The following is a 128,741-nucleotide window of genomic DNA, read 5'->3' as shown; positions in this document are numbered from 1 at the left end:
TCAGATGATTGTTCTGATCAGTTTTTACTTTTTGTAGTGTTCTATCCCTTTCATCTGTGTTTTCAGATTTAACAGTGTATACCTCTTATAACCTGGAGGAGGGCATGGCAACACACTCCAGTATTCTTGTCTGGAGAATCCCCATGGACAGAGTCGCCTGATGGACTGCAGGCCGTGGGATCACAAAGAGTCAGCACGGCTAGCAGCCAAGCTCAGCACAGCACCTCTTCTAATGCTTTTATGATCTTTTAAATCTGCTGTGTCTACAATAATTTATCCATTTTGCTTCTTTTTTAGCTTTTGGGTAACTTTTCTCTCTCTCTCTTTTCTTTTTTGTCAGTTAGATAATGGTCTATCTATCTTAATAAACTTTTCAATAAACCAGCTTTGGATTTGTTAATATTCTCTAAGTTGTTCTCTATTGCATCTTAGTATCTCATTCTTTCTTGTTTCTTTGTGTCTGTTCTGTTGGTCTAAGCATTGCCTTACTGTGTCCAATTTCAACTTATTGTGTTTTATTTTATTTATATTTTTAACACACTGATTAATTAATTTTGGCTGCCCTGGGTCTTGTTGCTGTGAGTGGGCTTTCTCTGGTTGCAGCGAAGTGGGGCTACCCTTCCTTGCGGGGTGTGGCTTCTCCTTGCAGTGACTTCTCTTGTTGCAGAGCCCAGGGTCTTGGCACGAGGGCGTCAGCAGTTGTGGTGCCTGGGCCACGTGGCTCCACGGCACGTGAGGTCTTCCTGGGCCAGGGATCGAACCCTGGTCCCCCGCACTGGCAGGTGGATTCCCAACCACTAGACGAGCAGGGAAACCCTGTTGTGTTTTAATTATCTGTCAGTTTTTAGTACCTCTTAATTTCCTTTTAAACTCAAGCGTTACTTAATAATTAGTTTCCAAAGATATAGATTTTAATCTATATAGATTTTTTTGTGTGCTCCAACATACATAATTCAATAAATACAGTGTATATAATGCTAATGGAATGAAGCGGGAAAAATCACATGATCATCTCAGTTGATACAGAGAGAAGCATTTGATAAAATCAAACAACCTTTCATGATTAAAAATGCAACAACCAAACACTCAATAAACTGGGAATAGAAAGGAACAACATCGGCTACATGATAAAGGCATTTATGAAAAACTCACAGCTAGGACCTCCCTGGTGGTCCAGTGGATGAGAATCCGCCTGCCAATGCAGGGGGCACGGGTTCAGTTCCTGGTCCGGGAAGATCCCACGTGCTGCAGGGCGACTCGAGAGCCGTGTCTACTGGAAGCCCCCACGCCCGAGGCCCATAAGCCCCACGCCCGAGGCCCATCCTTCACAAGAGAAGCCCCCGCAAGGAGAAGTCCAGGCAAAGCAGCTAGAGAGCAGCGCCCCCTGGTGGCAACTAGAGAAAGCGCAGTAAACACTCAGCACAATCACAAATACGTCAATTAGTTGGAAAAATCTCGAGGCTAACCGCATACTCACTGGTGAAAGCCTGGAAGCTTTTCATGTAAGATCGGGAGTAAGACAAAGGCGTCGTGACACTTCCCCTCAACATAGCACTGGAAGTTCCAGCCGGAACAATCAGGGAGAAATGAAATAAAAGCCATCTGAACTAAATTTGAAGACTATATCTAGAAATTATATCTAGGAAACCCTAAGGAATTCACTCACCAAAAAAAAAAACCTGTTAATGCTAATTAATGAGTTCATAGTGGCAGGATACAAAGTCAACACATGAAAATCAGTTGTATTTCTACACACTAGCAATGAGCAATCTTAAAAGGAAATGAAGAAAACAACTCCATTTACAATAGAAACTCAACATTTACAACTCAACAACAAAAATTCAAACAACCCAATTAAAAAATGGACAAAGAATTTGAATAGATATTTCCCCCCAAAAAAGCTCTTCAAATAGCCAACAGGCACATGAACAGAAGCTCAACATCACTAGTCGTTAGGGAAATGTAAATTAAAAGCAAAGGCAGACACTACCGTATACTCATTAGAATGGCTACTATTGAAAAGATAAGAAATAACAAGTGTTGAGAAGTTGCTGGAAAAATTGGGACCTTCAGACATCGCTGGTAGGAATGTAAAATGGTATAGCACCTATGAGAAACACTTTGGTGAGTCCTCAAAAATTTAAACATAGAACCACCATATGACCCAGCAATTCTACTCTTGTTACTGAAAGGTGTGGGGTCTGGCTGCTCGCTACTCAGAAGCCAAAAATCAGGCCAGGTTGGTGGAAAGGAAAGTTGGCTTTGTTTCAGATGCCGGCAACTGGGGAGGAAGGTGGAATCTGTCCAAAGGCCTACTCCCCGTCCCCTCGACAAGCAGGGGGTGAGAGCTTTTATACATGGAGTTGTCAGGGGGTGGGGGCCACCACACGCAGAAGCAGCACAGTCAGCTCTGATGGTCGTCTTCAGACGTCATCGGTGGTCTGACCAGCGTCACCTTGGTTCTTCTAGGTGCAGTTAATCATCAGTTCCAGGGTCCATTTGTTCCCTTTTTTTTTTTTTTTGAGGCCACTTCTTAGAATTGTGGCAGCTCATGGCTAGTGTACAGTCTGGGCATTGTTCCACCTGGTGTTCCAGCATCTATAGAGCAGTGCACAGGACATGGCTCTGAATATTACGCATAGCCCTTGAGAAGGAACTAAAGGTCCTTGACTATGCTTAATGACTACTCGACTGTTTTCCTTTATTTCCACATACTCTCATCTCTCTGATTAAACATAGTCTTTGACTAAAGTTTTCCACAGACAAAAGGCAGGCAGAGGGCGTGGGGGGAGGACCACATGATCCTGTCCTGCGTCACTCTCCCGTAAATACCAAAAAGAGCTGAAAACAGACTCACACAGACACTTGTATGCCGGTACTCGTAAAGTGTCGTTCACAGTAGCCAAAAGGCAGAAACAGCCTGAAAGTCCATCAACAGGGGAATAGATGACAGAGTGAGGCATACGCATACCGTGGAGCAATACTCATCAATAAAGGTGAAATTCTGACATACAGTCTGCACGAACCCTAAGCATAAGCTAGGCGAGATAACCCAGGCCCCAGATGGCGTATGTTACTACATATCACTTTGCCAACAAAGGTCAAGGCTGTGGTTTTTCCTGTGGTCATGTATGGATGTGAGAGTTGGACTGTGAAGAAGGCTGAGCGCCGAAGAATTGATGCTTTTGAACTGTGGTGTTGGAGAAGACTCTTGAGAGTCCCTTGGACTGCAAGGAGACCCAACCAGTCCATTCTGAAGGAGATCAGCCCTGGGATTTCTTTGGAAGGAATGATGCTAAAGCTGAAACCCCAGTACTTTGGCCACCTCATGCGAAGGGTTGACTCATTGGAAAAGACTCTGATGCTGGGAGGGATTGGGGGCAGGAGGAGAAGGGGACGACCCAGGATGAGATGGCTGGATGGCATCATGGACTCGATGGACGTGAGTCTGAGTGAACTCTGGGAGTTGGTGATGGAAGGGAGGCCTGATGTGCTGGGACTCATGGGGTCGCAAAGAGTCAGACACGACTGAGTGACTGAACTGAACTGATATGAAGTATCCAGAAGAAGCAAATTCATCGAGACCGAAAGTAGGTGAGAGCTCACTGGAGGCTGGGGCCTGGAGAAAATGAGAAACTGTTGCTTAATGGATACAGAGTTTCTGTTGAGGGTGAGGAAAAATTTCAGAACTGGGTGATGGTAATGGTTACACAACACTGCAAATGTGATCAGTGCCACCAGACTATGTAATGTCAGGGGTTAAAAGCAGATTATCTCATGTACACTTTACCATCATAAGAAAACGTACCAAAACAGTAAGTTAGCATCACATATAATTGCAAATCTGATTTTAGAGCTCAGCAGTAAAGGTGTTTAACTCTTTTATTAATTTAGGAAAAATGGAAATGCTGCAAGAATGTTGCTCTCGATAGCATAGAGGAAGATTTTCTGTGAGAAGTCACAGACCCGGACAGTCTTGATTAGGGATTTAGAAGTGGGCTCACGGTGCCAAAGTTTTAGGATTATCTTCACCAGTGTATTTTACTGTTTCTAAATGGGTAAACAAATTGAGGTATATCCACATGGTGGATAACTAAAAAGTCCTAAAAAGGAAAAACTATCAACACATATAATAACGTGGATGAACTTCAGAATTATTATGCTGAGTGAAATAAACAAAACACAAAAAGACTGTAACTCTACGATTCTATTTCCACAAAATTCTCTATGGAAAACTAACCTGGAAAGACAGAAAGCTGATCAGCAGTTGTCTGGGGAAGAACGGACTGCAAGGGGCAGGAGGAGACTCTGAGGGGAGGGAATGGGGACCTTTATTATCTTAAGTTTACAGTGATGGTTTCACAGATACATATTTATGTCAAAGCTCATCAAATGGAATACTTTTAACGTGTATATGTTAATTACACATCATTAAAGTTGTAAAAAATCATTTCCTGCTTTTGCTCTATGCTTTCACATGCCTTATTTTCCTAAGTGTATTTACCAGGCTTATTCTTGGCCAGGCTCTTCCAGTCGTCTCGCTTCGGATGATGGATGTTTGTCCCCCTTTGACCGAGGTTGCGTTTCTCCGGTGGCCCATTAGTTTGGTCTAGAAGCTCCCGGTCCCCTGGGGCAGCAGCTCCTTGGTACAGCAGTGCTTTTAGGGGGAAAGGCTGAAGAGCAGGCTCTAGTCTATGTCTGTCCCTTCAGGTTTAAGGAGAGAGGAGGGGACAAACCTCAGATCACAGAACCCCAGGACCCGCCGAATCAGTCCCGATCCCTCTGATCTAATCCCACCTCTTGGGTGGGACTAATTCTCTGGTACGGGATTTGTCCTTACCTAGGAGAAGGCAATGGCACCCCACTCCAGCACTCTTGCCTGGAAAATCCCATGGATGGAGGAGCTTGGTGGGCTGCAGTCCATGGGGTTGCTGGGAGTCGGACACGACTGTGTGACTTCACTTTCCCTTTTCACTTTCATGCATTGGAGAAGGAAATGGCAACCCACTCCACTGTTCTTGCCTGGAGACTGCCAGGGACAGGGGAGCCTGGTGGGCTGCCTTCTCTGGGGTCACACAGACTCGGACACGACTGAAGTGACTTAGCAGCAATAGCAGCAGTGAGACTGGGCGGAGGCAGTCTCTCTGGGACATTTAATCTCTGGGTCCAGTGTCTCCTCGCTAAGGCTTTCTGCCGTCCTGCTAAGCTACCTGTGCTGCAGGTTCCTAATGGGAGCGGCAGGCAGTGTTTATCCCAAGACGACCCCTAAGGGAGGCAATATTGGACCTCGAAGGCCTTTCCTCTGGCTTGTCCTTTCTCTGCTCCCTGCGTCAGCCTTTCCTCCGGGCTGCAGGCGCCCACTCCGCACGCCCGGCTACTCACACCAGGTCCAGGCAGACTCTGTCTCCCCACAGCCTTCTTATAAGTTCCTCAACTCCGTCTCTCCATTGTGTTTAAATAATTTCTCCAGAATGGATTTTGAGAGAGAGAAAGAGAAAACCTAGTGTGAGTTTACGACCTTAATAGGGACCCCACCTTAATTTGATCTAATTTGAAACCAGAGGAGGACAGAGGAGCCTGGCAGGCTATCGACCATGGGGTCGCAAAGAGTGGGACACGACTTGGTGACAACAAAAGCGATAGCAAATACCGCTTAACATTCTTTGAGCGGGTTAGTCCAGATTTGAAAATCACGTTCTGAACACCATCAGAGAACGCTACAGGTAATAAGAACTATGGAAAAAAAAAAAAAGAGAGAACTATGGAGAAGTGGAAAGGAGTTTGCTGATGCAGAAGCCAGGAAAACAAAGAACTTTTAGACATCTTTTGACAAATTCTTGGGAACTATATCCATTGGAGTTAATATTTTGTGGACGTGAGTGACTGACATCACCCTGTTGCTGAGTGATGGGAAAGCGTAAACACAAAGCATCCTACACAAGCCAAAACCAACCAATCCCACTGGCCTCCAGGCTGTACTCTGAGGGTACCGGGGTTTTTCGTCCTTTGGAGTCTTTGTTCTGATGGCTCCATTTACCCAAAACACACTTTCCAGGTCTGTATTGTTTCCACTTCTTCCCAGTGCTTAGGACTCTGCTCAAATTTCCCTTTTCTAGACAGTTTGATAACCATTCTGTCCCCTAAACCCCCATGCACGCGTGCTAAGTCACTTCAGTTGTATCCGACTCTTTCTGTGACCCCATGGACCGTGGCCCACCAGGCTCCTCTGTCCATGGGATTCTCCAGGCAAGAATATTGGAGCGAGTTGCCATACCCTCCTCCAGGGGATCTTCCTCACCTAGGGATCAAACCCAAGTCTCTCCCATCTGCTGCACTGGCAGGCGCGTTCTTTGCCCCTGAGCTACCTGGGAAGCCCCTGACTCCCATGTCCAGTCCCCATTGCAGTTGAACTCCTCATATTACAATTTTTTTTTTCTTTTTGGCACTTGAAAGTGAAAGTGTTAGTTGCTCAGTTGTGTCCCACTCTTTGCAACCCCATGGACTGTGGCCTGCCAGGCTCCTCTGTGGAATCCTCCAGGCAAGAATACTGGAGTGGTTTGCCATTCCCTTCTCCAGGAGATCTTCCCTACCCAGGGATCAAACGCAGGTCTTCTGCCTTACATGCAGGTTCTTTACTGTCTGAGCCACTAGGGCATGGGGATAATTCCTTTCCTTGGAAAGTTGAAACATAGGTTTTCAGGCTGGAAGCATAGGTTTCCAGGCAGTGGTCCTAAACTTTGGCATAGATACAAAGTATATACAGACTTACCAGGTGGTGCAGTGATAAAGAATCTGCCTGCAAATGCAGGAGATGTGGGTTCAATTCCTGCATTGGGAAGGTCCCCTAGAGTAGGAAATGGCAACCCACTCCACTGGAGTGAGTTGTTACAAAGTATGCAAAGTTACAAAGTATTCTTGCCTGGAAAATTCCATGGACAGAGGAAGCTGGTGGGCTGTATACTGTGAGGTTGCAATGAGTTAGACATGACTGAGGGACTGAAATCACTGGAGATGGTGACTGCAGCCATGAAATTAAAAGACGCTTACACCTTGGAAGAAAAGTTATGACCAACCTAGATAGTATATTCAAAAGCAGAGATATTACTTTGCCGACTAAGGTCCGTCTAGTCAAGGCTATGGTTTTTTCAGTGGTCGTGTATGGATGTGAGAGTTGGACTGTGAAGAAGGCTGAGCGCTGAAGAATTGATGCTTTTGAACTGTGGTGTTGGAGAAGACTCTTGAGAGTCCCTTGGACTGCAAGGAGATCCAACCAGTCCATTCTGAGGGAGATCAGCCCTGGGATTTCTTTGGAAGGAATGATGCTAAAGCTGAAACTCCAGTACTTTGACCACCTTATGCGAAGAGTTGACTTATCGGAAAAGACTTTGATGCTGGGAGGGATTGGGGGCAGGAGGAGAAGGGGACGACAGAGGATGAGATGGCTGGATGGCATCACCGACTCAATGGACATGAATTTGAGTGAACTCCGGGAGATGGTGATGGACAGGGAGGCCTGGCGTGCTGCGATTCATGGGGTCGCAAAGAGTCAGACATGACTGAGCAACTGAACTGAACTGAGCACACATTCAGTTAGGAAGTATATAAAGATCTTATTAAGAACAGAAGATTCTGACAGCTAATTTCAAGATAAACCTGACAACTGATTCTTTAAAAAAAAGCAACAGAAGACTCCTGGGCTGCATCCCACTAAATTCAGTACGTCTGGTTAAGTGCAAACTGCTCGAGTCGTGGGCTTTTATTTAGGCTTTGGAATGACTGGGTGTTGGAGGGTGAAGCTCTGAGCAGGATGCAGGACTCTAGACTTAAGGGCAGAGAGACATGCATTGGAAAGCAGCTCTGCTACTAATTATCTGTGTAATCTTGGGAAATTCGCTTAATCTCCCTGATTCTCAGTTGTCTCATCTATAAAATGGGGTTAGCCATAGCTATCTCATAGTATTGCAGTAAGGTTATAAATTGTGCCTAGTTACCATGCATAGCTGTTGGGACCTAACTCAATAAGTGGGGGTTAATACTATTGCAATAACATGGCAGACTGGTGGCTATGAAAACGTATAGTGTATAATAGATGCTTGGCAATAATTAGTGGTCTTTAAATACTGTGAGAGCAGAAGAGGAAGCACCCTATCTGTTCCCTATTGATTACTAGTAATCCCTATTGATGACTGCAGCCTGCCAGGCTCCAGTAATTGGTATGTTGAAAACGTCATAGCAGGTACTCACAAACAGCTCTTTGTTCTATTTTTAAATATGTATTGATTTATTTGGCTATGCTGGGGCTCAACTGGGACACATGGGGTCTTCAACTTTTGTTGTGGCGGCTTTCAGTTGCAGCGTGTGGGATCCCATTCCCTGACCAGGAATCGAACCCAGGCCTCCTGCATTGGGAGCGTGGAGTCTTAACCACCGGGCCACCTGGAAAGTCTTGACCAACAGTTTTTAAATGGACGAATGAAGTTCTCGTCTCGCAACTGCCAGCGTCAGTGTTTGTCTTCCCAGTACGTATTTCCCGGTCAGCACTGGTTGTGCTGGAAGTTTGGGGGGTGTGTGTGTGTGTGTTTTATGTTATTTTGAGTCTTCCAGACACCTTTTGTTTTGTAGTCACCTCAACATGGAATAAGTTGTTAGAGATCAAATTGTTTTTAAAAATGTGTGGGAGTTGTTGCTGAGGATCCATCCTGTTCTGATATGTTAGGATTCTCTATGGCTAAGAATTGATGCTTTCAAATTGTGGTGCTGGAGAAGATTCTTGAGAGTCCCTTGGACTGCAGGGGATCAAACCTGTCAATCCTAAAGGAAATCAACCCTGAACATTCATTGGAAGGACTGATGCTGAAGCCGAAGCTCCTATACTTTGGCCACCTGATGCTAAGAGCCGACTCATTGGAAAAGACCCCGATGCTGGGAGAGATTGAGGGCAAAAGGAGAAGAGAGTGGCAGAGGATGAGATAGTTAGATAGCATCACGGACTCCATGAACATGAATTTTAGCAAATTCCAGGAGATAGTAAAGGACAGGGAAGCCTGGAGTGCTGCAGTCCATGGCGTTGCAAAGAGTCAGACTGAACAACAACATCTGATTCAATGTTTTAAGTAACACCTTAATTAGACATAACATATGTACTGAGTCACTTCAGTGGTGTCTGACTTTGCAACCCTATGGACCATAGCCCACCAGGCTCTTCTGTCCATGGGATTCTCCAGGCAAGAATACTGGAGTGGATTGCCATTTCCTCTTCACGGGGATTTTCCCGACCCAGGGATCGAACCCACATCTCTTATGTCTCTTCCATTGGCAATCAGGTTCTTTACCACTAGCGCCACCTGGGAAGCCCAACATAACATACATTCACTGATTTGAAAAATACTAAAGAGAAGAAATAAGGATGTGAAAATCACAGCTTACACCACAAGAAACACTGTTAACATTTTGGTGAATATTCTTCAAGCCCTTTTTCATATTTATGGGTAATTTTAAGTGAAAAAAATTGGAATTAGATACTAAAAGAAATTGTCACATATTCCACTGTGGGGAAATAATTCTGGTTTATACATGAGTTAACTTGACTTTTATGCTAACTGAAAGAGCTTATAGGTGGCCTATCAAACATATATTGTACATCTGCTTCAGTTATTAAAGAAAAGGGCACACTGACCAGAAGGAAAGAATGTCACTTTCTAAATAAAAGACTAAATGCCTCTTCCTGGAACACCAGTGCTGGTCCTTCTTTGATGATAAGACTCCCTTCCCAGGTGCCAAGACCGTACTGAGTCACTGTGTGTGTGTTGATCTGCTTGTTTTGAAACCTTGAGAGAAATATTTCCCTGAAGTGTTTGATGTTCTTTGGTTTTGACAAAAAACTCTGCTGACAACCATGTTTCTCTAGCGCAATTCCTCAGAGTAATCTGAGAGATGGTCTTCCAGGCTATAGTCCTCGCTTTGGCTCAAGTAAAACTATTCTATTATAGATTATTTAGTTGTTATTTTCATCAACACAGACTGTATACACTCTTTTGCAATATCTTTCTCTCAGTGTTGCTGTATTATCCAAAATTTCATATTATTAATGTTCTAAAAAAGCATGATTTTTTTTTAGATACCTCATAGCTTTTTAAATTAATTTTTTATTGAAGCATAGTTGACTTACAATTCTGTTAATTGCTGCTGTACAGCATAGTGATTAAGTTATACACACATATATTCTTTTCCCTTATGGGTTATCCCAAGATATTTGAGTATAGATCCCTGTGCTATTCAGTAGGACTTTGTTGTTTACCCGCATAAATCTATATCCGCATCTCTGAATTTTCCTTCTTAAATGTGAATAGCCTTTGAGACAGATCACCAAACTGCCCTCCAGAAAGATTGCACACATTTACATTCTCATCAGTAACATTTGAGAGTGTGACTCTTTCTCCACTGATTCCCCATTGTTGGCTACTGTGGTTTAAGAAAAATCTTTGCCTGTGTTTCAGATGAAAAATAGTATATCATTTATTTTAATTGTGTTGTTTTATTCCGGTAGAGTGTAAAATTGTATAGACACTATTTTCACAACTTTGCAAAAAGATGTATACATATCAAATGTGAAAGAAACCATGGAGAAATGTCAGCAGCTGTGTTATGGGATTATGATATAATTCCATTGTTACAGGTTTTTTTAAATTTAAAAAAGCTCTCTAGCTGATCACTATTTCTTTCACCAAATCCCTCCTCTCCCTCTTCCTGGGCAGAGGAGAGACTCCATTTCTGGGCCTTGCACCTGGACTTGGCCGTGATTCAGTTCAGACTAGTAGGCTATAAAAGGAAGTGCTGTGCAAGTTTTCTGAGTCATCTCCATCTTAAGCTCCTCATTTTAGATGCTGGCTCCTTCCTCTTTCCCAAGAGTGGCAACCCAGCTTTGATTAAGCAGATGATGACCCCCTAGGGGACGGCGGAGGAACGGGGAGCCCTGCACTATTCATAGCCGAGTCGCCTCATCAGCCCAGCCTGCCCCACCTGTTTGCTTTTTCATAATTTTGTTTACGTCTTTATTTTCGGCTGCGCTAGGCCTTCCTTACTGTGTGGCCTTTTCTTTAGCTGAGGCGAGCGGGGGCTGCTGACTGTGGCGCGCGCTTCTCGCTGCGGGGCCGCTGTCCTGGAGCCCGGGCTCCAGGGCACGCGCTTGCGCCCTTGCCCCACGTGGCCTCTGCCATCGCTGCGCCGGGGCTCCAGGGCGTAGGCTCCAGAGCTGTGGCGCACAGGTCAGGTGCTCCGGGGCACGTGGGGTCTTCCCAGCTCAGCGACTGAGCACGCGTCCCCTGCCTTCGCCGGTGGATTCTTTTCCGCAGAGCTACCAGGGGAGCCCTGTCTGATCTGTTTTTAAGAGAAATGAATTTCATTATGTCTAGGCCACTCTAGCGGAGAAGGCGATGGCACCCACTCCAGTGCTCTTGCCTGGAAAATCCCATGGACAGAGGAGCCTGGTGGGCTGCCGTCCATGGGGTCACACAGAGTCGGACACGACTGAGGAGGCTCAGCAGCAGCAGCAGGCCACTCTAGAGTCTGTTTGCTGTAGCAGCTTAGCTGTGACCCTAACAAACACAACTTCACCCCTCACGTACAGAAAAGACTTGGGACAGTTTAGAGATCAGTTCACAGTTCATGGAGCTGATTGGAAGCTATCATGCATTTTACAGAATACCATAAAGTATGGGTCTTTTCTGTTCCTTCATATAAACTTTGACTTCTCAAAAATTATATATTTAGTATATCTTAAGCTTAGGATGTTTAGAAATAATACCTGCAATCTGTTACTTATTATTACTTATAACCTAAGATATCATAGATGATCGATATTGTCTAAGTGTGTCGATAGAACTCAAAAATAACATTCACAGGGAAGGAGTGGAGGCGTAAAGAGCAGACTTGGGAACATAGAGGGGGAAGGAGAGAGTGGAATGAATGGAGAAAGTCGCAAAGACATATACGCTGCCCTGTGTAAGTGGATAGCTGGTGAGAAGTTGCTATGTAACACAGGCAGCCCAGCCAGGCACGCTGATGATCTAGCGAGGTGGGGTGGGGGCAGGGGAGGGGGGCTCTGAAGGGATGCGGTATCTGTATAATTATGGCTGATTTCTGTTTTAGTGCAGCAGAAACCATCACAACATTGTAAAGCAATCTTCCTCCAATTAAAAAATAAATTAAAAAAAATCACAACTCTACGCATACAGCCAACATCCTCTATAGGGGCTAAATTTTTCCCCATGAATATTTTGAAGGCTGCATATTCATCATTGGTTTTGCAGCATTGTGTATTCTTTTTCAAAAACATTTATTTCACTGAAGTGTAGTTGACTTACAGTTTTGTCTTAATTTATATGATTCAGTTATATTGGGCTGTATTGAGGTGTGTTGGTTAGACTGGGTTTTTCCATAACATGTTGTGGAAAAACCCGAATGAACCTTTTGGCCAATCCAATATATGTGTACATATTCTTTTTCATATTCTTTTCCTTTAGGGTTTGTCACTGGATACTGAATCGAGTTCCCTGTGCCATACAGTAGGAGCTTGTTGCTTGTCCCATTCTATCTATAGTAGTTTGTATCTGCTGATCCCAAGCTCCCACTCCATCCCTCCTCCACTGCTCCTCCCCCTTGGAGTCTGTTCTGTAGCTCCATTGTGTATTCTTAATGGCGATGATTGCGGGATAGGCGATTATGACAGTGGAAAGCATACATTAAAAGAGTCACATGGTGGGCTGGGCTGAATGCACACACAGTTGCTGCAGTTGAACGTATGTGCAGCCACTACTCTGGACGGCACAGTGTCGGGCAGCACAAAGCCAGCGTTGTCCCAGATACTGAATGCAAGCCAGAGACTCCAGCACAGCACAGAAGTTCAGAGGGTCACATTTGCCATCACAGTATGTCACCCCCTACCTTCACAAATGACTGGTTCCAGAGCCCCAAGGAGACCTGTATCCATGATTCCATCACGGTTTTATAGCCAGCTATGACCCGCCCTCTGACAGCCTCATATCTGGGGAGGCAATGTCACTGCTGCTCCCATGTCGAGTGGGAGGAGAGCCCTCCCTCCTCCCGTGAGTGGTCCTCTCGTGGCAGCTGCAGCAGTGGGAGATAGCAGTGGTCCACAGCCCGCTCCTAACAGAAGCAGCCCAGGTCCTGCTTATCTCGGTGATGTGGCAGAAAGGGGACCCTTGTGGCCAGAGGGCTCGGGTATGCTTCCCAGCCCCGTGTCTTGCTATTTTGAGAACCAGTGTGGGCAAGTGATGCCTTTTTCGTACTTATTTTACCTGAAGGTCATCATTAGCAATTCACTTGGGGCTCCATTGCCTTCATAATCATCATTTTTGCTGACTGTATACTATTTCACCAGATAAAAGAATTTGTCAAAATAGCTCCTTATTATGGACTCTTTAAGAAGTTCCATTTTCTGCTACTGTAAAAGTTGCTTCAATCAATATCTTTGTCAATGTATTTTGCTTCAGTTGAATAATTTCCTTAGGAAATGGGGTAAGTTTTGACTACCTCTTAAGGAAGACCAGAAGGATGTTGTGATGACATTTTTTTTGCATTACCATTTTGTACCAGCCAAAAATGGGAACGACCAGACCTATTCTTTTCTTTTTTTTTTAAATCTCTTTATTGTCATGCTGTGTAACATGTAGGATCTTAGTTCCCCAACCAGGGACTGAACGCATGCCCCCGGCGTTGGAACAGCAGAGTCTTAACCACTAGGCCCCCAGAGAATTTCCAAGACCAGAGCTATTCTTAAGTAATAAGTGCTTAAATAAACTATGTTACATCCACTCAGTAGAATACTCTGCATTCAAAAGAATGGGGATTATTCATAATAGACAAAAAGTAGAAACAATCCAAACGTCCATCAAATAATGAATAGATAAGACGTAGTCTCTGGGATTGCAGAGCTGGACACGACTGGGTGACTGAGCAACAATCACACAGAATGTGGTGTACCGTCCACGCCAGGGGACCTCGCTCAACCCAGAAAGGAGTGCGGTCCTGACGCGTGCTTCAGCACAGGTGAGCCTTGAAACCAGTGCGCCAAGAGAAAGAAGTTCTGGCACAGAGGCCTCAGATGACTCTGTTTATGTGAAATATCTGGAGTAGGCAAAACCATAGAGACAGAAAAAGGCTAAGTAGTCACTGGGGGTGGAGAGAGGGGAGAACGGGAATGATTGCAAATGGGCACGGATTTCTTTGGGGGAGGATAAAATTGTCTTGGAATTAGATGGTAATGATGGTTGTATAATCTTGTGAATATACTAAAACCCGTTGAATTGTACACTTTGAAAGAGTGCACTTGGGAATTCCCTGGCGGTCCAATGGCTGGGACTCTGGGCTTCCACCGCAGGTGGCAGAGGTTGGACCCCTGGTCCGGGAACTCAGGTCGCACATGTCATGGGGCAGGGCCAAAACTAAAGCAACTTGCAGGGGAGGGAAGCTTAACAAGGAGGTCATATATGTAAACTTATGGCTGATTCACGTTGTTTTATGGCAGAAACCAACACAGCGTTGTATAGCAATTATCCTCCAATTAAAAATTTAAAAAACATTTAAAAACAAGAGTGAACTCTATGAGACGTGAATTCTATCTGAACTAAAAAAAGAATGAGGACGATCTCTATTGACGTTGATGTATTATTCTTTGAAGAAATTTGCAGAACAGTATCTAAAATATACCATTTAGGGGTTTTCCTGGTGGTCCAGTGGTTAAGACTTTGCTTTCCAATGCAGAGGGTGCAGGTTCAACCCCTGCAGGAAGCTAAGATTCTAATGCCTCTTGGCCAAAAAAACAAAACAGAAAACAGAAGCAACATTGTATCAAATTTAATAAAGACTTTTCAAATGGTCCACGTCAAAAAAAAATCTTTAAAAACATAAAATGTACCATTTCGGTGAAAGTCTTTTTCTCTGTCTCTAACGGTGGAGATTTCCCCAGGAGTATGTCCATCCTGCCTGATCCTATAATAAGCTCTTGTCTCAGAGCAGCCCCTTTCTCTTGGAAGCAGGGTGCCTGCTGTGTGTCCGGAGCTGAGATGGTGTGTAAGGACTTCTACATAGTGGATCATTATTCCCACTGAATAACAGGAAAAATAATACTTTTTTCCAGATAACAAAACTCAGAGGGTAGAGAGAGACAAGTGGACTGCCAAGGCTGTACAGTGAGGAAATTGGCTCCCAAGCCTGTGTAACTCCAGAGAAGGTGGACCGGAGGCCCGGACACCTGGAGGCGGTCCTCAGCTTCATTTATTCTCTGTAGACTGGCCAGCCAGAGGCACGGAGGTTGCTCCTCTTCACATAGCACGGGTTGTTAGAACACGGGTTTATGAATTTACACAAAGTCAATCAGGGTCCTTTATTTGAGGACAGTAGAAAGGGGATTTCAGAGTGCCATCTTGCCCGAGCCAGTTCGCTTATCTCTGAATGGGAATATTTCAGTAGTTCCTAACTGGTCCTCTCATGCTGCCTAACATCCTAACATCCTAACATCCTATGCTCCCTCACAAAGCGGCCCTGACTGTTGTTTCTAACTAGAAAACCCTTCCTGCCCACCAGTCATTCAACAAACTCCTACTTACATGTCAAAATCCAGCTTAAAAGTCCCTTCTGTTGTTTTCTGCTTAAAAACACCACTTATAGTTGCCACTCCTAGAGTCTTTACAATAATATTCATAATATGAATGTTAGTCATTGCCATTCAGTGAGCCCCCACTACGTGCTAGGCAGTTTTAACTAGTGATGCACTTTGTCCTTTCTATCCTCCCAGGAATTATGCAATACAAACACCATTGTTCACATTTCTCTCAGATGAAGAAACCACCTAGCAAGGTTAGGAAATCTACCTGAAGTCACACAACCAGGAGGTGAGGAAACAGGTCTTTCCACCTTCAGAGCTCACACTTCCCTCCTTTCCCCACATCCCCTCTCTTGGCCAGTCACCGAGAATTGCAGACGCTGCTTGTCGCTGTCCCCGTCATTGCCTGTGAGCTCTAGAAGGAAGGTGGTAGCTTTGATTTCAGGACTGTGACCCCACTGCCAAAAGTACGGGGTCTGCTCCCCAGTGCCCTGTCCTAAAAATGCAGTTAGGAGTGAATTGTTCCATTTGGAGAAACCCAGCCTGGAAAGTAAAAGCAGTGCGTCTGTCCAATCACTGCAGATGGGCCCGTTCCACTATCTCCCCTGGAAAGGCGATAAAGTCACGGGTCTTGCCTCCTGGAGGACTTGCAGATGTTTCCTGAGGCCGTGAGAGCAGTTTTGCTTCTTGCCAGCTCTTGTGGCTGCTGGGAATCTAGCACCACGGTCCTGCTCTTGGGAATGTCAGCAGCCACCTCAGGCCCAATTTCTGGAAATTGCTTTGAAGTAGGAAGGCTGGTGGAGGCCCACAGAGGACGGAGGCTCCACTGCCGTTTGCTGGCTTCTTGCTGAAGCCCAGAAGGAGCTTCGAAATCAAGAGGGTAGGATCTGGCGATGGAGGCCTCCAGCTTCATAGTCTGTCTAGCTTTGAGAACCATCTTTATCTCTTAACTAAGTCTGTGGCCCAGGGGAAAATTTCTCAACTTTTCTAAAGCCCAATTACTTCATTTTTACCAGGGAGGAATTGCCTCCTTTTCAAAGTTTTAGGTAAAAAGAAATAAGGTGAGCTTCCCTGGTGGCTCAGGGCTTCCATGATGCCTCAGTTGGTAAAGAATTCGCCTGCAATGCGGGAGACCCTGGCTCAACGCCCGGGTCAGGAAGATCCCCTGGAGAAGGGATAGGCTGCCCACTCCAGTATTCTTGGGCTTCCCCTGTGGCTCAGCTTGTAAAGAATCTGCCCACAATGCGGGAGACCTGGGTTCGCTCCCCGGGTTGGGAAGATCCCCTGGAGAAAGGAAAGGCTACCCACTCCAGTATTCTGGCCTGGAGAATTCCATGAACTGTATAGTCCATGGGGTCGCAAAGAGTCAGACATGACTGAGCGTCTTTCACTTTCCCTGGTGGCTCTGTGGTAAAGAATCCACCTGCCAATGCAGGAAACATGAGTTTGATCCCTGGTTCCTGGAAGATCCCATATGCCACAGAGCAGCTAAGCCCATGCGCCACAGCAGCTGAGCCTGAGCTCTGAAGCCCGTGCTCCGCGACGGGAGAAGCCTCTGCGATGAGAAGCCCCCTCATGGCAACTGGAGAGAAGCCCGACCAGCCACAGAGACCCAGCACAGCCAAAAAGAAACAAAACAGAGAAAAATTTTAAACCACAAAAAATAATGCACGGGAAACCCTCACCACCAGACCTAGCACAGCGTCCTCAAGTAACAACTATGACACTAATGATGAAAATAACAGTAGTTGTTAAATGATCTGCAGTAGATTTTTGTTGTTTGTGGCTAACTCCAACTGATACAGTTAAGGCTCTAACTTGGGGGTGCAGGGCAGTGTTCAGGAGGACAGGTCACTTGAGCCGGAGGGGCAGTTTCCCCTGGTCCAGGACAAGCTTGCCTGAGAAAGTGATTTCCCATCTTTTGCGTGTGAGCACGTGCTGTTCCTTCTTTGCATCCCAACTCCCAGAGTTATCTGAGAAGGGAAAGAGCAGGTCAAGATTCCATCCCCGCTCTTCTGACTCCCAGGGAGCAAACACTCACTTTTCTATCCCAGCCACCTAATGCAGGATCAAGCAATTAGCAGTTATTAAATGATGTTTTACTTTTTCAAGAAAGGGAATCAAAATTTTATATTGAAACATACTTAAAAGTCAGAAAACATTTTCACAGGGATTATTTTATTTATCAATCCATTATCCAAGGACAAGGTTCAGTTCAGTCTCTCAGTCATGTCCAGTTCTTTGCAACCCCATGGACTGTAGCACGCCAGGCTTCCCTGTCCATCACCAACTCCCAGAGTTTGCTCAAACTCATGTCCATCGAGTTGGTGATGCCTTTCAACCATCTCGTCCTCTGTTATCCCCCTTTCCTCCTGTCTTCAATCTTTCCCAGCATCAGGGTCTTTTCTAAGGACACAAATACTCATAAAAAAGAAGACAGACTTTATTTCAATTTTTAAAAAATCTTTCTTCAGCTTTTCCAGTTTTCAGCTACAGGCCTCCAGTCACCTCCATATCCGAGGATGGGGAACTTGCAGATTCAGAGAGCCAAGTGTACACTGAGATTGGAAGTGGCTGTTTTTTATTCATCCCGGAAGAAAACCCTTGCTGTGAGGCCCAGTTCACATGGGCTGGGTTCGATCCCTGGTCAGGGAACTAGATACCCCATGCCTCAGCTACGACTTTGTATGCCACAATTAGAAGAATATTGTAGTGAAGACCTGGTGCAGCCAAGGTCAATAAATATTAAGAAACTAGCACATTTTCAGTTCAGTTCAGTTCAATTGCTCAGTCGTGTCTGACTCTTTGTGACCCCATGAATCACAGCACGCCAGGCCTCCCTGTCCATCACCAACTCCCAGAGTTCACTCAAACTCATGTGCATCGAGTCCGTGATGGCATCTAGCCATCTCATCCTCGGTCGTCCCCTTCTCCTCCTGCCCCCAATCCCTCTCAGCATCAGGGTCTTTTCCAATGAGTTAACTCTTCGCATGAGGTGGCCAAAGTATTGGAGTTTCAGCTTCAGCGTCGGTTCTTCCAATGAACACCACTGGGCAGTGTCAAATCCAGGAAGTGGCCTTTCTAGAGCACAGTAAGGAGGTTTAAAAAAAAAATTTTTTTTGATAGATGTATACAGTTAGAATTTCAAACATGTTCACTGGATGTTCCTTCATGTCTACTTTTCCATGTCTGGACAAGATCTACGTTTGTCATTTTTAGGTTTCTCATGGGACTCCTTCCCGTGGGCAGGCCAGAGTTTGTCCATCCGGCTGTCATTTGGTGCCTGTGTAGCTCTACCTGCTATTATATATACAGTCAACCTTTATTAAAACAAGATTTTTAAGCAATCTTTAGAAGTACTTCTTTGGGATAAATTCCTGGAAGCAGACTGAGAGCGCGAAGGCAGGAATAGAGTTTCTTGGCCTTTCCTGAAGGTTAGATCATTCTGATAAAAACCAATGCATGGAGACTGCCCATGTGTCCTTCCTGGTCCGAAATGGAAAAGAAATACAGAGCAGTGCCAATAAGGTAAGAGGACAATTTGCTGAGCCAGACAGGATTTTCTGGAAGGAGCTGGACTTTTCTTTTCCATGAGAACGTCCTCCACTGGTATCCCAGTGCTCAGTTTTCTTTGTTGTTGTTCAGTCACTAAGTGGTATCTGACTCTTTGTGACCCCATGGGCTGCAGCATACCAGGCTTCCTTGTCCTTCACTGTCTCCCGGAGTTAGGGTAGGTGATGGTCCTCAGACCCTCAAGCTATTCAGGACCACTCCCTCTCACAACTACCTCTGCTAGAATCGTACCTCAGCAGTGAGCACAGAACCGGGCGCTCTCTGGAATCTCCCGTGAATTTCCGAGAGTCAAAGTCCTGTGTTGAGCGGGAATCAGTGTCTTCCCAGAACAAGGCAGCATGGTGGAGGGAGCAAGACACGTGCCCTGGAGTGACGAGCCCACGCTCCAGGCAGGGCCCTGCCTTCGGCCTGCTGACTCAACAAGCACGCCACCCCCGGGAGAACTGAGGACTGCAACCACACACTGCAAGTGCGATCCTTTAGCTTGGGACTTTGACTCCTGATAAAACACGGGAGAGGGCACAGTGCCGTTTACACCCCAGGGTGAATGACTTCATCATCTGGATCTGAGAGCAGACCCGACGGGGAAGGGGCGGGAAGAGTCCCGGTGAAGGCCTGGAGCGAGAGAAGGCGCCCAGGAAAAGGCTAGAACTCAGAGTCCAGCCTTTCACAGAAGCTCTTAAGACTAAGCTTCCTGCTCTGCTGCCTCTGGCCCGTGGGGCTCCCGCAGGAATGCAGTGCCCCCAGGACAGTTGCAGACCAGGCCCCCTCTGGGTTGCTGGGCTCAGACAGAAATCGGGAAGTTTCCTGTTGGGTTTGAAAATACGGCCGCCGGTCCTGGTGGGATTGCCTGGGGACCTCAGCCCAGCCGCACCGCAGTTCTTCTCACAATGGTGCTGTGATTCCTACTGTGTCGGGGCTCTGGTACTCTGGCAGTGGACTCAGCACCCTGATTTAATCTTTTTTAGAGCAATTTTTATTTAATTTTTGGCTGTGCTGGGTCTTCATTGCTGCTTGCGGGCTTGTCTAGTTGCAGAGACGGGGAGCTACTCTCCAGCTGCAGTGCCCGGCCTTCTCATTGCCGTGGCTTTCCTTGTCACGGGGTGCAGGGTGCACGGTCTCAATTTCCCCTCAGCATGTAGGATCTTCCCGACCCAGAGATCGAACCCGTGTCCCCTGCGTTGGCAGGCAGATCCTTAACCACTGGACCGCTAGGGAAGTCCTCCATGATCTAATCTTTACTCCAGTGCAACGCGCTGTGGCTCAGATCACAGTCACCTCTCTGATTCTATCTCCGCCCCCCTCTCCTCTTCCTTCATGGCGTCCAGCCCATCTGGCTTTTCTCCTCCTTAACCGCACTAAGCGTGTTCTCTGGCTTTTCTCCTCCTTAACCGCACTAAGCGTGTTCCTGCCCCAGCAACCTTGCGTGCACTGTTCCCTCTCCTCAGATCTTTCCCCTGTCCCCTCTGTCCTCATTCAGCCTTCAGCTCAACGGGCACCTTTTCCAAATGGTCATGCTGCCCCCGGTCCTTTCCTATCGCATCGTCAGCCTCTAGTTTCTTCTTAACACTGTCATTTTGGAGAATGGAATGGCAACCCACTCCAGCATTCTTGCCTGGGAAATCCCATGGACAGAGGAGCCTGGCAGGCTATGAGGTCACAGAGTCAGACGTGACTGAGCGACTATCACTTTCTCAAACTATCTTCTTTGTTTATTTAGCCACAGACTGTCTAACTCCCTAACCAGAACATCAGCTCCACGAGGGCAGGGTCAAAGGCCATTCTGTTCTCTGCTCCGACCTGACAGCGACCGGGGATCCACCCAAGAGTCCCGGACGGAGCCGCCCTCGCTTTTCCTTATCCGGCTTTCTCCTTCTTCTCCTAAGTGGGGTGAGCCAGGGGAGAGGGCCCTGGGTGGGCAGCATGCAGAGCAGACCTCCTGTCTAACTCAGCAGTTTCATTTACCGGGTGAATTGGGCTTCCTCCTCTCCCCAAGTCTGCAGAAGGAACAGACTGGACCCACTGAGCAGAAACTCACAGAGACAGACTTGAGATGGATGTAAAGAATACTTTTGAACCCTTTTGAATATCCATTGGAAGGACTGATGCTGAAGCTGAAGCTCCCATACTTTGGCCACCTGATGCAAAGAGCCAACTCATTGGAAAAGACCCCGATTCTGGGAAAGATTGAAGGCAAATGAAGAAAAGGGTGGCAGAGGATGAGATGGTTAGATAGTATCATCAGCTCAATGGACATGAATCTGAGCAAACTCCAGGAGACAGTGAAGGACAGGGAAGCCTGGCGTGCTGCAGTCCGTGGGGTTGCAAGAGTCAGACACGACTGAGTGCCTGGACCACAGCACAACAGCACTCTTGAGCGGGGCTGTCAGTGACTGACAGACGATGCTGCTGCTTACCCGGGCCGGCTTTACACGTGGCCCATCCTTTCTCGGCCCATTCACCTCCCTCTGCCTCCGTGGGGCCTGACTGCCAACCTGCAAACTCACTGGGCTCACAGGCTCTTGGAACTGGTCCCAGGATGGATGCTGGGGACTTTGCATGGCTGAGGGAACTAGATCAGACCATCTTTGTGAGCCATTTCGTCTCTCGTTTCAGGGCCTTGGCGGATAGGAATTTATTTCTAATCCTCAGCCGGTGGCCTGCAGGGCCTTCAGGGAGTGACAGACTGGATTAAGATGCTAATTGTGTGCCAGGGTTAAAGCTCAGTGACCCACAGTGCCAGCACACCGGTGACTAACCACGTCCCTCCCACCTGCTGTTTGCTTGGCACTGAAACTTGATCGTCTGAATCAGGAATGCAGAGCCTGGGGAAAACACGAGTTCCAGGCCTGGTCCTCTTGCCAGCTTACTGTGTGAGCTTGACTAGGTTCTTTCCTTCTCTGAGCCTTGGTGTGTTTTTCCGGAAAAATGAGACTATTTGGATTCGACTTAGATGCTATTAAGGGCCTCTCTTGGCACCCTAACATTCCAGGAGTGAACCTCAGACCTGTGGTCAGGGCTTGTGCCAGCCTCCAGTTCTTCAGCAGGACATCTTTCTTGGTGGACAGCCTGGCGGGGAATCAAGACCCCTGACCTCCATCATCGGAAGCTCAAGTCTTCTTGGCGTGTCTGGGTTTAGTCACAGCTCTGGCTGGGCAGAGGACATCGGTATGGGAGCCGTGACTGGGCAGAGCCCAGGATGTCCATCAGGAGAGAGATGAGCTGAGTCTGGTCCAGAATCACCCTGGAGGTTGTCCCACCATCACCCCTGACTGGGCTGCTCATCCAGAGGACAGGCAAGGGACTTTTTCTTTTAACTCAAGTATAATTGATTTGGGCTTCCCTAGTAGGTCAGCAGTAAAGAATCTGCCTGCGATGCAGGAGACCCCAGTTTGATTCCTGGATCCAGCGATCCCCTGGGGAAGGGATAGGCTGCCTATTCCAGTATTTTGAGGCTTCCCTGGTGGCTCAGACGGTAAAGAATCTGCCTGCAATGCGGGAGACCTGGGTTTGATCCCTAGGCAGGGAAGATCTCCTGGAGGAGGGCATGGCAACCCACTCCAGTATGCTTGCCTGGAGAATGCCATGGACAGAGGAGCCTGGTAGGCTACAGTCCAGGGGGTCACAAAGAGTCAGACACAACTGAACGATTAAGCACGGCAGCATAATTGATTTACAATGTTGTGCTAATTTCTACTCTATGGCCAAGTGACTCAGTTATACACACACACACATATATATACTTTCTTTTGAAATGTTCTTTTCTATTATGGTTTATCCCAGGAGATTGGATACAGTTCCCTGTGCTTTCCAGTAGGACCTTGGCATTTGTCCATCCTCGTAATGGTTTGCATCTACTAACCCCAAACTCCCAGTTCATCCCTCTCCCTACTCCCTCCCCCGGCACCCACAAGTGTGTTCTCTAGGTCTATGAGTTTGTTTCTGTTTTTTAGGTAAGTTCACTTTTTTTAGAGTCCCCATTTAAGTGATAACATTTGATATCTGCCGTTTTCTGACTCACTTCCCTTAGTATGATAATCTCTCTTTGCGTCTGTGTTGCTGCAAATGGCATTATTTTGTTCTTTTTTATGGCTGAGTAGTATTCCATTGTATATATGTACCACATCTTCTTTTTCCATTCATCTGTCCGTGGACATTTACACAGCCTTCCTGTCTTGGCTGTTGTGAGCACTGTGGCTATGATCATAGGGGTGCGGTACACATACCTCGACAACCAGAACCTAGATTCTCAGAGGAAAAGACCTTTCATGATACAAAAACCTTTCAGATCACCACTAAAAGAACTGATACACTGGTTGTAAGAGAATACACCTCTCCTGTTTACAAAATAAACAAATACTAAAATTTAACAAATGAAGAAGACACAGTCGGTGCTCTCAGAGAGTTTGGATAAATTCTTTCACATCCTCTAAGTCCCAGTCCTGAAAAAGGGGTTAATATTCCCTGTCCACCTTCTTTTTTTGGTAAGCAGCTAAAGGTGACTTCTGAAAAATGGTGCACTATTCAGCTGACCCAAAAAAAACCCCCACAAAATCATGCAAATCAGGAGATTCAGAACTTCATGTTCACTTTAAGAACACGCATGGAATTGACCAGGCCGTTAAGGGCATGCATACCCGGAAAGCCACCAAGTGCCCGAAGGAAGTCGCTATTAAGAAGCAAAGGTGTACAGAGGCCAAAAGGTAGGCGCTGGACGCCGGGCTGGTGGCCCCGGGAGATGCTGGATTTTCACTGCACATGCTCCAAGATGCAGGGAGCGATGCTGAACTTAAGGGCTTAGATGTAGGTTCTCTGATCATTGAGCATATCCAGGTGAACAAAGCCCCCGAGATGCAGGCGCAGGACTTAGCAGAGCTCGCGGTCGGATCAACCCGGACCTGAACTCTCCTTGGCACACTGAGGGGCTCTTGACTGGAAAAGAGCAGATTGTTCCTAAACCAGAAGAGGAGGTTGCACAAAAGGAAAAGATACCCCAGAAGAAACTGAAGAAGCAAAAACTTATGGCCCAGGAAGAAATACCTCAAAAAATAAATGCAAATAAAAGTAAAAAAAAAAAAAACAAAAAACCCTGTCCAGCATTGTTAGACTTAGCAACAATCTCAGTTTCAGATAAACAATGAATAATACTTTAGCATAGATATGTCCTATGTAATATGTGGGATATACTTATTATAAAAAAGAATATTTATTATTCATTGTTTATCAGAAATTCAAAATTGACTAGCATCTTCTATTTTATCTTGCAATCTTACCCCTGTCCAAGCTAGTTCAGAAATTTTATGAGGTGCAAAAAATAGTATGTGAATTAACAATGTATAAAAGTACAGTTTACAAAATTCTATGTCAGCAGGATGACTTGGGGTTGTACTGCTTTGATGGAAAAGCTTCTCTTGCAGGCCCGTGAATCTGTTCTCAGAAGACGGGGGGAGAAAGATTCTGTCTGCATCCAGATGAACACTTTTTATTCTGGGGTGTGTCCATGCTAAGTCACTTCAGTCGTGTCCAACTCTTTGCGACCCTCTGGACTGTAGCCCGCCAGGCTCCTCTGTCTGTGGGATTCTCCAGGCAAGAATACTGGAGTAGGTTGTCATTCCCTTCTCCAGGAGATCTTCCCAACCCAGGGATCAAACCTGAGTCTCTTGCTTTGGCAGGCAGATTCTTTACCACTGAGCCACCAGGGAAGCCCTTTCTGGGGTGAGTGAGCGTGAGTGTTAGTTGCTCAGTCGTGTCCAACTCTTTGAGAGCCTAGGGATGATAGCTCATCAGGCTCCCCTGTCCGTGGGATTCTCCAGGCAAGAATACTGGAGTGGATGGCCGTGGCCTCCTCCGTGGGATCTTCCCAAGCCAGGCCCTGAACCCGCATCTCTTGTGTCTCCTGCCTCGGCAGGAGGGTTCCTCACCACTAGCGCCACCTGGGAAGCCCCTATTCCAGGGCAGTGGACCCAAACCAGTAGCACAGATGGAGCCTGGAGCAGCACATGCAGAAAGGTCCCAAGAATTTGCTTCACAGCAAACTCAAAGCAAGGCCGACTAGGACATAAAAGCTTCTTCTGGCTGCTGCCGCTGCTTCTCAGCACCCCCGGCAGATGAAAGGGGGTAGGAATGGCTGGATTGGAGTCGGGGGAGGGTAGAAACCATTGTCCTGGCTGGGACGGGAGTGACGAGAAGCGTTTAACTCAGAGGTCTGCGGACTCAGCAGACAGAAGCCGTGGGCTCCTCTTCTAGCGTGGGTCCTGCTTTCTGGAAGTGCCACTGCCATCCGAGGTGGCATTTTTGCTTCAGTCAAGGGCTCCAAGCAGACATTCCTTTTGTGTCAAGAAGTAGGGCACCAATGGTGACAGCAGTTGTTCAAAATGTGAAGGCTGGGCAAGCCCTTGGAACCCCTCACTGAGCCCTCCTTCCATCTTCCAGTCGGGGACACTGAAGACGGGCTGAGAAGTGACTCGGAACCACAGAGTAAGTCAGGGGCAGACCTGGGAGTGGAGTCCGAACCTGCTGCTTCCCGGCTCAGGGTCAGATGTAGTATCTATCCCATGGAGTTCCCCGCTGTTGGGGCAACCCCCCCACCCACAAGTAGCCGCTGTCCCCCAAGACCAATAATCCAGAGACACTGCTGAGAAACCTTGGTCTCTCAAACCGTTTCACCATGGTGGTGATCTTCCGCTGCAGGACAGCACTTAGCAGTCTGCAAAATACTTTCACGCCATTTATCTCACCTTCCGTTGACTTCTGCCTTCCTATGTCCTGTACTCTCTGCCCTTGTCAACGCTTTAACGTGCCCGACTCTCCCAGGGAGAAGTGGTCCATGCGAAGGTTGGGACATGGTCTCTGGAGCCAAATCGCATGATACTGGAGCTTGGTGTGAGATGGTGTGGCCTTGGGCAAGTGATGGAAGAGGCGTTCACTGTGCCTCAGTCTCCTCATTCATGAAGTGGAGATGACCTACCCCACAGAGTTCTCATGTGAGGATTAAATACGTTAACTGGTACTTTTTATTATTATTTTAGCGTTTTGGTCATGCCCCTCGGCTTGTGGGATCTTAGTTCCCTAACCAGGAATTGAACCTGGGACCTCAGCCGTGAAAAGCTTGGAGTCCTAACCATTGGACCACCAGGGAATTCCCTTAACTTGCACTTACTTACAACAGTTCCTAGCACACTGTTAAGGGAAGACCTGGTGGCTCATTGGTAAACAATCTACCAATGCAGGAATCGTGGGTTCAGTTCCTGGGTTGGGAAGATCCTCTGGAGGAGGGCATGGCAACCCACTGCAGTATTCTTGCCCGAAAAATCCCTTGGACAGAAGAACCTGGCAGGCTACAATCCATGGGCCTGCAGAGAGTTGGATGCGACTGAGTGACTAAACGGCAACAAAGCTTGCTGTTAAGGCTTCACAAATATCACTTACTGTTACTGTTATTGCTGCTGCTGTGTTAACTTCAGAACTCTCTGCCATGACCCCAGAGTCCTCCGCCTCAGTCCTGGTCCTTCTCTAAGACTCAGCTCAAATTCCCCTCCTCTAGGAAGACCTCTTTGATCCTTTTCCCTTAGCAGAGTTAGATGTTCCCTAACATCTTCCAAACTCATTTAAATGCCTACATTTGCTTGTTTTCTGATCTACCTGCCTGACTAAGCACGCCCGTCATCCCTATCTTTATCAACAACAACAAGGCAAATCTATGCACTTCATGGATGTTTGTTCAATGACTGATTCCATTGATCTCCCTGCTGCTGCTGCTGCTGCTAAGTCGCTTCAGTCGTGTCCGACTCTTTGCGACCCCACAGACTCCGGATCTCCCATCTAGGAATCATCTTTTTTTTTCTTTTTTTAACCTCACGTGCTCACTTCTGCGGAGAAGGCAATGGCACCCCACTCCAGTACTCTTGCCTGGAAAATCCCATGGACGGAGGAGCCTGGTAGGCTGCAGTCCATGGGGTCGCTGAGAGTTGGACACGACTCAGTGACTTCACTTTCACTTTTCACTTTCATGCATTGGAGAAGGAAATGGCAACCCACTCCAGTGTTCTTGCCTGGAGAATCCCAGGGATGGTGGAGCCTGGTGGGCTGCCATCTATGGGGTCGCACAGAGTCGGACATGACTGAAGCTATTTAGCAGCAGCAGCAGCTCACTTCTGGCTTTATTCTTTTTAAAAAATTTTATTTTTAATTGGAGGGTAATTGCTTTACAATGTTGTGTTGGTTTCTGCCATCAGCAACATGAATCAGCCACACGTATACATATATCCTTTCCCTCTTGAACCTCCCTCACACCTCCTGGAATCATTCTTGTTTTCTTTCTTTCCTCCAGCCCACACCCAATCTAATAACAAGTCTTGATATCCCATATCTAAATCAATCGTGAATCACCTTTAGGCCAGTGCAGGTTGCCACCTTCTCACCTCTGAACCACTCAGTCTTCTCACTGTGCTCTTGCCCTTGTTGTTTCTGATTTCACCTCCATCCCCTCCTTAAAAGGCTCCCGGGACTTCACATTTCTCTTAGAAGAAAATCCCATCTACTTACATGGCTACGTCTGTGCGTGCTGAGTCTCTTTTTCAGTCGTGTCTGACTCTTTGCGACCCTATGGACTCTAGCCTGCCAGGCTCCTCTGTCCATGAGATTCTCCAGGCAAGAATACTGGAGTGGGTGGCCATGCCCTCCTCCAGGGGATCTTCCGAGCCCAGGGATCGAACCCGCATCTCCCTCGGCTCCTGCACTGCAGGTGTGTTCTTTACTGCTGAGCCACGGGGAAAGCCCTACATGGCTGCAGAGCTCTGCATTTCCATCCCCCACCTTATTTTGGACCACCTAATATGCTCTCCCTTACTTAATACACTCTGCCTATTCTGCCTCCTGTCAGACCCTTTCCCACCTCATGACGTTGCACTTGCTGCTCCTTGCAGTTTTTGCAGAACTTGCTGCTCCTTTTGATTTCAGACTGCATGCTACATCCTCAGAGAGCCTTTCCTTGACCACCCTAAGGAAATGTTTCCCAGTTTCTCTGTCACAGAACCCTTTCTTCTCCTTTGTACTATTTGTCGTAGGCTGTAAATATCTTGCTTACTTACATGTTCATTGCTACTGCTGCTGCTGCGAAGCCGCGTCAGTCGTGTCCGACTCTGTGTGACCCCATAGACGGCAGCCCACCAGGCTCCCCCGTCCCTGGGATTCTCCAGGCAAGAACACTGGAGTGGGTTGCGATTTCCTTCTCCAATGCATGAAAGTGAAAGTCAAAGTGAAGTCGCTCAGTCGCGTCCGACTCTTAGCGACCCCATGGACTACAGCCCACCAGGCTCCCCCGTCCCTGGGATTCTCCAGGCAAGAACACTGGAGTGGGTTGCCATTTCTTTCTCCAATGCATGAAAGTGAAAAGTGAAAGGGAAGTTGTTAACAGATGTTAATTTGCTATCTCACTTGATGTATTGTAAGCACCACAAGGGCAAAGTACTTGCCCTTTTTAAAAGTCTTACTAGGATATCTCTTAATCAGTGTTTAATATGTTTCTGCTGAATGAATGAATGATTTAATCCTCCTAGAAGCAGAATGTATAAACCAGGCATTATATACTCACTTTACAGATGTCAAAACTGAAGCTTAGCGGGGTGGATTCTTGCCCTAATGACATAGGCTGGAAGTAGTGTAGCCAGGCCCCAGACCCTGTACTTTTCCTGCTAGACTCTAGACTCTGGGTGGGGTCCTCAGCTTGACTGATTCATAATCTAATTCCCCAACATGAGACCAGAGAGCCAAGATTCCAAAGTTCCTCTCTCTAAAGAGGTGTCTGTATGTGGCTGAGGATTGCAATCAATTCCAAATTCCAGGCTGCATTGATGCACACACACCCAATAAAACTCAATGATCACAAGAAAAGTGCAGTGACTGAGGGAGAAAATCAGACCCAGAGTCCTGAGAGCTGGATCTCAGGCCTAATCTGCCAGGATCCTCTTAGAGCTGCTCTACTTGAGGCCTGATGGAATGGAAAAGATGTTGTTTCTAGTTCCTTTAGTTTACCATGGCCTAATTTGGAAGATTTTGCCATTTTGAGGTCTCAACTACTGCCTGAGAGCAGACCTTGGTTATTGTCATCATTTGAAAGACTACTTTGGCCATCAGTAGAGAGCTAGCAGCATTTCTTTGATTCCAGGAGGAAAGTTCCTGGTGAAGGAGCCTGGTGACATAAAGGCCCTGGACCAGACACCAGGCGGGTGGTGCTGTGCGTGGGAAGGCCCTGGGCTCCGCCAGCAGACTGTTGGCCCCTCGCGGGCTCCCAGGTTCCTCCTCTGTAAGGAATGATGCAGGTCTGATGGTGGCCTGAGAGTCAGGGGGTTTGGATCTGACCCCGGCTCTTGTCACTAACGTGGAGCATGGGATCTGGTTAAGGCCCTTTCCTTCTCTGGGTTATCGGTGGATCATTGTTATGAGTTCAGCTTTGGGAGGGCGGATTCCTAAGTCCTCTTCCAGCTCTGATATTTACTCATTCTGTGGCTTTTTCAGGGAAACACTTGCTCCCCCAAGAACTGGGTTTCCTTATTTTCCAGGCCTTAGAAATCAGCATGAAATCCACATGGCCACCTCAAAATAGTTCAACAAAGAGCATGTTAGTCCCAAAGGCCTGCATTTCTTAAAAGTACCTGAGGAATCAAGTGCCCACTTCCACCACTCACCCAGCCCTAAACACCAATCCAGTGACAGGTACCCACCGCAATGAAGGAAGCTGTTCAAGGCCAAGGTCATGGGAACAGGTTGGGGAGTATAAATCCACTGAGCGCCTAGAAGCTCTGGCTATTAACCCCCAAGGTCATTGTATTCACTTGGTCTTGACCCACTATGTGAAAAGACAAGGTTTAGGAAAGTCAGATATGTTCCAGTGTCTTTTGAGTGTTTACTGTGGGGCAGGCCTTGGCTCAACACTTGTACACACTGCTTTGTTTAACCTTGACTTTGGAGATAGATATTATGATCCTCATTCTACAAGAGATATTGTTGAAACACAGAGCTAAAGTGAGTTGTCCAGAGTTATATAGCTAGAAAGACCAGGACTGAGCTTGGCACCCTTTAATGCTGCGCTTGTTTCTCTCCTAACAACAGAAATCAAAAGTAAAATTGAGGAAGCTCAGTAAACTGTTGTGGAAATCACTCTGGACTTGAGGACTGAAAAACTGGTTATGAGCCCTAGTTCTTCCATTTACTATCTGGACTTCCCTGGTGGCTCAGATGTAAAGCGTGTGCCTACAACATGGGAGACCTGGGCTCAATGCCTGGGTCGGGAAGATCTCCTGGAGAAGGAAATGGCACCCCACTCCAGCACTCTTGCCTGGAAAATCCCATGGATGGAGGAGCCTGGTGGGCTACAGTCCATGGGGTCGCAAAGAATCGGACACGACTCAGCGACTTCACTTTCACTTTCTTCCATTTACTAATTTGGTGATCCTGGGTAAGTCATTTGACTAGTTTAAGCAGCAGTATCCTGACCTATGGCCTTCCCTGGTGGCTCAGATGGTAGAGTCTGCCTACGATGAGAGAGACCCAGGTTTGATCCGTGGGTCTTGAAGATCCCTCGGAGAAGGGAATGGCAATCCACTCCAGTATTCTAGTACTCTTGTCTGGAGAATCTCATGGACAGAGGAGCCTGGCGGGCCACAGTCCATGAATCACAAAGAGTCAGACACAACTGAGCAACTAACACTTTCACTTTACCTATATTGACCGAGAAAGTGCGGATAATCACTTCTATCTCACAGTATAAGGTTAAACGGGAAAATGTGCATGAAGGGTTTCAGCATGATGTCTGGCATATAACAAGCATTCAGTAAATGTTAGTCACTACTAGATTAGCAAACTGCTACTGTAACTCTCAGTGGTACAGTATACCCACTATCTCACCACTAATATCCCCACCACCTTTTCTCCAGAGTGGTCCCGAAGCTCAAACGACACAGTGACTGGGAAAGCTGTGTGTGTCCTGCACCTGTCAGTAATCCCCTGTATTATAATTATAGCAAGCTAGGGAAAGAGTTATTTGTGAAGCCCTGACCCCATTCCTCGCCCAAATGGTTCAGATTCTTTGCTCTGCAGCCAGCGGTGATGACGAGCGAGGGTTTGACTTGGTGCCCACTGTGAATGACGTCCTTCAGTGGATTGCTGAGAAGGACAGCAAATGCTTTTCTGAGCTTATTTTAGCATCAGAAGGACTTTGAGGCAGGATTTCAGCATTTAGTTTCATTGGGGAAGGCACTTTGCCATTAATGTGAATTTACAACTTCAAATTTTCTCCTCCTCATCAACTTTTAAAAAGAGATAAGGTGGAAGCAGGTCTAGGATATGGCTGGCAGACATATCCCCATATCCAGACAAGTTCTGTTGTTGGTTATTCCTGATTATTTAACTAATGTGTGTTTATTGTAAAAAAAAAAAAAAAAGGAAAAATGTGTAAAAGTATGAAGAAGAAACAATCTGAATACCCATATGCAATCATTCAGAGACTAAAAGTGTTCATATTTTGTTATATTCCCTTGTAGACTTTTATTTTGTGTCTATATAACATGTTATATTCATATAGATAGCATATAGAATTAGTACATATTCATATATTATTTATACTATGTAAAACAATATATGAATGTAGGACTTCCCTGGTGGCTCAGACGGTAAAGCGTCTGTCTACAATGTGGGAGACCCGGGTTCGATCCCTGGGTCCGGAAGACCCCTGGAGAAGGAAATGGCAATCCCCTTCAGTACTATTGCCTGGAAAATCCCATGGACAGATGAGCCTGGTAGGCTACAGTTCATGGGGTCGCAAAGAGTCGGAAGCGACAGAGCAACTTCACTTCTTCACTTCAATAATATATGAATATATTCATATATTTACATAATTGAGATCATAGTTTAAATAACCATGTAAACTATTTTTTAATAAAGCTATTTTTTATTGGAGTTTTTGGTTCACAGGAAAACTGAGCAAAAGGAATAGAGATTTCCCATATATCCCCTGCCCCGCACATGCAGTGGCAAAGAACCTGCCTGCCAATGCGGGGGGCATGGGAGGTGTGGGTTCGATCCCCGGGTCGGGAAGATCCCCTGGAAGAGGGCATGGGAACCCACTCCAGTATTCTTGCCTGAAAGGTTTCTTGGACAGAGGAACCTGGCGGGGTATACATAGTCCATGGAGTTGCAGAGAGTCGGACACGACTGAGCGTACCCGCAAAGCCTCCCTCACTACTAACTTCCCCCACCAGGGTGGTACCTTTGTTACACTTAATGAATCTGCTTTGACACATCATATTCACTCAGCCTGTTATGGTTTACTCTTGGTGGTGTGCGTTCTCTGGGTTTGGATAAATGGTAATGCCTGTAGCCATCGTGGTAGTATCATTCAGGGTATTTCTGTTTGCCCCCAAAATGCGCCATGCTCCGCCTGCTCACCCCTCGTTCCCCTACCACCCCCTGGGTGCCGCTCGCCTGTCACTGTCTCCGTGCTTTGCCTTTTCCAGAGCATCATTCAGTGCATGGGCTTTTCAGATTGGCTCCTTTCCCTCGTGTGTTCGTTTCCTCCATGGCTTTCCCTGACTGGGCAGCTCATTTCTTTTTAGTGCTGAATAATGTTCCGTTGTCCAGATATGGACCTGGTTTGTTCATTCACCTACAGAAGGGCATCGTGGCTGCTTCCAAGTTTTGGCCGTTATGAATAAAGCTGCGGTAAACATCCTTGTGCAGGTTTTGGGATATACAAAAGTGTTCACCTCCTTTGAGTAAATAGGAAACGACACACTTGCTGGATCATGTGGTAAGAATATGTTTAGTTTTGTAGGAAACCACCAACCTGCCTTCCAAATGGCTGTTACATCTTGCCTTCCCACCAGCAGTGAATAAGAGTTCTCTTGCTCCAAATCCTCTCCCACATTTAATATTGTCAGCATTTTGGATTTTTGGCTATTCTAGGAGGTATGTAACCTATTTTCCCATAATTTTATATTGCAAGAATTTCCTTCACGAATATTGTTTCTTAAAGATGTATACAGTTACAACATAGGGATGGCATAGGGCACAAAGTGTTTAATCTCTCCCTATTGTTATCTGTTTGTTTATTTTTTTGGCCGAGCCACGTGGTTTGTGGGATCTTGGTTCCCTGCCCACGGATTAAACCAGGGCCTTTAGCAGTGAGAACTTGAAGTCCTATCTACTGGACCACCAGGGAATTCCCCGTTATCTGTTTAGACTTTTCGAATTTTCAGTATTATCCGTAACACTCTGATGAACATTTTTGTATATAAAGCTTTATTTACGTCATTGTTTATTTTCTCTAGGGCTGATTCTTAAAAGTGAAAGTAACAAGTTAGAGGACAAACACTTCACACTCTCATCAATTCTGTGGGGCATTCCCCAGCCAGCAACAGGTATGACCATTAAAAAAAATTCTTGCGAAATCAATAGGCTAAAAAAAAGTAAATTACTGTTTCAGTTCGCAAACCTTTGATTACTTAAGTTGAATACACAATATTTCATGTATCTTAGCCATTTGTATTTTCCTTTCCGTGAGTTGCTAGTGTCCTTTGCTGAGCAGAATTTGTTCATAGTGGCCCCAGTCACTAAAGTTCTCTGCAGATGATGCCAAACTTTGCATCTGGCCACATCTGATAGGCTCCGGCAGGATTAGAAATAGTCCATGTCAGCATTGCTGCTTCAATGAAACCAGAAAGGGGAAAGTTTCTATGTTTTATTGGAATCTGAGAAATGAAGTTATTTTTGCTGATTGTATTATTATGCCTTCTTTTCTTACTCCCAAAGCTGCTCTTTTTTAAAATGCTGCTCTCGCAGGAAGGTCAGATTAGTGTCTACCTATTCTTTCTTTCAGCGTGTGTTCACTGACCGCCTATGTGCAAGGGCCAGGGGCCACAAGGATGGCTGTGGAGTCTGAGAACAGCCTGGGTTTTGGTGCTGGGCAGGGGCTTCCCAGGTGGCGCTAATGGTCAGGAACCTGCCTGCCAGCGCAGGAGACAAGGATGCGGGCTTGATCCCTGGGTCGGGAAGATCCCCTGAAGGGGGGCATGGCAACCCGCTCCAGTATTCTTGCCTGGAGAGTCCCATGGACAGAGGAGCCTGGCAGGCTACAGCCCATGGGGTCACAAAGAATCAGACACAACTAAAGCAACTTAGTGCACGTGCACACAGACACACGCACACACAGGTGTTGGGCAAGTCCTTTATCCTCTCTGAGGCTCTCTTTTCCCTTCTTCCAAGCACGGGTGATAACCCTACTTCTGGGGAATAAATGGGTCACAAATGCAAAACTCCTGGAATGCAGTCTGCCACATCCCAAGGCCTCATTTAGCTCAACAGAAAATTCCTGAGCTATTTCTTTTTATTTGCCACTGTGCTAGGTGCTGAGGATCCAAAGAGGGGTCAGCTCTCTCTGCCCTCTGCTGCTGTGTGCATCCCTTCCCCTGATTGAGTCCAGTGGCCCCGGACGCTAAGGATGGGTTGACAGCTCTCTTTAGAGCTCTGGGCCTTAGCTGCAGTTCTGGAGCCACAGGAAAAGTACCAACCAACATTGTGTTACACAGAGAGTCATAGCCATGATTTGTATCTTCTCTTTTCTTAACATATCATGAGCATTTTCCATTTAGAGCAGAGTTGTTAAGGGTGCCGGCTAGCGTGAGCCAGCCTTAGTTTGATTTCTGGCTCGATCACTAAGTAACCTTGGGCAAGCTGTTTAACATTTCGATGGTCTAGTTTCCTTATCTGTAAGGTGGGGATATTAATAGATGGTTAGATAGCATCACTGACTCAATGGACATGAATCTGAGCAAACTCCAGGAGATAGTGAAGGACAGGGCAGCCTGGTGTGCTGCACTCCGTGGCATCGCAAGGAGTCAGAGATGACTTAGTAACTGAACAACAACAAAACAACAATAGTATCAATACCTACTTCCCGGGGTCTTTCTTAGGATTAGACAAGAGAGGCCATATGTAGCTTTTAGGGTAACAGGTAGCACACAGTAAGAGCTCAATGGTCGGTTATTAATATTTCTAGAATGTCTTCATAGCCACCATTACAATGACTTTTTATGATTAAAAGATATATAACACCTGTCTCTGATGTTGGTATTTGGAGCGTTCCTAATTTTTAAACACAAACGTAAAATATTATTCCTAAGAAACCAACACAAAGTCATCTTGCAGTTTAGAGATAAAGGCAGGACAAGAAATTTAAGTATTCAATGGGGAGTGAATCCACATCAAGACACTTACATGACCTTTCCAGAAGATGCAACACTTACTATACATGTCAACAGGGTAATTAACTCATTTTAGAACCTGCAGTGGGGGTGACCCCTGTCTGAGGCAGGGAGCTAGCCTGGATTACTTTGGCAAAGCCTTCTAGTCTTTTCTCTGTGATTCTCCAGGCAAAGAAGCTGTATCAGCTTTTCTTTTGTAGTGCCAGAGAATCTCTGAAATAGCGCAGCTCAGGGCCAATCCAGAATTTTTCAGCTACCAGTTGGGATATCTGGTAGGGTGGCTGTCAGGCCCTGTCACCTGATGGAGACGTTGTTTCTGGTTGTGGTCCTTCAGCCAGCCAACAAGGCACACGTTAGCACTGGCATAAATGAGACTGAGCACCTTCTGCATGCCAGGCTCTGTAAAAACATTCCCTTCAGGCCTCAGCTTAGCTGAGGCAGAATTCACTGGTCCCATTTTATAGATGAGGAAACTGAGGCTCAGAGAGGTCAAAGGTTTTTCCTCCAAGGTCACACAGCTGGTAGAGTCATGACCCAGCTCTGTTTGACTTTAAAGATACAAACTCTTCCCAGGGCACCACAGGGTCTCTTTGTGATGTAATTCAAACTAACCAGCATGGAGTAGTGCTCACATGGGTTCCCCCTGCTAAGCACTGAGAACAGAGAGAGCAGCCTAATAGAGGAGAGACAGACACAGAAATCCCAAGTTCTAGAATTCCTGCTGATGCATGCCTGTGAGAAGTAATAAAGCCACGGGGGCAGTTCAATTTATCCTGTTGTATACATTTCTGAAAGCCATCCTTAATCCTTTCAGGAAGAGGCAGGGAATAGATTGATAGATCAGGGCTATAATCAATGAACAAACAAAGGGCAGTGGGAAAATAGGGAGAGAGAGAGATTCATTCCCACTCAGAGATCCAGAAAATTCTCTTAGAGGATATGGTATTTGGGCTAGGGTTTGAAGGGTTAGAAAGAGTCAGCAAAAGACTATGGGGGAGGGGCTTGACCTACCCCCTCCCTTCCCTAAGAGAAGTAAAAACAGAATCTTGATTTGTACTTCCTAAATATTGGTCTGAAACCAGAACCCACGCACACCCCTCCCATTTCACCCCCTCCCCTTACATACATAGAGGGACCTATCAAGATACATTCATGTTGCTCTTGTTTAATTGCTAAGTCCAGTCCAACCCTTTGTCATCCCCTGGACAGTAGCCCACCAGGCTCCCCTGTCCATGGAGTTCTCCAGGCAAGAATACTGGAGTTGGTTGCCATTTCCTCCTCCAGGGGATCTTCCCAACTCAGTGATAGAACTGGTCTCCTGCATTGCAGGCAGATTCTTTACCATCTGAACCACACATAGGTAACAAACGTAAAAACACACAGAAAATACACATAAAACACACACCAGTCCATGTGCAGATATTTAAAAACATACAATATGCAAAAATAGATACCAGCTCCCATACTCATAAGATCAAACATACACTCATACACACACTCACCAGCGTGTTTATGTTTCATTACACAAGCACATACATGCCCTATCCCCACCCACTCCTCATTCAGGTAAACAAGTGCATTTTTAATTAACATGTACACAGGTTCGCACGCAAATGTGATCGCCCAGTTCTGGTTGGAGGCCGGTGACTAATGGGAAGCCATGCACAAAGGAAGCGTCACGCAGGGGAGGCCAGGAATGGGTTGGCGGTGGGGCTGGGATTAAGCCCTGTCAGATGACAAGCGCGCCCGGCCCGGCTGCAGCGCCTATGCGGGCTCTGAATCCCGGGTGACGGTGCGAGGCTGCGCATCGGAATTCCAGCTTTGCACAGGGTTTAGTGTCGCCCAGGGTCAAGCTCTGTGCTCAGATCCACCCCTAGCCCTGCAATAGGCAGGCGGCTCTGAGGACACGCAGGTCTGCGGCGTGGGGCTTGTCCTAACACAGGACGCTGGGTGTAGGCAGCATTAATGAGGGTTTACTGTGGGCCAGGCACTGCGTTAAGCCCTTTCGGGGCATTACTTAATTCTCACATCAGCTCTGTGAGAGAGGGGTGGGCGGTGGGGATGTTAGCTGCCATCAACCCCATTTTAGAGGTGAGAAAACTGCACTCAGGCCACAAAACCACTCAGCGGGAAGCTTGGAGCTGAGGTTCAACCCTGTCCGACCTCACTCTCCTGGGGGTGTAAGGTGAAGTGCGCATGTGAGCCTGTCACCCTCTCACGCAGGAAGCTTGCACCTTCGACTCCTGACGGGTCCTGCCAGGTACAGCGCCTGGCCCAAAGCAGGTGCCCGGTGAGGGCGTGGGTCTTGGCTCGGTAAGGTCCTCAACAAGGGCCTCAGTTTCCCCATCTCTGAAATGGGAATGCAGCGAAGACCTCGCAGGGCAGGGCTGAGGCCGGGCACTCTCGGGCAGCAGAGGAGGTGCTGCGCTCTCCATCCTCGCTGCAGCCACCCTCGCCCATCGCGGGGGTTCCAGCTCCGTCCCCACCCGAGCCCGGGAGAGGCGCTGGCGCCCCATTGTTTAGGAGAGCGGGGAAGCTCCCAAGAGCCGAGTCCCCGTCCCGGGGTCGCGCTCGCCGCCCAGTGGAGCAGACGACTTGGCCCGGCGTCTGCCTCGCCGGGCGCGTCCTTTGTCTGCTCCCCGGCGCCCGGGGCCCGGGGCCCGCGCCCCGCTTCTAGGGCAGACAAAGCCGGGGCTGCCGCTAGTCTGACCGGCTGGAGCGGCGCTCGCTCCACCCACCTCCCGCCTTAGCACCGCCCCCTCTCCTCAGCGCTTTCTGATTGGCTTGTGGGGCCACAAAGAGGCCGGGAAGCGGGCAGGTCACGTGAGACGGCGTGGCCTCCCATAGGCCTGGCCAAGCTGCCAATCAGGGAGGGCGGGCCGTCCGCGCTCGGCCCGGTCGCTCCCTCCGCTCCGGGGCCCGCCCGCGGGGCCGGCCGCCTGTCAGAGGGAGGTGGCGATGGTGCGCCCGGTGGCGGCGGCGGCTGCGGCGCCTTCCCTGGTCCGAGTGCCCCGAGATGACTGACCGACCGGCTGACTGACTGAATGAATGAATGGCGAAGCCGAGCGCGCCATGAGGAGCCTGCCGAGCCTGGGCGGCCTCGCCCTGTTGTGCGCCGCCGCCGCCGCCGCTGCCTCAGCCACCTCGGCGGGGAATGTCACCGGTGGCGGCGGGGCCGCGGGGCAGGTGGACGCGTCGCCGGGCCCGGGGCTGGGGGGCGAGCCCAGCCACCCTTTCTCTAAGGCCACGGCTCCCACAGCCCAGGCCCCGAGGGCCGGATCCCCGCGCGCCACCCACCACCGAGCCCAGGCTGCGTCTTCCTCAGCCCAGCCCCCGGAGACCACCCCTCCTCCGACCACCGCCGGGCCAGCTCCGACCGCCGCCGCCGGGCCCGCTCGGACCACCTCTCAGGCACCGCTCGTTCCCTCGCGAGTCACACCTCCTGCGGTGGAACGTACTCCGACTACCCCTCGGGTGACAACCAGACCCGCGCCGACCACCCTCTCGACGACCACTGGCCCGGCGCCGACCACCCCTGTAGCGACCACGGTGCGGGCGCCCGCCGCTCCCCCGAACCCGACCTCGGCTCTCCCCGGCGGCGGCGGCGGCGGCGGCAGCAGCGTCCCGCCCACCCCACCTGCCACCGAAGCCCCCTCTCCGCCTCCCCCAGGTGAGTCCCAGCGCCTCCTCGGCCGCCGGACCCTCCCCGCGGCTGCCCGTCCTTCTAGCCTTGGGCTTCTTGGCTGGGATGGAGCATTTCTGGTCCCCAAAGGTTCCCCAGATTTCGACTTCCAAGGGGAGGTCCAAGCTCTAGATAGCCTGCCCCACCCCCCTCCCCAGCCCCCAGTCTGGAAAGCCTTTTGTCGCCCACTTGGGCTGTGCTTCCTTGGGAGAGGAGCGACTGCTGCCTGGAAAGCATCGCACCTCTTTCCAAACAGCGCTCTCTGGCCTTTGTCAGACGCGCTGGATGGGCGCAAACTTTTGGGTTCGGTTCGCTCACCGTGCCCCTCCGCCTGGGCCATCTGGGGAAGTTTGAAAACCAGCACAGTACCTCCTGCGACCAATAGGTCAGAAACTGAAGGGATTCCTCCTAAGGCTCCACTTTCCTTGTTCATGTAAATATCAGATGTGCATGTGACAGGTGGAAAAGATATTGAGAGGATTTTGTTTACAAACAGTAGTACAGACCACTTGAGGCCAAAAGAAAAAAGAAATTGTAATCCATGTTTTCCCCGCAAATGAATGGATTCAGTAGTCATTTGGGACAGGTGTGTATCTAGGCTGAGCACATTTATAAATTAGGTTAAATCCCTTCCTTGCACCATTTTTTTTTCCTCCTTCCTCAATTACAAGTCAGTATGTTTGGGCAAATACACAATTTAAGCAGGGAGGCCCATTTTTTTCCTTAAGGAGGGGAATGTTCAGTTTTGCTGATGTTGATAAAAGCCAATTTCTGACTGAGTCCTGGTGAAAAATAAAGCTCTTCTTCCTGCTGATTGAAAGTCTTCAAGCAAAGTTAGAGACAACTTCTGTTCTTTTCCTCTTGAGATCTAAAGTGGGCCTGGAACTAAACAAATAAAACCTGCCTTGTCAAGATGTTAGACAAGAGTTTCTGAATTCCTTTGCTTTGAGTTGGGGTTTGATTTGTCCAAACCATTTTGCCTTTAGCTGGATTTATATTAATGGATCTCTGACCTAATTCTTAGGCTCAGTGATTTACTGTGGGGTCAGGTATGGACTTTGGACTATAATTGAATTTGTAGAGAGTTTTCCCACATGATTATGAGTCTTAATACAGTCCTGTCTTGAGTTGGAGCTTGGCATTGACGTAAGTAGGAATGCAGATTATTCACCCATAAAAAGCCAAGTTGGTATTTCTTCCAGCATCAAGGAGTGTGCTACCTGGCTGGATTTTGACCGTAACCTCTTTTGGCCTCCCTATGGAGAGACTGACATGGTACTGTGAGGCAGGAATCGTAGTGTTTGAGCGTGTGGACTTGAGTCCATTCTTAGTTTGAACCCTAGCTCCGCTGCCTTTTATTAACTGGGTAACTTGGGTGGGTCAGTTAACCTCTCTGCATCTGAGAAATGAAGATAATAATAGTGTCTAGCTCATAGGATTGCTGTGAATCCTATGAAATTTGCTGTGAAATCCTGTGAAAATTAACTAAGTGTATTTATAGCGCTTAGAACAATAGTTCTGGGTGCAGAGGAAATTAGCTCTGTGTGTATGTTAGCTATCATTATGATAGTTTTTTTTTTTTTTTAATGGGATAGAAAGCATTTGAGAAACGTAATAGAGACTTGTGATGATTTTTATTTGTTTTAGTAAAATGTGATGGTAGTGTGTGTGGTCAGTCATGTCTGACTCCTTGTGACCTTATGGGCTGTAGCTTGCCAGGCTCCTCTGTCCATGGGATTTTTTCAGGCAAGAATACTGGAGTGAATTGCCATTTCCTCCTCCAGGTAAAATGTAATAGGAAAGGATAAATTAGATTTTCCAAAGTTTGGAGCACACAGTAGTGTTTATGTAGGAAGATTCCTTCTTTTGAAAGGTTAGTATATGGTAAGTCTGTGTAATTGATGTTATTTTACCTTAATTTTTGCATTGTTATTTTTAAATCACAAAAGTAACCTTTTTTCTTTTTATGTTGCTTTTTCTTTGTGATAAAATATACATAACATAATATTTACCATTTTAACCATTTTTAAGTGTACAGTTTAATGGCATTAAGCACATTCAAATTGCATAACCATCACCACCATCCATCTTTAGGGCTCTTTTTTATTTTCCCCAACTGAAACTGTATCCATTAAACAGTAACTCCTCAATGGCCAGCCATCCACCTTATTCCTAGCAACCACCATTCTACTTCCTGTCTCTGTGAATTTGCCTATTCCAGGTTCCTCTTATGGGGAACTCATAGCATTTGTCCACAAAGATAACCTTTACCTGCAAAAATTACAAAGGCCCAGAAGTCCACAAGTAAAGAGTGAAAGTTCCCCCCACCCACTTTACTACTTCCCAGTTCCAATCAGTCCTTAACTGTTACTACTATTAGCAGTTTGATCTTTTCTCAGAGGCAAGTTGTGGCGTGCAGGATGCGTTTCCTTACCAGGGATCGAACCTGTGGCCCCTGCATTGGGAGCGCAGAGTCTTAGTCACTGGACCACTAGGGAAGTCCCTAAACACAGGATTATTAAAAATAGTTTTTAAAAGCTCAAGATGAAATAATATATACATTACATATATTAAATATATTAATTATGTATATATACTGCAAGCCATAGAGTTTTGCAACTTGCTATATCCACTTAACTGTGTGTCATGGTCTTTTTCTTCATGTCAGTACCTAAAGTATACCTTATTCTTTTCAGCAGTTGTATTTTTCATCATAAGAATATATCATAATCTATTTAACCAATCTCTTGTTTATGGATACTTAGATTGCTTCTTGGCTTCACTTTAAAAAGCACAGAGAAGAATGTGTTCTTGTTTAATCCATCACATTATATTACTAGTCCATCATATTATATTCTCTAATACCTTGTCTGGAGTTTTGTAGACTCCAAATCGATTGTAAGTAAAGCAAAGCTGGACTGAGTAACATTTGCCACTGGCCTTTAGTAACTTCCATGGACTACCTATGTCTATGATGGTCTTGGGCAACAGAAATTTTAAGATGCTCAATTTGGTAGCTCTGCTGTGTTGTAAATTTTCTGTAGCATGTAGTTTTCTGTGAATTCACTATGGACGTCCTCTGTCTAGTTCTCAGCAGCTGAGCTGCCTTTGTGGGCTTACTGCTTTACTGGGCAATTTCAGCTTTACAATAATGTAGTTGAGTATGGTCTTTCTATCTGAACATGGGCTCTAGTCTACTTTAAACAGTAAATACATCTCCTTGACAGAGGAAAGAGATTTGAAAGACCTGGTTCTAACTGAGTTTGAAAGACCTAGATAGGTTGGCAAAATTGGATTCTCTGGCTTTTGGGAAGATAAGTATAAAACTGAACACCATTGATAATATATTATGTGTCTAGGTGGGTCTTCTGGCTGCTCTTTGAATTAATAAGAATTTCTTCCATGAAGATCTAGTTGAGAGCTCTTGCCTACCCCTCAGTAAGGGCCCTCTTTTGTTTACAGGGACACTGATCTGCAAACTGAAACTAATTGCCCAGCAAGCAAGCATTTTCCTCCCACGGTCCTGGTAAAACACTCGACTGATTGGTTGGCTGGGTAGGACATTTTACGAAGGGTGAAGGGAGAGGCTGTGATACTAGAGTATAACAGTTATCGATAGTAAGAGACTGAAGTGATGATAAATGTTTGATTTTTAAAATTGTGGACCTTCAGGGCTAGATGGGACTTTAGAAGCCAGTACCTCCTAACGAGTCTCTGCGTTGCAAGAAATGCGTCCACAATCTTAGCCGAAATATTTCTCTCTGTGGTTAACACCAGCCGGTTCTGACTCTGCCCTTCGGGGCCATGCAGAACAAGTCAGCTCTCTCTGTGCCCTGACAGTTCAGGGATCTGCGGGCAGTGATCGTGTTCCCTCGGAGTCTGGACTAAATAACTTCAGCTCCCTCAACTGTTCTTTATGTGAAATGGTTTCAGATTCCCTTAGACTCTGCTGGTTGCCCCTCTTAGGGAGTTTTTCAGTTTTTCTGTGTCTCTCCCGGAGTGTGGAGCATGGAACTGAACATGTCGCCCCCGATGTGCTCTGAACCGCTCGTGGTAGAGAGGGCAGTTGCCTCGTTCTTTCTGGATGCTGTACTACTGTTGATGCAGTTAGCTCCTAATCACAGTAGCTTTTCTGGCAGCCACATTATGTTGTTGACTCATTGAGTCCATTAAGATACTTAAGTCTTTTTTTTTTTAAAAAAAAAAAACATGTACTAGACGAGTCTTTCTTCATTCTGGAGTTAGAAACTCTTTGTTATCCTGTAAAGTATAAACTGAGACAGTTGCCAAGCATGTGAGATGTACTGTGTTAGGTTCATGCCATCACTTTGGGCCTGCAGCCTGTCAGCGCACCCCACCTAGTCTCTTCACGCTCACCTGCAGGCTGTTCTGTAGACTGAGTCCAAGGACACGTTAGGGCAGGCCTTCTTACCTCACAGGAGAGAGTACATTTAGGGATGATGAAACAGTTTGGAAGGGAAGAGATCGTGGTTTAGATTAGTTCTCGAGGGTCCAGCTCTACAGTTCGGTGATGATTTGGTACTCATGATTCAGGGCACATGGCTGCCCCCCAAGGAGCCTTAATCATTTATTTGTGATCTAAGTTAAGAGACGAGGCTTTTTTTTTTTTTCCCCCCAAGCAAACCCTAGAGTTTGAAAGCTCTGACTACTGTGGCGTGTAAATAAAATATTATGAATGGATTTTATTTGAAAGGAACATTCTGGAAATCAGGGCCCTCCTGTCAGTACTGGGAAATGTTTTCTTCATCCTAAAATTCTGTACAGCTAAGTTCAGGGTGTTGATTTGCTTATAGTTATTCAAGAAGATACCATTCATTTTAAGGACACAGAAATTGTTCAGACTTCAAAGATAATGTCTGTTCATAACCTTTTATTGAAAACCTGTGGGGCTGGGTGTGTTTCAGAATTTAGAATTTTTCTGATTTTTAGGAAGTTAATAATAAGTACACCCGAGTGAAGTCTAGGACAGCATCCTGTATAATCAAACACATGAAGGTATTTGCAGCAAAAATGTGTGTATATTCACACTGAGTGGGTTTTTAAAAAGGCTATAAATAACCTTGTGTTTGTTCAGGTCAGGTTTTGCTGCCAGATGAATAACAGAAAAACTTTTGGTTTTTTGGATCTTCTGGTATTTACATCATCTCTGAGTGATTGTGGACCACTGAAATAGTACTTACACACACACTTAGTACTTCCTATGCTGCAGATACTGTTTTAAGTGCCTTGCATATATTACTTTACTCAGTCCTCACAACAGTTAGGTATAATCGAGTTAGGTGTTATTATTATCTTCATTTTATAGATAAGGAAACTGAGGCTCAGAGAAGCCCAGCTGTGAGGGAGTCTGCATTCAAACCCAGCCTTTCTGGTTCCAGAATCCATACTGTTGGCATTTAAAGAAAGAGTCACATAGAATATGAGGGAAGGAAACTGGTTTACTAGAAACATTCGTCCTTGAACACGAGTCTGAAAGGTTCTCAAATGTTCTCGAGCATTTACTCTCTCCCTTCTCTTCTGTGCTATTATTCACCTCAAATCTGTTTTACAGTGTTTTACAGTTAGAGCTCCAGTTCTTCCTTTGATTAGGTTCTAATATGGCCTATGATAGAGAAGATTGTCTGTAGTCTTTAGCGCTAGGCCCAGGAACTTCTGAAGTTTACTCTGTCTTATTCCTGACCCAAATGCCTAGATTTCTGCAGAAATTCCTTAGTGTGATTAGTTTCTAGAACAGCATAGTTAAACTCCAGAGCATTAGTTTCAAATCTACTGAATTCTGTCTCCAGGAAGCCTTCTGGCTAGTTGAAAATTTACACACTGAAATAATCTGATTATGTCTTTTTATCTTGATTTGTTTTAAGGACCCATAAAATTAAAGTGAGCATTACTTTTCATCTCAGAATTTCTAAACATGTATATATTAACTTCCAGACATCTTGGCACCCTTATAAACAGAATGGAAGAAAAATATCATGGTACTGTTTACTGATGGGTAAATTATGGGTAGAGAGATTATGCTCCAGGGCACTTAATAGATCAGAGCAGAATAGAAGTGTAAGATCTTGTTTGGGAGAAAGTGTTAGATGATGGTTTTAGTTAAAAATAGCTTCAATTCATGCTTTTTGCCTTGATCTTTATTTTTGTGTGTTTTCTTTAGATATAATATAAACATCCTTAATAATAATGTTGAAATTATATTTCAGGTATCTCTTCTGTAGTCACTTAGCCTTTTTCTCAAGTATGTGTTTTGGTTTATCTGCTTTTCACTAGAAACAACTACCCTAACTGCATTAGTAACTTTGAGGGGAGATTTGTTTTTAATTGTCATGAAAAATATAAAAATTATGTCTGGATACATATGTGTTTGAATCACAGTAAAGGTTTACTCAAATCTTTTTACCTGTATCTATTCAAGTACATGTGATAAATGTGTGTCAAAATAATCCCTCTAGTAATGCCACTATTCCACAATAAATATTACTGTCAGAAAAATCTTTTCCTGTTACTTTTTCTTCACTAAGATAAAAATCTTTCTTCTGTTCTCCTTGCTCATTTTTTTTCACTTGAAACTCCTCTGTATGTCCCACTTTCTCTTGTCTCTTCTTCTTAGACCCATCCATTCTTTCATGTTCTTTAAGGAACCAAATTATCCTCTCTACTTAACAGATTCCCGCTTTGTCCTCCTTCAGTGCCTCCTCAAAGCCTAATTCTTCTAAGAAGTCTTTGCCGGGGAACAAAAGGTCCTTGAAGATGTCCTGGTAACAGGGTGCATGAGGTTGAACACTTTGCACTCAGAACAAAACCTGTCTTTCTCTGTGACTTTGACTTTTTTTCCTATGGATCTGCTTTTAAAGTCTGTTTAACTTAGATTATTAAGCCCACTTGCAAGAGAATGTCATAGTTTATACAATATTCAGGATATGGTATTAATTCTTTTTTTAAAAAATGAAGAGATTTTCTTTTTGTTCTGTGTCTTCTTTACTGCCCAGCTTTCCCTTGCTTCTCCTGAGGAACAATACAGAAAAAACAATTATCATAGCAGAAGTTATCTGCCTCCAAAAAAACCCCACAAAATTCTAGTACTTTAAATATGTAGCGGATTTCTTTGTTTATGAGTAATATGAGTTGTTTTTGTTAGGTAGATGGATTTGGGCTAACTAGCAATGTAAATGGTTTAATTTGGTTGAGAAACGTTTGATTTTTTTTGAATGACAGAATTAATTAATCAGCTCCTCTCTCATCTGATTTATATATTGGATTTGTTTTTTCAGTAGAGATTTTTGAAATAGGAATTTTCCTACTCTAAAATTATATAATAAATAAGTTATGGTAATCTCCAAACCATATACATCTATTAAAATGCTTACATTATGTTAAAAGCAGTATACATAGGAGGAGAGAAATATACCAAAATAATTAGGTGGCTGAAGCTAAGTAATGTGAGTATGGGTCATTTTCATTTCTTTGTATTCTTTTGGATTTTCCAAGTTGTATTTTTTTTAAATCAGTGTACCCAGTTTTATAGTAATAAAAATAAATGAATAAAATATAAAAATGAGTAAAAAGTTATGACACACTTGATGAGCCTTCAGTTATATGTGATCAAGTCAAGCGATGTTTCCCTGGGCCGCTTAACTATAGTTGCTGTGATGGATTCGTCATCTTTGATCTGCCTCAAACGTTTACTTGCTCTCGGTGAGTTGTGGTTCTGAGGAAAGGCTGCGGAAGACAGCGCCCAGGGAAGGAGACGGCCCCTGACACCTGACAAGGCAGGGTTGTGGTGACAGCTGAGACCTGGTCCCTTCAGGGAAGGTTTACCTGAAGTCTTAGCAGAGTCTGAAAACAGCTGACTCTTTACCCATTTCACTCTGGAGAAGGCAGTGGCACCCCCCTCCAGTGCTCTTGCCTGGAAAACCCCATGGACGGAGGAGCCTGGTGGGCTGCAGTCCATGGGGTCGCTAGGAGTTGGACACGACTGAGCAACTTCAGTTTCACTTTTCACTTTCATGCATTGGAGAAGGAAATGGCAGCCCACTCCAGGGTTCTTGCCTGGAGAATCCCAGGGACGGGGGAGCCTGGTGGGCTTCCGTCTATGGGGTCGCACAGAGTCGGACACGACTAAAGCAACTTAGCAGCAGCAGCAGGGAATTTAAAGCACAAACTTAAAATTAATTAAAGCAGCTTATGGAAATAGCTCTTGTGTAAAATGTGCAGAATTTGAATTCGTGACACTGTCCACAGCCTTTACCAATAGAAAAGCTTTGGTTGTCTCTTCCTCTACAGATACAGAGCTCCCAAAAGTTTGGTTTCAGGCTGTGCATGTGTTTTCCGGTCAGATCAGATGGGATTGCTTTTAGACTGGTGATACCACAGCTGCTCTGTATGACATCCTTGCCAGGGAGACAGCACTGAGGAAAGGGGAAATTGATTCAGTTGGAAAAAGGAATGTGTCCTGCCCAGTCACAGGGCAAATGAGCAGGGGTAGGTATGTTTTCAGCCTGGCTGGAAAATGTTCAGTGATCTTCCTTCAGTAAATTTTAGACTCCTCAGATAACTGATTTTGGAAAAGTTTGTTTCAGTCTTGCATGCTTAGAAACTGACGTATTACCCGGGACCTTATTAGATTTTTATTTTTAAAAATCTATAGTTTTTATCTGATGTATGTGAGCAAAAAGGAGAGGTTAGGAGTTAATCACAAGGAGAACAGCACGTTCTCTAGTTCCTCTGGTTCCTTTTTGGAAATGATCTTTTAAAGTGAAATTTCTTTAGAACTTCCTTCAAACATTCTAGGGAAAGTTGTCTTCTCTGAAGGAAACTGCATGAGCTGAGTAGCTTTTCCATTCTCTTCAGTCCTGTCCATCGTGTATGGAGATGAAACGCCAGTTTGGGAAGGGTTATTAGAGGTGACAATGAGATGGAATGCTTCATATTCCAACATACTCACTCAGTTTTGCGTCTGTATCGAGGGTTGATTAGAGGAAGGCGTTGGGCATCTTTTTTCTTTTTTTGCTGTAGATTTCTCATGTGACTTCTTATTCCATATAAGTCTACAGTGTATTTTGAGTTATCTGTTCTATATGAACTGCTTTAACAACATAGGCCCCCCATCCCTTGATGTTGTGTGGGTTAATGAATAGTTATAAAGTGTACCAAAACCACAAAGCAAACTAGCTGTTGGGTATTATGATACTGGATTGTTGGTGTGTTGCCTGCAAACCCATCCTGTTCAACTGGTTTTAGTTTCTAAGTTAGTTTGATGCTTCAACTTGTCCACAAAGGCAGGGCTGAACGGTCCAGCTAATCAGGGGAGTAGCAGACGGAAGAGATCATTCCAGTCTTTCTTTCCACGGAGCTCGTTTTTGTTTTTCGTAAATGGGTCTGTGGCTTAGTTTCAACTGTAAAATGAAGCCTGTTGCATGCACAGATACAGTGCCCCTCACATATCTATACCACTGGCTTCTAAACCATCGTCTGTAAGATGAGTATGATAGTACCCACCTAATAGGGTTCTTGAGTGTTGACCTAGAATTCAAACCTAGCTTTGTCTGACTTAAAAGTCTGTTTTTTTTTTTTTTTTTTTCCCCTTTCGACTAAACTGTGCTGCAGTGCCAAAGCAGATGGGAGAAGCAGAAAATGAATAAGCATTCCGTGGCTCCAGAGCACATTCTGGGTCCCATTCTTGTCGCCTCCCCGAGCCTCCCCCAGTAAGCCCATGCATCGTCCTCCTCAGCACTTGTTCTGAATTACACAGTTTGATTCAGGTTTGATTGCAGGAACTGCTGTGAAAATCAAAATTAGATCAAAGAGTATTTCTCAGAGGTAGATATGGGTGTGGAGTGGAGGCGGCAGAGGGGATGATGGTAGAAATCAGATGAAAGGAAGCGGGCAAACTCAATGGGGATGTAAAGCAGAACTGAGCAGTAGCTATGAGATGGTCTACCCAGCGCCAGAAGGATTAGGGCAGAGACAACGTAATGCTTAGTAGCATTTGGCAAGACATACCACACACTGCAAAATGATAGTATTGATTGCTGCCAACTTGACAATGAGACCTGCATCTTCAACTTCATGTGGACTCTGGATCGAGGTGCTGATGCCAAACTATGTGTTGCAGAAAGTAGCAGGTGATATTTGACGATGTGAAGGTCATGGAAGAATCTCAGACTTGTGACTTCTGCAGTCACCCGAGGGTGCATTTCCCCATCCCATTTTATAAATAAACTTCCCTCCTCACTGGGAGAAGCTATTATTTCAAGTTAGAACCAGCCGTTTCTGAACCAGTTGCAAATATGTTGACGATTGATATACAGAGTGTTGGAGGATTTGATTTGGAATCAAATAGCTTCATAAGTGGGAAAGGGAGAAACCAATATGGCATAGTAATGTATGCATGTGTATATATGTGGAATCTAGAAAAATGGTTCAGTTGCCCCCGTCTGCAGAGCAGGAATGGAGGCACAGATGTAGCGCAGGGACACAGTGGGGGGAGGAAAGGGTGGGCTGCACCGAGAGGGCAGCATGACACATACCCAGCGTTGCGCCTGCCAGTGGGGAGCTGCTGCGCGGCGCCGGCGCCCAGGCTGGCGCTCCATGACTGCCCAGCGCGGTGGGGCCGGGGGCGGGGGGCACGCGTGTGCTTAAATGAGTCACGCTGTTGTATGCCAGAGACCAACACCACACCGTAAAGCAGTTATCTTCCAGTTAAAACAAGTGCACCCCCCCCACCCCTGGAAAGAAACAGCTTCCGTTTGTGTGGCATCAGGACTCAACAGTAATCATTATTACATCCTGTGAGTGCTCAAGTGTTACTCTGTGGTCAAGTCGAGCTGTGTATCTATAGTTGTGGTGAATATGTAGACAGTGGAAAACCTGGTCACAGCAGTCTTCTGGTTAGTAACTTAAGATGACGTTTATACTTCAGTGTAATTCTCCTCTGTATTCGCCATGAGTGACCCCAGCCCATTAATACTTAGGTTTCCTGCTGCTGCTGCCAAGTCGCTTCAGTCGTGTCCGACTCTGTCCGACCCCATAGACGGCAGCCCACCAGGCTCCCCCACCCCTGGGATTCTCCAGGCAAGAATACTGGAGTGGGTGGCCATTTCCTTCTCCAATGCATGAAAGTGAAAAGTGAAACTGAAGTTGCTCAGTCGTGTCCGACTCCTAGCGACCCCATGGACTGCAGCCTACCAGGCTCCTCCATCCATGGGATTTTCCAGGCAAGAGTACTGGAGTGGGGTGCCATTACCTTCTCCAGCTTAGGTTTCCTAATACGTCTTAAAACTTCTCTATAGTCTGTCTCTGTCCTCATTTCCTGCCACCCTTCACCTTGTGCTTTAAACTCCAACAGATTCGAGTTGCTTCTCTTTCCCCCCAAATGCCATGCTTCTTGTCGTCATCATTATTACTAATAAGACAGTCTTCTTTGGAGGCTTTCCTCTGTGTCAGATACTAATGAGCTTTAAATGAATTATAATGACCTTGTCTAATTATCTCCATTTTGCTAAGCAAGAGTGGCGGCTTTGAGCGTTGAAATCCATTGAACAAGGCCTCACAGCTAGTAAATGTAGAACCTTGATTTAAATTTAGATCTGTGTAGCCTCAAAGCCTCCTCTCTTAATCACTAAGCTGACTGGCCTCTTGTTACTTTGCTTCTGCTGTCCCCTCAGCCTGGAATAGCCCTTCTCTTCAATTTTAATACAGGGCTTAAAACAGAAGCGAATGCTCGTTGATTTAATCAGAAATGGACTTTACTAAACGATTAGTAAAGAGTTCACAGAATCTCCAGGGGAACCAAATTCAGGACATGGAGCTAGAGATAATGCCTAGGGAAAACAATAATCTGGCATTGAGAGCCTTTGTGGTGGAATAGCAAGCCTTACAAATTGGAAATTTGAGAATTTCCCCCCAATAGGAAGGAATTAGTAGCAATTATACTATGATACTAGGCTGCCCCCCCCCCAAAAAAGACAGGGGTCCGCCACATCCCTCTTTTCACCCAATAAACTTACTTGTCCCTGAGAAACATGCAACCTCCTATCCTGTTTTACCTTATATTCTAATATTACTGTACATTTTTTTTTGGTTACTTGCTTTTTAAGGATTCTTATTTTAAGTATTACTTGTTCATGTAATTGATTCCTCTATACCTTATTCTTTAGTGGCTATGTCTTAGTGATGTTTGTACTCTCTAAGATATCCCTGAGATAGTGTTCAGCATTTAGTACATAATCACTGCAGATGGTGACTGCAGCCATGAAATTAAAAGACGCTTACTCCTTGGAAGAAAAGTTATGACCAACCTAGACAGCATATTCAAAAGCAGAGACATTACTTTGCCGACTAAGGTCCGTCTAGTCAAGGCTATGGTTTTTCCTATGGTCATGTATGGATGTGAGAGTTGGACTGTGAAGAAGGTTGAGTGCCGAAGAATTGATGCTTTTGAACTGTGGTGTTGGAGAAGACTCTTGAGAGTCCCTTGGACTGCAAGGAGATCCAACCAGTCCATTCTGAAGGAGATCAACCCTGGGATTTCTTTGGAAGGAATGATGCTGAAGCTGAAACTCCAGTACTTTGGCCACCTCATGGGAAGAGTTGACTCATTGGAAAAGACTCTGATGCTGGGAGGGATTGGGGGCAGGAGGAGAAGGGGCTGACAGAGGATGAGATGGCTGGATGGCATCACGGACTCGATGGACGTGAGTCTGAGTGAACTCCGGGAGTTGGTGATGGACAGGGAGGCCTGGCGTGCTGCGATTCATGGGGTCACAAAGAGTCGGACACGACCTGAGCGACTGAACTGAAGTACTCAATAAATAGTTGAGCTGAATTAAGACATAAATCCTCCTTGCCCACCACCGCTAGAATGTAAGTTCCAGAAGGGCAGGGATTTTTGTCTTTGTCTCTCTCTCTCTTTTTTTAAACCACTGTCTCCCCAGCACCTAGATTCATTCCTAACTTATGTTGGGACCTCAGAAAATACTTAAAGAATAAATGAATATTCCTAAATAAAAATTCTTTATTTCTGGAAATGACACTGTCATAAAACCCTTGACCATAGCCTTGACTATACGTACCTTTATCAGCAGAGTAATATCTCTGCTTTTCAACACGCTGTCTAGGTTTGTCACAGCTTTCCTGCCAGGAAGCAGTCGTTTTCTGATTTCGAGGCTGCAGTCACCATTCGAAGTGATCTTAGAGCCGAAGAAGAGGAAATCTGCCACTACTCCCACCATTTCTTTTTTTTTGGCCATGAAGTAATGGGGTCAACCTTCTAAATATTTGCTGTTCATTTCATTTTTATATTTTGAATACCTATTTACTTATTGAAATGCTACTTATAATCGTTTTAATTCTTCACTACTGCTAATCCTTTCAATTCCAATTTAGTAGTAATACCCCATTTTACAAAGAGCCTGAGTCTGAGATGAGGTTAAGTTGTTTGCTCAATAGTCACATAGCTCCGAAATACTAGTTAGCTGGAATTCAAACCCAGATCCCTCTTTTCTTGGAAGTGCTTTCTATTATGGCAAAACAATATTCTAAAAGTAGGGTGTGCTCTATTTTATCCTCCCAAACCCTATTAGTTTTTGTTTGTTTGGCCACAGTGTTGCAGGCACGATCTTAGTCCCCCAACTGGGGTTCAAACCCTGGCCCTCCTGCAGTGGGAAGCACAGCGTCCTAACCCACGGACCCCCAGGGAATTTCCCATAACCCCTGTTAGTTTTAATGCATCTTTTTTCCCCTGCCACCTTCACTCTTTCCTGATTTATAGTCATTGTTTTTCTGTGCATACCGTAGACCTGTTTACCATCCTTTTTGGTACTCCTCTTGATTCTTTTTGTAGTAGGAAATATGTATTTTATTTGAGAGATCAAAGCACATCCTCACATATTACTATGCCTGTTTATTTTAATTTCACTTTCATTTTTTTGTTAGCTTTATTGATCTGTACAGTGGATCATTTCCAGAAAAAAAGACGCAGATATCTGTTATGAGTCAGATGAATAATATACATTAATCAGGATGGCATTTAAGGACAAATAGCATACACCCAACCAAGGGCCATTTCAGCTGGTAGGACAGGTGAAACACAAGATTATCAGAAATAGATACAGTAACAAATAATGATACTGAGTTACTACAAAAGCTTTGGAACCTAGTGAAGTACTTTTCTGTGCCTTTATCATTGTTTCACTTGTGAATTAAACTTCTATTGAGAAATTAGAAATGGATGCCAGACACTTGTAGCCAAAAAAAATGTTTTATTTAAAATTAGTTTCAGAAAATTATTTTTCTTAGCATATGATCTTTCTTGTTAACAATAGTCCTTTTTTAAACAATTGATCAGAAAGTAGACATTTCTCTTTGCTATATTTCTTTTGGTTGATAATAGATCACTCATTTAGAAATAAACAACTTAAAGTCAGTGATTAAGTAGTCTTCAGGAAATAAAGCCACAAGTGTCACAAGCTGTTACTTTGTATTTCCTTATTGCTTAATCAGTCTGAAGTGGTACCTTCCTCTTTCTTTTCTTTACTTCCTTTCTCTTTCCTCTCTCCCTTCTCTCTTTTTTTTCTCTCTCTCTCTTTCTCTTGTTAATCATACAAGATTTCAGATCCTTTTTCACATGTTTTTTTTTTTTTTCCCCCCTAGGTGGAAGGTTCTCGTCATGTTAAAACTGGCCTTTCAACTATGCTTCATTAGATGGTTCAGCTTAAGATTTTACATTCACTTTTATTTAAGTAATAGAGAAAAGGGTATGCTTTGTCCAAAAGTTTACTCTGGGCTTTCTGTGTCAACAAAATGAAGTTTTTTTATTCATTTATCAGATCGTTGTTGGTTACCTACTGTGTACCTGGTGCTGGACTGGATAGATGCTAGAGAGACAAGCGAGACATGTTTGTTTTCTGTCCTGATCCAGAAAATCAGACTACAGGTGGAACAGTTCCACCGCAGTGGTGTGCACATACACCGGGAGCAAAGAGGGCACTCCTCACTCAGACTTGAAGTGGGGAGGCACGAAAGACAGTGTCCTTTCTGGGGGAACTCTTCTCTGAGCGGAGTCTTGAGAACAAATAAGAATTAGCCAAGTGGAGAAGGGGAAAGTGTGGCAGTGAGAAAGCACGTGCTAGGCCTGTTGAGGGACGTGGAGTGCTGAGTGGCTCAGAGGAGAGGGGCGCGCATGTGCGGCTCGAACAGGTTGGTGAGGTCTGAGGCTGGAACAGCCGGCGCTTGCCAAATCAGGCGGTGCTTTGTATGTCGTGCTCAGAAACCGACGCTGAAAGCAGCGAGGAGCTGTAAGCCCTGAAGTGACATGGTGGAGTTTAAGTTTTACGTCCCTCTGGAAACTGCAGGATACTCCTAAAAGTGATCCCCAGCAAAGATAATTAGAGGCCACTGACTGCCTCTCTAAATCTTTCCCAGCATTAATTTTGGATTAAAGGGTTTAAATGCTAAGATAATGTAATAATAGGAGGGGGACATGAATTGGCTTTCTATCCTCTCTTATTAAGCAAACATTTGAAACCTATTTTGCTTGTTGGTATAACACACGGACTTAGATGACTAAAATGAGAGACCTGACAAACGAAGCCAGCAGCTGGTGCTCGGCCTCTTAGTGGATCTGGTGTTAGACTGAACAAACCCAAGGGTTTCCTGTGTGCCAGGCGCTGTGGAGCTGAGAGCAGAATGGCGAATGACTTCGGTGTTTACAATCGGCTGGAGGGATAGACTTGTACACACATGCTTTAGGAGACGTAGGTATTAGATTCCTTTACTTAAATTTTCGTTTTCTGTCCTTATCTCAAACCTTAAAAGTGTGCATGAGGAAATCAAGGATAACAGAGAGATTCCGCCCCAGATTTATTAAGATATAACATCATATAAGTGTAAGGTACAGAATGTGATGGTTTGAAGCACATTTATATGTAAAACATTTATCACAGTAAGGTGAGTTAACATATTTCATACCATTTTGTTGTTGTTATGATGGGAATATTATACTTCTACTAAGAGAGGTATTTGTGTAATAACGGATGATAAACAGCTATAATTCAGCATTCCATTTACTTAGCTCCAGAGTTTTCCCTTTTGGGAAATATATATTTATATATATATTTCCATCATATATTTAGCTTCCTCTGACAAGGTGTACATGCCTGCTGAGTCAGTCATGTCAGATTCTTTGTGACCCCATAGACTTTAGCCAGTCAGGCTTCTCTGTCTGTGGGATTCTCCAGGCAAGAATACTGGAGTGGGTTGCTATTTCCTTCTCCAGGGAATCTTCCCGACCCAGGGATCAAACCTGAGTCTCTGGCATCTCTTGCATTGACAGGCGGATTCTTTACCACTGAGGCATGTGGGAAGCCCTCTCTGACAGAGCAATGCATATATATTTTCAAGCCTGAAAGTAGTTTTCTTCACGTATTCTCTTAATTCTTTCCAATGCTACCCAAACTAGCTGAGCCTCAAAGGATCCAGCCATTAGGGGTTAAAAATGTAGGCTCTAAAGTCATATTGTCTGGATTCAAATCCTGGTTCTATCACTTAGCCTCAGTCTGCCAGCCTGCTTCAGAGTTGTGAGTTCTGTTATGAGGTAATGTTAAAACAGTGGAAGCATAAGGAAAGAATTCCCTAAGTGTTAGTTGTTAACATTGTTTCTGGAATAGCAACTCATATTTTTCCAAACACTCAGGAAATTTTGTTAAACTGAGTTTGAATCAATCTACCTTACTCAAATTAATCTTGGTGAAGAGCTTCCGCCTAGCATGCATCTTTGAAATCTGACCTCTTGAACAAGAGGGGGTTAGTGCGTGACCTTGGTATCACAAAGATCTATGAAAATATGCCTGTGAAAGTAGCATAAAGACACTAAACTTTTTTATTATGTAATATTTTAAAAATAAAAGATGACAGAACACTGTGATGACCTCCTTCACACCTGTGTCACGCACCTGGAGAACCGTCCTGGCCAATCCTGCCTCATCCATAGCCCCGTCCATCTACCCCTCTCCTATTTTATTTTGAAACAAACCCTAAACATCACATCATTTTGTCTATGAATATTTCAGACAGTATTTCTAAAATGTAAAACTTCTCCTATTTTTCTTAAGTATCTAAATGAAAATATGAATAATTTTTTAATATCATCAAAATGCTTTTTTATGATTGGGGAGAGGAATCCTTCCTTTTTTCTGCCTTGTGGAATCTTAGTTGCCCCTGCGGTGAAAGCACCAGTCCTAACCACTGGACTGCCAGGGAATTCCCCTTTCATTTTTTTTTAGAGCTAAACCTAGAGACATGATCGATCAGTTTGGGGGAGTGGTAATGAAAATTGGTTATTTTTTGTTATCATTTCTGACATTGCTAAATACCTCATATAGCCCAACTGTTAGCTGAAACTAACAGTTTAAGGACTCCCTTAATTGGGTAGAATAAGGTACAGAAATTTCATTTTGGGTCGTGCTGGGTCTTTGCTGGGCACCCGGGCTTTCTCTAGCTGCGGTGGGCGGACGACGCCTCTTGACTGCGGAGCGTGTGCTTCTCACTGCGGTGGCTTCTCGCTGTGGAGCAGAGGACATGGGCTTAGTTGCCCTGAGGCCTGTGGTATCTTCCCGGACCAGGGGCGGAGCCTGTGTACGCTGCATCGGCAGGAGGATCCTCCTCCACTGTACCGCCAGGGAAGTTCATAAGTATCTGCTGAGTTCAAGAAACTTTCCTATTTATATTCCTTTTAAAATGTCTGTGGCCCACATTATTTCTGTAACAAGGATATTCTTCCTTTCGATCACCTAATTTCTTTTATCTTTTGTCGCCTTAGAATTTTAAAGTACTTTCCCCCTCCTGTCTCCTAGCCTAACTTTTAGCTGGTTGGAGTGACTTTAGGGCTAATACAGGGAAAGTTTTGGTCTCCAGCAGAGGGTCAATTGCAACTATGAAAACAACTCAAGCAAACGGTCTATTGATAGAAGAACATTTCATTATAAAAAGTTCTTTTCAAATTCCAGGATGTGGGTTGCTTGGTCACTGAAGAGTCTGCTCCATTCACTAGCACCCTGGGTGTCTCAGCAGACCTGGTTAGGAATGTACTGCCCATTTTGAATGAGAAAAAAGGATAGAGAAGCTGCCCAAACGCTGCATCACTCAAGTCAAACATTTTACATCTGCTACACAGGTGATACAAAACCTTAGTCTTTTAGAATTTACTCTAACATACAGATAACTTCCATTTTGAGTGGTGCCAATTTTGATTACAAAATGCCCCAGTGTACCAACCTCTAAATTCCCATTCTTTAATTTTTAAGCCCTTGGACCTCATAATTTCCCCAAAATTTTACATACTGCCGACTCAACAATTAGCAGAAATGGTCGTGCTGATGAAACAGGTCTTTGATATTGGTTCAGTTATAGATCTGGAATGTTTATTCCCCTGGGCTTTCCAACTGGGGGATTCCCAGCATGAACTCCTACTTTGGAAAATATCTGAGTAGGCAGCCTTGTTTGCCACATTGCCCTCATTGTCTCTTTGTTTACTCAGCTGAAAAGCTGCACTTGTCTCTTACACAGTCAGGCATGAATCTCTAGGTCTCAGAAGCTGTTAAAATGGATGGAAAAATGGGGAAGGGAAAGGATGCAAATTGTTATCGGATACTGACAGGTGTGCCGTGAACGGGCTCGCTTAGGGAAGAGCATTATGACTTTAAAGTTATTACCAAGCATAACTCTGATCACATTTTTATAGCCCTGTTCCATTAGGGTCTAGGATTCAATGCAGTTTTCCTACCTTCTGGGTAAGGGACATTGATAATTCATTGGCACATGTGATTTATTTTTGCTGCAATAGAGAAATAGGTTTTGAGAACATGAGCATACCATCTGGCCCAAGCAGTGATAACTTTTCTCTGATTATAATAGCGAGCACATGCTCTAGGCATTGACTTTTCTGGCTGTCTGTCAACTGGACTATTTTATTTTAGCAGGTTACTAAAAGGCCTCTTTGCCTTCATTCTTTCCCAATCCATTCTCTACATACAGTCAGAGTGATATTTCTAAAATGAAGGTATGATCATGACATGCTTGTTTGTATAAAACTTTGATGTCAACCCAGTTCCCTTAAGAAAGCCCTTAACCTATCACTATACCTGCTTCCTATTCTGGGTCAGAGCTAAAATGAACTTTTCTCGGTTCTCTGCCCTGTTTTACTCCCGGGTCACTACACATGCTACCTATTGCCATTCGGGATGGTCTTCCATTCTTAGCACGGCCATACCTTCTCATTCCTCGTGTCCCAGTCTAGATTCTTCCTCTGGAAAGTCTTAAATAGGCGTCTTTCCCTGTGAAAACATACCATGCTCTTGTGTCTGCTGTGGCATGGCTCCACCTTAGTACATTTCATACTATATTGCTACTTTGTTTTTGTCTCTGCTCTAAGACCTTAAGCTGCATAAAAGCAGGAACAATGTCTTTTTCCCACATCATGTGTCTTTAGCATCTAGAAATTACATTACTCATTTCTGATTCAAAGCTACTTTGTTGATAATTGAATTAATAAATTATGAGCTTTGCCAAGGATCATTTCTCTAACAACATCAGAGTCTCTGTTTTCATGTTCTTGATATTTTTCTTTTCATCTTATAGTCATATACATTCGTTCGCTTACTCACTCATTTAATTATTCAACAGAATATTGCTTTGAACCTTTTCAGCTGCCATGCCTTGCCCAGAGCATGTGGAAAGAACAGGCAAAAGGCAGACTCCTGCACATACATGCCACGTGCGCTCCTGTGGCCCAGCCTGTGGAAGCTGGGGCTCTTCAGCACTCACATGCGCAGCCCTTCCTCTCCTCCTCCACAGCCGCTGGGCTTTGCTTTCCTGCATTGCTTTTCCTTCTTACTATTTAGCTGCCTCCTAACATACTAGATATTTAAGCTGCTTATTGTGTGTCTTCCTCTGCTGTGAGGCGAGGCCACAAGGGCTGCACCCCCAGCCTTTCACACTGTCTGGCACAGATAAGTCAATACATGTTAGTATTTGCTGAATGAAGTGATAAATTCATACCCTTAGATGTGCTTCTCTTTCTTTTTTACTCTTTCAGTGCACCTGACTCAGTCCTGCTTACAGTACCGTGCTGTTTGTTTTCTTTTACTTTTAGGACTTTACATTTAGTCCTTATCTTGAGGCCATAGTCTTAGCCACCCCAGGCAAAGATTCTGTTAATGCATTTATTGCCTTGGATGACCATGACTTAACTTAAGTCTGATGTCCGCATCTCCTAACCTGGTGTCTGACGCCCAGAGAGCCATGGATGTGTGTGCTGGGGAGGGGTGAGTGTGCACTCAGAGATGGATCAGGTGTGAAGCCTGTTTTTCTAGAACCCAAGTAGGACAGGTAGATTAGTAACTATAGTACCAGGTCGAGTAAGATGGTGTTAATAACGAGGAATATCAATCACTGGTGAGTATGTCTTGTAAAAAATTATGAAAAACATAAAGCTTCCCGAAAAGTGTCGAAAGTAAGATAGAGAACATCCCCTCTGTACCTAGCTTTCGGCTTTGTAATGTCTGAACTGTCTCCCACATTTGCTTCAATTTTTTTGTTTTGTTTTGAAATAAAATACTAGATATGACTGAAGTCTCCAGTGTTCCTCTTTTTCTTCTTTCCCTCCTTGAGTGTAACTACCGTTCTGAATTTGGTCCTGTGTGTGGTTTTATGTTTTAAACTCTGCATAATGACATCTTCCCATGCTTTTTTCACTCAGCATTTTTTTTTTTTTTGAGATTTATCTTGTGGTTCATGTAACTCTAGATCGTCTAAGTCGTTGTGTAGTTTCCTACTGTATGAATGCACCACAGTGTATTGTTTCTTATTGCTAGCTGTTTCAAATAATGTGTTTCTTTACTGTTTCAAATCAAGCTACAGTGAATTTTGCCCATGCCTCTTCACAACGAGGAGACTTTCTCTGGGACAATGCAGCGAAGTTAATGTGCGTAGACATCACCTGGGCATCTTGTTCCAACGTAGGTCCTGGCTCAGCTGGTGTGCGGTGGGCCTAACCGGCCTTTCCCACAGGCTCCCAGGTGCCGCAGATCCGTGGGCCACACTGTGGGTTGCACGGCAGTAGCAGGTGGCTGTGCATCGACTTCTTTCTAGAAATTGCCAGATGGTTCTCTGATGACGTTGTACAAGTTTATGTTCCCATCGGGAGTGTATGAGAGATTTGGTTGTTCCAGGAGTAGCCCCTTATTACTAGTATTGAAATGTAATCTGTAGCCATTCGCTCCTTAAAATTAGAGAGATTTTGGGGTGAGAAAACATGAATAAAACAATAATTTCAGTGGATAGTTAGCTTAACTACAGTATTCCTTAGGACTTGACCTAACTTAGATATATAGACCCTAATTAAATAGATCTTCTAAAACTCCACTTTTTTCTCTTCAGATTGTCGTTCCATTTACCATTGTCAGCCCAGGTGGGGCTCTGGCATCAGATGAACTATTAGATGCTCGAAGGGAAGGGGAGCCGCGTGTCGGGCGCTGTGCGGCGCTGTCTCATTCGGTCCCCACTTTCGCACGCGCTCCCAGCCCAGCATTACAGTGAATGTTGCATCCAGTCTGTCTGGCTTCAAGGTTTATATGGGACTTGAGTTTACTCCTCTTAGCTTCAGTTATCTGTAAAAAGGGAAGTAGACTGGATAATTAGATCCTTAAGTCCCAGCACTTAATGCTTCCTAGTTTCTCTGATAAATTAAGAAGTTCACACACATACTATAAGATGATAGCTTCCACCCACCTATATTTTTAATTATTAAGAAACACACTTAAAGTTCACCACTTTAGCCATTTTTAAGTGTACAGTTAAGCGTTGTGTATTTACACTGTTGTGAAACAGAGCTTCAGCACATATCATTTGCAGATTTGAAACTCTCTCCTCATTATTTAATGAGTTCTATTTAGAACTCTTCCTTCCTTCGTCCTCTCCCTAAACCCCTGGTAACTGTCACTGGACTCTGTTTCTCTGAACTTGGCTACGTTAGATACTTCTTATAAATGGAATCATGTAGTAGTCATCTTTTTGTGACTGATTTCATTTAATATAATGATTTCATTCCATCCATTTACAGCATGTGACAGGATTTCCTTGCTTTTTAAGACCAAGTACTATTTTGTGGTGTGTATATTCCACATTTTGTTTATTCACACCTGAAGCGGGACATTTGGGTCGCTTCCACATCTTGGCTATTATGAACAGTGCTGATAGTGAACAGGGGTGTGGCAATATCTTTTCAAGGCCCTTCTTTCAATGTTTTTGGACATATACTCAGAAGTGGGATTACTGGATTATATGAGAATGCCACTTTTAGTGTTTTGAGGAATGTCTATATTGTTTTCCATAGCCGTTGCACCAGGTTACAATTCTGCCAACGGCATGGTGACATCTTCTAATGGCAGAGAAAGTAGTGAATGGGATATGTGAAATCAGAAGTGAAGTAGGAAGAATAGGTCCAGTCCATCGGTGTAAAGGTAAATTTCACTTTGATATCTGTTTCCCTCAGATATTCTAGCTAACATTGCTTGCTTCTCTGAGACTGTTACTTTAGGAGTGGAGGAGGAAGCCAAATTATTTCTTTGTTGATTTATTATTGACCACTGGTCCCTGAGAATTTGAGATGGTTAATTTCCAGTAGTGCTTTAGCGATGATTAGAGGGGGTTAGAAGGCTGTGTTTTGTATTGTTTGCAAAGTTGAACAAGGTCCTTGACATCTTGGTGCTCCCAAATTCTCATTTAAGAAAAAAGAAAAAGGAGCCTTCCAGTCCATGTTTTGAGAGAATTGTGACTGCTGACCATTTCAGTTTTCTTTTGAGGATTCTGTGAGTGTTTATGTGTGTGTTTTCAAGAGGAGAGAGAATTGGATTCCACTTACCGTGTGTACAGGAAGAGTTGGAGTGAGCAGTGGTATTGCAACAGGAATTTCTTCTCTCTTGTGCCCTTATTTTTGAATTTGAAGTGTTACCCAAATGCTTAGTCATGATGATAAGGCAAAGAACTTCACAGCTTGCAGTGTGAAACAATGTTTATACTGTATATGTGTTTGATAATAGTGAAGTGTGGCAGGAGAGTGGGAAGAATTTGTCAACATGTTTTGAGGAGTAAGAGGATTAGATAGGGGACACAGAGTAAGATAGCCCACATCCAGTTTCAAAAGAAAAAAGTTCTCTCAAATGTTTTTTGAAATAACTCAAGGCTCAGCTATTTTCACTCGGCTCTTAACTCCAAACCATTTAAACTTTAGCCCAGCAGAAGCTGCAGACAGGCATACTTTCCACCTTGCCATGTTTGTTGATTCTGAAAGCAAGCAGGCTTAATTTCACTGTATACATGCAGGTATCTGTATGTTTGCAGAAGCAATTTTTACTTCTGATCCTGCCCGAATTCAGATTTTCCTGTTAGACTGTGACAGTATTTATCAGTAAATCTATCATCTCAACTCTCCCGTCTGGAATCCTTCCTTCACACTGCTGCTAAGGATAATCTAGTCCCAGCTGGACTCCTTAAGGCCATCTGACCTTGAGGACCCTCCATTTCCTTATCTTATCCCTTATATTGCCTGTACTTACTTATTGACTCCTTGAAAGTTTTACATGTCAGTGTGTGTAAAGCACATAAAACAGGGCCTGGTCTGTGGCAAGGAAATGAGGAACAAGTACTGAAGAGGGTTAGAGGTGCCCACTGTTGTCCCTGTTGTTGCTCTTTTGTTCTCGTTATTTCTGTGTCTGTTATTTACCTGTTTGTTTCTGGTTGAGCTGGCTTCTCGGCCTCTCTCCGGTTGTGGCGAGCAGGGGCTGCTCTTGCTTGCAGTGCTTGGGTTTCTCACCACAGCGGCTTCTCTTGGTGTGGAGCCTGGGCTCTAGGTGCCTGGGCTCCGGGAGCGGTGACACAGGGGCTCGTTAGTGGTGGTCTGAGGGCTGTGGAGCACAGGCTCAACAGCTGTGGTGCACAACTTGAGATGCCCGCGGCGCGTGGGATCCTCCCAGACCAGGGATAGAACCGTGTCCCCCGCGTTGGCAGGTGGACTCCCGCCCACTGTGCCCCCGGAGCTGCTGCTGCTAAGTCGCTTCAGTCGTGTCCCACTCTGTGCGACCCCATAGATGGCCGCCCATAGGCTCCCCTGTCCCTGGGGTTCTCCAGGCAAGAACACTGCAGTGGGTTGCCATTTCCTTCTCAGTAATGCTGTTTCTACTTCTGAAGCCCGATTCTGGCCATATCATTACTCTGCTCAAGAATTTTCCATATTCTTTTTCGCCTGCAGCAAACTTTTTGGGGACATCAGAACCATTTTTGAAGCCTGTAAAAAAATGCATATCTCTGAGTCCCTGCCTCCCCCAGATAGAAATAGAGATTTCTATTCAGGAGGCCTAGGATGGGACCCAGGAAATCCGAGTATGAGTGTGCTGCCCAGGGGGTTCTGAACCGGGTGGTATGGGGCCTTATTTGGAGAATCACACCATGTACGATGAAGTGCACACTCCTGAGTCCAGACTTCAGAGCCTCAGTAAACCCTTTTGGTATATGTTTTCTCCTTCTATTACTTCCTACTAGTAGTTAGATTTCCTCTCTACTCTTGCTTCTCTCTGTACCCCAGGTGCTTTCCCAGGATGGTATGGCATAATTTTGTGACCACATATTTCTAATAATCCACAAGCCATCTATTTAATAATATGATTAAAACTTTGCTCGGAGTGAATATCAAACTGTAATATATGAGACCAACCTTCCCTTTTTCGAAAATTAGGAAACAGTTCCTAGGTAACATCACTGGGTACCTTAGGATAATATTTTAAAATTGACCTTTCCTCTTGCTCTCTTTGCACTGCTCTTCTCTGAACTCATTTTACAGGTATTATACTGAGCAAACAATTCTAGCCTTTAAGTTGCTCAGCTGTGCTCTGCAAATAGAGACACTCAGACAAATCTAGTCCCAACCTCAGAAGCCACCGGCAGTACTTGCATTTCTTTTATGTTTCTTACCTTTTGTGTTCTGTTGCTACAAAATTAAGGTATTAATGAAATTGTTTAGGGTAATTTGAGTGCTTTCTGAGATCGCTGATGATCTCTTTTAGTTCTCAATACTTGTAATTTTTAGTAACATCTAAGAATGCTGTTTTGCTAAAAATATTACTTATAATAAAATATTGTATGGGAAAGAGAAGGCCTTGTCATAGGTATTTTCTTTGCCTTGTCTCCTCTTATTTTTATTTTTTAATTGATTTATTTTAATTGGAGGCTAATTACTTTACAGTATTGTAGTGGTTTTTGCCATACATTGACATGAATCAGCCATGGGTGTACATGTGTCCCCCATCCTGAACCCCTCTCCCACCTCCCTCCCCATCCCATCCCTCAGGGTCATCCCAGTGCACCAGCCCTGAGCGCCCTGTCTCATGCACTGAACCTGGACTGGAGATCTATTTTAAAACACTCTTATAAGTTAGGTATCATTATCCCAGTTTTATGAAAAGTCTTTACAAAGAGGGTGTGAAATTTAATATTGTATAGTTTATAAGCAATGACTACAATATCTGAACCCAGATCCCTTCATTGCGTGGACTGGTCTCTTCCGACTATGGCCTGGAGCCAGATTTCAAGCGTTCAAGTTTGTTTACTGTATTTGCTTTCCTCCCCGCTCCTCATTTTCCCTTAAACTCAAGGAAGCTGTGAAAATGCTGTAAATAATAAAGCTCACCAAAATTCAGAATTTGATAGAATACTCATTCTTCCAAGCCATATGGTCAGTATTTGGTTAATTCTTTCAGTGTATTTTGAATTTGATGGTGGCCTGAAGGAATAAAATACACTTTTAAAAAGTAAATAATTGACTCTTATTAAATGGCAAAATTAGTTTTTTTTAAGCCTTGAAAAATGCAAACAAATGGAAAAATAATGGCGCAAAAAGAAAATTTTTTGCCTAGATAGCAATTTAGCATAGTCCATATCCATGACCTTTGACTTCTAAATCAGTACGATTCTTTTAGAGAGATACTGGAAATACTAATTACCAGTATTCTCTTAGCTACGAGAATGGACTTAAATAAACAGATCCCAATACCAAACCATGCGCATGCATGCTTGACTTTGAGCAATATATTGACTCACCAGCCCAAAGCAAATGCCGTACTCTAAGTCACCAGTTGAGAATTATTTTTGTAGCTGGAGCAATTGTTTCACTCTACCCTATTGTTTGACACTCATTTGACATGAAATTAAAAGAAGCTTACTCCTTGGAAGAAAAGTTATGATCAACCTAGATAGTATATTCAAAAGCAGAGACATTACTTTGCCGACTAAGGTCCATCTGGTCAAGGCTATGGTTTTTCCTGTGGTCATGTATGGATGTGAGAGTTGGACTGTGAAGAAGGCTGAGCACCGAAGAATTGATGCTTTTGAACTGTGGTGTTGGAGAAGACTCTTGAGAGTCCCTTGGACTGCAAGGAGATCCAGCCAGTGCATTCTGAAGGAGATCAGTCCTAGGATTTCTTTGGAAGGAATGATGCTAAAGCTGAAACTCCAGTACTTTGGCCACCTGATGCGAGGAGTTGACTCATTGGAAAAGACTCTGATGCTGGGAGGGATTGGGGGCAGGAGGAGAAGGGGCTGACAGAGGATGAGATGGCTGGATGGCATCACGGACTGGATGGACGTGAGTCTGAGTGAACTCCGGGAGTTGGTGATGGACAGGGAGGCCTGGCGTGCTGTGATTCATGGGGTCACAAAGAGTTGGACATGACTGAGCGACTGAACTGAACTGAACTGAACTGAACTGACTTGTTACTTTCTCACACGGAAAGCAGATTGAAGAAAAAAACCTCTAGACACACACCCGAAGCAAAAATCCATAAAAATTTATAAATTGGACTTAATTAAAATAAATTTAAGACTTTTGCTCTTTGGAATACTACTAAACAGAATGAAAACTCAGCCATCGACTGGAAGAATATCTGCCAAGTCATGTTTCTGTCAAAGGACTTGTATCAAGAATATACAAAAAACTCTCACAACTCGAAAAGCAAACAATGTGATTTAAAAATAGGGGAAAGGTTGGGACAGACCCTTCACCAAAGAAGATGTGTGTGTGGCAAATAAGCACTTGAAAAGATGTTTGCTTTTGGTGTGTTTCTGAGAGTTTTTGCCTAACCCAAGGTGAATCAGATTTTCTCGTTTTCTTCTAGAGTTATAGTTTTACATTTTACTTGTAGAGCTATGCTGTATTTTTGCTTTTTACAAGGGGTACAAGAAGATCCAACCAGTTCATTCTGAAGGAGATCAGCCCTGGGATTTCTTTGGAAGGAATGATGCTAAAGCTGAAACTCCAGTACTTTGGCCACCTCATGCAAAGAGGTGACTCATTGGAAAGGACTTTGATGCTGGGAGGGATTGGGGGCAGGAGAAGAAGGGGACAACCGAGGATAAGATGGCTGGATGGCATCACTGACTCGATGGACATGAGTCTGAGTGAACTCCAGGAGTTGGTGATGGACAGAGAGGCCTGGCGTGCTGCGATTCATGGGGTCGCAAAGAGTCAGACACGACTGAGAGAGACTGAACTGAACTGAACTGAGATTAACTCAAAGTTCAGTTTTTTGCATATGAATGTCCAATGGTTCCAACCCCATTTGTTGAAAAAAACTAATTTTTTTCTCCATTGAATTGACTCTGCACATTGTCAAAAATTAGCTGATATTTGTGAAGGTCTGTTCTCGGACTCTGTTCTGTTCCTTTGGTCTTTGTGTTTTTCGTTCACCGATAACACATTGTCTTGATTACTGCAGCTTTAGATTGTCTTGAAATCAGTTATTGAGACTCCTCAGCTTTATCTTTGGCTATTCACATTTCTTTGCTTTATCATATTTAGAGTTAGCTTTTGCATATCAACCAAAAAATCCAGCTGAGATTTTGATCAGGTTTCATTGACTCTGTAGATCTAATTGTTACGGTATGTCTCTCCATTTATTTAGGTCTTTTTGGTTTCCTTCATCAGTGTTTTTTAGTAAAAACACAAAGACCATACATATATTATTTTCCTTTGTACCTAAGTATCTCATATAGACAGATGGCAAGAATTATCCATACTGTATAGATTGAGACCCTGAGAAGCAGAGCAGTTAGACTTACTGAAGGTCACAGAGCCGGTTAAGTAGCAGCAGATTCTGGTTCTCAGATGTCTCGCATCTGGCTAGTGTTTCTGCTACTCATTTTCATAGCAGAATCTTCTCACAGAGAAAAGACGCGTACTTTGGAGTTATTTAGTTTGAGTTCCAGTCTTTTCTCCGGTACTAGTTAGTGGTAATGATTTGTTTCATCTGTCTCAGGCTCAATTTCCTCATTCAAAAAACCTTCCTCACAGGATTGTGAAGACTCAAGGGAGTCCTATGTGTAAGTTCCTATGTGATGTTTGATATACGTGCAGTCCACGCTCAGTAACTGGCAATATTAATATCGTCTTTGTTACCATTCATAGTAGAAGGTAGTTGTTACAGCCTTTCCCAGAACTTGCTGTCTTGTCTCATTAATTGGATGAATTGTTTTTGAATTGTGGAAAACTGGCAGTGAGCCAGCGACAGGCACTAACAACATGGTCCTTAAAGCATGAGACAGAAAAATTTCTAGAAAACCTATGTCATGCTACTCTTTTATTTTTCATATGTCTACCATAAAGTGGAAGAAATGTTTTTCAATAGTGAATTGTGATTGGGAATTTTGATGGATATATTTTTAGTTTAAAAGGTAAAGCTTTCTTTAAAAGTGGTGGCTTTAAAACTTTCCACATTTCTACAAAGCCTGGTTTAACTCAAAAACTCATCAACTTTAATATTAAGTTTCCCAGCTTTGCAAAGATTTGTGACCCTACGCTGGCATAACATAAATGTGAAATGTAATTTGAGTATCAGTGTTATGCTAGAGTAAGACCTTTTATAAAAATAAGAGCTGTATGTTGATAATTCCTTTTCCTGAGAACGAGGCCTTTCCGAGATTTCTTTAAACCTACAAAGATGAAATATGGGCCTAATAAAAAGTACATTTTGAAATAACATAGTTATTGTACGATTTCCTATACATTTAGGAAATCAGGTCTATAGTCAATACACTATAATTTGTTTTAGTTATTGTTATTTTCTGTTCTTTCAATGTGCAGGTGAGGTTTGAATTAAGTATTCTTATTCTTGTTTCTGATGATTATTTTTCCTTTTCTTTTGTTTAAAAATCAGGAAAGATGTTATTTTTGTAGATGCTATCGTAGGTTTGTGAAAAAGGGTGAAGTTTTTTGTTGGATAGATTCAAAGTTGTTTTCCCAGTCTTGTTTACAGTAGGGTTTTAAATGATGAATTTCAAAGCAAAATAAGCAATTGTGTATGAAAAGGGGATGGGAATCCTATATATCTTTATCTTTCCATTTTTTCCTCTTCTTCATCATTCTACACAGAAGCAATTACAATCCAAGACTTAAGATGAAGTCAAAAGAAAAAAGAAAGAGGGAAAAGAAAAATCCTACCTTCTTTTAGTTAAACAACATTTTGAATCAGAAAATGTTCCACAATCCAGTAATGTTCCTAATGTAGTAATCAGCTGAAGCTTTAACCAGTTCTTGCTGTTTTAATTATAACATTAGCTTTGAAAAAGACTGAGCTATTAGTTGGGTCCCGTGTTGACTTTAGTGCCACAGCTCAGCTAAAATCGTTGCTTGTGGCACACCAAAGCTTCCCCCTAGCAAAATGGAAGAATCTGGTCTAGAAAAGTCTCATTGCTCTTAAAAATTTTTTTAAAAATTTACATCCAATAAAATTTTCTCATTTGGTACTTAGTTCTATTAGTTTTGACAAATGCAAAGCTCAAGATACAAAACGATTTCATTACGCCCTCAAAATTCCCTCGGGCTGTCCCTTTGTATAGGCCTTCCTCTCACCTCTAATTCCTGAAAATCCTCTGATCTTTTCTCTGCTGTTGCAGTTTTGCCTTTTCCAGAACATTTTGTAAATGGAATCATATAATAAGTAGCTTTTGAGTCTGACTTTCTTCGTTTAGCATAATGCATTGAAGTCCGTCATATCCTTGCATGTCAAGGCTTCCTTCTTTTCAATTGCTGAGTAGTATTCCTCCCAAGGAAGTACTTACAGTTTATCCAGTTCAGTAGTTGAAGGGCGTGGGATTGTTTCCAGATTTGGGTGATTATGAATATGTAATTGTGTTTAGTCCCAGTCGTGTCTGGCTCTTTGCGACCCCATGGACTGTAGCCCGCCAGGGTCCTCTGTCCGTGGAATTTTCCAGGCAAGATTACTGGAGTGGGTTGCCATTTCCTACTCCAGGGGAGCTTCCTGACCACAGGATCCAACCCTTGTCTCTTGTATCTCCTGCACTGGCAGGTAGATTCTTTACTACTGCACCACCTTAATCTATCATAAAGATTTTAATACAAGTTTTTGTGTAAACATAGGTTTTCATTTTCGGATAAATACCTAGGTGTGGAATTGCTGAATCATATGAAACTATATTTAATTTATAAGAAATTATCAAACTATTTTCCAAGATCTCTGTACTATTTCTGTGTTCCCAGCAATAATTTTTGAAAGTTTCAACTGGTCTGCATCCTTTGCAGTGATTGATATTGTCACTTTTAAAATTTTTGTTTACTTAACTTGAGCCATTCTAATAGGCTTGTTGCCTCTTATTGTGCATTTTACTCTGATTTCATTCAGTAGATGTTGTTATGATTGCATTGTGTGTGTAGAGAATAGAAGTACTTTTAAACACTAGAATACACCTAATAGAAAAAAGAAGGAAAAGGAGAAGACGGAGGTCTAGGAGATTATTCCCTGGGAAGTTGTGAAGATGTGTTTTTTCTTTGACTTTCGGGTACAAAGCAGGAGATGGTGACAGTTGCTTCAGTATGATGATTGCTGACGTGACTCTTGTCACATGACCTCAGTTCATAAAGCTCCCCAAGTAGTTTATGTCCTGGAATCAGCTTATTCCCATCTAATAATAAGCCTGAGACACTAAATTTCTCCGTAATTATAAATGACCTACACATAGTGCCTTACAAAATAATTACATTTTCCTGAAGGAGATACTAAAGTGTATTTTTTTTTTACTTAGGTATAAATTTTCAGATAATTTTAAACTTCCTAAGCTTGAATTCTTAATGTTTTACATTTTCCTTGTAACATTAAGTGCTGAGTTTTAAATACTTTAAAAATAGTTTTAAGTGCTTCTAGTTTTTGCTGCTTTGAGATTGGGCGGAAGATGCTGTCAACATTATAGTACATTTGGTATATCGTCTGAATATGGGGAAGAATTAAAAGTTTTGAAATATCCCAAAGCACTTTCCTTTCTTTCTCTCTTTGGTATTCTTAATAGATATATTTTTTATATTCTTTCAGTATCTGAAGATTTAAAAAGCAAGAGTGAAATCATTGTTGAAGGAATGAGTTAGAGGTTGAGTTTGGCGAAGATATTTCCACAGTTTTACAAGAGGCTATAGATAGAATTTCCGGTGTATTTCTGAACTAGGTTCCTGTGAGTGCGATGTGTTAGTTGTATTTACAAGTATTTTTTCGATATCTGTGCTTAAGTGCAGAACTTGTTTTATAAACATTTTAGTTCAGCAACGGTGCTGCTAGCAACATTTCTTTATGAGATTTGCATCATGAATTGACTGGGGACACAATATTTTCACTTTTTTATTCAAATCTTTCACTTCTTTCATAGTTCCTTTTTAACTGCAAAAGGCTAACACACTATTATTAATGTATCAAACTGCCTTAATCTCCAGCCATCCTAGTTAATAGCAGCACTCAAAAAGGGCTTCAAAAACAGGCACAGAGAAGCAAAGTACACATTAATTAGGCTATATTATTACAATTAATATTTTTCCCATTAAACTTCCACTAATGTAGCTGCAAATATCAAAGCATTATTAAAATTCTGTAGATGATATCATGGACTTTTTACTGAGCTGAGGACATGAGTTGGTTAAAAGTTGGTTGCAAAGAGAAGCTTACCAGGTGTATGAGAAGCCTGGAAAAGGTCTTTATTATGTTCAAGAAGATAATCTTTTACCAGGACAAGTGTTTGTGCACAAAGAGGGGACTTCTAAACAAAGTTACTCATTTTTTAATTTTTTCTTTAGTGCTAAAATTTTCATCTCTTGGCCTTGGTGAGGGATGTTTGAAAAAAGCAATGTTTAATTTAAATGTAATGATTGCTTTGGGTACTTTTACATCAAAAGCATACCATAAGTTTAAGGTCTCAGAGAAAAATGTCCATTTATTGTCTCTTCTCTCTTCCTATTTCTATTTTTAAACAGTTTGAAGTCCAGATTTGAGTTTCTTATTCTTCTTTTGGGTTCAAGTCACCATATTTCATTGTTACTCAGAAGTGCAACAAAAAGAAAATGTCTCCCTGCTAACATATATGTTACTATTCTCATATTATCTCTGTACAGTTTTCCTAAGAATTACAGGGCATTGCAGGGAAACCTGCTGTTCGAGTGATGTTGAGTCTCCTCCTCCGTATACGCTCTCAGGCGACCAGTGAGTCTTCTGGCATTGCACCCAGACTTGTCTGCGATGAGCCTTTACAGTCCTCTTCGTGGTTTTCCTTTCCCAGTGACATACACACTAGTGACTCACCATCAGTCACGCCACAGACTCCTTTGTGCTGTTCCGGTGTCTAAGAGTCTGCCTCACTAAAAAGGCAGCACTCCATCTCTTGTCTTTGACTGTAGGTCCTTCCCACTGCTTTCATCAATTGACATGTCTTTCTTTTCTTTTTTCACATTGCAATTCACAGTCTCCTGTAAATTGCATGGTTTCTGCATTAGCTCCTATCTGGTTCTGTATGAATGTCTAGAGCTGTGAGGGCTCAGAGAGTTTACTCTACATACAAGCTAACAAGTTATCCTACACAATTTAGTGAATATTTGTAGTCCTTTGTATTTGTTACTGTTGCTCATACTATTCATTTAATTTGGGTCATTTCATTTGAGGTTAAACATAGAGAAAGGGCCTCAAATTCTGAGCTCCAAACAGAAAAGATGCATGTTTTTTTGGCAGTTGGTATGCCTCACTTCAGCTTCCTTCCCTTTAAATTTGGGGAGGAATGTTAATGGGATAAATACACCAAGTGTATTTTTGTCTTGATATATCGCCTTCATGGCAATAGAACTTTATCCTGGCACCAGGGTGATCTCTCTTGCTGAAATATTTGCAGTTTACCGTACTACTGTTGGGCTTCCGTTGTGGCTCAGCTGGTGAAGAATTCGCCTGCAGTGCGGGAGACCTGAGTTCGATCCCTGGGTTGGGAATATCCCCTGGAGAAGGGAAAGGCTACCCACTCCAGTATTCTGGCCTGGAAAATTCCATGGCCTGTATAGTCCATGGGGTCGCAAAGAGTCGGAAATGACTGAGCGACTTTCACTCACTCACTCACTCACTCACTCACTCACTCACTCTGCTACTGTTAGGATGACCAGCACCCAGGGTTTGTAATCAATGGTACTGTTTCACTTCTCCCTGACACCATGGGCTGTGCCCTTCTGTTCCCATCATGTCTGTGAACATCTTTATTGATAGTGTGCGGAGCCCAGGATATGAAGGGTACCATCTTCTTCCCCATCTTGCTGACTCACAACTTGAACTCCTCAATGTCAGGACACTAATTCTGCTTCATGGACACTGTCCAAAACTGCCATGGTAATAAACCCAAACTCGGCTTTCAGATCTCGTCACAAAGCTGTAGTCTGTGAATATGGACAGAGGATGAGATGGTTGGATGGTATCATCGACTCTATGGACATGGGTTTGAGCAAACTCCAGGAGGCAGTGCAGGGCAGGGAAGCCTGGCGTGGTACAGTTCATGAGGTTGCAAAGAGCTGGACACGACTGATTGAGTGAACAGCAATAGTAATCCATTTCTTCCAGCTATTATAGTTACTATTTTGGAACTCCAAACCACTTCCACTTTATGTGTTGGGTCTGAGTGTTATAAATATTTAATAATGCCCTGTTTACAGATGAGAAAAAGAAGGCCCAAGGAGGTTAACTAAGTTCAGTTCAGTTGCTCAGTCGTGTCCGACGCTTTGTGACTCCATGGACTGTAGCATGCCAGGCTTCCCTATCCATCACCAACTCCCAGAGCTTGCTCAAATTGATGTCCATCAAGTCAGTGATGCCATGCAACCATCTCATCCTCTGTTGTCCCCTTCTCCTCCTACCTGCAATCTTTCCCAGCATCAGGGTCTTTTTCTTTGAGTCAGCTCTTTACATCAGGTGGCTGAAGTATTGGAGCTTCAGCTTCAGCATCAGTCCTTCCAGTGAATATTCAGTGTTTATATCCTTTTGGATTGACTGATTTGATCTCCTTGCAGTCCAAGGGACTCTTTAGAGTCTTCTCCAACACCACAGTTCAAAAGCATCAATTCTTTGGCTAACTTGCCTTGGTCATAACTAACTTTGGCTAACTAACTTGCCTAAGATCTTGAAGTTAGTAAGTGATAGAGCTGGATTTAAACCTGTAGCTGTCTGCTTCTATAGCCCATGCTCATATCTGCTTCACTTACTTTCTCTTTAAATTACTGTCATATGAGAGTTATAGGTGGTAGATGTTATGGATTCAAACTATGGGTGATGGAATTATAGTTTTTGGAGGAGTAAGTTTCAGCTGGTTTTTTAAATAAAGGATAGATTTAAATCTGTGGACAGGAGACAGAGTTCCATGGAGCACAGAATGAGTAAAGTTTCAAAGATGAGACTGAAAAGAGTCTGTTCAGGGGGTTACAAAGAGATCGAATCAGCTCTATAGAAATAATAACTAACCAGTGAACTGAAGGTTTATCCATAAAACTTTATTGAAAAAATACTTAGTTTTTTTCTCAAAGTTCTTAGATTAATTGGTTTTTTCTAGAACACTTCTGCTGCTATCTGCTAAGTCACTTCAGCCATGTTCGACTCTGTGTGACCCCATAGATGGCAGCCCACCAGGCTCCTCCATCCCTGGAGTTCTCCAGGCAAGAACACTGGAGTGGGTTGCCATTTCCTTCTCCAATGCATGAAAGTGAAAAGTAAAAGTGAAGTCGCTCAGTTGTGTCCGACCCTCAGCGACCCCATGGACTGCAGCCTTCCAGGCTCCTCGGTTCATGGGATTTTCCAGGCAAGAGTACTGGAGTGGGGTAGGAGAGGGCAATGGCAACCCACTCCGGTACTCTTGCCTGGAAAATCCAGTGGACAGAGGAGCCTGGTAGGCTGCAGTCCATGGGGTCGCAAAAAGTCGGACACGACTGAAGCGGCTTAGCAGGCAGCAGCAGCAGCAGAACACCTCTACTAAAAATTTTATCTCATTTGTTGGGACTACTGATTCAGGTTTCAGTTGGAAGTACCTTAGTAAGGAAATAATAGATAAAATTCTCAGTCTTTGTTATAGAGCTTTTTAGTCCATTCATTTTTCTTGAGCTACTTCTGCCCACACCAGCATAATTTGGTTGGTTTAACTTGTGATGAAATTGGTCCAGCAGGAGGAATTAAATGTATGTTGGAAATGTGCCAGATTTGGGGAGAAAATGTTATTTTTAACATTCTGGTCATTTTGGTAGAGTGAAGATCTTGCCATGAAGTTGCTATTGGAAGGTTTATAGACCACTAAACATGGCTTCCTTATTTACAAAAACCACACACACACACAGAAACTAGAAATAATGTGGAAACATGTAACTTTGCAAAAAATGTCACGCTTACATAGCCTAGTGAAAATAAGAATCGCAATTGAGATGGAAAGCTTATTGCTCCCCTAAGATAAACCCTGGGATTTCTTTGGAAGGAATGATGCTAAAGCTGAAACTCCAGCCCTTTGGCCACCTCATGCGAAGAGTTGACTCATTGGAAAAGACTTTGATGCTGGGAGGGATTGGGGGCAGGAGAAGAAGGGGACGACCGAGGATGAGATGGCTGGATGGCATCACGGACTCGATGGACGTGAGTCTGAGTGAACTCTGGGAGTTGGTGATGGACAGGGAGGCCTGGCGTGCTGTGATTCATGGGGTCACAAAGAGTTGGACACGACTGAGCGACTGAACTGAACTGAACTGAACTGAGGTTTGGGGATGAAGAAATTTGAATTCTCCTCTGGGTTGTAACTGATTCCCCACTGAAGCATAAAATATACATAAAATAAACCACTTTTGTATTCATTCATTCGGTATATTTACAAGTTAGAAGAGTTGTGAAGAGCAGGGAGATGAGCTGACACCAAAGGTCAGGAACTGAGGAAACATGGGCAGGGCGGACCAGGTGAGAATATCTCTGTGGAGCCCTTTGTTCTGATGTAGGTGAGTAAGCAGCTTGGGATGACAGAAAGAATTTTGAAGGTTAATTTTCTTATCTAGAACAGAGGAGTAACTTTTTTATAACTTCTAGATTTGCAGTTTATCCAGTATCTTTTTAAAAATCATCAAAGCTTACATTAGTTTTTTCCAAGCTAAACTTTTGTCTATAATTATAATGTCATTTTATATAGTTCCTTACCTATTCAGAAATATAATTTGTGCCATAGATTTCTCTGGGCTTTTTAAACCCAGGTCCATAGCTACTTTGGAATGGGGGCTATCCTTAAAATATGTACAAGGTTTTATTTTATCTGCAGTTGATTCTAACCACATGTTTTTGTACATGCTTAAAAAGCCCTGTGTTGATATTTTGTCAAACTGTGTTGAAAATACTTTTTTCTTAATAAAATGAGTATTTGTTGTTGCTCAGTCACTAAGTTGTGTCCAACTCTTTGTAACCCCATGGACTGTAGCACACCAGGCTTCCCTGTCCTTCACCACCTCCTAGAGTTTGCTTAGACTCATGTCAGTTGAGTTGATAGTGCCATCCAGCCGTCTCATCCTCTGTTGTCCCCTTCTCCTCCTGCCCTCAATCTTTCCCAGCATCAGAGTCTTTTCCAGTGAGTCAGCTCTTTGCATCAGGTGGCCAAAGTACTGGAGCTTCAGCTTCAGCATCAGTCCTTCCAATGAATATTCAGTGTTTATATCCTTTTGGATTGACTGGTTTGATCTCCTCGCAGTCCAAGGGACTCTCTAGAGTCTCCTCCAGCACCACAGTTTGAAAGTATCAGTTCTTCAGCACTCAACCTTCTTTATGGTCCAATTCTCACATCCATACATGACTACTGGAAAAACCATAGCATAGCTTTGACGGTATGGACCTTTGTCAGCAAAGTGATGTCTCTGCTTTTTAAATATGCTGCCTAGGTTTGTCATAGCTTTCCTTCCAAGAAGCAAGTGTCTTCAATTTCATGTCTGCAATCACTGTTTGCAGTGATTTTGGAGCCCAAGAAAATAGAATCTGTCACTGTTTCTGTGGATGGAGGTCCATAACATTGTACAGGAAACAGTTACCAAAACCATCCCAAAGACAATGAATATAAGTAAGAGCAGAAGTAAATCCTAACTGACCTTTAAATGAATCTGCATTAAAAAGCTGAAGCCAACTAGTTCTAAATATTTTCATTCAAAAACTGTTTGAAATATACCTAAAGACAATGTTTATTTTCTAAATCTTTTAATTTGGGAAAGATTTCAAATTGTGATTTGATTTTAACCCACTGATCAGGATGCCCCTGTAGACATTCTCATCTGGGATTTATTGTTCATCATTTCCTCATATTAATGTTTAAATTCTCCATTAATTTCTTCCTGGGAAGAATATTTTGTTCATGGCTCCAGCTGTAGCATAATCCTGTCTGACCTGTTTGAGTTACGAGTCAACCGTCTGAGCCATAGGCTTTTGCTGCTGTGCAATGGAACTGTTTATTATTTAACATGTTGTCATTTCCAGTATGTGCTCTCAGTTCCATGTAGATAAGCACAGGCCCTGCCTTTGGAGAGGTCTAATCGTGTAAAACTAATAGTATATAGATCCAGCCACACATTGGAGTATAGGGTAAGAGGGTTAGAAGATGAAGAGTATTGAAAAGGAAATTGAGAATGTTAGTTTTATAATAAGTTTATGTACAAGTTTATGTACTTTACTGTGTATAATTCCCAGTTTGTGCTGTGCTCAGTCGCAAGGTTGTGTTCATCTCTTTGCCGCCCCATGGACTGTAGCCTGCCAGGCTCTTCTGTCCGTGGTATTCTCCAGGCAAAAATACTGGAGTGGGTCGTTATTTCCTTCCCCAGGAGATCTTCCCGACCCAGGGATCAAACCTGTGTCTCCTGCATTGGCAGGCAGGTTCTTTACCACTGAGCCACCAGTGCAGTTCAGTTCAGTCGCTCAGTCGTGTCCGACTCTTTGCGACCCCATGAATCGCAGCACGCCAGGCCTCCCTGTCCATCACCATCTCCCGGAGTTCACTCAAACTCACGGCCATTGAGTCCATGATGCCATCCAGCCATCTCATCCTCTGTCATCCCCTTCTCCTCCTGCCCCCAATCCCTCCCAGCATCAGAGTCTTTTCCAATGAGTCAACTCTTCCCATGAGGTGGCCAAAGGACTGGAGTTTCAGCTTTAGCATCATTCCTTCCAAAGAAATCCCAGGGTTGATCTCCTTCAGAATGGACTGGCTGGATCTCCTTGCAGTCCAAGGGACTCTCAAGAGTCTTCTTCAACACCACAGTTCAAAAGCATCAATTCTTTGGCACTCAGCCTTCTTCACAGTCCAACTCTCACATCCATACATGACCACAGGAAAAACCATAGCCTTGACTAGACGGACCTTAGTCGGCAAAGTAATGTCTCTGCTTTTCAATATGCTATCTAGGTTGGTCATAACTTTTCTTCCAAGGAGTAAGCGTCTTTTAATTTCATGGCTGCAGTCACCATCTGCAGAGCCACCAGGGAAGCCCATAATTCCCGATTTAAACAAACTAAATAGGATAGAAAGTGAATTTGTACTAGAATTTATTCTACCCATCCTTACAAAATTGTCATGAATGTTTACGAAGAAAAGTAAAAGAGTTTATTAAGAAAACATTAACTCGTGATTGATAATATCTTTTTCTCTCTTCTCTTTGCAGAATATGTGTGTAACTGCTCTGTGGTCGGAAGCCTGGATGTGACTCGCTGCAACCAGACCACAGGGCAGTGTGAGTGCCAGCCAGGTTACCAGGGTCTTCACTGTGAAGCCTGCACGGAGGGTTTTTACCTGAATGGTACTTTCGGGCGCTGTCTGCCCTGTGGCTGTAATCCACGTGGAGCCCTCAGCACAGTCTGCAACAGGTAAGCAGCAGAAGTTGAAGGTAAAATTAACTTTGTTTTATCATGCTCAGAAGGCGGCCCCTGCTCTCAAGGACCAGAATGGTGTAAATAAAGGGGAGAGGGGCTATAGAGTCATCAAACATTTCATATTCTTTGTTATCATTTTGACTTGGGGTCCACATTATATTTAATGTCTAGATTTAAAAGGTTCTACTAACACAACATTGTAAATTAACTATACTACAATAGAATTATTTTTTAAAAAAGCTTCTAATTTACTGATTTAGTTCTTCAAAGTACTTGGGTAACCAGTTTTGCTTTATAAGGTGCAGTGCTTAGCTAAGTTCAGTCGTGTCCGACTCTTTGCAACCCCATGGACTGCAGCCCACCAGGCCCCTCTGTCCATGGGGATCCTCCAGGCCAGGATACTGGAGTCGGCTGCAGTGGCCTCCTCCAGAGGATCTTTCCGACCCAGGGATCCAGTCCACGTCTCCCACACTGCCGGCGGAGTCTTTGTCTGAGCCACCAGTAGTTGCTCTAAATTTCATAGAGCAAAAGTATTGAGAATGTAGCCTGCTTTCTGGAAGCAATAACTTCTAGGCCCTTCCAGTGAAAATGAGTGTTGGGTGCTCAGTCGTGTCCAGCTCTTTGTGACCCCGTGGACTGTAGCCCGCCAGGCTCCTCTTGTCCACGGAATTGTCCAGGCAATAATTCTGAACTGGGTTGCCATTTCCTTCTCCAGCCCGGGGCTTAAACCCGTGTCTCTTGCATTGGTAGGCGGTTTCTTTACCACTGAGCCACAGGGGAAGCCATGTGGGTGCTTTTCTGTATTTTAATTGCAATTTAGGAAGTTGGTTGGTAGTTTTGTGTTAACATGTAGTGCATTGTAATTTTTTTCATTTAAAATATTGGAAAATGTTAGCATTTATGCAGAATATCTGATTTTCAGTGATGGATGATGCTAGGCAGGTGGAAGATATTATTCTTACCTCTTCTATGTGAACTGTCTTCTCTGTATACTTGACAGGTTCTATCAGCGTTATAGGTCTTTTAGGAATGAGTAGCACATGGTTTTTCATTATCTGCATAATGGCAAAGTATGTTGATTTTCCATACCCCTTACTGTAGTCTCTTCCTTAGACTTCTAAGGAAAGACTTGCTTCTCCTGCAGCCCTTACAGACAGTGGCTGTCTTCACCGTCCTGCTTCTCTTGTCTCGAGACCTGGGGCTGGAGTGTCTGCCTTGTTTCTCACTGCTGCTCCTAGAACACCTTCCCTTCTGGCTCACTGACACCTCCCTGGCCCTATACCTGTCCCAGTTCTGGATGATTTTTCAGTATCTATAGATAGTCCTAATGACACGTTGGCCAGATCATGACAATGTATGGCAAAATCACAATGTTGTAAAGTATTCATCCTCCAATGAAAATAAATAAATTAATTTTAAAAATGCGCTGGCCTCTCTGTTTCTTGACCTGTCTTCCAATAAGTTCTCCTCCATCCTCCTTCCAATCTTTATTTCTTTTACTTGTCTTATTTTTTGATTGTTTTTGTCCCCAAGAATAAGCTTATTAAAGTTTTCAGATAAGTCCATAATTCTTTTCTATGAGTTAGGGCAGAGTAATACTTAATTTAAAACATTATTATTTCAGAATGTCAGGTAATTTGTCAGAGCAAGCACTGCATCACAAAAGTCATTTGAAAACCTGTGAGTCATTAGAAGGAAGGCATGGGAGCCCCAAATCCACCGCTAAGCACCGTGTGTCTTACCACCAGAAAGGAAGTTGCATGGGCGTGAGACGGAGGAGCAGAAACAGGGATTTGCAGGACTGTGTACTTCAGCAGGAGTGCGTGGGTGATCTCTGAGGAAGCGCCTCTGTGTTCTGTTCTGCTATAAGGTATATGTGGGTGACTTAAGGGGAAAAGCAGTTGTAGGCAAGTAGTGTGATATTTGGCAGAAAGGAGATGGAGTCTGAGCCCGTTCTTGACTTAGTCACTTAATAACTGTATAATCTTATATATTTCACCTCACCTCAGTGTTTTCCTCTGTAAAATAACATGAAGAATTTTTGTGAGAATTAAGTTGTGTGTGTATACCCATTTACACTGTAACTGGCACGTAGATTCAGCTCAGTAACACTCCAGTAGTTGATTTTTTTTTTTAAGTGAGGAATAGAATTGTTGACTCACAAAAGAGGAAAATTAAGTCACCAAGTCTGCATATGAGCAGGGATTGAAGTATCTGTTTCTGTTGGTAGTCTAAAGAAGAAATTGTTCACTGTAAAAGAAAAAGAAGTTTAGCTTACTGTCTTCCATTTTCATGAAGAAACCTATTATGCTTTTTAAAAATTTCAGTTAAAATAATAGTAGTGAAAATTAATTGCAGACACACTAGGCATGATCCTGGGCCCTTTGCATGTAGTCATCCATGTAATCCTCACAGCAACCATATCAGTTAGGCACTATTATTATTATTCTCATTTGTACAGGAAAAGAGCTACAAGTTAGGTACTTTGCCTAACTTACAGCATCAGTTCAGTTCAGTCGCTTAGTCGTGTCGGACTCCTTGCGACCCCATGGGCTGTAGCACGCCAGGCTTCCCTGTCCATCAAAAACTCCCAGAGCTTGCTCAAACTTATGTCCATTGAGTCAGTGATGCCATCCAACCATCTCATCCTCTGTCATCCCCTTCTCCTCCTGCCTTCAGTCTTTCCCAGCATCAGGGTCTTTTCCATAGTAGCCAGTAAACAAGAGTTGGAAATGAAATGTATGCAATCTGAATCTAGAGTGTATATTCCTATCTATATAATGGTCATCTGAGTTAAATTCACCCATTCCAGTTCATTTTAGTTCACTGATTCCTCGAATGTCGACGTTCACTCTTGCCATCTCCTGTTTGACCACTTCCAATTTGCCTTGATTCATGGACCTGACGTGTACAGGAGACAGGGATCAAGACCATCCCCATGGAAAAGAAATGCAAAAAAGCAAAATGGCTGTCTGGGGAGGCCTTACAAATAGCTGTGAAAAGAAGAGAAGCGAAAAGCCAAGGAGAAAAGGAAAGATATAAGTATCCGAATGCAGAATTTCAAAGAATAGCAAGAAGAGATAAGAAAGCCTTCTTCAGCGATCAATGCAAAGAAATAGAGGAAAACAACAGAATGGGAAAGACTAGAGATCTCTTCAAGAAAATTAGAGATACCAAGGGAACATTTCATGCAAAGAAGGGCTCGATAAAGGACAGAAATGGTCTGCACCTAACAGAAGCAGAAGATATTAAGAGATGGCAAGAATATACAGAAGAACTGTACAAAAAGGATCTTCACGACCAAGATAATCACGATGGTGTGATCACTCATCTAGAGCCAGACATCCTGGAATGTGAAATCAAGTGGGCCTTAGAAAGCATCACTACGAACAAAGCTAGTGGAGGTGATGGAATTCCAGTAGAGCTATTTCAAATCCTGAAAGAGGATACTGTGAAAGTGCTGCACTCAATATGCCAGCAAATTTGGAAAACTCAACAGTGGCCACAGGACTGGAAAAGGTCAGTTTTCATTCCAATCCCAAAGAAAGGCAATGCCAAAAATGCTCAAACTACCGCACAATTGCACTCATCTCACATGCTAGTAAAGTAATGCTCAAAATTCTCCAAGCCAGACTTCAGCAATATGTGAACCGTGAACTCCCTGATGTTCAAGCTGGTTTTAGAAAAGGCAGAGGAACCAGAGATCAAATTGCCAACATCTGCTGGATCATGGAAAAAGCAAGAGAGTTCCAGAAAAACATCTATTTCTGCTTTATTGACCATGCCAAAGCCTTTGACTGTGTGGATCACAATAAACTGGAAAATTCTGAAAGAGATGGGAATACCAGACCACCTGACCTGCCTCTTGAGAAATCTGTATGCAGGTCAAGAACCAACAACAGTTAGAACTGGACATGGAACAACAGACTGGTTCCAAATAGGAAAAGGAGTACGTCAAGGCTGTATATTGTCACCCTGCTTATTTAACTTATATGCAGAGTACATTATGAGAAACGCTGGACTGGAAGAAACACAAGCTGGAATCAAGATTGCTGGGAGAAATATCAATAACCTCAGATATGCAGATGACACCACCCTTATGGCAGAAAGTGAAGAGGAACTAAAAAGCCTCTTGATGAAAGTGAAAGAGGAGAGTGAAAAAGTTGGCTTAAAGGTCAACATTCAGAAAACGAAGATCATGGCATCCGGTCCTATCACTCCATGGGAAATAGATGGAGAAACAGTGGAAACAGTGTCAGACTTAATTTTGGGGGGCTCCAGAATCACTGCAGATGGTGATTGCAGCCATGAAATTAAAAGACGCTTACTCCTTGGAAGAAAAGTTATGACCAACCTAGATAGCATACTGAAAAGCAGAGACATTACTTTGCCAACTAAGGTCCATCTAGTCAAGGCTATGGTTTTTCCTGTGGTCATGTATGGATGTGAGCGTTGGACTGTGAAGAAGGCTGAGCGCCGAAGAATTGATGCGTTTGAACTGCGGTGTTGGAGAAGACTCTTGAGAGTCCCTTGGACTGCAAGGAGATCCAGCCAGTCCATTCTAAAGGAGATCAGCCCTGGGTGTTCTTTGGAAGGAATGATGCTAAAGCTGAAACTCCAGTACTTTGGCCACCTCATGGGAAGAGTTGACTCATTGGAAAAGACTCTGATGCTGGGAGGGATTGGGGGCAGGAGGAGAAGGGGACGACCGAGGATGAGATGGCTGGATGGCATCACGGACTCGATGGACGTGAGTCTGAGTGAACTCTGGGAGTTGGTGATGAACAGGGAGGCCTGGTGTGCTGCGATTCATGGGATCGCAAAGAGTCAGACACAACTGAGCGAATGAACTGAACTGAACTGAACTGAGGGTTCACAACTGAACCCTTTTCAAAATCTCAAATATTGAGCAAAGGAAGTGAGTGTTATGAGAAACTTTGATGCAGTGTGCCCACTACTTGATGTCTTATAGGAATGTCTTTTTACAACATATTTATTCATTTGGCTGCACTGGGTCTCAGCTGCGGCACGTGGGACCTTTTGTTGTGGCGCACAGACTCCCTAGTTTTTGCCTGTGGGCTCTGGAGCCTGTGGGCTCAGTTGTGGCTCAGGCTTAGTTGCTCTGTGGTGTGTGGGATCTTAGTTCCACAATCACAGATCAAACCCACATCCCCCACATTGCAGGGCGAATTCTTAACCCTTGGATGACCAGGGAAGTCCCCATAGGAATTTCTTCTGATTATATGTGTGTGAAGTCGCTCAGTCGTGTCCGACTCTTTGCAACCCCGTGGACTGTAGCCCACCAGGCTCCTCTGTCCATGGGATTCTCCAGGCAAGAATACTGGAGTGGGTTGCCGCTTCCTTCTCCAGGGGATCTTCCCGACCCAGGGATCGAACCCAGGTCTCCTGCATTGCAGGCAGACGCTTTAACCTCTGAGCCACCAGGGAAGCCCCTAATTCATGTTATATAAATAACTCTGTCGGGTAAGTAATCTCAGTTTTAGCTTAGGAGACATTGAGAACGTTAGGGGAAGTTTATAAATATACGCTATATTTCTAAATAGAACAGGTTAGAGTAGGAAACAAGCAGAAATAATAAAGAGAAAGGATTCCCAGATGAGCTAGGAACTCAGTTGTGCCTTACAGGTTATGGTTTGGGAAGGCGAGAGATAGGAGAAAACCTTATCAGGAGAGAAAAACTATGTGAATTCAGGAGAATTTCCTAAGGTTATACAGGATGAGAAATCTGATCTACTAGAAGTGAAGTGAAGGCACTCAGTCGAGTCCGACTCTTTGCGACCCCATGGACTGTAGCCTACCAGGATTCTCCATCCCTGGGATTCTCCAGGCAAGAATACTGGAGTGGGTTGCCATTTCCTCCTCCGGGGGATCTTCCCAACCCAGGGATTGAACCCTGGTCTCCTGCATTATAGGCAGACGCTTTACTGTCTGAGCCACCAGGAAGGTTTGCAATACCGATGCAAATACCAATGCGAATTCTGTCATGGCCTCCTTGTTCTCTTTTTAAAAAGAAATGGAAGGAGAAAAGTGCACTCAATTCTATCCTGATTCCCTCATGTATCTAGTGTTCATGAATCAACAGCTGGCTTTTAAAAAATTCGTTTGCCTGTTCTTTATGCCCATATATTTCAGTGGGAGTTGCCCAGTGAGAGTAGAGTTTGGCTGCAGGAACCAGATGTGGGTTGAGCAATGTCTTTGTGTGCAAACACAAGCTCCTTTATGTACTGAGAGATGGCCGCCCCTCACATCACCACTTCTGTCCCAACCTGTTTAATTGTGAAAGAGTTAGTCAACAAGATCTTTTCATTTCTGCTTTTGGAATGCATTTCTAATATTTTCCTGACATATTTCTAATATATTTCCTGACAATAAATTTGGATATATTGAATTTAATAAATGGAGAAATCAGATAGCATTTTATCTCAATAAAGGAGTATGCCTAGTGAGAGCCTGACTGTTAATATAGCCTTAGAATGTTGTCAGGATTGACTTATATGTAGACAGTCATATACAGATTTGAGTTTTTTTAATTTATCCATAGTAGATTAGTGTACAAGGTGCATCATTTTAAAACTCTCTCTGTAAGATAATGAAGTTCTGTTGTGTAATATCCTTTCCCATAAAACCTGTGGTTGCTGCTGTATGGTGTGTGTTGAAATATTTACTACTTTGCATTTTTAATTATGGGAATATGCCGCAGGGCAGAAGACAAAATTTTACTCATGAAATAAACTTGTGCTGAAATAAATGTCAAATAGAAAGATAACAAAATCTCCAAGACTCATATTCATATGGGGCTCTGAAAATCACCTGTTGTGTAATAATCAGGAGTAATAGTTGGTTGTGTAAACTCTTATTTATTACTTTTCCTATAATTCTGGGACATAGAAAAGTTATTTGATCACCAGAAATAATTTAAAATTGAGGAAACCTTTGTCATTTTATCCACACATTTCATTTAATAGAGATTGCATTTGCCAACTGTATATCAAAAGATACTATTCCTATGCTCATGGAGCTTGAAATGGAAAGATAGAAATATAAATAAAATAGCATTTATAATGTACACAGGAGATTCAGGAGGTCTTGAGAGAGGAGATTACATTTGAATTAAAATTTGAATGACGAGTAGAAGTTTATGTGAAAGAACAAGCCACCTTTAGTAGACTGCAAGAGGCTCACTGTTTCTTGAAGGCAGGAAACACTTCAGGCCGAGAGGAAAGTTTGAGAAGATGAGACTTTTGTCTGTTTGTTTACTATTGTGTGTCTAATACCTAGAGTAGTACCTGGTGCAAAGTGGACACAGTAAAGACGTGATGAGTGAACAGTTGAAGAAGAAACAGGGCCAGACCATGAAGGGCCTGAGACGCTGTGCAAATTAGCGTGTCCACTGGAGAGTGCGGAGTGTGTAGTGGCATTGGATTTGCTCTTTAGAATATTTACTCTTTCAGAAGTCTGCTGGATAGAGAGAGTGAGCTCGGACAGAGAGATCTGGGAGAAGGCTATTGTGTAACTGTTCAAGCAAGAAAAGTTAAAAGGCTGATCTAAGCCATCGGCGTTGGCAGTGGTGCTGGAGAGGAGGGAACCAGTGTACGAGAGAAAGATCTACAGAACTGGGTGGTTGATTTTATTTATGGAGTGAGAGAGAGAGATGGCTCCCATGATTCTTTCTAACCTTAGGCTTTAGCATGTTCGTTTTCTATGGGACGTTCAGATGGAGATACCTGGGAGACCATTGTGCACACATTGTGTGCCAAGCTCAAGAAACCTTATAAACTAGCATATTGTCAGGAAAACAAAGCTTCGTAGCTTTAACTTTATTTAAAAATAACTTTACCCCAATTATTTTTCTTGAAATTATACCTATCTTTAGTTTACATTACCTTTTTTTGGTGTCCTTCAGTGTTTCTTTCCTTGAAGGCAGAATTTTAAAAGGTAGCCATCTTGGTCAGAAGCAGGTAACTGATGTCAGCCTTTATCCTGTCAAGGTTCGTTTGTTTCAGTAAATGTTTCTACAGTGCCAAATGGTTTGTGTCTTAGAAAATAAATCATGTAAAGTTCATGGTAAAACAGATTAGACTAAAATTTGAATGCTAATAAATGGCCAGACCGGGGCTTGTTCAGAAAAGGCGCTGACTGCATTGAGGTTTCAGTGTGAATAATGCATGTCTGTTACAGCTTGGAAAGCTCTGTGTTATTCGGTGCGCTTTTGTCTTAGATCCTCCTTTCAACATAGAGCACGGTCTGCCTTCCTGGTCTTCTAATTATTAACTAAATATCATCTGTGGTCAAACAAATGGAAAAGAAAATGCTTTTTCCTCCCAGCTATTGGTGACCCTTGTGAACATTAACATAACATGTCACAGTGAATTGATGTAGTTGCTGTTGATCAAACGTGTAATTTTCCCTAAACCGTATTGCAGACTCTACTACTTGTTTCATTTTATTAAGCCACTTTTAGGTCAGTTGGAAATTTTTTAAAGAAAAAATTTAAGTTTTATTATTTATAATACTAAAAGACTATTATTTTGCTTCTTCTGAGAAACTCCCCCAAATCTATAGTTATGTATATACTAATAATATTAATACAAATAAACCAGTTCATATAAATGTATGAACCATTTGGTACCAAAGTATTTATTTGTTTAACAAATTTATATGTATGTGGTACCAAAGTGTTTATTTGTTTAACAAATTATGTACAAGGTACTTTCATAGACCTTGTGGGAAGTAAATAAGACAATGGGAAAACAAAAGGAGGTTCTGGCCTGGTAAGGTTATAAAGAAACAGGCTTCCCTGGTAGCTCAGTGGTAAGAATCTGCCTGCCAAGGCAGGAGACTCAAGAGATGCAGGTTCAGTCCCTGGGTTGGGAAGATCCCCTGGAGAAGGTAATGGCAACCCACTCTGATACTGCCTGGAGAGTCCCATGGACAGAGGAACTTGGCAGGTTAACAGTCCATGGGGTCTCAAAGAGTCGGACATGACCTATCAACTAAACAACCACCACAAATATGTACATTTATATAATTATAGTACAAAGTACAACAACCACAAATATATATATATATCTATAATTAGAGTACAAAGTAAAAACTGATCCACATCATAAAATAGATGCAATGTTAAGGAGATTAAGAAACTGGGAGATGTCACTTATAGCTGGAAAAATCAGAGGTGATGTCATTGAGGAGATAGCTTTTGACCTCAGTTTTGAAGGAAGGAAAGGATTTAGACATACGGAAGTGGAAAAGGTGCAAAAGAATGCTACAGAGCAGGAAGCAGCAAGATGAACATCTCAGAGATGTCCTCCCACAGGATGTAAGGTGGAGGGGGAGCGGGGCAGAGGAGACACATCTGCAAGCCCTGCTGGGGTCAGGTCTCAGACGGGCCAGACGCACGGTTTGGATTTTATTCACAAAGCACTTTTTAAGCAATTGACAGATCTGCCGTGAGTGCCAGCAGTGGTAGAATGGATGGCTGTAAGCAGGCGGAGAGCCGAGGCAGAGTGAGAGCCAGGGAGCCTGGGGCGACTACCGGGAGAAAGGAGTAGTGAGAATGGTCATCTGCCCAAGGAGAGCGGTGTCTCTGTGCACAGTTGTCTAGAAGTTTATGATTTTTCGCTTTAATGCATGTATGCAAATCGAGAGGCAGTTTGTGTTTCTAAGCTGAATTGAGGGAGTCGCTCCGGCCCGGGTTCCTTCTTTGGCCCACGCCCGGGCCGTGTGCTTGCTGTTCTTCCTTTGCTGCCCACCACCGGAGATGAACCTGCCTTCCTCTGCTTCTGCAGCCACCACCCACTGCAGCCCATGGGGTTTTTATTCCCCACAAGCCTTGCTGCTGAGTGTCAAGCAGTGTCCCCATACCCATGTTCTTTCTGTGTTGCTAAAAATAAACCCAAGGGCCCTGTACCTTTGAAGTTTTTAAAAAACTCTTCATCTTTATAGAGAGCCCTGTGGCAGTAGCAAATATAATAGATCCGGGGAAGTTGAGCGCTTATATAACTGACAAGCTTTCCACAAACAGGGTTCAAATGTAGGCATACCTCTTTTATTTTTCCAGTTAATTACTCTGACACTTATATGCCTCAGTAGCACAAACCCAGTGCCCTCTTTTTGAGTTAGTCCATTCCCCAACAATTACTAACTTTCCAGTAGCTCTAGGAGTTAGTCCTCCTCTAATGCTGAGTATCAGGGGCATGTGATTCTGATCAGTTCACTGACGTTGTTGTTTCTCACTCATAAATTGAATTTGGGGTTGAGGCCTGGCCCTGCATAGCCTGATGTGGTCAGTGATGCTCGATCGCTACTGGGGGTTGATTTTCCTGGTCCAGGATGATTGACAGCAGCAGTTATCTGAGGGAAGATGAACCCTCCCTTGGTTCCAAGTTCCCTCAACGATGCTCTAAACTGGGGCTCTAAAGTTACAGAAATTTAACGATTGACTCCTATAGTCTATATGTGCAGTTCCATCCAGTGTACAAGCCAGTTCCAAGAGTACTGGTTGAGGACATTTTGTAGCATCTTTTTACCTAACAAATCCCAAATATCCCTCCTTCCCTAATACAAAAGTTCTTGTTAAACACCTCTCTCAGTGGGACTTGTTCACTCTAAACTTACTAAGGGAATCGTAACTTTGATTCTTCTCCCACCAGTAGGATCTGCTCGAAGGTTATTTTCAAGCAAATAACCCCTGCCCAAATGACAAAGCGTTGCAAACTTCTCTTGCAAAGAAGAAAAAATGCACGTATTTAATCTCTAGTTCAACATCTCTCTGATAGGACAGTTTACTATACTTAAAAAGTTAAAAAATCTTACAAACACGTAGTATTTTTCTGGGCTGTACTTTGACTTCTTTCTGAGATAAAACTAGCACACAACACAACTTGGAAACTACTACTGACATTATTGTTGTTGTTCAGTCGCTTAGTCGGGTCCAACTCTTTGCGACCTCATGGCCTGTATGTAGCCCAACAGATTCCTCTGTCCATGGACTTTCCCAGTTAAGAACACTGGAGTGGGTTGCCATTTCCTACTCCAGGGGATCTTCCCACCCCAGGGATCGAGCCTGCGTCTCCTGCACTGGCAGGCAGATTCTCCTACCACTGAGTCGCATTACTGCTACCGCCGTCAGCCCCAGAATGTACAGCATTAGCATTTATTGACTGTTTACTGTGTGCCAAGCTAAGTGCTCTATATGTACTATCTTGTAAAGATAAATAACAGCTGACTGAAGTGGAATTATTCTCATTTTACAGATGAAGAAACTGAGACGTAATTTGCCCCCTAACAGGCAACTAGTAAGTGTCAGAACAGGACTGAAACGGACACCTGTCTGACTGCACTGCCTTCAGGAGTCCCTGGGGCTTGTTTGTGTGGCTGAGCCTCTGCTGCTTTTCTGGATAAGTGTGGTGACCATCCTAGGGTTAGCTACTGTACATACAGACTCCTAGCACGAAAAGCTACCATTTGAGTGGCAAAGACAATACTGTTAGTAGTAAGTCATGTGAGCATCCTGTCCTCCCTGATATGATGAAAGGAGGAGGGCATGTTACTTTTGTGATATCCTTACCCCAGATTCATAACCTCAGTCTAATCCTGACACGACAACAGACAAATCCAAATTGAGGGACATTTTACAAAATACCTGATCAGTACTCTTCAAAAGCTTCAAGGTAGTAAAAGACAAGGAAAGACCAAGACACTATCAGATTGGAAGAGGCTAGGAGATGAGCAAATAAATGTAAGGTGATATCCTGGATTGGACCCTGGAACAGAAAAAGAACCTTGGCGTAAAAATTAGGAGAATCTGACAAAACCTATAGTTAGTAGTGATATAGCGATGTTATTTTTCAGTTTTTTATGAATATGCCATGGTTACATGAGAAGCTCACAGGAGGATAAATAGTACATGAAAGCCCTCTGTACTACCTTCACAACTTTTCTTTACCATTATTTCAAAATAAAAAGTTAATAGAATAGTTATTTGGAACAGTCCATCAAGGGAATATGGATAGTATTACTGTCTTATAATGAGGGAAGAATTGGGCCTGGTGACAATTCTTAGCCTTTAGGTTCAGAAGAAGAATCAGGATAAGGAAATACACTTATTGTGAAAATCTGCCATTTTAGATGTATGACCTTCTGGTTAGAATATACAATCAAATTCATAGCTTATTTTAATGTTTTAAATATCTTTTTTTTCTCTAAAGTTTTAAAAGAAGAGCTTCCTAAGTAAACTTGAGCTGAAATAGAAGGACACTTGTTCCCAAAGAGAAGGCTTGTCTTCCTGTGTCCCTTGAAGAAGAATTAAATCAGCATGACTTTTTCCATCTCAGATCATTTTTTTTCATAGCAAGAAATATGTTTCCTATAGCGTAGAGAGAAATATGGGACTACTCATCTTTTTTTCTCTTTGATTTGATTTCCACTCAAAATATCTAAATTCCTCAATCTCAGAGAGAGATGTGGACTTGAAGTCTCTGTAAATTTCCTTTAAAAAGGAGTGTGAGTGCTTCAGCCATGATTATTTTGACATTCAAAGTGTATGGGACTAGTTTCAAATTAGTCCCATAAAAATTTCATTATTATTAAAGTCACTATCATGATATTTTATTTACTAAGTTAATTCTCTGGTATGATATATTCCATGAATATATCATATTCATATATTCAATAATTTAAGATTTTTGAGTTTGTTCCTATGTTTATAAACTTAGGTTTCTGGGGAATAAAGTCATTTACAAACAATAATATTCTTTTCTCCTGTACATTTTCTCACTTCATTCTAACAACAACCCTGAGGGGTAGGTAACAATTATTTATCCACCAAATTATAGATGAAAAGTAGTATTTGAAAGTTCCAAGAGAAGCCCACAGCTGGATATCTATTAATTACCAGAGTGAGAAGGAGTCATTTCAGGGGCTTCCGACACCATATCCCATGTTCTTTCTGCTGCATTAAACTGCCATGGCATGCGGTTCTGGGTTTGGTCAGGAGTTCCTAACCTAAGTTGGGGAAGTGCACGAAATGCGGTGGTGATCTGGGCATTTTCTGTGCAGAAGATCTGTAGCATTCAGTAGGTTCTCAAAGAGATCTGAGAGGAGTACTATACAGGAGGAACACAGCCGTTCTTCTCACATTGCCAAAAGCAGTGATGGAAATGTGGCTTATGTTATCCATGACAGAACCCCTTCATCTCTTCTGCCGATTCCTAACACATACACTACACTACAATGCCATCTCTTTAATTTCTGGTTTTCTTCGTCTTGAGTTGACTTTTTAAAAAGAGTTCTACAGTTAAATAGGATGTCCAATAAAACAGATATTATAGATGTTTGAAAGGTTTTTGCAGGGAAATAGTTTTAGCTTTCTGGACTAAGCTGTTCACCCAAGGAAATTACATAATTCAGTAGGAGGATCAGAAGGAAATGAACACCTAACGAACACTGTTAAACCTCTATGCTTGATGCTTTACACATATAATGTCTCTGATTTCTCAGAACAGTTTAGCTATCTTGCTCTTAGAGGCTAAGTTTCTCAGCCGTGGGGCCTGACTAATAAGTGGCAGAGCTTGGATTTGAGTCTGCGTCTGTCTGTCCTCAAGGCTTTCCCCACTGTATAGAAATGTCCCCTGAAGCAGAATGAGCAAGACTACATATGGCAGTGCCTCAGTATAAGTGCCGATCTGGGTGTGGGTCAGCGTGACTCATTCACCCAGGAACTGGCCCGTAGAGACATACGTCTATTAATAGAAGAGACACCTGGGCACGTGTGTGCTCCGTCACGCAGTCGTGTCTGACTCTTGGAGACCCCATGGACTGTAGCCCACCAGGATCCTCTGTCCATGGAGTTTTCCAGGCAAGAACACCGAACCAGGTTGCCATTTCCTACTCCAGGGGATCTTTCTGACCCAGGGATCAAACTCACATCTCCTGTGTCTCCTGACAGGCTGATTCTTTACCACTGAGCCACCTGGGATGCCCAGATATTGCATAGAAGGAAACAATTTGAAGTAATGACAGTATCTGTGGAGAATCCATATCTATAGAGACTCATTTGCAAGGCAGAAATTAGCACATTGACGGATATCAAAGCTGTGTCCACCTGACTTGCTGGCAGGCATTTGACATGCTGGAGATCTGAAAACAAGTGTCACGGACCTATCCACTGAGGCGAAAAGTAGGCAGAGCAACTAGGACCCGGAGCCTGGTGCTGAGAAATTCATCTATTCAGATAATAATTGTAATTCAGTCATTGAGAACATAGGGGACTGCGGTTAACTGAACCAGTAAGCGAATGGAACTTAATGACAGGCAGATCACTGAGGCTGATTGCTTATGTTGGAAATGATACCAAATAACAGGTTCAGCACTAAGCCTAGAAGAAGAGATTAAGCAGCTTTGCCAGTCAGGGCTGGGAGTATTAAAAGTATTAATAGGTAGTAAAATAAGAATATCTCATTAAGCTAGTGCACCGGTTCTCTAAGTAGGGTCTCCAGACCAGTATCAGCGTAACCTAGGAATTAGAAATGAAAATTCCTGGGGCCAACCCTAGACCTATTGAATCCGAAATCCTGGGATAGGGCTGAGCAGCCTTCCAGATGCATGCTTAGATTTGAGCACCATTGATCTAGTGGACAATATTGCCCCCTAAAACCTAATATCAACTTATATGTAGGAGAAAAGTGAAAGAAAATCAAGTCACTCAGTCATGTCCGACTCTGCGATCCTGTGGACTGTAGCCCAGCATGCTCCTACATCCATGGGATTCTCCAGGGAGGTGGGTTACCATTTCCTTCTCCAGGGGCTCTTCCCAACCCAGGGATCAAACCCAGGTCTCCCGCATTACAGGCAGACGCTTTAACCTCTGAGCCACCAGGGAAGCCCCATGTAGGAGAAAACCAGAAGGCCTTCTAGCCTCTGTTCTTTGTTTATAGAGGACTGTGTCCATTAAAGAGGCCCTTTTAGCAGAGTCAGAATATTGAGGTTAAGCAAAATAGCATTTTCGTTGAGAGCTAGTACTTATTTTTGGAAAACAGGTATTGCCTAGTAAAGTTGATCGTGCACAAACTCAATGACCTTGCAGGACCATACCTTGGTAAGTACCCTAGAGAAATGCATGCTCTTGTGTACAGAAGGAACATATACGAAGGTTCACAGAAGCCTTTGGTATCCAAAATAACAAATGAAAACAGCCTATATGTTTAGAAGAATGAATAAATAAATAGGATTATATTTATGTGATGAAATACAGTACAGCAGAGAAAAATGAATGACTATAGCTATAACAGTTTACTGTGATGAATTTCAAAACATAATATTCTGTGGATCAAGAAAAAAGTAAATTGGAGAGTATATAATTATTTTTATTAACAAAGTTTAAGAGCAGGCAAAAGTATGTGATAAATGATTTAGTAATGCATACAGAGATGGTAGGGTTTCCCAGATGGCCCTAGTGGTAAAGAACCCACCTGCCAGTACAGGAGACATAAGAGATGTGGGCTCGATCCCTGGGTCAGGAAGATCCCGTGGAGGAGGACATGGCAACCCACTCCAGTGTTCTTGCCTGGAGAATCCCATGGACAGAGGAGCCTGGCGGGCTACAGTCCACGGGGTCACAAAGAGACGGACAGGACTGACGTGATTTAGCACACACACACGCAGAGATGTTAAAACTCTTAAAAAGCTTGAGAATGATTAAAACTTAATTGCTTCTGTAGTAAGAGAAGGGGATGCAGTTGAGGAGGGCTACATAAGGGGCTTCAAATGTCTCCCTGCTGCTGCTGCTGCCGCCGAGTCGCTTCGGTCGTGACCGACTCTGTGCGACCCCAGAGACGGCAGCCCACCAGGCTCCCCCGTCCCTGGGATGCTCCAGGCAAGAACTCTGGAGTGGGTTGCCATTTCCTTCTCCAATGCAGGAAAGTGAAAAGTGAAAGTGAAGTTGCTCAGTCATGTCCGACCCTCAGCGACCCCATGGACTGCAGCCCACCAGGCTCCTCCGTCCATGGGGTTTTTCAGGCAAGAGTACTGGAGTGGCGTGCCATTGCCTGCTCCGAATGTCTCCCTAGTAGATATCAAAGTTTTGAATGTATTGTTCTTTAAGTTGTATTATCTTTAAATTTGTCTACTTTTGAATGAATAAAAAATTTAATAATTTGAAAATGAAAATTGAACTACTTTCCAAAGTTATATCAATAAACTTGCTAGGGGGGTAAAAGAAAGCTTTGCAAGGAAACTGGCTGAAATCGGGACATTTGCAAATAGTGCTAGATACAAGTAGGAAACTAGAGCTCCCAAATCTTGGAATCATACTGAGACGGATTGGAAGCAATATCTCATTTCTTGGGCAATTATTTTAAAGTCTCATTCAATTGGAGATATTTAAATGACTGATGATTGAGCCAGCAGATCAAGATAAAAGCTTCTTCTAGGAGTTTTGCAAGTCTATGAAGATGAGCACATTAAATCCTTCTGAATTGCTTTCATATGTATATAGAAGTAACCTAGAATATAGGAGAAAAACATTGTATTTGTAGGCAGAAGACTTAGGCTATAATTCTGATTACCCTCTGGCTGTGTGACCTTGAAAATTGAGTCATTCATATTACTATATTCTAACAATTGGGGGTATTGAGAATATTATTATTTTACCATATAAGGAGCTACTAAGATTTGGAAGACTCTTAAATACATAAACTGAGACAATTTTTGAAACAAGGATTCTTATTCTTATTTTTCGATGTGGAAATGTAACTTGCCCAGTAATCAAACAGCAAGAAGCTGACAAAACTGAGGCTAATGAACATACTATTGTAAGAACAAAAGTATTGCATAGATAAATATTGCACTTTATTATAACCCTATAGTAGGAATTAAGACTCAGATTGTCCCCTGACCACTCCACTCCTTAGAGGGTTCAGAGCTCAAAGGCTTAGTTAGGTAGAAAGGACTTGGTCCTCAGTTACTGTTAATATCAACATTTTGAGCTAAACAGGTTTTTGTTTGCTCATCTGGAAAGCAAACCACTATTTATGCTGTCATTTCTGTGAGAAAATGAGTTCTAAATTCTAAGAACTACAAGTTAATTTTTAGAACACAGTGTGTACACAAATTAAGTATTAATAATTGTCCTTTTACTATAAGCAAACCTTTTACAATGGTTACAAAAGACTACAAATGTTAACATATGTGAGAAGCACAATCTTTTCAAGAACAGGACACTGGGACTTCATGCTTTTTCTCTTTTCAAAATGGCTTTTGAAATGCAGAAATCTCCATCAAATAATGGAGTAATTGTGTGGGTTTGAGAATTCCTATGTCTGTATTTCTTCCATTTAAAAAAAAATGAAGGAAATAAGAAATAACTTTCTTAGTTTAAGTTTGCTTTCCCAAGTTGTGGCTCTGGAAATATGATACTTTTATTTTTTTTTGCCATTAAGTTTTACTTCTGACTTTTCAAATAAACTTTTAAATTTGATTTTGGTAAGATCAGCTATCAGAAATATTTTTACACTTAGGCAATACCCTTTTTGAGTATTAAGAATTTCTGCCTGAATATGAATTTCCTCTAAAAATATTTTAGACTATTTGCCCTCAAAAAAACAAGGAATGTTTCGCATAATAGCCCAATGTTTTCAACAATAAAGCTATCTTTTTTCTTTCTTCCAGAAAAGAAGCTTTGGTCATTGCATAATAGTCTTTTCCATGATTGTAGAAAGACAGAGGAACACTAAATGCAGATTGTCTTTTGCCAAATTATTGAGTTTCTTTCATAAAAAGGAGATACTGTTTTTTCATTACCTTTACAAACCGTGAGTCAAACATGAAATTAAGGATTGTTAATTGACTTTTTGTTTTGTTTATTTTCCCATGTAGAAGCTTTTTCTGGTTAGAAAAACTTTCACTAGCTGCCTTTTAATACTACTTTTAATATATTGGGAGAGCTTACAGTAAGAAATTTCCTCTTAATTTCAGATTCTATTTTGACTAACAGTTTAAGTCTCGTTCTAAACTAAATTGCTTTTAGTTATTGAAAGAGGCAGAAGAAGAAAATTAATATACTTAATTTATTTATCTGTTTCTGTTTCTTGTCCTTTCCATGTCAGAGTGCCAACATGTAAGCTGTTTGAAAGAGGAGGAGGAAGGAGAAAAAGCAAGGCTTCTGAATAAATTAATTTTCCCTAATTAGAACTATATCTTTATAGTGACTGTGACTGTTTATTAATAACATGATATCTAAAGGTATGCCATCATGTAAGTTATAACTTATAAATCTTAGGAAGAAAATAGATAATGTTTTTGATAATATAAAAAACATAAAGACATTTGGCAATTTAGAAAAAATTAGATCAATTTAGCTGGCTGGTACAAAAGCATATCAGGTCTCTCTGGCTTTGGTCCCACCTATAGGATTTTGCTGATTCTCAATTTTTAAATTTTCTTTCCAAAAACTGTTTCTACCATGTGTTCATAGTGTTCTCTCTTTTCCGAGCCACATTTTGGCTCCAAACTAGTAGTTACCCCATAAAGTCTTGCCATTTTTCTAGGTTTGTTAACAGAATTTTAAACATAAATAAACTTGTCTGTCTTTGCCTACTCGAGATTCTAACTGATCTTCTTTACAATTCACACACACACACAAAAAGATTTAGGACCCATTGGCTTCATCTTCATCATTCTTTCATTGTTTTAAATATTGATTATGTGCCAAACACTGTGCTAAGTAGCCTGCATATGTGATCTTTAATCCTCACAATAACTCTAGAGTTTGGTCTAATTATCTTCATTTTACAAATGAGAATACTGAATCCAAGACAGAATAAGTACTCACTTTAGCTAGTTAATAGCAGAGCTGGAATTTAAACCAAGCTCTCTGTGTCTCCTCAGGCTATGAATTTTCCATAGACTCTGATACCTCCCTTCCTGCGTCCCACCCTTCCTACCCTACTAAAATAATGGAAATTCTGAAGATTCTCCACCCACTCATCTTAAACAAAACAGAACCCTTAAAATGATATTTTGGCTAGTACTTGTGTGACATAAATATGTACTATATCTTGAGATGATACATCTTTGAATTTTCTTTTGAAAAATGAATTACTTCATGTCAGAAAATGCATTCTTTGTTTACATTTTGAGGCAGATTTTTTTCAGTGTTTATAATAGTTGTTCACACCTGTGAATGTGATAAAATCTATGCTAAGCACTGACATTGTTGCAGGAAGAGGGACCCCTTCCAGGGCCCAAAACTGGGCCCTTGTCTAACCCTCGGAAATGAATTGTCCGAGGAGACACATGTGCTGACAAAGCAAGAGATTTTATGGGAAAGGGCGCCTGGGTGGAGAGCAGCAGGGTGAGGGAACCCAGGAGAACTGCTCTGCCGCGTGGCTCGCAGTCTCGGGTTTTATGGTGATGGGTTTAGCTTCCGGGTGGTCTTTGGCCAGTCATTCTAATTCAGCATCTTTCCTGGTGGCGCACGCATCACTCAGCCATGATGGATGCTAGCGAGAGGGATTCTGGGAAGTGGACAGACAGGCGGTGTCTCCTTTAGACCTTTCCCGAACTCTTCCTGTTGGTGGTGGCTTATTAGTTCCGTATTCCTTATCAGGATCTCCTGTCATAAAACAACTCATGCGAATGGTTCCTATGGTGCCTGGCCAGGTGGGCGGCTTCAATCAGTGTGCTTCCCCTAACATGATCACTTATAATGTCTTCTTGACTTCTTATGTTGCAGGAAGGAGGACTCCCTCCAGGGCCCGAAAGTGGGCTCTTGCCTAACACTCAGAAATGAATTATCTGAGGAGACACATAAGCAAGAGATTTTACTGGGAAGGGGTGCCCAGGCGGAGAGCAGTAGGGTAAGAGAATCCAGGAGAACTGCTCTGCCACATGGCTTGTAGTATTGGGTTTTATGGTGATGGAATTAGTTTCTGGGTTGTCTTTAGCCAATCCTTCCGACTCAGAGTCCTTCCTGGTGGTGCATGCCTTGTTCAGCCAAGATGGATGCCAGCAAGAAGGATTCTGGGAGGTGGTTGGACACATGGTGTCACTTTTGAACCTTTCCTGAACTCTCCTGGTTGGTGGTGGCTTATTAGTTCTGTATTCCTTATCAGGATCACCTGTCATAAAACAACTCATGCAAATGGTTACTATGGTGCCTGGCCAGGGTGGGTGGTTTCTATCAGTGTGCTTCCCCTAACAACACTATAAGAAAATCTGATCATTCTGTCTGGGATAATTTAAGGATGCATATTATATACTTAGTTATACTCAGTGTAGCTTAGTTCCACAGTGTCTGTGCTTCCTTTATACATGACTCCATGCTCACCTTTCTGACACAGCTCTCCGTACTTCGTTAGTTCTTTGTGCCGATGGTACTAAGTGGCTTTAGTTGTGTCTGACTGTGCATCCCTGTGGACTGTAGCTCGCCAGGTGCCTCTGTCCATGGAATTCTCCAGACTAGAATAGTGGATTGGGTTGCCATTTCCTCCTCTAGGGGATCTTCCTGACCCAAGCTTCAAACCCACGTCTCTTACACCTCCTGCTTTGGCCTGGGGGTTCTTTACCTCTAGCACCGCTTGAGAAACCCCAGTTAGTTCTTTACTAGCAAGTAACTCATCTCTATAAAAAGTGATGCCAGATGAGGAAATTCCATCTTAAATTCTTGGTTAGTTGATGTCAGTAGTATAGATTTCTAACTTTTCAAAATCCAGTTCTGTGCCCTTATTCTCCAGATATGAAGATGTGAGTCTGCTTCCTTCATTTTAAATCTGTGGATAAGCATAAGTGGTCTATTAACAGGCCTTTTTTTTTTTTTTTTGCTTTTGCTTTTTTTAAAATTTCATTGCATTTATATCATTGACCTTTGCTTCAAAAAGCATTCAACAGTCTTTAACAGAGGGAGACCATGAAAGGGGGTGTTGTAACGGCTTTATTCTATAAAAGAAGTCATACAGGGAAAGCTTTATATTTGCTGAGTGCTTTAACTCTTATACATGCAGAAGTTGGCCGTGGGCCACGAGTAGCTACTACTTGCAGGCTCACAACCACATTTCCCTACTAAAGTCTATATTTTTTAAAAAACAGAGAGAGAAAAAAGCACCTCCTCTCTCGTTGTTTTAAAATCTACCCAAGAAAAGTGATGCATGGCATCTAGACTAGTCAATTGCCTGATCAAGATTCATAAAGTCACTTTTTTAAAAAAAAATCAAGAACTGAGGAGGATATTCTCCAGGGAGAAAGATGCCTGCTTAAATCAGTCTTCTGAGTGCCTAAAGCAGAATTATGACGGGAAAGATCACTTATAGGAATAGCAACTACTTTGGGAGCATTGGCTATATTATGCTTATGAGATATTATTAGGTGATTGGGTATTCCAAGGTAATACCTTTTTCTTATAGACGGTGAATTGGGCAGACACTGTCATTAAGTAGCTGTTTATCCTTCTCTTTACCAAATAATCTAATATCTATGGAGAAATGGGGAGCAAACATATTTTGATTAACATTTTTAAAGGCTTGGAAACTGGCTAATGAAGTAATATTAGCCAGTCTCCAAAAGGTACATTATATCCTTTATAATTTTCTGACAGTATAGTGAGACTTAGCAGTTGACTGATTCCTTCTTGTTGAATCATAAGATAACCCTGGACTTCGTTCTTTGACGAATACAGGTTTACTTTGCTAGATCTTTAAGTACCCCAGGGTATTTTTAGGTAAGACTGTATGTATGTATATAGGTAGGGTTTTTTTTTTTTCCCCAGTTGTTTTCTTTTTTGCAGTTACTTGAGTGACATGCTTGGAAATGTAAATTTCTGTTGAAATTTTAAAAAGAATAATCATCTTCTCTAGTATAATTAATACAGACTTTAATTAAGATTAACTAAAATAAAATCACTGTGGACACAGGCTGAGCCATATTAAAAGATGCTTGCTCCTTGGAAGAAAAGCTATGACAAACTAGATAGTGTATTGCAAAGCAGAGACATTACTTTGCTGACAAAAGTCTGTGTAGTCCAAGCTATGGTTTTTCCAGTAGTCATGTATGGATGTGAGAGTTGGACCATAAAGAAGGCTGAGCACCAAAGAATTGATACTTTCGAACTGTGGTGCTGGAGAAGGCTCTTGAGAGTCCCTTGGACTGCAGGGAGATCCAAGTCAACCCTAAAGGAAATAAACCCTGAATATTCATTGGAAGGACTGATGCTGAAGCTGAAGCTCCAATACTTTGGCCACCTGATGCAAAGAGCTGACTCCTTGGGAAAGACCCTGATGCTGGGATCGATTGAGGGCAAGAAGAGAAGGGAGTGACAGAGGATGAGATGGTTGATGGTGTCACTGACGCAGTGGACATGAGTTTGAGCAAATTCCAGGAGATAGTAAAGAACAGGGAAGAACAGTGTTATAGTCCATGGGGTCACCAAGAATCAGATATGACTGAGCGACTAAATAACAACAAATACATCAAAATCTGGGCTGTGTCTCTGAGAACCTTGGGACTTTGCTAGGCTGCAGTGTCTTCAAGCAGAAAAACTCTTCAGATTTGTTAAGGGAGATCTGAAACTTACAGGCAATGAGAAGAGAGACTGGGTTTATTCTGGGCAAGGCAGAAACAGCTCACTGGGGTCAGAACCTAAATAAATGGTGAATTGTGGTGCTTGGAATCTACAGAATGAAGCTTGATACCCAAGTGGGTATCAGATTATTTGGCAGGCAAATTTATTGTACAAATTTAGAGTTAAACTGAGCAGAGGGTAGGTAGCATAGTGGGAAAGTCTGGCTTTGTATAAATAAACCTGCCTTTATTAGGTGTGGACAGTAACTTTAACCCTTTGAATTCCCTCAGTAGTAAAATGAGGGTTATGACCACCATCTTGTAGAGTTACTTTGAGGATTAGAAAGAATATGTATTTATTGACATAGGCCCTAAATGAATGATCACTTATTGTTTTTATCATCATCACCATTTCTTTCAGATGTTTCCATTTTACATTTTCTGTAAAATTGTTAGTCAAGAAATTGCATAACCCAATGTATTAGGCAGCTTTAAGACAGAAATACAGAGTTTGATAGGTAACTTCTCAGGATATAAGGCTTTAAGATATGTTAAGTATTTATTATTTACATAAGCATGGGTTTCTTTCCTTTCTTGACTGGCTTTGAGTAAAGCCCTAAAAATATACCATGTAGAACTATTTTTCTGCTCCTTTTTGGCATACCCTGGGATATTGCAAAGAACCATGGGTTAAGTGGGAGAGAGAAGTGAATTTCAACTATAACTGCTCAAAATAGTATTTTTAGGATAGAAGGCAAAAGCCTCGTTATTTAGACCAGGGCATGCTGATAAACAGAGAGGCACATCTGAATTAAAAAAAAAAAAACAAAACACAAAACTTAGGTTTGTATACTATAAGTAGAATCCACACAGCTGAAAGTTGCTTTAGTCCCATTCTGCAAATTTTGACCCAAAGTTCCAATAATGCTCAAATTTAGAACTTCTATTTTTATTACAGAAATGGGAGTATGGGAAGCAGTAGGGGATTACTTTAACTGACATGTGTAAGAGCTGTGTGAGTATGAACAATTTTAGCCTGGACTCCTGAAGTAGAATGAACATCCCCATAGGGGCTCATTATTAGGAGCTGAGTCTCTAAAATAATTACATTGAGATGCAGTTCTACATTATATTGACTCCCATCCAATATGACTGGTGCCAGGACTCTACTGATATGAATTCTAAAATTTTGATGTCCAGAATGAGCATGTAAAGAAGAGTGACACTGTTGGAAAAAAGGGAAAAGTACTTTAGCTGTTTTGAGAGTCCTAGTAATTAGTGCAGCCTTTCGTCTTTCTTTTCCCCTCCCAGTGCTTAACTCTAAAACTCAGTTTGTGTATTGAGCATTTATTTATCAAGCATATATTAGTTGTCTCCAACAAGCAAGGTACTATACTAGACTCTAAAGATAGCAAGATGGCTAGGATAGGGTCCCTGAACTCTGCAAACTTACCAAGTAACAAGTATGATGAAGACAGTTAAGGCAGACACTTCCTCTGCTCATGCTTGTCTTGAAGGTGTTAGTTGCTCAGTTGTGTTCGACTCTACATCTTGAAGATAACTTGAAAAACAGCTGCATGATACAGCCTTTGCTTTAGGCCTTTAACAGTCTAACTAGAGTTACATATATGAAAGAATGTAGGAAAATCCATGATTAGGAATAAAATGTACAGTATGGAGAAAGTGCTGTCAGGAGGCCAAAAGATCTCCGTTGACCAGTCAGGGAAAAGTCATGGGGAAAGATGAGGCTGAAAGTAGGAGAATGTCTAAGAGAGGAAGAAGAGGGGAGATATTGTAAGAGAGACGACTATAGAGTGAATAACAAGAGATGCTTTGGAAGAAAATCTGACCAAAACTGGTGGTATATTGAATTTGAATGAGTGAATGGAAGAGCATGGAGTCGAGAGAGAAGAGTTGAAAATTAAAACAAGAGTTTTAATTTCAGTGATTGGAGAGATGATATCACTGATGTAATGGACATCTAAGAAAAGAAAACAGGTTAATAAGAAATGGGACACTAAATAAAATATTTTTCTTACTTTAGATTTTTAGTCCTTTTTTTGGAGTTGACAATCAAGCATGTTTATTTGGGTTTAATTCAGAAATGAATAGAGGTCCTCATTACAGTCATATTCACTTAGTTGTGAATTCCGGAAAATTGCCAGAATTGTGTTAATACAGCATTGGCCTACAGTAGAAAATCATATTGAGTTTCTAGCACAGTCATTAGAGTCCTTATTTTTATATTTTTCAACCAAAAGCTAGACTGAGTGGGACCTGGGTGGTTTTTCTTCTCTTCTTCAGATTGGGCAGTTTGGGTGCTGGGGCAGCGGTGGACGATTTGGGGATGAGATGCGACGGTGGTGCCAATCCTACACCCCAGTGCTTTTCGTAAACAAAGATGGTGAAGGACCAGGCACTGGAACTCCCCATGGTTCCTTTATCATTTATTCTAAACTATCCAAGTGCAGAGGATTAAATTGTCAGAAATGATCAGTGTTATTGCCATGCTAATTGAATTAATAGTCCTGAAGCTGTCCGACTTGTAATTCAGAATAAAACCCGCTCGGTGCGTATAGCGACTAGGATCCAGCTGACACTTCTGCATTAAGACCATCTCTGATGAGATGTTAGCCAACAAAACCTTCAAGCTGATTTATTTTGTTCATTGTCTTTGCTTTTATCTGCAGCTCTGGGAAATGTCAATGCGAAGCGGGTGTCACCGGTTCTTCATGTGACAGGTGCCAAGACGGGTATTACGGCTTTAATAAGAGTGGCTGCCTGCCCTGCCAGTGCAGTAATCGGTCTGCCAGTTGTGATGCCCTCACAGGTACATGCTTTCCTTACTTTTTTATGTAATTAGTCCACTGTTCTTTTCATTTTGAAGTCCTTCTTCTCTGAGTTAATTCTTCCCAAAGAGTTTGTAAGGATCTTTCTCTTCTAAGTAGGATGTCATAGGTCATAGCAAGCCAAACTTCTTCTACAACAACTATATATATATATATATATAAATTTCAAAAATCATATTGGTTGGCAATCCATGGAAGCAATGAAAACTATATGAACTGAAATTCCAGAAAGGGTAGAAGTAAGTAAGTAAGTAACTTACTTACTTTCCTAAGTAAGCTGATGCTCACCAGCCACTTTCCTTCCAAGGGACATTGGCCGATTCTGGGCACAGACTAAGGAGTGGGCTTAGTCCAAGTAAAAGGATTCTTCTTGAGGAAAGACACAAGCAGGACTTTCGGCAGTTGTTTGGGGCTTCGATTATGAATGGGAAACTAGAGAGCCCTAAACACAGGCCAGTCTTCCCACAGGACGCTGAGTGGCTGTGCAGGAGATGGAAGGCTGGCCCAGAAGGTGGAAAGAAATCTCTCAGTCTTATGGTGCTTAGGAGACAAATTCTTTTTAGAAATAAAGGGCCTGCGACAACATATGACCATTGCCAGATTCAAAAGGTATATTCCGTGGGATTTAGGCTCACATCCATTACTCACATTCTATATCTGTTGCAGTCTTTCATGGCTGAGAAGACACATACCTGCTGGGTCCTCAGTCAAAAGCCTTAGGAGGCTGTGACCAAGAAGCAGTGATGAGCCATAGGCGCACTGCCTCATACTCCAATTGCCGTTCATCCTCAACCTGTCTCAACTTCTGACTGAACTGGGGTGGTCCTCTCATTACATCTGCCTAACAGAGGGAAGACGAGTCATCTGTGGTTCTTTTGTATACTGCATCTGGCAGCTAAAACAGGGGACAGTTCTGAGGTAGGAAAATGTGGCCAGTAATAAAGAGAAAAGCAACGGAAGCAGATCCACAGATGACCCAGGTATTAGAGTTATCCTAAAATGAATTTAAAATAACTATTATTTTAAGTTAATATTTTAAAGAAAATAGAGGAGAAAATAGACAAAATAGGTGAAAAGAGGCAAAATCTCAAGAGATTTGGACTCAAAAAAAATAATCAAAAGAACAATCTAGAATGGAAAAATACAATACCTGAAATCAATACCTCATCGCGTGAACTTAATAGCAGTCTACAGTATATACTGTGAAGACAAGGTAGTATACTATTGTAGACAGCGAAGACAAAGTTAGTAGATTCAAATACAGTTCAGTTTGAAATATCCAAACTGCAGCATAGAGAGAAAAAAGGCAAAGGAAAGAGCAGAGCAGAAAAGACATATGGGATACAGCCAGAAGGTCTCACATAGGTGTACTTGAAGGCTCAGAAAGAAAGGAGAGAGATACTGGGACAGAAGCAAATATCTAAAAAGATAATGGCCACGAGTTTTCCAAATTAATGAAAGAGACCAACTCACAGATTCAAACAACTCAGCAAACCCTAGGCAGTCAGGAGCAAAGAAAACCATATCAGGCAAACTTGGTTACACTGTTAAAAACCAGAGACAGTTAACTTCTCTGGTCTTCAGTTCTTAATCTTTCCTAAATCTAAGAAATCTTTCCTAAATCTTCCTAATCTTATTCTTTCCTAAATGTAGGGATTGGAGATACTTCCTTGGAAATCTTTTTCCCCACCAACAACAAAATCAGAACATACTAGTCTGACAAATAACAAGTGTTTTTATGAGATTAAATATCAATAACCTCAGATATGCAGATGATACCACCCTTATGGCAGAAAGTGAAGAGGAACTAAAAAGCCTCAAAGTGAAAGTGGAGAGTGAAAAAGTTGGCTTAAAGCTCAGTTCAGTTCAGTTCAGTTCAGTTCAGTCGCTCAGTCGTGTCTGACTCTTTGCGACCCCATGAATCGCAGCATGCCAGGCCTCCCTGTCCATCACCATCTCCCGGAGTTCACTCAGACTCACGTCCATCCAGTCCGTGATGCCATCCAGCCATCTCATCCTCTGTCGTCCCCTTCTCCTCCTGCCCCCAATCCCTCCCAGCATCAGAGTCTTTTCCAATGAGTCAACTCTTCGCAGGAGGTGGCCAAAGTATTGGAGTTTCAGCTTCAGCATCATTCCTTCCAAAGAAATCCCAGGGTTGATCTCCTTCAGAATGGACTGGTTGGATCCCCTTGCAGTCCAAGGGACTCTCAAGAGTCTTCTCCAACACCACAGTTCAAAAGCATCAATTCTTCGGCGCTCAGCCTTCTTCACAGTCCAACTCTCACATCCATACATGACCACAGGGAAAACCATAGCCTTGACTAGACGGACCTTAGTTGGCAAAGTAATGTCTCTGCTTTTGAATAGGCTATCTAGGTTGGTCATAACTTTTCTTCCACGGAGTAAGCATCTTTTAATTTCATAGCTGCAGTCACCATCTGCAGTGATTTTGGAGTCCCCCAAAATAAATTCTGACACTGTTTCCACTGTTTCCCCATCTATTTCCCATGAAGTTATGGGACCGGATGCCATGATCTTCGTTTTCTGAATGTTGAGCTTTAAGCCAACTTTTTCACTCTCCTCTTTCACTTTCATCAAGAGGCTTTTTAGCTCCTCTTCACTTTCTGCCATCAGGGTGGTGTCATCTGCATATCTGAGGTTATTGATATTTCTCCCGGCAATCTTGATTCCAGCTTGTGTTTCTTCCAGTCCAGCGTTTCTCATGATGTACTCTGCATATACGGTAAATAAGCAGGGTGACAATATACAGCCTTGACGTACTCCTTTTCCTATTTGGAACCAGTCTGTTGTTCCATGTCCAGTTATAACTGTTGCTTCCTGACCTGCATACAGATTTCTCAAGAGGCAGGTCAGGTGGTCTGGTATTCTCTTTCAGAATTTTCCACAGTGTATTGTGATCCACACAGTCAAAGGCTTTGGCATGGTCAATAAAGCAGAAATAGATGTTTTTCTGGAACTCTCTTGCTTTTTCCATGATCCAGTGAATGTTGTCAATTTGATCTCTGGTTCCTCTGCCTTTTCTAAAACCAGCTTGAACATCAGAGAGTTCACGGTTCACATATTGCTGAAGCCTGGCTTGGAGAATTTTGAGCATTACTTTACTAGCCTGTGAGATGAGTGCAATTGTGCGGTAGTTTGAGCATTCTTTGGCATTGCCTTTCTTTGGGATTGGAATGAAAACTGACCTTTTCCAGTCCTGTGGCCACTGCTGAGTTTTCCAAACTTGCTGGCATATTGAGTGCAGCACTTTCACAGCATCATCTTTCAGGATTTGAAACAGCTCAACTGGAATTCCATCACCTCCACTAGCTTTGTTCATAGTGATGCTTTCTAAGGCCCACTTGACTTCACGTTCCAAGATGTCTGGCTCTAGATTAGTGATCACATCATCATGATTATCTGGGTCGTGAAGATCTTTTTTGTACAGTTCTTCCGTGTATTCTTGCCACCTCTTCTTAATATCTTCTGCTTCTGTTAGATCCAGACCATTTCTGTCCTTTATCGAGCCCATCTTTGCATGAAATGTTCCCTTGGTATCTCTAATTTTCTTGAAGAGATCTCTAGTCTTTCCCCTTCTGTTGTTTTTCTCTATTTCTTTGCATTGATTGCTGAGGAAGGCTTTCTTTCTTATCTCTTCTTGCTATTCTTTGGAACTCTGCATTCAGATGCTTATATCTTTCCTTTTTTCCTTTGCTTTTTGCCTCTCTCCTTTTCACAGCTATTTGTAAGGCCTCCCCAGACAGCCATTTTGCTTTTTTGCATTTCTTTTCCATGGGGATGGTCTTGATCCCTGTCTCCTGTACAATGTCACGAACCTCATTCCATAGTTCATCAGGCACTCTATCTATCAGATCTAGGCCCTTAAATCTATTTCTCACTTCCACTCCACATTCAGAAAAAGAAGATCATGGCATCCGGTCCCATAACTTCATGGGAAATAGATGGGGAAACAGTGGAAACAGTGTCAGAATTTATTTTTTTGGGCTCCAAAATCACTGCAGATGGTGATTGCAGCCATGAAATTAAAAGACGCTTACTCCTTGGAAGAAAAGTTATGACCAACCTAGATAGCATATTCAAAAGCAGAAACATTACTTTGCCAACTAAGGTCCGTCTAGTCAAGGCTATGGTTTTTCCTGTGGTCATGTATGGATGTGAGAGTTGGACTGTGAAGAAGGCTGAGTGCTGAAGAATTGATGCTTTTGAAGTGTGGTGTTGGAGAAGACTCTTGAGAGTCCCTTGGACTGCAAGGAGATCCAACCAGTCCATTCTGAAGGAGATCAACCCTGGGATTTCTTTGGAAGGAATGATGCTGAAGCTGAAACTCCAATACTTTGGCCACCTCATGGGAAGAGTTGACTCATTGGAAAAGACTCTGATGCTGGGAGGGATTGGGGGCAGGAGGAGAAGGGGACGACAGAGGATGAGATGGCTGGATGGCATCACGGACTTGATGGACATGAGTCTGAGTGAACTCCGGGAGATGGTGATGAACAGGGAGGCCTGGCGTGATGCGATTCATGGGATCGCAAAGAGTCAGACACGACTGAGCGACTGAACTGAACTGAAGGTAGCAGAGTATTTGAACAGGAAGTACTCTGGAAAAAAAAATCTGTGTTGAAATCTTGTTCTTCATTCTAATCCTCTGGTCTTCAGTTCAGTTCAGTTCAGTCACTCAGTCATGTCTGACTCTTTGTGACCCCATGAGCCAAAGTATTGGAGTTTCAGCTTTAGCATCAGTCCTTCCAATGAACACCCAGGACTGTCTCCTTTAGGATGGCCTGGTTGGATCTCCTTGCAGTCCAAGGGACTCTCAAGTGTCTTCTCCAACACCATATTTCCAAAGCATCAATTCTTCGGCGCTCAGCTTTTTTATAGTCCAACTATCACATCCATACATGACTACTGGAAAAACCATAGCCTTGATTGTGTTGAAATCTTATTCTTCATTCTAATCCTCTAGTCTAAGGAGAAACAAATTGATTTAGAAGAAATTGTGTTATTTTTTTCAGTCACACGATCTAGTCCCTGCCTACTTGCCAGTTCTATCTTGTGCTGTTCTGTTTCTTTACTGTTCGTGATCCAGTCGCACTGGTTTCTATTTCTAAAATACGCTATGTTCCCCTGTCCCAGGGTTCTTGCACAGAATCTTTCCTCTGCCTGGAATGGTCTTTCTAATACACTTGTACCACCACTCCTGGCCCTTTTGCTTTATTAAACCATATCCTTCCTTCAGGCCTTCAGCTAAATGTTACTTTCACTAGAAAGCAGTTTATGCTCCAAGCTAAATGACAGTTTTCCCAGTTATACACTCTCATATACATTTGTATTTTTTCATAGGACACATCACAGTTTGTAATAATATATTTTATTTGTGATTTAGTCATATATGGTGTGTTCACTACATTGTAAGTTTCATACCAGTTTTGTTCACCATTTTACATGTTTAGCTTGGAAATTAGTCAATAGTAAGTATTTACTAACTTTCTGTTGGATGCATGACCAAACGAATGGGAAAACTTACAGAGGAAAGATGGGTTTTGGTCCTGGATGACAGAAACGCCTCATCTTGTTGAGGTGGTTTAAATCGCTCCCTAGTTCATTTGTGGTACCAGGAAGCAGTCTACACTGCTGGTTCCCATTTCTGATTTTCCTCGTGGCAGTGGGGTAGGTCTCTTAAATGTCACGTAAATCCCAACCTGTTTTTGCTCAGGAGATAATTTAAGACAAAAGAAATCCTTTTCATTGTTATGATTTCTAAAGGCTAGTAATAAGAAATAAATGATTTATCTGTTTGGAAGTATAATAAAGTGGAATCTAACATGAAAGAGTATAGATACTCCATATGACACTGTCAGTTTAATACAAAATCAGTCTGCTTTTGTCTCAAATTTTGAAGACTTTTTATCCCCAGCAGTGTCCTGATACACAAGATTGCCCTCTGGTGGCCACTTATTGCGTTTTCACAGGCCTTACTCCCGCTATGCCCCTCATCTCATCTATACCTTGTGTTTTAGATCGAATTAGATTTTTAAAGTAACCTTTTTATGATAAAATATATTGAGAAAAATATTTTAGAAAGCAATATGTATCAGAAGTCTTCAAAATACTTCCCTGATTGAGTAGTTCTTTTTCCCAGAATCAATTTTTAGGAAATAGTTCAAAATTCATAAAAAGCTTTATGTTCAAAGATGCTCACCATAGTGGCAGTTATAATTCTAAGAAATTAGACAACTTCTAACAACAGAAAATGAAGCAAATCAAGTTATCTAGGCAATACACTATAAGAGCACAGAAAATGAAATCTTGACTTACCTTGGACTGATCGCTTAGTCTTCTCACTTAGGAATTTGGTATTATAGCAGTAACTGCCTAATGGTATGTCATGAAGATTCAGTGCAATATGTTTATACAGAGCCTGGCTCATTACAAGCAACAATAAATAGGCTTCCCAGATGGCTCAGTGGTGAAGAATCTGCTTGTAATTTGGGAGACTCAGGTTCAGTCCCTGGGTCAGAAAGATCCCCTGGAGAAGGAAATGGTGACACACTCAGTCTTCTTGCCTGGAGAGTCCCATGGACAGAGGAGCCTGGTGGGCCACAGTCCCTCGGGTCCCGGAGAGTCGGGCAGCAACATGAGAGGGAGAACGAAGCAGGACATACAGTTACATGTGCCTGTATTTAGCCTGTCAGAAAGCCAAACCCCAAACTTCTCTATACGAAAGAGAGAGTCAAGGAAAAGTATTCAGAATCTTAGTAACAGATTGCTTCGGTGACTTTTTTTTCTTCTTTATATTCTCCTGTATTTTTATAGATTTTCTTTCTTCAACACATATTTCCCTTAAAACAGAGGTGGGTGGACGGTTAGTTTTGAGCTAAGATTTTATGTTCCCATGGGCTTCCCTGGCGGCTCAGCTGGTAGAGAATCCTCCTGCGATGCGGGAGACCTGGGTTCAGTCCCCAGCTTGGGAAGACCCCCTGGAGAAGGGAAAGGCTACCCACCCCAGTATTCTGGCCTGGAGAATTCCGTGGACAGTATAGTCCATGGGGTTGCCAAGAGTCAGACACGACTGAGCAACTTTCACTTCGCTTATGTTCACGTAGTATAGACTTCTTTTTGAGAATTTAAGGTGCCTTTGTGTATTCATGGTGTCACGCGGTGAATACCTTGACCTCAGCAGCTTGACGGACTTGACCACTCCTTCATCACTCCGTGACCTTCTTCACTTTAGAATATCACCCGTTCCCCCCCCTTTTTTTCATGGTCAGTTCTGCTAGATCTTTTCAGCTATAAGCACTGGAGTGTCTCAGAGGTTTGTCTCGACACATTTGTCTTCTGCATTTATACTGTCCTTACATGATCTCATTCAGTCCTTTGAATTTAAATGTCATCTGCAAATGTTCTGATTACCATATTTACATTTCTCCCTTGATCGCTACACTCAAAGGTCTAACAGTGCACTTGGCATCTTCACTCGAACGCTCTCTGTGGCATTGTAGCCCTAACGCATCCAAAACAACTCTTTATTTTACTCTATAAGCTAAGGCTACTTTGCCCCTAGTGCTTCTCCTTTGGTGACTGGCACCGCACGAGTCCCATTTGCTTTTCCTTTTTTGTAAATATCCGGGGCTTCCCAGGTGGCACTAGTGGTAAAAAACCTATTTACCAATGCTGGAGACATAGGGATGCGGGTTCAATCTCTTGAGTCAGGAAGACCCCCTGGAGCAGGGCATGGCCACCCACTTCAGGATTCTTGCCTGGAGAATGGACAGAGGCGCCTGGAGAGCTTCAGGCCATGGGATCACCAAGCAGTGAACAGGACCGAAGCGACTCAGCACGTGCGCGAGCGTTGTAAATATCCATTCCGCCAGCAAGTTCTGCTCAGCCTGCCATTCAGCGTGACCTTCGCCGTCCTCCTTGTCTAAGCAACTGTCACCTCCTGGAACTGTTTTCACCGTCTCTTATCTGATCATGCTGCCCTTTTCTTGTCCTGATCCTCTGAGCCCCTCTCTACCAAGTCCAGTCTCCACATAAAAGCCAGAATGATCTTTTAAAAATGTAAAACCGGTCATGTCGTTCCCATGCTCAAACCCTCCAAAGGCTTCCCATCCCTCTTTGAATAAAATTCAAACTGCCGTCCATAACTAGGTTTTCCTGGCCTCTGACTTTCTCTCAGGTCTTACGGTAATTCTGCTACCCGCTGCCTTGTTTCCTTAGGCCGTCCTCCTTTCTGTTTAACAAGATCAAGTTTGCCTTCTGCTCAATAGAGAAGATTAGGTATTTAAAAAAAAATAGCGAAGTGACTTGCTGCCTTTCTGACAGGCTATATGTGAACTAGAGATAGTGAAATAAAGAAAGAAAGGGCTTTTTACAGGTGGTGATTTATGTTTTCAAAGATTTGTCACTGACTTTGGTTGGAAAGGAATCCTGCGTTCTTTCCTTTGGCCAGTTATTTTCTTGGTCACCCCCACCAGACTTTTTTGATGCTTAGCCAAGGAGCATGAGATCATCTTCAGGAAACACTCGTTCCTTTTTTCTTTGCTCCTTTGGCCATCTTTCAGCAAAGAAAATGTGAATTTTAAGACAATATTGTTATATTTTGGAGGTTCCAGGCAAAGCATAATGAACAAAGTTACAGTTCAGCTAATTCTCCTAATATATCACTTATCATAATTGAAAGATTCTCAAGTTTCAGGTTTTAAAAGGAATTTAGATTTCATCCGGTTCAACTTTGCTAATTTATAGATGAGGAATTTGAAGCTTAAAGAGAAAACACTATATCCTATGGAGTAGTTTTTCTCTCTCTGAAATATTTACATATATTAAGTCATTGGGCAGGGAGTATTATTCCATTTTACAGTTTAAAAAAATGAAACTCAGAGAAGCTATTCGCTGAAGGTCACTCAGAGAAGCTTCCTTGGCGGCTCAGCTGGTAAAGAATATACCTGGCCTGCAGGAGCCCTGGGCTCCATCCCTTGGTCGGGAAGATCCCCTGGAGAAGGAGACAGCTCCCCGCTCCAGTGTTCTGGCCTGGAGAGTTCTATGGACTGTAGAGTCCATTGTGTCACAAAGAGTTGGACACAACTGAGCAACTTTCAGTTTCACTCAGAGAAGCTATTTGTTGAAGAGGTTCAGCTGAGAATAGAACTCATATCTGACATTAAATCATGATAATGATAAATACATATCATTTTTCTTATGCTGTGTTGCCTCCCAAAGAGGATTTGTAAGCTGGTAGAAAAGCAGATTCATAGTATTAGTTCCTAGTATAAATGGATTTTAAAGTTATCTTTATTTTATTATAAAAATCAGTCTTTAATTTTGTACATGAAATGCTTTTTAAGTTGCATGCTAAAGTCTTTGACTGTGTGGATCACAACAAACTTCTTCAAGAGATGGGAAAATTCTTCAAGAGATGGGAATACCAGACCACCTGACCTGTCTCCTGAGAAATCTGTATGCAGGTCAAGAAGCAACAGTTAGAACCGGACATGGAACAACGGACTGGTTCCAAATTGGGAAAGGCTGTACATCAAGGCTGCTTATTTAACATATGCAGAGCACATGATGAAAAATGCCAGGCTGGAGGAAGCACAAGCTGGAGCCTAAATTGCCAGGAGAAATACCAGTAACCTCAGATATGCAGATGACACCACCCTTATGACAGAAAGTAAAGAGGAACTAAAGAGCTTCTTGAAAGTGAAAGAGGAGGGTGAAAACGCTGGCCTAAAACTCAGCATTCAAAAAATGAAGATCACGACATCCGGTCCCATCCCTTCATAGATGGCAAATAGATGGGGAAACAATGGAAACAGTGACAGACTTTATTTTCTTGGGCTCCAAAATCACTGCAGATGGTGACTGCAGCCATGAAATTAAAAGACGCTTGCTCCTTGGAAGAAAAGCTGTGACCAAACTAGACAGCATATTAAAAAGCAGAGACATTACTTTACCAACAAAGGTCCATCTAGTCAAAGCTATGGTTTTTCCAGTAGTCATGTATGGATGTGAGAGTTGGACCGTAAAGAAAGTTGAGTGCCGAAGAACTGATGCTTTTGAACTGTGGTGTTGGAGAAGACTCTCGAGAGTCCCTTGACTGCAAGGAGATCCAACCAGTCCGTCCTAAAGGAAATCAGTCCTGAATATTCATTGGAAGGACTGATGGTGAAGCTGAAGCTCCAATGCTTTGGACGCCTGATGTGAAGAACTGACTCACTGGAAAAGACCCTGATTTGGGGAAAGATTGAAGTCAGGAGGAAAAGGGGATGACAGAGGATGAGATGGTTGGATGGCATCACTGACTTGATGTACTTGAGTTTGAGCGAGCTCCGGGAGTTGGTGATGGACAGGGAGGCCTGGCGTGCTGCAGTTCATGAGATCGCAAAGAGTCGGACACAACTGAGCGACTGAGTTGAACTCAGTTCTTGAAATATTTTACAATATGCATGTGATATACTTTACAATGTATTAATTTCATAATCAGAAAATTTTAAGATATTAAAAATAATAGTGATAAGTGCATAGTAGGAACAATTTGAAAGTTAAAGGGGAAAAAACACTTACCTGACAGTCGCCCCTCACATCTGTGGTGAGCATTCTGGTGTATTTATGTTTGATCTGTCCGTAGTAATTTTGTTTATTCTGTAGCTGTGTTCCAAGTGCATGTTATTTTTAAACAGTATAGAGTGATGAGTTTTCAAAAACCAGTGAATTCTATTGTTATACTTGTTTTTATCCTTACTTTTGAGATAACATACTCACCATGTAGAGTTATTTTTTTCTTATTAACTTCTCATTGCAGCTTATGGCATGAAACAAATCAAAATAAAAATTTTTTCTGGAGAAAATGTAAAATGCTCTAAAATAAATGGTTTAGGAGAGTGAAACTGTATTGTGATAAGCAGAAAGACAGATGCTTGGGATCTTTTCTAGAAGAGTAGAAAGTCCCAAAATAATAAGCATGTAGGTCCAATAACATAGGAGCAAAATATTATATATGTATAATTATTTCCATTGAACATTTTTAATATGGGGAGAGCAGGTAGACAGGTTTTATACATAAAGCAAGTTTTGTATTTTCCAGCCTGCAGAACAATTTGACCTTTCACATTATTTTATTTTTACAACAAATATGTACAGTTTTCTAGTATGTATTTTTCAGCTATTTTTATCATCATGAAGATACATAGCTAAAGAGGGATCAGGATACAATAGGATCTGGGAAGAAATTAGTACCTGAAGTGTTCATCACTATATGAGGATATACTACTTTGTTGCATATATGAAATATATCATTCGTGGTATCAGACCTTAAAAATTATATGATTAAAAGTGATATTTACATGCAAATGTGATTTAAGGATTAAGTGTTCATATAAAATTTTTTAAAAATGTCTTTCTAAATAAGTTCATGAAGTTTCAAAGAACTTTGCTGTAATTGCTTAAGAGTTGAGAGTTGACATGTACGTTAATAATTGTATGTATGTTAATCATTCTTTTAGTTTTTCAAATCTTATTCCAGTTGTCAGATCATTTTATTACACAATCTCATTCTGTCTCTTCTTTTTTGTAAATATTTCACTAGTAAGGAAGAGGAATCAAATAAAATTATTTATGATGGTTTTAGCATTGAACTGTAGTTAGCTTACTTAGGATGTAAATGTTTCATTGTCTTCCTAGATTTCTATATAGACTTTACTCTTTTCTGTGATAGTAGTTCTGAGTGTCTCTTTGAATGTAAATTGTACTACATGGTTTCGTTCCGTTTGTAGATATTATGCTCCTTCAATGCCCGTCAAATGTCCTTCCTAATAGGGGACCAAAGGGTATTATTAACACACACAGAACTTTGCTTGCCTCCTTCCTTTTCATTTCATTACTGTTTACATTATTATTTTAAATTTTAAAATATAAAGCCATATGGAGCATTATATAACAAATACTCATGTACCCCCACGTAGAAAACTAATAACATTTTGGTATTTTTGTGTAATAGAAAATTTCAAATAGAGTTGGAGTCCTTCTGTTTGTTTTCTTCCCTACTCTCATTTTCTTCCCTCCCTCTACAGAGATAAACAAAGCATAAAACTTGCCTATACTCTCTCAGTCTATAGTTAGTTTTTATTGCATTTGAATGTATCCCTCTGCCTAGGGTATTATGTATCCATTTGCTTAGTATTGTTTAGTATGGCTTTTAAATTTTTACTTCAGTCAGTCAATCAAGGGCCTTCCCTGGCAGTGCAGTGGTTGAGACTCCAGACTCGGTGCTTCCAGTGCAGGGGAGGCAGATCTGACCCCTGGTTTGGGAGCGAAGATCCCACGTTCCTTGCAATTTGCCAAAAAAAAATTTTTATTTTTTAATTTTTTTTGCAGAGGAATAAAATGTTTATTGAGTTGAGAGGAAAAATCTCTGAACATAGAATTAATTACAAAGCATAAATCACTCTTTTAAATGAGGGTAATATGGATATTTTAGATAAACGCAACTAAGAAAACTCAAGGCATAAGAAGGAATTGTGAGAAATAAAGATAGAATTAATATATACTGTTTTCATATATTTAGGTCAAGGGAGGAGTGATTATAGTTCATATACTCAGGTTCTTCCTGTGGGGGGTAAAGTTATTGGTTAATTTTGGACTTAGGTTATTTTATACATTTTTATTTTATTATTTTTAAAATTTATTTTATTTGGAGGCTAATTACTTTACAGTATTGTAGTGATTTTGCCATACCTTGACATGAATCCGCCACGGGTGTACATGTGTTCCCCATCCTGACCCTCCCTCCCACCTCCCTCCCCCTCCCATCCCTCAGGGTCATCCCAGTGCACCGGCCCTGAGCTCCCTGTCTCATGCAGCAAACCTGGACTGACGATCTATTTCACATATGATAATTTTTTTAATCAATTAATTTGTACAAAATTAATTAAGCACTCCTTTTTTATGTATTATTCTGCATTTTGCTTTTTTCCATGTGATGTTTGTAGGATTTATGTGTATTCGTACATACAGGCCTAGTTGACTCATTTAACTACAGAATCCCAACCAAGAAAATAGCACAGTTTATCTGTTCTTCTTTTAATAGATCTTTAGGTTGTTTTTTTCTTTGCAAGTTGTTGGCCTGCTTTCGGTGTGTAGTCAGTCAGTCAGCAAGGGCTCACTACAGCTCTAGCCATGTGCTCAGCCTTTCCCTAAAGAGTTTACAGTCTAGCAGGCGACTGGAACTGTAGGCCTGTTCAGTGTAGAAGTGAGATGGGATAGAAACTGAACGCTGCAGCCTGTGTTGCGTGACTTTTTCTGCTTTCCTCTTAAGGTTTTTTTGGTTTGTAGGTACATATAATTGATTTAAAGTTACCATGCTTTTGGAGTACATCTTTAACTTCTTAAAATGATTTGCTTCTTTTAGGTGTTTGTTTCAATTGCCAGGATAACAGCAAAGGGGATCACTGTGAAGAATGCATAGAAGGATTTTATCAGAGTCCTGATGGCTCAAAAGAATGTCTTCGCTGCCCTTGTTCAGCAGTGACATCTACAGGCAGTTGTATCATAAGTAAGGCCTTTTCCTAAATACTCATTTTTAGAGGAAAAGCCAGTGAGTCAGTGATCAGTAGGTAGAAAGTTCTAGATGCTGTAGGTGAAAGGGAGTTATAAAAACAGTAAAGCTTTGCAGTAAATGCATTTGTGAAATGAGACATAAAGGAGGGATGAGGAAGTTGTTGTTATAACTGTATTTTATCCTGTCTTACATGATTAAAGAGGAAGAAAGAAAAGAATTATGAGTGCCTCTCTATCTCAATTACTCAGATTCTTTAGATAAGGATACTTCTTTTGTTCTCTACCTAAATAGGTTTTCTGGACAATTAATAAATAAGGTGTAAATTGTTAGTTTGGATTCCATGTGTTTCTTAAGTTTGAGAGGAGATAATAGGTGGGGGCTGTAAAATGTTCTTTTGTGTGTGTGTGTCGGCAGGTGAGGGGAGGTTAGTAGTAGTTTTGCATTTCGAAGCAACTTGAAAGTGCACTAAACCATGTTGGTCTTCTTGCGCTTTTAGAGTTGGGTGGCTCGGCGCCTGAATGTGTCCAGTGTAAAGACGGTTACACAGGCCCGAGCTGCAACGCCTGCAGCAGCGGCTACTACAATTCCGACAGCGTCTGTGTGGGCTGCCAGTGCCGCGGCCACGTGGACCCAGTTAGGACCCCCGAGATCTGTAAGCCCGAGAGTGGGGAGTGCATCGGCTGCCTCCACAACACCACCGGGTTTTGGTGTGAAAACTGCCTAGAAGGTTACGATCGAGACCTCGAGGGGAATTGCATCAAGAAAGGTAAAACTTCACCTAAGGGTGTGAATTTAATATCTTAACCTAGCAATGAAAATGTCAGGACAGCTGCTTTTAGCTTTGTAAAAGCTTCCAGTCCCACCAGAGAAGTTTTTTTGGGAAATATATTTTGATAGAGATTTGCCCAAAGAGATTGCCTTCTATTCCCGCTGCTCTGCTGAGACTCGAGAGTCACCTCCAGGAACATGAGGAAGTCATTGCAGTGTCCCCACGTCCTCTCTTCATCTGTTTTTATTTTCATAATTTAAAAGTCCTGTCATTTCTTTTATCTTTTGCTTCCTGTATTCTCATCACTTCCAGTGATCATCAAAGATCTTTTTAAGTAGAAACCTATAACCTGGCTAGAAGTTAGCTGAGGAATAAGAATTTATTCCAGCTTCTGTCCTAACTTTGAGCCTAAGTTTTCCCACCTGATGGAGGAAATAGTAAAAATATTCCTTCATTTTTGAAAGAAAAAAGTTACTCATGTGGCAAAATGTTTCTTACAGGGAATTTCAGTAAGGGTTCAGATAAAAATTAATGATTGGAAATTCAGGATGAGTTGGGGATATTCAGACTTTCTTAGGTCATAGAGATCAGACCGACCGTGCTCTTCTATAAACTGTTCTTTGATATTCTGACAGAAGCCGAATCCTGGGCTGATACAGTTGCCCTGTGGCAAGAGTTAGTCTTCTACCATTTTCTTGATATCCTTATTCTGCTGTGATCAAGGCTCAAGCACTCAGATTGAACCCTATCCCTAGTCCAGAGAACCTGTCACTCAGTTCTCTTTCCCACTGGAGGCATATGCCTTGTCCGTATTTAGCTGACCAGACTATGGTGACTTTTCTCATTAGCTATTAGGGAATGCAAAACACGCCTCTTTTTAGGGTGGATTGATGTGCCTGGCTGTGGTGATGAATTGTAATGACAATAGGGATCGTTTTATCGAGTGCCTAGTATGTGCCAAGCACTATGGACATTAAATGTAATGATGTTATATACTTTATTTAATCCTTCCCAAGGACTCCATAAAATTGATATCATTATTCCCATTTCATAGGTGAGGAATCTCAGTTTTAAGAAGATTGACTCACTTATTTATTGCTACACAATTCTACTTGATCCCAAAACTTCTGGTATTTCTACTGAGCTATGCTGCATTAGAAGCACAAAGTATAGTACCTTAGTTGTAAAATAACTATAATCTATATAAAGGAAAAATCACTGTGCTAGCAATGGCTGTTTTCTCTCTCAGCTGATGTCAACTATGGCCATTTAATTTGTGTTTTTCAGAAGCAACTAGAAATGCAATTTTTCCTATTTTGTTTTTGCCCCCATTAAAGAGAATTTTACCTTTATGAAGTGCCATCAGACATGCTGAACTTATTTTAGTTCAAACGAGTATTAGGTATCCCTTTCACTTTTAACGAAGTGATTTAGAAGTCACTAGTGACATACTTACTACCTTTTCAGGAATTTGTATGAATCTATTCAAGAGTACAGGAGGATGGAAAACTCCAACATTAGAATTTTCCCAAAGATTTTAGTATGGATATTATATACATTTTGGATAACAGCCATGGATGTAAAATCTAGTTTTCTAGGCCCTGATTCTTTCCACTGTATTTCTTTAGAAAGTATTTTTTAACTTGCATTTCTTTGAAGCAGAGTATCATGTCAACATCCGTATCAATTTCCACTCCCATGTGTATTTCTTTTATTGTTTCTTAAAACAGGATATTTTGTCTTTTACATTTCATTCTCTGTTTTTATTTTCAGAAGTTATTGTTCCAACACCTGAAGGTTCTACCATTTTGGTTTCCAATGCCTCTTTGACCACATCAGTGCCCACCCCTGTTATAAATAGTACCTTTACCCCTACAACCCCGCAGACTATCTTTCCAGTAAGCTCTGCAGAAAACAGCACGTCAGCCTTAGCTGACGTATCATGGACCCAATTTAACATCATCATTTTGACAGTCATCATCATTGTGGTGGTGCTGCTGATGGGGTTTGTGGGGGCTGTGTATATGTACCGGGAGTACCAAAACCGGAAACTCAACGCCCCCTTTTGGACCATTGAGCTGAAAGAAGACAATATCAGTTTCAGCAGCTACCACGACAGCATTCCCAATGCAGATGTGTCAGGGCTGTTGGAAGATGACGGCAATGAAGTGGCTCCCAACGGGCAGCTGACCCTGACGACCCCAGTGCATAACTATAAAGCCTGAGGAGGCACCAGAGCTGTTCTCCTGGACTTTAAGGCCACAGTGCTGACTAAGACGGCATCCTTCTCTGCGCCACAGCCTGGGTAGAGTCGCTGAGATGAGAAAGCAAAGGCACATAGTGCCTCGGAAATTTTCAGGTACAGATGTGTAATGTACTTAGCCTGTTACTTTTAGTTTTCCCATGAAGATCCGAAGCAGTCACTGACAATGAGGACTTGAAGTAAAGTATATTTTTGTACCAAACCATGTGGGAGGGTAGAAGGCTGGACCTCTCAGTGCAGCCCCAATGTGCTTTGACCTCCAAACAGATTCCTGGGGGAATGTTCACCATCAGTGGAAACAGGATGATGGATGTGGAGGGGCAAAGGACTGCCGGAAGGCTTTATCTCCATTCCTGACAGAGGACGGCCAGGAAGGATATTCATTTTACTGGACTAAAAGACATCCTTGAGGAAAAGCTGATGTTTGGGCTGTGTCATAATACACAATCTTGATTGTTTCTATAATTGGGGCAGTAAAGTCCCAAGAAGATCTTTAGAAGGGTTTGATTTTTCTTTCCAGAGTTTTTGCTCAATAATAAGATTAAAGCACAGAATAAGCTTCTAATGGTGGAGAGAGGAAGGCAATGTCTGGGAAAGCAGAAAGCTGATGATTCTCCTTAGGGCCTCAGTGTAAATGATAAATTGTTTTAAAATAAGGAATATTCCTGCCTCTAGAGAAATAAGGTGTATATAGTTAATGTAGAATATCTGGTCAGCATTGTATTTGTATCTATTTGTAAAAAAAAAAATCATGTCTTATTTTATCATCTAGAATTTATTTGTATAGCAGTTAATGGCATTGTAAAAAGAAAATATGGGGTTAAAATACTGTAAAATAGATGGCAATATTGCTAGAGCTGGGACTCTGGTGAGCATCAGTCATTTTTAGTCCCTCTTTGGACATTGTTGAAATTTATAAGAGGTTGGATGTTTCTAATTTTTCCCTTTTTCAGTCTAAAAGTAGAGTTCTATCGTCTTTGACTTCCTATAGATTCAAGCAATAGATTTTGAAGACAATGATTGTTAAGCTGGGACACAAGGCTGCATCCTCCAAACTACTCACCTGTTTAGACATTAGCTTCTCTATATTTTACATAGATTAAAGTAGAACACATGCTTGTTAAAAAGGTTTTTTAAGTAAAAATAGTCTTCCAAAGGAAGAAATGTTTTAGCTCCAAAAAAAAAAAAAAGCCATCATATCACTTGGGATCCCCTGTGAAATATCATCCCTGTGAAATATTTATATTCTCTCCCCACCCCCAAATACTTCCTACATTCGAATGCAGCCTGCCACTCACATGCCACGGGGTGTGCACCGTCTCTCTGCGGTGCTGTAGTTCCTGTATCTTCTTATCTGGCTAGAGGGTGGCTCTGTAGTTGAGTGGGTATAGTTAGTCATTGCATTTAGATGCAGTTTTTTCTTCGAGGCCATCTCTACCTTTGCTCTCCTCTAATTATGATATTGACAGATTGTAGATTAAGCAAAGCCAGGAAAAACAGCCAGAAGTCAAATATAGATATTTATTAGGAGGAAGAACAAACTGTCAACTAGTTATAAAAAAAAATAGGCAAAAATTAAACCTAGGAAACCCTGCCAAGTTGATCACCCTGCCTAACTTCTCCAGAGAAAAACCTGGAATTTGGTCATCCCTTTGCAGTTGGAGATGATGCTCTGGAGGGTGTACAGGCAGATAATCTACTTCTAGTAACTGGAGAGGCTCTGGATATCTGGCCATTTCTCATGAAAGTAGAGATTACATTAAAATTAGATAATGTTTCTATAGCCCTTTGCAGTTTGCAAGGCGTCTTTCTGTACCTGTGTCCTTTGTTCCTCACCATGGGCCTTTGAGGAAGTAATTGTTCCCAGTTTATCGGTGAGGTTAAACGTCTTGTTCAAGGCTACACCATATATCATTAGGCTTGGAATCAGGACTCCTAACTCAGAAGCACATGTTATTTTCACCTGTATGCTTGTGCAGAAATGACCCAGCTGCAGACATTGGAAGGCTGGGAGGAAGAATCCCATCTGTGAACGTTTCTGATTTTTTTAAATACAAGGTACAATCCAGGGCTATATAGCTACAAAGGACTTTGCAGAAAGAACACAGGAGGATTACTCTCTGAAGCCAGTGTTGGTGATAAGAAAATAAAAATACCAGTCTGTGCTTCATAAAAGGAAACTGATCTTTCCAAGCAGGGAAAGAAAACCCGATTTCCCCAGCAGCTGCCACATATGTGTATAGAGACTGTTCCAAGGAATTGTGTAAAGTGACATATGCCTTTTCCCCAGATTATCATGCCCTCAAAGCCAGGGATTGAGGATGGTGGGAAATGAACGTTTGTTCAACAGAAGTTAACACAATAAAGAAAGAAAGAGTTTGTTGGGGTCTAAGAGCCAAAGCTGAATGAACAGTCCGGATTCTGGCTATGTAGACATTCCTTGAAACACGTTAAAAGGAATTGCAAAAATTGAATCACAGAGAACATTTACCTTTATTTATTTATGAACAGAGCCTAGGTCATGTTCTTAATTTATCCTGGTGGAAGAAAATTAAGGTCTTAAAATCTATTTTAAATAATATTCTTTAGTGTTCTGTGCTTCTGCTGGTGGAGGTAATTTTGCTCTAAAGTAGAAATCCTTCATGAAGTGATCTAACACCAAAATCACACTAGGAAATTGGCATGGAACGCGTTACACAACAGTCTTTCCTCTGGAAGTATGATCCCCACCTACTATGGTGTTTAGCACCAGGATCCTATGTGTCCTTTAGAAAGACTAATAGTGTCTAAGAAGTAGGAATGTGTTTATTTTCAAATGCGGTAAGACTAGTGTGAATCTCATTGATGAGTGGCAGATACTGCTATTGGATGATACTTTCATCTTCATTAATTCATTGCAGTAAGCCCTTAGGCGTTTCTGACAGTCAGATGTCCTAGGTGGTGTTGTGAAGTTTGTCTGTCTTCCTTTACTTTCCCCTCCCTACCGCTGTCCTCTAGCACCCAGAGGTGTCTTACTAATAGAATTTCTCTAGTTACAGAAAAAAAATGATGATTAAAAACTAGGCCTCATTTATACTAAGGTCCTGTGGACTTAATGTGTTACTTGTAGGGATACCTGAATTTTAAGAGCAAGCAGAGCTGACATGGAATGGGAGGAGAGAGATTTGTTGGGGGGAGGATTTGTGGAAGCATCACATTGTATGTCTGTGCTCTCGCCCCAATATTCCCAGGAGACTGACCGTTAAAGCAGCACTCACTGACCCTGCAGCTCACTGTGGTCCGCTGAGTGCCTGGAGGACGTGCAGCCCTTCTTGTGCTGCTCTGGAGCCAGAGAGCGACAGCCCTTCCTGACAGCCCTAGTTTGGACTGCATTATTAAATCATTCACTTTGGTCCTGTATTTTTTTTGTAGGACATACGGTCAATATAGCACCTCTGATTATGAACATTCCCTGGTTCTTATATTTTGAGGTATGTGGGAAGGAGTTGAATTTATATATCACAAGGAAAGAAAGCTCCCACAAAAATTTCTGAGAAGTAAAAAGCAACCCAAGGTAACCCGTTAGAGCAAAGGAAGCACCTCTGGCCTCATCGACGAAGAACCTTTGGTCTGTTACGATCGTCTTGATAGGAGTTTGGGAGCTGAAATGAGTTTGATGTGTGCAGGGGAGTGACAGAGGGGTAGTGTATTCAACCTTGAGCCAGTGACTATGCCAAGGGAAGAAGCAGGAAGAACACACTGATTCACCTGAAGAAATCAAATGATACCACATGAACTAGAAAGGTTATGGATCACCAGAATGGCAGTGGTCACATGAGGCTTTTTCAAAGGCCGCTGGGAACCTTTCTTATCATGCATCTGCAGTAACTGCACCAGCAGCTCTGGAACATGAGACCAGGCCTGAGGTCTGCACTCGCCTGAGCGCTGACCCATTTAAAGCGACATCACCATGCTAGGCACAAGCACTCTGTAATAGGTTAAATTTCCGCCCGAGCAACTGGGAGTGTTTCTGAAACATTAAAATCGTATTTATGTCACTAAAATTCTAACGCACATCTTAAAAACATGTCTCATTCATATGCTGTACTAGGCTTCATGATGCATTTCTAAATTTGTGTATGATTTGAATATAAGAAAGAATTTATACAAGAGTGTTATTTAAAATTATTAAAAATAAATGTATATAATTTCTACCTGTGGTAGATTTGCTATTTTACTTTTTTATGTGGTCACAGTTGTTGGAAATCTTTTAATATGTGTCACAGATCACTTATTTTCAAACTGCTTCATGAAAATCTTTGTATCCTACATTTATTGACCATGCTTTCTGTTTCAAGAAGTTCCTTTAAAGAATGTGTTCCATTTAGGGGAAAAAAATGCCACACGAAGAATATTCCCCCTCTCAAAACAAAACACCGTGAAGCAAAAAGCATATATTAACATATAATCTTGTTTAATAATTGTCCCCAGTGAGATCCATTGGACTTCCCTGTTAGCTCAGACAGTAAAGCGTCTGCCTACAATGAGGGAGACTGGGTTCAATCCCTGGGTCTGGAAGATCCTCTGGAGAAGGAAATGGCAAAGCACTCTAGTACTCTTGCCTGGAAAATTCCATGGACGGAGGAGCGTGGTAGAGTACAGTCCATGGGGTCGCAAAGAGTCGGACACGACTGAGTGACGTCACTTTCTTTCTTTCTTTCTATGAGATCCGTTGGGCACCCCTGATGGCTCAGTTGGTAAAGAATCCGCCTGCAGTGCAGGAGACCCCAGTTCAATTCCTGGGTCGAGAAGAACCACTGGAGAAGGGATAGGCTACCCACTCTACTATTCTTTGATTTCCCTGTGGCTCAGCTGCTAAAGAATCTGCCTGCCACGTGGGGGACCTGGGTTCAATCCCTGGGTTGGGAAGATCCCGTGGAGAAAGGAAAGGCTATGCACTCTGTTCTGGCCTAAATTCCATGGACTGTGTAGTCCATGGGATCGCAAAGAGTCAGACATGACTGAGCAACTTTCACTTCACTTCAGTCTCTGCTCCAGATAAGGAAGAGTCTTAACCCTTCCTTATGCTCGCTACCAATGTACAATTTCCTGTATGAAAATAATGTACAATTTCCTGTATTTGCCAGGTTATATGATGTCTTTTTCCCTTTGCTGGTACTGTCTCTTCTATCTATAACATCTTGGAAAATGTTTATTCATTCTTTGCAACCCTTGATAAAAGAGGGTTGATAAGTCCTTGACATACACCCCCGTTTGCCTAAAGAAGATCTCTCCTATTGCAGAGGTTTTATTAAAAATACTTGTTAGTCTTCCTTGGTAAACTGCAATCCTTGAAGCCAGGAGTGCGTGTTCTTTCGTCTCTAGTATCTGGCACAGTGCTGGCATACTGTGGGTGCAGGAAACGGTGGGTTAGAACAAAAGGTCCTTGACAGGTGCAGTAGTTGCTCTGGACCGATTTGGTGAAGTAGTATAAGAAGTTTTGTGTTCAGTGGGTACGACAGTATGTCTTATTCAATAGAGATGTCACCATATGTGATTCAGAGGGTCTGAGAAACTCTTGAAACTGTGAACACGAGTGTGAAATGCTTACTTGTGAACATAAACAGTTTGTATGTGCCTTTTTCTTTTTCCTGGAGAAAAAGTCCATACTCTTAATCAATGGCACCCCACTCCAGTACTCTTGCCAGGAAAATCCCATGGGCGGAGGAGCCTGGTGGGCTGCGGTCCATGGGGTCGCTAAGAGTCAGACACAACTGAGCGACTTCTTCACTCTCATGCATTGGAGAAGGCAATGGCAACCCGCTCCAGTGTTCTTGCCTGGAGAATCCCAGGGACGGGGGAGCCTGGTGGGCCGCCGTCTATGGGGCTGCACAGAGTCAGACACGACTGACGCGACTTAGCAGCAGCCAGCAGAGGATCTATGATCCCCAAAAGGTTGATAGCTACTAGGATGGGGATTCCTTCCTACATTTCAGCCATAGTCCTCTCGCCCACTGAATATGTCAGTTCAGCCTTGATTCAAGGAATCTACTTCCAGAAATCCCTCGTAAGAAAACAACCTCAAAAGCAGAAATTTTTGTGTGGCAAAAACAATCTTCCGCCAAGTTGTATATAAAGTTAAAAAAGTGGAGACAAACTTTAGATGTTCACCCGTAGACATGGCTTAGTGCATGTGCTGTTAAACTAACATTTGGTCATTAAGCATAAGGAAGAATGATTAAAAACAGAATCAAAACAGTAAGACAATAGACTATTTTGAAAATGTGCGTGCAACTCTACTGCTGGTACATAGTTGAGAGAAACTTACGAATGTGGACCAGGACCCACGTTTCAGACTCTTCATTGCAGCGTCATTTGTCACAGCAAAATAACTGGAAACACCCCAGTTGCCTATCAGTAGAAGAATGGATCGATTGTGGCCTACCCAGATACTGTGAATAGAATTTTATACAATGGTCAAAAATGAATGAAAGAGTCGGACATGACTGAGTGACTGGACTGAACTGATCCATATACTGTGAATAGAATTTTATACAGTGGTCTAAAAGGAATGAATTACAGCTATCTACATCAATATGGATGAGTCTCAAGACATAATGTCAAGCAAAAAAAGCTAGGCATAGAATACATACAATATGATTTCTTATATATAATGACCAAAAATGGAAAATGTAATATGTTGTTTAAAAAGACATTATACAGGAAAACTACAGAAAAAGGAATGATGGATACATGATGATAAAGATCATGATCATGGATATCATTACAGTATCTGGTCCGTTTGAGGGCTGGGACTGTCTTCATTTTTTAATGCTGTTGCCAAGCACAGTCCTGGCACCAGAAAGTGCTCAACAAATGTGAGTGAGTGAGTGAATGATGGACTCTGCTATACTGCGGCGCTTACACTGGTAAATAATGGTAAAGGCGTGTAAGAACTGCAAAGAAGGCTTTCAAGTAAAGCAAGTCTAAACCAGGAACCAAATAGATCGCGATCTGGGGCAGCACCAAGTCGCTTGTAAACAGGGATGTTTCTGAGCGATGCTGGGAACAGACAGCGCAGAATCCCCTCCAGCAGAGCTGTGCCGACGAAGCCCACTCCTCAGTGCACGGAGGCCTTGCCCACAGACAGGACTGTGTGCCCTCACAGGGCACTGTGTGCCCTTTACGTGCTGACTGGGCAGGAAGCAAAGTGAGTCTGCTATGTGGATGCTTCTGGTATCCTCCCCGTTCTGCCTTTATTTTCAGAAGCTTGCAGAACCGAGAGGCTAGATCTCAGCTTTATAATTCCGCCCAAATATTTCCCAAATGAGCCAGTTATCTCTAATCACCATGGCCAGAGGATTATCCAATTACATCTGAAGAAGCTACTTCTGGCAAGAGATGGGGTTCTTCCAGACAAGGATAGGGACATTAATGATTCTCTGTGAAGATTCTGTTTTAGTTGAGGTAATAATTTGGGGGCAGTTAAGCAACTTGTGTAAACTCCAATGGGCCATGAATCCCCAAAGGAATTGTCTGAAATGGAGACGGCTTTATATTCCAGAGCAAGGATCAGAGTTTGGTTAACAGTTATGTTTTGAATTTCCTCCAGTTAAAATGGGAAGGAAGCAGATATATTAACAGGTATTGGTCCTGGGTAAAGAATGAACTTCATTTACTTATAATTTGTACCTCACCTTTTTGTATTAAAAGACAGAGATCATTAAGCCACTGAATTAAGGATGAAAGGACCAGTTTATTATACCAAAGAGGAGGAGGAGGACATTAGCGAAGTTAGGCTAAGACTACACGAGCGACTCTGCCAAAGCCTCTGACTGTGTGGATCACAACAAACTGTGGAAAATTCTGAAAGAGATGGGAATACCAGACCACCTGACCTGCCTCTTGAGAAATCTGTATGCAGGTCAGGAAGCAACAGTTAGACCTGGACATAGAACAACAGACTAGTTCCAAATAGGAAGAGGAGTACGTCAAGGCTGTATACTGTCACCCTGTTTATTTAACTTATATGCAGAGTACATTATGAGAAACACTGGGCTGGAGGAAGCACAGGCTGGAATCAAGATTGCCAGGAGAAATATCAATAACCTCAGACATGCAGATGACACTACCCTTATGGTAGAAAGGGAAGAACTAAAGAGCCTCTTGATGGAAGTGAAAGAGGAGAGCGAAAAAGTTGGCTTAAAGCTCAACATTCAGAAAACGAAGATCATGGCATCTGGTCCCATCACTTCATGGCAAATAGATGGGGAAACAGTGGAAACAGTGGCTAACTTTATTTTTGGGGGCTCCAAA

At 42.7% G+C, this 128,741-nt stretch overlaps 1 protein-coding gene, 1 non-coding gene and 1 pseudogene across 2 annotated transcripts; 2 read left to right on the top strand and 1 right to left on the bottom strand.

The window, feature by feature from the left end:
• Window positions 1-23,405: 23,405 nt before the first annotated feature.
• On the top strand, window positions 23,406-24,744 carry LOC120864755 (annotated as a pseudogene).
• Window positions 24,745-26,259: 1,515 nt separating this feature from the next.
• TRNAE-UUC lies at window positions 26,260-26,333 on the bottom strand. The gene has a single exon. It is a non-coding gene; the product is annotated as a tRNA-Glu (tRNA).
• A 12,045-nt stretch (window positions 26,334-38,378) lies between these two features.
• Window positions 38,379-124,540, top strand: MEGF9 (multiple EGF like domains 9). The gene is made up of 6 exons (XM_040241830.1): window positions 38,379-39,121; window positions 78,210-78,411; window positions 103,680-103,819; window positions 117,265-117,408; window positions 117,911-118,180; window positions 119,957-124,540. Exons 1-6 carry the CDS (start codon window positions 38,500-38,502, stop codon window positions 120,406-120,408), a joined length of 1,830 nt encoding a protein of 609 aa, XP_040097764.1. The 5' UTR covers window positions 38,379-38,499; the 3' UTR covers window positions 120,409-124,540.
• Window positions 124,541-128,741: the final 4,201 nt, after the last annotated feature.

Source organism: Oryx dammah, unplaced genomic scaffold (genome assembly GCF_014754425.2).
Source record: "Oryx dammah isolate SB20612 unplaced genomic scaffold, SCBI_Odam_1.1 HiC_scaffold_1, whole genome shotgun sequence".
In the NCBI taxonomy this organism is placed as follows: domain Eukaryota; kingdom Metazoa; phylum Chordata; class Mammalia; order Artiodactyla; family Bovidae; genus Oryx; species Oryx dammah.
This window is presented reverse-complemented; position numbering and strand designations above follow the sequence as displayed.

What these genes read in the sequence shown, in the direction of transcription:
- MEGF9 (XM_040241830.1), top strand. Translation starts at nt 38,500, where the DNA reads ATGAATGGCGAAGCCGAGCGCGCCATGAGGAGCCTGCCGAGCCTGGGC. An exon ending in CAGTTGTGATGCCCTCACAG is followed by an intron (nt 103,820 to 117,264) that starts GTACATGCTTTC and finishes TGCTTCTTTTAG; the next exon opens with GTGTTTGTTTCAATTGCCAG. An exon ending in GGGGAATTGCATCAAGAAAG is followed by an intron (nt 118,181 to 119,956) that starts GTAAAACTTCAC and finishes TTTTATTTTCAG; the next exon opens with AAGTTATTGTTCCAACACCT.